Here is a 137907-nt window from a genome sequence, read left to right as displayed (position 1 = left end):
AACATGACTGTTGGAGAATATATGGCAAAATTTGAGGAATTATCTAAATATTCTAATTATATACAGAATCAACCTAATGAGGAATGACTGACAACTAAATTTGAATATAGACTAAAACCTGAACTAAAAAGTATGATAATAGGACACCAAATCAGGAATTTTTCATCACTAATAAACAAGTGCAGAGACATTGAAGCAAGTATGAAGGAGGCTGAGGATGCAAGAGAGAAAGACAGAGCCTCAACTTAAAGAACGAGTGATGACAATAACAAAGGGAGGTTTTCATGGGCGCAAAACTCGGGAAACAATTTTGCTAGCAATGGAGGGAAGATGATTGTGGGTCGAACGAATTCCCAAATTCAAGTATGTCCAAAATACAAGAAAAATGATGCTGGAGAATGCTTGGCAGGAAGAGTTGTGTGCTTTAAGTGTGGGGAGCCTGGACATATGTTGAGGAATTATCCTCAGAATCAAGGTTAGAATTCATCAAACCAACCTACAACAAGAGGAAGAGTTTTCACCCTAAGTGGTTAGAAAGCGGCTCAAGCTTCAAACTTGGTTCAAGGTACGAGCTTAATACAAGATTCTCTTATAATTGTACTTTTTGATTCTGGGGCTTCTCATTCTTTCATATCCTTATCTTATGCTCAAAATTTAAAATTACCAATTTCTATTTTATCTTCTTATCTTGAAATCTTTCTTCCTACTGGAGAAAAGATAACCACATCTCAAGTCGGTAGAAATTGTCATTTTCAACTTGAAGGGAAATTGTTTGAGGTAGATTTAGTTTGTTTGCCTATGATTGATATAGATATGATTCTAGGTATGAATTGGTTGTCTGGTAATTGTGTAGTCATTGATTGTTATAATAAAAGTATATTTTTCATAAAAGAGTTATAACTTCCTAATGAATCTTTATTCTTGTCAACTTCCCAACTTGGGAAGAGTTTGTTAGATGGAGCACAAGGATATGTTCTCTTTAATCTTTCAAAAACAAAGGCTAAACCTGATGCAACCAATATCCCTATTGTCTCTGAATACTCATAGGTGTTTTCGAATGAAATTCCAAGTTTACCCCCAAACAAAGAAGTTGAATTCTCCATTGACCTAATACCTGGAGTGAGGCCAATTTCTATTGCACCCTATAGGATGTCACCTGTAGAGCTTGTTGAACTAAAGAAACAATTAGAGGAACTTCTATCAAAATAGTTCATTAGACCAAGTGTGTCACCTTGGGGAGCACCAGTGCTCTTTGTCAAGAAAAATGATGAAAGTATGAGATTGTGTGTGGATTATAGGCAACTAAACAAAGTCACCATTAAAAATAAATACCCTTTGCCTAGAATAGATGACATTTTATATCAGTTGAGAAGAGCCATAGTATTTTCTAAAATAGATTTAAGGTCAGGATATCATCAGATCAGGATTAAGACTGAAGATATTCTAAAGACATCCTTTAGGACTAGGTACAGACACTGAGTATCTAGTAATGCCTTTTGGATTAACAAATGTTTCGGCTGTATTTATGGATTATATGAATATGATTTTTACATCTTACCTAGATCTATTTGTAGTAGTACTTATTGTTGATATTTTAATATATTCTAGAAATAAAGAAGAACATAAGGAGCATTTAAGGATTGTTTTACAAATTTTAAAAGATAAACAATTGTATGCCAAACTTTCAAAATATGAATTCTAGATGGAAGAAGTTAAATTCTTAGAGCACGTTATATCAAAAGAAGGAGTGACAGTTGATTCTAGTAAAATTGAGGCTGTAGTACACTATGAGAGACCTAAGACTATCACTGAGATCAGGAGTTTCCTAGGATTTGCAGGATATTATAGAAGATTTATTAAAGAATTTTCACAATTAATATTACCTTTAAGTAGGTTGACTAGAAAGGGAATCTTTTTTGTTTGGACATAAGAATGTGAAGATTGTTTTCAAGATTTGAAGAATAAATTAACTTTTGCACCAATTTTAATAATTTCTGACCTTTTAGAAAAATTTGAGGTTTATAGTGATGCATCTAGAAAAAGATTAGGTTGTGTTTTAATGCAAGAAAAAGAGTTGTAGCTTACGGGTCAAGGCAATTAAGACTTTATGAGAAAAAATACCCCCACTCATGATTTAGAATTGGCTGCAGTAGTTTTTGCACTCAAGATTTGGAGGCATTATTTGTATGGAGTCAAATTTGAAGTTTTTAGTGATCATAAGAGTCTTAAATATTTGTTTGATAAGAAAAAGTTGAATATGAGGCAAAGGAGATGGATAGAATTTTTGAAAGATTATGATTTTGAACTCAAATATCATCCAAGAAAAGCAAATATGGTGGTTGATGCCTTAAGCAGAAAATCTCTTCATGTGTCACATTTAATGATCAAAGAAACGGAGTTATTAGAAAATTTTAAGGACATAAGATTATCTATAACTGTGTTGCCTCGAAGTTTAGGTATTAGTGAAATCAGAATTAAAAATGAGTTAGTAAATAAAGTTAAAGAAGCTCAGCAGGAGACCTTAGTTTAGAAAAAATGTTGGAACATGAAGAATTTACCAAAGAGGAAAATGGTTTGGTAAAGATTCAAGGAATGATTGTTGACCTAGGAAGAAAGGATTGACGAAAGAAATTTTGAACGAAGCACATAGTAGTAAATTCACAATTCACCCTGGTTCAACTATAAAATGTATCAAGATTTGAAAAAGATATTTTCATGGCCAGGAATGAAAAAGGATATTGCTGAATATGTTTCAAAATGTTTGGTTTGTCAAAAGATAAAAATTGAACATCAAAAACCTTCAGGATTACTTCAATCATTAGACATACCAGAATGGAAATGGGAAAGTGTAGCAACTGATTTTGTGATGGGTCTACCAAGAACCCAGGAGGGGTATGATGCAATTTGGGTAATCATTGATTGATTAAAAAAATCTGCTCATTTTCTACCCATTAGAGCTTAATATTCTATTGACAGATTGACCCAATTGTATATAAAAGAAATTGTCAAACTTCATGGTGTACCTTTAAGTATTGTGTCAGATAGAGACCCTAAATTTCCTTCTAAATTTTGGAGATCTTTGCAGCAAGCCTTAGGAACTATGGTAAGACTTAGTACCGCATATCATCCTCAAACTGATGGTCAAACTGAAAGAACCATTCAAACTTTAGAGGATATATTGAGAGCATGTATTTTGGAGCAAGTAGGTAGTTGGGATAAATACATGTCATTAATAGAGTTTGCCTATAATAATAGTTATCACTCTAGTATTAGAATGACTCCCTATGAGGCACTCTATGGAAGGAAGTGTAGATCTCCTGTGAGCTGGTATGAAAAAGGAGAAAAATAATTGTTGGGGCCATAAATAGTCCAAGAAACCTCGAGACAAATTCAGATGATTAAAGAAAATCTTGAAAAAGCTCAAAGTAGACAGAAAAGTTATGCTGATAACAGGCGTAAACCTTTAGCTTTTAAAGAAGGAGAACATGACTTTCTTAAACTTTCTCCTACAACAGGTGTAGGAAGAACCCTTAAAGTTAGGAAATTGAGTCATAGGTATATTGGTCCATTTTAAACACTCCAAAAAATAGGGCCATTTGCTTACCAACTTGCTCTTCCATCTCATCTTTTCAATCTTCACAATGTTTTTCATGTTTCTCAGCTTAGAAAATATGTCACAGATCCCTCTCACATTCTTGATTTAGACTCAGTACAAGTTAAAGAGAATCTGACTATTAAGACCAGACTAATTCAAATTCTTGATAAAAATATGAAGCAACTGAGAAATAAAGTGATTCCATTAATCAAAGTATTGAGGGAAGGACTTTCACTATATGAAGCAACGTGGGAAAAAGGAGAAGAATTACAATAGAATTATCCAGAATTTTTCTTAATAGGTATATCGAAATTTTGAGGCCAAAATTTTAATTTAAAGAGGAGAAATGTAATATTCAAATTAAAAAAAAAATTCTTGAAGCTACTAGAGCTGAGGCAGCGCTCCTAACGTGGAGATTTGAATATTTGAGCGCTACCTGAGCGCAAATATCTTGAAAATGTATATATATGTTTACGTGTATATATATATATATATATATATATATATATATATATATATATATATATATATATATAGATGTTATTCAATAATTGTAATATAATTGTTAAATAATAAAATATAAATAAAAACTAATATAAAAACAATATAATAACAATAAAATAAATATAATAATAATATAATAATTGATAAATAAATGAATATACGTATATATAAATAAACTATAGAAAGTAATTAAAGTCTTATACATATAAACACATGACGAAAAACGTGGAAGCATCTGATAAACGCTTACGAAAATTTTTCTAGAAACGTTTACGTTGATGATTACGTGGTTAGTTATCATCTGAAAAATAATGATTAATTAGTTACAATTTAACTAGTTTTGTTAAAAGCTAACGAAATACGATTCGAACGTAAGCAAGTCTCTCTTTATATATATGTGTGTGTGAATGGAAGTTCAAAATGTCCAAAAGAACTAAACTGATCCATAACCAAACTGCTTCACATTTTAAAAACCTGTTATTTTTAAAAATCGATTTCATATGAAACTGCATTTTATTTTATAAACTGCTTATTAACCAAACCAAAAAATAATTGGTTATCCATAACCAAACTGCTTTACAATTAAAGAACAAATAAGTGTTATCTTTTATTATGCCTATTATATTAGTCAATTGACTCAAATTTCCAAACAATAAATTAGCAAAAAAAAGTTAAGCTAAAGAATACAGAAGCAGCTATAAAATACAGAAGTTTAAGCTAAAGAAATTAGATCTAACTGTGAGTTTTTTTTTTTTTGAAAAATAAAAAGAAGAAGCTTGCGAGTATCAAACCGTGAGTTATTAATGTATCCTAACGAGTGAAAAGCTTGCGATCAAAACAAGTGAAGGAGTGTGATTAATTTAAATTTAAAATTTAAATTTAAATTAGAGTTGCGACTTAAGAGCAAAATAAATAGGTGAGAAATTAAGGCGATAAATCTGGATCTGATGGTGAATAACCGGTTTTGAATTTGTTAAAAAAATGGTTTTGAACTTGATAATCGATTTATGGTTCATAACCGATTTTGATTTAAAACCTGTTTTGAATCAAAACCGGTTTAAAACTGGTTTTAAATCAAAACCAGTTATAAACCATAAATCGGTTTTGGAACCGGTTTCAAACTGGTTTAGAAAATTAAAAACCGGTTTTAAAAGAAGAAAACTGGTTCGGTTTGAAAACCGAACCGTTTAAAACCGGTTCGGTTCGATTTTTGTTAAAACCGGTTATGAACCGCTCCATGCACACCCCTATGTGTGTGTGTGTGTGTGTGTGTGTGCGCGCGCGCGCTATCCATAAAAGGAGAAAAAAGAAGAAAACAACGAGAAGAGAAAGAGAGGGACCTGAGCGAAAAAAAGAGAGATCAAAAAGAAGGAAGGAAAGTGACAAAGGAGAAGGTAATATTGGGTGATAAAAAATATTCTTTCATTTTTTTCTTCAAAATGAAAATTTATTTTACTTCACATTGCCAAACTCTTGTTATTCTTTATTTCAAGTTTACTTCGTTACAGTAGTTTGTTTTCATTCAGTGATTTTATTTTTTTACAGTATCTTTATTTTCTTTTAATTTTGATTTCCTTTCACAAACTGATTATCAAGTGGAATAATTTATTGGTACCAAATAATTATGAAGAGAATGTGTAAATTTAACAGATGAAGACGGCTATGAACTGACCCTCAGAGTTTGGATTCAGACGGTTATAGGGTAAGGGACGCCTTATCGTGGTTTGAGCTCCTCCACAATAAATCTTTCATATGCAGAGAACCACAAAGTTGGAAAATTATTTAGCTTCAGTTAAATATTACACAATGCATTATTTATTATATTACTTCATTTTGTGAAATTATCTGAGAGAATGGTATTTTTGGTTACTACGGATGGATTTGATTATAGTTAGAAAATCTCAATATTACTGAGATTTATCTCACCTGTGTTTTTGTTCTGTGCTAACCTTTCCAGAGAATCATAATGCCTAGCCTAAGCTTGTCAGGTGAAGGATGGAGTATCAATGTTTACTCTTACGATGATCGCATGGAATTTTATATTGTAGTAGAAAATCAAGGAGCTGCTGCAATATTCTATGCTGAAAGTGAGGAGACCTACACCTATAGATTAGATTAGGATAGGACTTTTTTATTGTATAATTATGTAATGCCAGAATGTAAAAAAAATAAGTTAAAGTGATGTTATAGATAGTAGAATGTAGGACCAATGTAAAATAATTTCAGTATTATGTACCTGAATTAGTGTTATTTATAAAGTAACGTTGGTAGATGTTTACATAGTCCTTTTTAAATTTTCTTATTATCAATAGTAAAATTTTATAAATCAATATATATTAATTAATTACATTAACACCCCTCCATTTTATTTCTTATTGTTTATACATGAAGAGAAAACATAAATTTAAAGAAATCATGTAATATTCCTTATAAGAGTTAATTTTAAAGGATGTTACAGAGCCTGTAAATAAGGTTCTCTTTTTCTATAGTGAATGTAAATATTTTATCTACATTCAGTCTAAAACGACGTCATTTTGAGGCAGAATCAAGATATTTTTGTAATTATAATTTTTTTCAAGGTTATAATGGTCTTTTTATTATAATTTTTTAATTTTTTAACCCAAAATGACGTCATTTTGGGAACGAATGTAGATAACTTATCTACATTCGCTATAGAAATATTAAAGCCATAAATAAATATACGAGATTGCAAACAATTAAAAAGAAAAAAAATAAAATTTGTAAGAAAACTAAAAGGTGTCCATGTTTACTATAATATGTCATTCTCTTTATGTATATGAAAACAATTATATATATATATACATATATATATATATATATATATATATATATATATATATATATACGAGGCAGAATTCTTTGACACTGGTGTCAAATTTCGAATTTGATACCTCATCTGAGAGCCATTAGATCAAAAAGATCAACGACTCTGATTTGTAAGCATGTGACACCATTGATCTTTTTTGATCTAACGACTCTCAGATGAGATGTCAAATTTAAAATGTGACACCGTTGTCAAAGGATTCTGCTTATATATATATATATATATATATATATATATATATATATATATATATATATAATAAAATGGTGTTCATATAGGAAATTAAAATCAATATCAAAGGATAATAATTAAACAAGAAAATCCCATATGAATAACTCAAATAATTCAATGAAAATACAACCAATAAATTGTTTAACAAAACTTGTTAACTATATGCTCTTTTAACTTAGTGACGAAAATAAGTTATGCAATAGCAACAACAATTATTTTCTTGTTATTCAACAAATGAATATTAAAATTGTCTCTTATTGTGTGCTTAATATGGAACACATCGTTAGAGACGACAAAAACAATCATAAATCATCAATTAATCATGAATAAGAAATACCAAAATCAGAGAAAATATATAAGAGTCAAAAAAGATACCTTGGCTTTGAGAAAAGACTAGGGTAGATTGTGAATCACCGCAATAGAGAAATCTCAAGAAATCTCAGGGTTATGGGTGAAATTGTGAGAGACATGGTATTTATACTTCTTACTAAAAAGTCTCACAAAATTCACATTAACAGCAAAATCATTAATATTGTCAAATTTTTGAATACCACAAAATTATTTTCCTTACCAATTTAAACGGATTCTAAAATAATTTTTTTAAAATCATAATCAAATACCACATAACTTTTTTACCGTCCTTTAAAATCCTAATTGAGTACTAATGAATTTTTTGATCGAAAAATAATTCACTAATTTTTTTTAAAATCTCAATTCAATAATATTCCTTCAAAAGCATATTCAGTAGATCGCAAGAATATAACTTCTCCTATCCAATTCCCCTCCTCCTTGACAACAACTCAACCTTCCTTTCTCTTGACCATAAATGCTTAATTTTCCCCCTCTCATTTTAAGATTAAATATGAAATTTATATTTTCAGTTTAAGACAATGGTAGAACTTTTAAATTAATGTGTTATTGTAATTGTAAAGTAGGATGCTAGTATAAATGCATTTCTGAAAAGAAAAATAATGTCTCAGAATAATATTCTTAATAAATTTATAATAGAAAGCGGAGTGTCTCCTCCACTGCTTATATATTCTCATTCTGCAAGTGTTAATGAATGATACAGATTACGACAAAACAATATAAAATAAGAGAGTATCCTCCTCACGTGGGATTTCCCATGACTCGATTATATGAAAGATTTTTACCCGTTGACAGACAAATCAACGATGATTTGACATAAAGGATAGGACAGCATAACCGTTGATTTATTTATCAATATCTAAGATCCTTTCACATGATCCGATCTTAGTATATGAGATAATAGATTCCCATAAACCAAACTTTCATCTGGTGTAAAAGTCACATTTAATCCCAAATAACAGTGTTTCAAATATGTTTCAAAGTCAAATTGGTAATCGAGTAGCAATAAACAGCATACTAAATGATCAGAAAAACTAAGCTGGTATAATCGAGTTCTAGTCTCAATTCTTTTTCCCCGTTACCTTTTAAAAATGTCACAACTACGAAGACCATTGAATGGCAGAAAACTTATCAAATCAACGGCCAGCGCCAGACGATTGTATCATTCACATGAAAAGAGTTGTGGATGTAGCATTACTCTACATATATACTACCTAGTACTGATGATCAGAAAAATTATACATCAGGATAATGGTATGGAACACAAAAAATGAATCACTAACAGAGATCTTAGTAAGCCTCGGGTAAATATTTTTACATCATATGTGATGCGATGACTTACTTGAAAAGAAGACACTTTACACCTAGATAATGCCAATGCTAGTTTCATTTTTGACTAGACATTATTACCCCTGAAAACTTCTTTTCTACTCCAGCAGAAGATTCTTCCTGACAAACTTGCTTCTCGGTCATTACTGGTGAGTTGGTCACCGATCCATGTATCTGTTAGTTAAACCAAAACATGAGACTAGCAGCAAATAATAACTATCTACTTAACTGATGCATGTTAATAATTCATAAAAGCATACCATGGGACCGGATTTGAAAGGTGTAGTATCATTCAGGGGCAACATTAATGGATCTGAGGGCCGGTGAAACAGTAAGTGTGCTATAGACCGATCAATGGGATTTGTATTAGTTTCCATGTTCATGAATCCCGTACACCTGGATAGAGCTAGGTGTTATATTCATAAAAAAGATTAATAAATAAACATTATTTTTGCATAGATATCCGAAATGGATAGGAGCTAAGAGCAAAGAATGGAGTGCAAAACATGAAAATACCTGTTTTCTTCCTCTCCTTTATACTGAGAAACATTCATTGCCCATTGTACCAGTAAAATATTTGTTTTTAAAAATGTCATTTGTAAATAACTTTTCAATGATATTTAGATTATAGTAATTTAAATTTTTAGATAATATATGTCAGCAAATACATGCTGTTCATGTAGTGACTCAACCTAGACCAAATTTCAAGTTAGAACTAGGTTGCAGGATATTTCAAGTAAAAGGAAGGTTAATCAATTTTTTTTTTACTAGATTCATTAATGACTTTTCAAGTTAGAATTAGATTGCAGGACATTTCAAGTAAAAGGATGACTCATCCATTTTTTCTCATGTAAAAAGGATATCTCAAAACTTAAAAGAAGTAAATAGTGATTAATCATATACAGACGGATATATTTAGCAAAAAAGTTTCTGTACTCCAAGCTCTTATGTATAGTGCAGATTAGGGGAAAGATAACGGGGGTTTAAAATACAAAATAAGTTTCTAAATCTCAGGTCTTTATACCAACAAACAAATTATGTATAGGGTCCGTTAACAGACATCAATGTAAAATTTCGTATAGATACACCCACTTAATACATACACTGAATTACAAATAGTCATCATGCTGATCTTGCTACTAAAATTTGAAAAAACTAGATATCAACGAGTATTTGTCATGTAGTTGATATGTTCACGCATTTATAAAAAATATATTTATTTCAAGCTACTCCAATGTAGCATAAATTGATATTCACATGATGGGATCTTAATCCAGCCTAGCGTTCATCCTACAAAAGCTTATTTGATGTTATAAGATTGATTTTGTGTTATAGCAATGTCAACATATTCATTTATATATCATAGATTTACACAGTTTCCAAGTTCTATATGATATATCAGAGCAACTTTTTTATTTTAACTAGAATTTGTAGAGTTCTTAATCCCATTAGAACTTTTGTAACGTAAGTATACTTCAGTTATATTTTAATCTTGACAAAATCTCGATTCTATTTTACATGCCTTGAAAAAGGGGCACGAAGGGAGGAAAAGGGCAGCAGGATTATACTGTACTAATCGTTTTATCTGACTTTAAATGTTTTCTCGTGATATTGTCCTTTAACCTAAAAAAATATTTCATTCTCCATGTCATCAATATTTCACTTGTCACATATTGATATAAGAATCCGATGACAAATAGAATACTACATCTTTGAGTACACTATAAGTGCCACATAAGCAGACCTTGAAACTACTCATTCAAAATTAGGTTGCATCAGCTTTCCAAATGTCTACTGTAGTTTCCTAGTAGTCAATAGAAATATAAACCTGAACAAGAAATCATAAAGTGAGCAATACCTGTTTGCATCCTCTGTCGTTATTGCTTTGCATGCTTCAACATCATTACCAATTTGACCACTTGCATTGGCATCATAATGTCTTTGTTCAGCACTCTTAGCCAAGCGGTATAGACTGTCCCTTATGCATAGTTTGGTTCTGATATCCAACTGCAATCAAGCAAACTTTATGTTCAGAAAAGTATATTATAACCAAGAGTGATAGATTTTAGAATATGAGGATACGTAGGTAATAACTTTCTTAGCATCACAACATGGAATAATTTTTTTATTTTTTTAAAAAGAGCTATTTTCTTCACTCTGGACTACCCATAATAACAACCTCCTTAAACCCAGAATTTCGGATGATACTAGAAGTTAGCTTCCTAACATGCTGTGTTATAAGGAAATTGTGTTAGAAGAAGTAAGAAGCATTAGGGCCATGTGGGCCAGCTTTGGTTAGTTAGGCCTAGTATGTTCCCAAACAGCGGGAGTTAGGGAAATCCCAACATAATTAGATAATTAGGTCATTGGGCTTATAAATAGGATTGACTGAATATATGTAGGGGATTTAGACAGTTAGTAAGACAAAAAGCAAGGGCAGGCAGAAACTATGATTTTTCTGGACGTTAGGAGAGTTATCATTGTAATTTTCTACCTCACTCAGCATCAGGAAACTCATCTGTTGTCTTGAGGGGAGGGAATTATCAATGAAGATATAATCAAAATTCAGCTTATACTATATATTTTCCCAATTCCTAATTCCCAACTTTTGAGTTAATTTCAATAATTGGTATTTGAGCTATTAGCTGGTTCTATCACTGTGCTTCAGAAGCACCATGTTTACAAGATCTATACGGCCAAGCAGAATTACCATAATGAAGAAAATCTACCATCATGAAGAAACTGAAATTAGTCAGACGCATGGCATGTTAATTTTGACTCCATAGTCCAAAAGACACTAATGAAGAACACAGGATCAAACTTCAACATCACAAAGACTCCAATACCTGATCTGTGACCTGTTGCAGCTGGCGAAAGCTAGTTGCTTCAAGGGAGATTTCATCTAGTGCAGAGCTCATAGATGAGCCTTCCTGCACATTTGATGAGTCTATTTCTTGTGAAAATCCTATGCTAACTCCTCCAACTTCACCGTAGCCTTCATTCTCATTTTCAAACTCAGGAGCTACCTTCTGAGCTGGACCTAGACTGTGAAATGGCATAGGACTTGCCATATTTTCACTGTTGAAACCCCTACTTAACAATTGTGCATCACGGCAAAGATATGAATTTTCTCTCTTATCATTTGTTTGCAAGTCAGCAGACTCCAAAGGATGACCATAAGAATTCTCAACGTTTGATGCATATGATGAGTCTTTAAAAGGAGATGGATGTCCATCATGTTCAGATCTTGATCCAGACAAAGTTGGCAGGAGGGAAGTATAATTTGAAGTATGACTATTGTCTGGGTGCATTAGGGGACTTTCTATCTGTATACATCCTAAAGAACCAGAATCCATTTTTGGTCTGTGTATGTGGATGCTATCCTGAGAAGTGACCCCACTAGAAGAGGCTCCAAAGGACTCCTTCAGATTTGCATATTGCTCCACTTGAGCATAGGGATGATCAGAATCACCATTTTTTAGGTAGCCATTTTTTCTCTTTCCTGCTGATGGCTTTGACAGCTTCCCTTGTATCTGTCATACAAGGAGATTGTTTATGATATACAAACTAAGAAATTATTTGCTTATAAATTCACATGAATTAAATAGACTGAGCAGTCAGCACCTTTACTACAAAACATGAACAAGGCAACAAATCACCCAAAAAATGAAATAGCTGAAATTGGGTATTTACATTAAGGCCAGGCCCAATTTTCTATTGAAAAGCATGTTTTACAACAATAAAAAAGTAATTACTTAATTCCCATTGGCACGTACTTATAACTTTAATCAAGATAAAAATTCCAAGGACATGAATATAATCATATAATAATCTTGAAGGCTAAAAAGTTTAGATATTCCAATTTCTATCGAGTATCAATTCCTCAAATCAAGTTTTACCAGTCAACGATTATCGAAATTTATTTGATTCCATAAACTATAAACCTCTTTTAAATGGGAGAATGTATTGAATTGAATTCTAGAATATTCAATTCTGACATTATAGCATTAAAATGTCAAACATGATCAGGTCTAGTGCCTGCAACAAAGCATTCACGTATTATTAGACTTCAATAATTAAATTATATGGCATTAACAACTTTCACAAGGTCAGAGGCAAATGTCAAACTTATTAAGTCATATGAATTTTAGAGGCCCACTTTGTGAGTATAAATATGTCTCCATGTGTGTGGTTTGGAAAAAGAACTCATACAGAATTATAGCTACATAATTTGAAATTCAGGAATTCAGAATCCAAGTTAAGATGTAAAATTGAAAATTAAAGGTTTTTTTTTTTAAAAAAAAGAAGAAGGTGTAGCCAACCTTTTGTTTAGGCATCGAATCATCTGTATTACCAAATTTCATGTCTAGGTCGCTGAAAGTTGATAATGGGACAGGGACGGCATCATGACCAACATCCATTTGAGACCTCCGTTTTTTATCAATAGGAAATGCTTTTTTGTTGCAATTATTAATTGACAGACCTTCAATATTTTCATTCGGCTCTATTTCATAATCTGATATACTTTCCAATGTACTCGCTTGAGCAGATGGAAACTTGAACTCAGACTTCAATGCATCATCAGATCCTTCAGTTCCATGTGATGACGAGAGCCAGCAGAACTCCTCTTCATTATTGAGGTCCCCCATTCCAAAAGTTAATTCACAACTTCTGCAATTTTAAAAGTAATATTCAGATATTTATGGCGATCATGATAAACTGAAAGGTGAAAAACAATTCTGTCAAATAAGATAATTCTTACAACATCCTATCAATATCTTCAAAGTTTCCTATATCCAGCCACCCATCATTATCAAGAAAGCTGAGTTCATTGTCAGTTTGAGATATGAGATTGATTGAATATTCAGACACATTATCATTCTCCATCACACACTTGTCTCCTAAGATAGTATCATCTGCACAAAGCTCGCTACCACTATAATCTTCATTGCTGCTCTTGAAACAATGATCAGACATCCTTGTATTATCTGAAGTTAGCCTTTTTGGTTCTTTGCATGAATCACTATCATGTGAAGAAAATAGACCTCCAGGATTTTGAGACCATGAGCCCTTTTCCAGCATTTTTTCTTTCTGGTTCAGATTTAGTATCTACATTTCCTCTTTACAGTGAGTACCATAACTACTCACATAATCAGCACTTCTTTTGATACCATGTAGTTCATGAAGTGATTTCTAACAGCTATTTCCCTGTATTGCAAACTGGTCCTTATGTTCCTCCCCAGCTATTTAATAATCAGATTCACTAAATTCATCCCACGCATAATCTTTAAGCTGTAACACCAAGACAGATATATCAAACCCAAGAGAGGGGAAAAAAAGGTGATAATAATTTCAGAAATTCCAATATAACTTGCAAAGAGGACACACATTCAGGTAGCTTATCAGATCCCTAGAAATGAGAAAGAAGGAAACAAACTGCTGATGTGTTTGCAAATCAGGTGATCAGCTACGATATTCTATTTAAAAAGAAGCAAAAAAACTGCTGATGTGTTTGCAATTCTAAAGGTCTGGCTACAATATTCTTCTTTAAAGCTTTGTGTCAGAATGTTTTGATGAAGCTTTTTATAAAAAATTAAACAGGATTGTCCTTAAAGTTTTAACTAGAAAAGAAGTGCTGAGATAAGTATTTAAATATATTCTGTGCATCTTGTTCAATCTATAAATTAGGAAAATATTATATAATTAGTACGATCATATAAAGAGAGAAGGATACTTAACTGGCAACTCCCATGCCACAGTTCTTTCTACAGTTGCAGGGTGTTCGAAGAAAAAGTTCAGCACTGAATTTGAATTAAAAAAAAAAAAAAAGGCAAATTTTGGTGCATAAAGCTACTCGACTTTGCAAGAATAGAGATGAGAGACACTTCGAAAAAAAAAAAGTTCTGCTCCAGGCTCCTACGATTTGGGGTATCGGAGGGTCAAATATACACCACCTTACTACCGTGAATGGAGAGTCTATTTCCACAACTAAATTCCTGACTACTAGGTCAAGAGGCAGCAATCTTACTGTTGCTATTAGGAAAACAGGGATACGTGTTAAAGTTTTTAATTTACCATTTAACAAGTGGTGGAACTTTCACATTAACAGCAACAACATCAGCTACACCCACCACCAATCAACAACTAGCTTGTCAATAGTAGTGTTTCTGGAGTCATTAAACCATTTCTTCATCCCTAGTTCTCTTGAACTTGGATTGCGTAATAGCCTACTAACAAGATTATGCTACAGGGACAGACCAAAAATACATTTGCACACAAAAGTAAAATAAAACAGATATAAAATTAATAGTGCAATAAAAACATCAAATGAAGTCCAAATAGTGATCTCCTCAATAACAGTAGAGTTGTTCACATTATACTAAAGCACGCTCTTAGTTGTTTATTATCAAGATCAGCCACTGAATAGATACTTGCCACATTCCTCCAGCTCACACAAAATGCTTAAGGTTGACTTCATTACTTCAGAATGCTAATCATATAGTAATGAAACTCTGGGGAATAATGCCGCAGATATGACATCACTAGGCTACCAATGAGACAAAACTCATTTTAATGGGTGTCACAAAATCCTGAGAGAAAAAAAGTTTCTAATGTTGCTATATGATGCTCTGAATGGAGTACTGAAAATAGATGACAAAATCTTTGAGTTAATTGAATCTGAAATATATTGTATATTCAAGTATGTAAGTATGTACAAGGAGGCTCTCTATTTACAGAGGCTAAAAGACCTAATGGGCCAAGCCCACAATCTAGACTATTCTAGACTATTCTAATAATAATAAATTAATATTATTTCTAACACTCCCCCTCAAGCTGGTGCGTATATATCAAAAGCTTCCAGCTTGTTACAAATATGATCTATTCGGGGACCTCTAAGAGCTTTAGTGAATACATCCGCAAGTTGATCATTGGAATTGACAAATGTTGTCTCGATCTCCCTTGACTGGATCTTTTCTCTAACAAAATGACAGTCAATTTCTATATGCTTGGTCCTCTGGTTGTTGTCCATGAAAGACTGGGTTAGAGGATATATGCAAAGCGGCTTGGTTGTCACAAATGAGCTTCATAGGCCTTTGTTCACAGAGATGGAGTTCCTTCAGCAATTGACTCAGCCAGATGAGCTCACAGGTTGCATTTTCCATTGCCCGATATTCTGCCTCCGCACTGGATCTGGCGACCACAGTTTGCTTCTTACTCTTCCAAGAGATCAAATTTCCTCCGAAGAGAACACAATACCCTGAGGTGGATCGTCTATCTGAAGGAGAACCTGCCCAGTCAGCATCTGAATAACTAGAGATCTCTGAACTCCCTTTATTTGTATATAATAAACCTCTTCCTGGCGCCTTTTTAATATATCGGAGAATTCTAATAACTGCATCCCAATGGGAGTCACAGGGAGAATCAAGAAATTGACTTGCAACACTCACTGCGAAGGAGATATCTGGCCTTGTCACAGTAAGATAATTCAATTTTCCAACTAGTCGGCGGTAGCGACTAGGATCTGGCAGTGGCTCCCCCTGTCCTGGTAATAACTTAACATTGGGGTCCATAGGTGTATCAATGGGTTTACAGCCTAACATGCCAGTCTCATCTAGGATATCCAGTGCATACTTCCTCTGACAGATGGAAATGCCCCGCCTAGACTGTGCAACTTCGATCCCCAAGAAATATCGAAGTCTGCCAAGATCTTTGGTCTGAAATTGATTGAATAAATGCTCTTTCAACTGATCAATCCCGGTCTGATCACTGCCTGTAATGATAATGTCATCAACATAGACCAGGAGATAAACGCACTGGCCAGAAGAGCTATGCCGGTAAAAGACAGAATGATCGGCTTTGCTTCTGATTAATCCAAAGGATTCAACAACTGAACTAAAGCGGCTAAACCAGGCCCGAGGAGATTGCTTCAGGCCATATAAAGATTTCCGAAGTTTACATATCATTCCAGAACTCTCCCCCTGAGCAACAAAACCTGGTGGTTGCTCCATATAAACTTCCTCCTGCAAGTCACCATGTAGAAAAGCATTCTTAATATCAAGTTGGAGAAGGGGCCAGTGATGAATGGCGGCAAGGGCAAGAAACAGGCGAACAGAAGCCATCTTAGCAACAGGAGAAAAGGTATCCCCATAATCAAGACCAAAGATCTGTGTGTATCCCTTGGCCACTAAGCGAGCTTTAAGGCGATCAACAGTGCCATCAGGACCAACTTTAACTGTGAACACCCATCGACAACCAACAACAGACTTCCCGGGAGGAGCACGAACAAGATCCCAAGTGCCATTGGAGTGAAGTGCCTGCATTTCATCAAGCATCGCCTGGCGCCACCCTGGATGAGATAGTGCTTCACCTGTGGTTTTAGGGATGGAAACAGAAGAGAGACTAGAAACAAAAGTAAAATGTTGTGAAGAAAGTCTGTCATAACTCAAGAAAGAATAAAGGGGATGAGGATTTCGAGTGGATCGAATACCTTTCCGAAGGGCAATGGGAGGAGTCTCTGATGGAGGATCCGGAGGAGAAGAGCCGACGGGAAAGGGCGATGAGTCATCAAGAGGCAAAGTCGGAGGAGGTGCAGGCTGACGACGCTGGTATGTGAGGAGAGGACGATCTGCAGGTATGGAGGTAATTGGTTGCTCCTCTGGAATAGGGTCACCTGCAGCTGGTAAAGACAAGTCAAGAAAAGGAACAGGAAGGACCTGATCAACTTGGGACACTGGAGACGGAGTAGAGTGAAAAGGCTGCTGATCAAGGAAAGTGACATCAGCAGAAACGATATAACGCTTGAGATCAGGAGAATAGCAACGATACCCTTTTTGAAAACGTGTATACCCAAGGAAAATACATTTGAAGGCCTTGGATGTCAACTTGTCTTTACCTGGAGTAAGATCATGAACAAAACAAGTACAGCCAAAAATATGTAAAGGCAGAGGATAAGAAGGTGCTCCGGAAAACAAAATACTGTGGGGAACATCATTATTTAGCACAGAAGAGGGCATGCGGTTGATAAGGAAACATGAGGTGATAATAGCATCTGCCCAAAAACGGAGTGGGACGTTCATATGAATGAGAAGGGTACGTGCAGTTTCAACTAGATGTCTATTTTTACGTTCAGCGACTCCATTTTGTTGTGGAGTGTGGGGACAGGTAGTCTGGTGTATCGTCCCTTGTGTATCCAGAAATTTAGAAAATTCAAGAGACACATACTCTTTTGCATTATCACTGCGCAAGATTTGAATAGAAGCACCAAATTGAGTTTTTATTTCTGCACAAAACTTTTGATAAATTGAAAATAACTCAGAACGATTTTTCATTAAATAAACCCAAGTGCAACGGGAGAAATCATCAATAAAGGTGACAAAATACTGAAAACCCAAAACAGACGTTGTTCGACTCGGACCCCAAATATCAGAATGAACAATAGAAAAAGGAGCATCAGCTCTTTTATTGACTCTATTAGCAAAGGAGGAGCGAGTGTGTTTTCCTTGCTGACAAGAATGACAGTTTAAAGACTTAAGATTGGATAAAAAAGGAACCATATGCTGAAGCTTGGAGAGGTTTGGATGACCCAGACGGCTGTGAATTAGCTCAGGAGACTCTGTGAGAGAACAGGCTACTGGAGAAGGTGGTGCAATCAGATAGTAGAGACCTCGTGACTCAACGCCTGCTCCAATCGTCTTCCCCGTACCCGAATCCTGCATAGAAAAGGATTGTTTAGAGAAGGTAATAGTACATGAAAGAGAATGAATCAACTGGCTAACAGAGATTAAATTAAAAGGAATGCCAGGTATATAATAAACAGAACTCAAAGTTAAAAGGGGAGTTGGGTTGGCTTCCCCAATTCCACGAGCAGGAGCCTTAGTGCCATCAGCAAGAGTGACAGGGGGTAGGTTATTAGAATAAGAAAGTGAAGTGAAGAGATCTTTATTACCACAAAGATGATGAGTAGCACCTGAGTCTATTATCCAGGGTCCAAGAGATGATTGATAAAAACAAGCAACATGATTACCAGTGTCTTGAGTAGGATGCTGAGAAGAAACCTTCTTGAGAAGTGCCTCATAGTCGGCACTTGAAAGAGTTACTAATCCAGTTGAAGGTGGCGTAACATCAGTTTGAGCAAATTTGGCAGACGGTGGCTTCAAATGAGGGTACTTCCTATAGCAGCGTTCTTCAAAATGCCCAAGATTCTGGCAATAATTACAACGAGGCCTCTTTCTGCGGCCACGTCTGCGACCGCGTCCACTGTTCCAATTGGAATCACTGGCCCGAGAAAAGAATGGAGATGGGGTAGTATCGGAGATGATGCCAGTCGTGTTTTTGGACGCATTATTTGAGCCCTCCATCACAAAATAAAAGGAGATGACCAGAAAATAGCAAAGAACTACAAGAAAGCAAGAAATCGCGCAAAAACGTTGCACAAAAGTGTCCAAACAGCGGGTTTTTCACTGATATCTTTCAAACGGATGGGACCCACAACGAGCGGAGACCAGATCTGGAAAGAGGGTGAGGAGGCGAGCAAGATGGTGGTGGTCCGGCCTGGAACGGTGGCCGAACGGTGGCTCACGCGCTGGAACAGTGGTTCGGCCGCCGGAGACTTCAACCGGCGCGTGGCGGCGCGTGGATGCTCCGATCAACACGCGGTTTGGACAGACAGGGTCGCCTCCCTGAGCCGCTCCTGATCGCGTGGTGGTTGGTCGGAAAAGTCGCCGGAAAAGCAGTCTGACGGCGGTGAACAGTGGCGAACGGTGGTTTTGTGGCGGTTTCCGGCGATGAACGGAGGCTGACGATCTTTTTCTAGATGATAAGAGGTTGAGGACAAGAAACTTGTGACTAAATAAGGGTTAGGTGTGAAAGGATGGTTGCCGGTATGATGCACGGCAGTAAAAAGAAAGGAAAAGATATATATGCGGAAGCAGAGCCCTCAGAACCAGGCTCTGATACCAAATTGAATCTGAAATATATTGTATATTCAAGTATGTAAGTATGTACAAGGAGGCTCTCTATTTATAGAGGCTAAAAGACCTAATGGGATGACCTAATGGGCCAAGCCCACAATCTAGACTATTCTAGACTATTCTAATAATAATAAATTAATATTATTTCTAATAGAGTTCAATGCAGAAAAGGCACTTATGCTCAGTAAAGACATCTGTCTAACATTGAATCATGATTTAAAATTAAAAGTAAACACCCATAGGGAAACTTCAACAATGCAATGCAGTAACGACATTGCTATATGCTTTTAGTTAGACGAAAATAATAGTTAATTTGCATCTTATATCTAAAGTTTAGGTCACAAGTTTCGGAAAGTTTTCAGTTACAGATATTTTTCCAACTATCTTTAAGTATTAGTAAGCTAGGGATAAAAAATATATCCAAGCTTGAGCTCAGGGAGAAGGGTTGACAACCTTTGTGTTTAAGATTACGAGTAAGGTAAATATGTAATTCAGGAAACATATTATGGTAATTTGATGTCTTATAAGGAGAGGAATTAGGGTTTATATATTAGGTGTTAATCAGCACTTGCATCCACTGCGTTTAGAAATTAAGCACAGCAATAATCAATGAAACTAACAGCAACCACCAGTGAGTTCTTAACGTTCTTTGGAGTCCTGCAACCGCCAAAGATTATTATGACATAATACCGATGCCATCATCTTTGTCAAATTTGAAAAGATCAAATAGGAAAGGAATTTGTCAAATAATTTAGTTAAATCCACTACCACCATTTCAGTCAAGAAACACAATGGTACTCGGTCTCAAAGTTACAAATTATTTCTGTTTCAACAGCACCACAAACACAAAGATGGTTTTCGGGGCTTATGAGCTCTATTTATTATTAACATTAAAACAGAACCTGTCCTAAACATTAGCCGTGGAGATTTATAGAATAACCATATCTTATTCCCTACCATGAGCTATAAACCAAACAAAGTAGACCATATAAAATTGCCTGTAATAAAAAAAAGCCCAAAATCTCATTCCCTCTCTCAGCAAAGAAGCCACACATACCAATCATAATTATCCTCTCTCATTTCGAACTTGAAACATGAACCACAACCTTCAAAATCAAAATTTCCAAAGCTAAATTTCTACTTATTTATGAACTTATACTACAGTTTCTCCAGTAACAAACGCCATAATAAAATCACCAAAAATAATTAAAAAAATAAAAGTAAACAAACAAGACAAAAACAGAAAGTTGAAGAAGATCTAGAACGCAAAAGCTCGTCCATAGGCCAAATTCTCAAGAGATTGCCAATTCAAATCGCAGAAATTTAAACTCAAAATTCCATTTCTACCATTTCCTTACCATCCAAATATGGCACAGACTCTTTCGCTATGCTATAAATTAAAAAAATACAGCAAATAAACCATGCAACCATAACTAGCCAGTTTACGAAAAAAAAAAGTGAAAAATCCCAAGAATAAAATCGAATAAAACGAAAAATCCTAATTTATTTTGCAAGAAGACTTGAAGTAGAAAAAAAAAGGGTGAGAAGAAGATTAAAAGGACCTGAAATTGGAACTATGAGAGCATCCAGCTAAGCCAACTGAACACCGAAATTTCAGGGAAAATCAAAGAGAAAGGTTTGATTTTAGGTTTGTTCAGCTTTGCAGTTTGGGATTCCTAGGAGCTTCCAGATGCTTCTTTTCCGTTGAACTCAACTCACCCACACAAGTTTTCTTTTCTTTTCTTTTTTAATTAGTAATTAATATCTTTCTCTGTTTTTTAGTACACATTAATGAAGCAAAGGTTACTCACGCAGAAACTGACACGTGGATACCAGATTCGTGGTTCGTGGACGGAAGGTGAGTACTGAGATCCGATCAGTTACTGCGTTTTTATTTGTCCACGTATCCTTTTACTTGTTGGAATACCGACTCGTGTCCCGGGACCACTCATAGGGAATGCAACGCTGTACCAGTGCTACCCCGTTATAGACTCAACACATGCCATTTTTGTGCTCCGTTGTTCTGCGTTTTTTTGTTTTGTATTGATGAAAAAATAAATATAGAATATTTTATTTATGAGACTGTGTGTATATAATAAATTTGTCGCTTGGAAAAAGTTTATGGCGCGCGTGTATATAAAGTATTTTTTGGCTTTTAACCAAATTCACGAAATCAAATTTAATCCCCCAACACAATTGATTTGTGGCCTTTTTAAAATTTAAAATAGATTCAGCTAATTAAAATTATAATCCTTCTGAAATTAAAAAAAATATTCATGTTAATTCTTGAAGAAAAAAACTAACATAAGCCTCTTTTAAATTTTAGATGAACTATGAGTCAATTTTTTTTCTCTAAATAATTAAATTGGGCCTCATAATATTTATTTAGAACCAAAAAATATTTTTTTTTGGTATAACTTGAAGAGTATTTCATTCAACCTCATCCGGTCACCTTGTTTTCGGAGTACGGCCCGAAGGCTAGCTCCTCATTGGAACAGCGGGTGCATTGAGCTCCACTACCGGGTGAAGGATGAGACTAAACCCCCCTTCGAGGACAGAGACATATTCTCTGGCCCTCAAAGATTTTTTAAGAATGTGCTTGAGACAAGATTTAAATCTCTAACCCAAGCAAATCTTTGAAAGCTCAGTTGCCAACTGAGCTACCTCGAGTTACAAACTAAAAAATATTTTACTCTATAACTTTTCTGCTTTTCATATTAACCTAGCAAAAAATCTGCAGGCATGATGCATGCCTACATGCACTTGGTGTGGTAAAAATCACAAATAAATTAATCAAGTCTGAAGATTGAGTGCAAAATATCTGTGCGATGATGATTAGTTGTTAGCAAATTAATTTGTTTTATATTATTTATATAATTTTTTATATTATCTTGATATAAAAATTTTAATATTATTATTCATTAATGAAATAATACATCATTTGAAATAATAAATTTATCTAAGAAGGATTAAAATTAAGAAGGGTTAGAATGCATGTATACTTGGATTGGTTGCACGCGTGAAATTCTTGTATTCTTCTTTAATATTTTGCGTTTGTTAACCAACGGGTTCCACGACGCTTTAGCAAGTTTATTTGTCGAGCAGAGAGTTAAAGTATATGTTTACATAGAGGAGGACGATATACTTATCATCAAAAAAAAGTTTATAATCTTTACAACTAATTTAATCAGCGTTAATCTTTATCGATCTAACGGTTATAATTTATTGAAAATTAATAATTAATTAATAAATGCGACTCAATAATTTTTAATAAATTATAATCGTTAGATTGACGAAAATCAATGATGATTAGATTAGTTGTAAAGATTATAAATTTTTTTAATAGTAAATATATCATTCCCCTTGTGTAAAAGCTTTAACGCTCAGAAATGATATGTTCCTTTTAGGAATTAAAAAAATAGAAATGAGAGTAAATGCTGATCAGTTTGTCTTGCGTAACTTTTTGCCTAGACAAGTTAGGTCTTATCTTTTTTGGATGACAACTGATTCCACTATGTGCATTGGCGTGTCTGGTTTCACCAGGTGGTGTTTGTCAACAAATAGTATAGAATTTATGAGTTCAGATATTGTTGTGAATATGAAGTAATAAAAGTAATAAATTTTATTAAAGTTTTTATTGATTAAAGGTAAAGGTTAAACTAACTGCATTAAGACTACTAAATAAAGTTATTCAGAAAAACTTCCTCATAGTATTGTACAATAACAACGAAAATCCCATTGTTCTATACACTGTACATTCCCACACAATGAGATTAAAATAGCATAATTAACAAGATGATAATATTCAAGTAGAGATACAAGAAAAAGTACATGCAAAAGGTCTAAGATGTTAGCAAAATTATCTGCTCTCTAGTTCCTTCTTTTTCCAAAATTAGCTGAGCAGATGGATATAAGCACTTCTAAACATATTGACTCCTTTCTACTGTTAAAATAACCATGCAAAACATATATATATCTAGTGGCAGACCTCAACAAGCTTTTACAACACTTCTTTGCACAAGGGGAGAATATACATCATTTCTTCAAAAGCTTCTGCGAGAAAATCTTCTTGGAATAGGGGCTATTTCGAGAAATGGCTTTGTGGGACTCAACTGCTTCAACTAGTAAATTATGCACACGGCCCTAGTTTGGAAGGAAAAAGGCAAAGTTAAAAATAAGAAGAAACAAAAACCTCAAGTGTATCATCAGGATAAAAAAACTTTCATTGATGAAGCCCAAAAACTGCTAAAATGAGTACAAAAATTATATGCATTTTTCTACAGATATAAAATTGCAGTAGAAGGGATAAGAGCATGTGTTCGAATCTCCCCAGTACCATCTTTGGAAGGAGTTTAAAGCCTTAATCTTGGACCCGTCCCGAATCGGATTAGTTGCAAAGCAATGAACCGATTGGAATATTTTCAAAAAAAAATTGCAGTTGAAGTATCAGAGAGTACTAGTAGATGACAACAACTTTTGGCTAAGAGATAATAGCATGGCAAGATTTTGAGCAGATCATTTTGTCATGGATATGTAAAGAAGTGAAAAGGAAAATAAGGTAGTCATCATGTTACAAACCTCAGAATGCCGAAGAGCTGATTGAACAACATAGTTTGCATGTGGATCTTGAAGCAAGTGTTCAAAGTGAGGAGCAGAGAGCAGTTCATGAATGACTCTTGACCTATTCTCATCATTGAATACGGAAAGACATTTTTCAACCACATGACTGCCGAACTTGTGTCTTGACAGGTGAACATAGTAACCTTCAAATTGAGAACTTATATTTGTGGTGGCAGATGGAATCCTTAAGTCCATGATAAATTGAACAACATAATTTCTGCTCAAGCAAAAAGAACAGAGAGATGAAAGGGTAGAAAAAAGTAAAAAACAAAGAGGTGGAGGTATCATTTATCTCATAGTTCAAAAAAAGTACATATAACTTCTAGATATGACAAAAAGGTCAATGTAGAATTAGTGCTTCATTAAAAATTATCAACAGGATTGATTCCTTATATCAGTTAAATGTGAATCCCATGCAGAGACAAAAGCAGAAAGATGTAGAGAAAGAAATCTGTTCAGAATCAATAGAGAAAAAGGCTCACATTTGTTTCAAGTGCTTTGCACTACCATCTGATTAAGGAATTCCACAAACAGATACATTAAAACTAGTAATAACAACATATATCCCCAAGAAACAATTAATGTGTAATGTAAATTTGGTAATTATTACGAATTTTGTTTCCTAGTCACTATTCTTTTTTCCATAATTGCACCATGTATCCTCACCAGCCAGCCTAGCATAAGGAATCTTCATATGCAGAAGGAGCAGATGTAAAACAACAGATGCTGCATGACCACCACGTTTTCTTGTCCCCACAAGACTTGGCCTAGAGTGAAATGGGTTAAAATCTTCTATACAATTTACAAAGACATTTCACTACAGCTAAGATTTTTGCTTCTGGAACAGAACAGAAAACACATGTTTGCAGATGGAAAGTAGATATTCTTATAAAGAAAAAAAAATACATGAAAGCATTTCTATGCTTTATAAACCAAGTAATAAGTCTCCAATAGTTACCCGTAATGATCTTGAGCTAGCAGAAGTGCATTAGCAGATATTTCTGCAATCAGTTTTTCTCGATGCTCCCCGCTTGAATGGGCAATACATCTTTGCAGAACACAGCATCCATGTTGATGAGTTGCAATGTCAACACAATACTTTGCAGCAGCAACAAATATAAACTGCTCAGGGAAAATAACAGGGGAAATGTAACTTTTCTGCAAGGATATATCAATCTTTGCACATCTAGTCTACATTTCATCACAGTTCAATCATGAGTCAAGACAAGCACAAAAAATAAATTTGCCACAAATTGACCTGTATAAATCAATTAGCACCGCTGTCAATTGAACTAAGAGGACATATAAAAAAAAATATCATAACTTTGGCCATACATTTTACTTAGGAAATGTAAACATAAAATAGGGATGTATGTTTAATGAAACCTTTTAATTGCGTACTATAAACTTAGTCTTAAATACACCAAAGTAGACACCACTTCAATCATAATTCACAAGCCCTTCACCCCAGATCATCACAAACTAATTGTTTTTTTGTTCATTGATCCCAACTCTTTGTAATGTTGATGCACCTTAATAATCCTATATGCATTAGTTTTACAATGGAAGAAAAGGCCATGAAAAATCTAGTTTGTTAAATTTTAAATTAATTAATAGACAAATGTACTTGGATTCTCTAGGTCTTGAATTCATAACCCTTCACAAGCGATGTTTCTGTTGACGTAGGCATTGGTTGTTAGAATGGTGTTTGTTTTAAACATCATTGATCAATTCAAATGTTTTTTTCCAAAACAGAATGGGAATCTTAAAGCTACACATAACATATATACAAATTTAGTCCATTATTGGTCTTGGTAATGAAAATTGAAGAAAATTTAACAAATTTAGTCCACTGAACAAAAGAATTTCAAACTTTGGTAGCCTAGAAATTGCTAGCATAGCATGTTTTATTTATGATGGCAAGAACCACATAAATGTGGCCACGTCTTTCACATAATGACATTTAAAATTTATAGACATCATTTACTAAATCACCATTATTATTATTATAATCACAGTAAAAAAGCCAGACAATTTGGCATGCTTATATGAAAGTGTCATTATGCATATCAAAGTGTCAGTCTCTTCTGTGCACAAAGGGAGGAAGTGGACGAAGTGACAAGAAATAAATCATTCCATATGCATAGACATTATGATGCACTTCCCTGTAATATGTATCCTTTTAAAATAGAATAAAAGCCTTCCAATATACTGAAACAACAATTTTGCAAATTTTTATTAATAATAACAAATAAAACTTAACTACAAAGGTGCAACAAAGTTGAAATTTCAGAGGTTACAACATCAAAATGAAGCGTCGCATGTTAAGGAAGAAGTGTGATAAACTTTCAGAATGGATAGATCTGTGAGAAAACAATGAGGTGCTACTTCACATGAGATGATCAGTTATCATAGCATGTTAAATTTATAATGTGACTACAATTACAAAAAATCATTCCAGACGCATAGATATCATGATGTCTGTGTTGATGAACCTGGCACTACTATCAATTATAATGTTCTGACTTAAATAAAAAGCACAGGAGCATAGCTGAAAGGTATGTCCCCAATTTTTCATTTGATAGACATTATATATGTAGGAAGAATAAAGTAAAACAAAGGTTTAAAAAATTTAGCTAAGCTACTATATCTATCTACCATACAGAATAGCACATGCCCTCAAATGCTTCCCAGTAATATGGATTCTTTTAAAAGAGAATAAAAAGCCTTCCAATATACTGAAAGAAAGATTTTGCAAATTTTTATTAATGATAATAAGTGAAAACTGAACTATAAAGGTGCAATAAAAATTTGAAATTTCAGTGCTTAGTACATCAAAATAAAGTGTTGCATGTTCAGGAAGAAGTGAGATAAACTTTCCGAATGGAGTGAATTTGTAAGAGAATTTTCACAATGAATTTGCAAGTGTTGCTATTTCACGAGATGATCAGTTAACATAGATAAAAAAAATTATAAAACAGAAACAAGAGTGGAATAAGCACACATATTTCTTTTCACTCATAACAACTTCATGTACAAGATTATTATCCAATCTATAAGCTTTATATACTTTGAGAAAGATAGAAGTCACACCTTGTTATCTTCACTGTTTAAGCATAACAAGCAACGCTGAATTACATGGTTTCCATTTAGATCTTTGATGAGAGCCAAGAATCCTGGTTCAAGAGCTGATACGGCTAATGAAATTTGCTGCCTAGTCTTGAGAGTCTCTATCAGCTTCTGTACCACACGAGTGCTGATAAAATAAAAAAAAGTAAAGAAGTAATGTCAAATTCAATACCAGAAAATCAATATAAAATTTCAGTACTTGCACAAGTTGCACCATTACCCATGAGTGTTTAAAGAGATTCTGACAAGCTGCCCTGGTTCTTCAGTAATTATTAGTAGGATCTGTGTCCTCTGTTCTTCATTGCATACATCCAATAACTTCTGCATAAGGTAATTTCCAAAAGGATTCACCATAAGTTCCACTACATGATCAATGATCTCCTCAAATATCACTTGAACATCTTCTGGGGTACCCTCATCAAACATTCTTTGCAAAAACCTACAGCCATGCTGATCCTTGGCCATTAAATATACATATCCTCGAGCTTCAGCTAGGGAATTGTACTTGGATGGCAAAGGAAATGAGCAGCCAGTGCTATAACTCTTATGAATTTCATGAGTTCCTAAAACCTGGCACCGCATGCCTAGCTCTGATCTTTGTATATGCTTAGCAAAGCCAGTTTCTCGTTCAGCAGCCTTACTCTGACACCTTGATCGATCCAAACCTCTGCCAACAACATAATTTGAACCTTCACCTTGTATGATGAAGCTTCCCTCACTTGTAATAGCATCTATATTTCCTTGAGGGATTCTAGCATTTAAAGGTGGCACAGCTCTTGCATTATTAGACAGAGAATGGTTATACTGCAGTAAATTTTGAACACTCCAGTGAGGTCTTAAATTAGTACAATGGGAAGAGCTAGGTAATCTTGATATGCCCGTTTCTTCCATTATATTCATTCCATTTTTCTGTGCATAAAGGAAAGCATCATCCATTGGATTTCTGCTCAAAGAAGCAGTAGGTTCTGGTGGTTGATTTCCTCTATAATAGTAGTTATTTATCAGCTTCCTTCTGTGCATTGGAGAATCTATTGAAGCACTAAAGCCATTTAATTGAGGAAGTATTGTCTCAGGCCTATTGGCACAGTGTCTTGATCCAAACAAATTAGACATTCCATAATTATGGGTTAATCCTGACAATGCTGAATTCATTTCAGCATCATGATTTATAGCACTCCTGGGAAGTGGGGATTGAACCCCCACACCATCTAAAAAACCTCTCTTGAAATTGTAATAATCCCCATGTTTATGAGCATTGATTGGACTATTTCCATTTAAGGAACTATCAGGAAATGGAAGCCTATTCATGCCCATTGAAGCATTTTTGGAATCATAACGATTCTCTTGTTGATTGCTGATGTACATTTGACACAAATTGGCACAGATGCCTAGTTCATCAACCAAGCTTTCATAGGCCTTCATAACAGTTGAATCAGGTGTCATTGAATCCAACCAGAAACGATTTGAGAGACAAGAACTTCCAGAAGGCATGGTGGATTTAAGATCCTCCACTGTAGGAGGGGATGGTGATCCAGTGTCAGATAAGGCATGCCCAACAGAGAATAAGCTTGAGGAAGAGCCATCAGATTGCAAAGAGAAGCCACTGACAGGTGATGAGGCAAATGGATACTGAATCTGAGTTAATGGGTCATCATCATACATACAACCCATTTTATGGGTTGCCTCAGTCACAAAAGGACCATGATCATCATCAACACCACCATGATCATGTCCATTCCTATGGTAAAGATTAACAAGATTGTGTGATGTTGCCTGAGGGATCTCATTCAGCAACATCTCAAGCTCCTCAAGCTCCCCATCATCATTCACGTTTTCTATCATCTCTTTCCCCATCTCAACGCTTTCACACACCAAGAAACCAACAAAAGAAATGAAAGAACAAAAAGAAAAAAAGGATGAAGAAAAATTAACAAGAAAGGAAACTCACAGCAGTCCAAGAATCAGAAAACCCATTTGAGATATCGATTCAATGAGACTGAAAAACAGAACCCTATGAAAGATTACGACTCTTTAGCCATCTGGGTTAGGTTCAGAGGTTGAAAAAACTCAAAAAGTTGGTTCCTTTGTGATGAGAATTTCAATTGCATTTGCATTTGCATTTTCAGAAAATCATATTATTTGGGTTATGGGTATTGTTTGTGAGGAGTTGGTGAAGCATGCAAATATTGAAGATTCACATGCGGTTACTGAGAACCGTAAGGGTACACACTCAGCGTAGTCTCACACGCCATTAAAGCTGGAGCAAGAAGAGACACTATGGGCTTTCTATTTTTCCTTATATTTATACATATATATGTCACTGCACAACAACACATACAAAAAGCAAATTGAAACAAGCACTATATTATAAATTGTCTTGCTTAACACTCCATCCAAAGCTTTAACATTTTTTTTTTCCTTTAATTATTTTTTCTTCTGCTTCTTACTTCTTATCTAAAATTATGTGTTTATTTTATTCTTTATATTTTTTTTAATCAGAATAATATTTCTGCAGTTATTGCAGATAAATTATTTACATTTACTTTCAAAATGATGTTATTTTAGGATTAAAAAATTAAAAAATTATAATTATAACGACTATAATAACTCTAAAATAAATTAAAATTATAAAAATATCATTATTTCGTTCCAAAACGATGTCGTATTAAACTTATTGCAGATAACTTATCTATGTAAAAAAAAGCGAACCATTTTTAATATCTGTTTTGATTCATCAGTCTGTCAATAAAAGCCACCAACATTTCGTATATTGTCATTTTCGTTTATATTATTTTATCAAATAATAACTTATTATATAGAATTTTTCTTTCTGAGTAATAATCTTAGCAATAATAATTGGGTATAGTGATAAACAAGTCACCCAAGAGCACACTATTTTTATTTTTTAGTGTTGTTATAGTTGTTTCACTTTTAGTAATAAAATGTGAGACTCAAGTGATATTAAGCATGAAATAAATGTTATTGTGATTTAACTATTTTAACTTTAGTAACTCATTGACCTAGTATTTAATATTTTGAGAGTATTAAAAATATTTTTTTTCTCGAGGATCAAAATTAAAATAGGGGAGAAAATAATTATTTAAAACATATTTATATTATAAAATTTATTGTGAACTCAAATCTTTTAGGAAGACAAAAATATTAGGAGAACATTCTAGAATTTTAGGAAAGATTTTATCATCAATGTTTTAAGAAATGTTTTTCTCATCATGTAGAGATATAATTAGGTGGATTCATAATTAAAAAAAAGGTTTTATTACTTTTCTAAAAGATAACCTTTCTCATGTTCTTTTACTTCGATTTTGGCACCTTTTTTTCTTTTCTTATAATGGTGGGATTTATTCATCTTCTCTCTGCCACATAAGATAGTTATCTCCAAAAGAATAGTATTTCCCTTAAAAAAATATAGGGATTTGCATTTGTCATTTAACATGACATAACAAACTTTCCTACACACACAATATTTTGTGGAGCTCACACTTTTTGAAGAAGAAAAAATTATGGCATGCAAAACGAATCTCTATAACATTACACAGTTACTTTTCCTATAACATAACTCTTATAAAACCCAAAAATATATATGGCTCAAATTTTGATGGGTCTTAACATGAGACAATGTTTTCTCTTGTAGATAAAAACTTTCCCCATATTTTGAAAGAAAAAGTTATATTTACGAACTTTTTGTTACAAACTCTTACAAATTATGCTATGTCTTATCCGTAAGATACTCTTAAATAAAATCTTACCGGTAAGACATAATAAAGTTTGTAAGTTTGTAAAAAACAAAAATTATCAATATAACACTTATCTATTTTAAAAACCAAACTAAATTTCCTAGCAAAACCATCTTAAAACGGTTATGTTTTTTCAGTTGGAAAAATATCTGAATTAATCAGAAGTGAATCATCTCATGTGTTTAACATGATCATATATCCTAGTCATAGAAAGATGAATAAATTATGATAAAAGATGAGAGAGAAAAAATTGAGATAAGAAGTAATAAAATCATCACCATAAATTTGTGCATGGATGGTTAAAATTCTCTTAGGTGACATGATATCTTAGATAACATATAATTTCCGGATTAATCACTGTTGAACCTCAAATTTAATCGTCATTTCCATTTTAAAAGATTTTTAGGGTCACATTTTGCTGGTACATCCACGATGACTTAAAAAGTTCCTACTTTTGGTTTGGCTCACATTTTGTGTGACTTGAGAATACTAAAAGCATTATAGAATGCTTCATGTAATGTGGTCAACAAGACCACAATGGGAAACATTGGCACATGCTTCGCCACTCCGGCTACATTTTGTTTTACCCATATACCATCCCAAATTGTCACTATGAGCTCCCACTCTTTGTCTTCTAATGGTTGAAGAAAAATGATATATTTATTTTTCATCAGTTTATTTTAAATATTTATACATTATAATATGTACATAAGAAAAATAAGTAATTGATAATATATACAATACAATACAATACAATAAAACTAGAAATTTTGTTAAGGTGGAGAATGATGTTAAGTGTTTGAAGATATATGTTGTATTTGGTAGTAGTGTGGATTAATGCAAGGAATGTAGGCTTGGATAAGGAATTACCGTATGGTATGTATTTTGAACTTATGTTTTGAGCCACTGATGCAATGTAAAGTTAGTTTTTTTATCATGAAATTAGTATATAGTATTTTAAAAAAAGGGGTTTGCTTTGTAACTTAATTACTCCTTTAAAATGGTTCATGAAATAACTTAACCTCAATTAACATAAAATTTGTTCCAATTCCAAATACCGTTACCGTACAAGAAATAAAAATGCTTCCCTAAGTTGAGAATGTGGCATTAACCACTGCTCAGGTGTATATGACGTGCCAAGCTGTCAGAAAATTCATCCACGTAAGATCACTCTTGCGAAAATGAATAATCTTAGCTTAATCAAATATAAAAGACGAATCATCCAAACAAATCAACATTAATTGCATAACTTTTTCTTTTTGAAGATTACCTGGTGGATCATACGTAATTGAAAAATAAATATACAATCCCCCGTCCGTTCATGCTATTTATTGAGGTTGTGTGATTACTCCTAAAACATTGTTATAACTTCAATTTTGTGAATTGGGAATCAGAAGAACAACTACAACGGTTTTAGGTTTAATTTAAATTGGTTTAAAAAAAGAGTTTGTCTACTCTCATGTTGGAGAAGAGAGCATATCTCATGCTAAGACACAAAATGATAGGACCCACCACTAAAAAAAAAGAAAAAAAAAGAAAAAAAATAGCAACACACTTATCGAAGTATCTATGACATAAGATAGTAGTCTCCTACAACATGAGACTACTATTTCCCTTAAAAAAATAATACGAGAAAGTGGTGGGATTCATTTAATTCGTTTCCTTAGAAAGAAAGCGAGAAACCACACAGGCCCACATCTGCCGGCAGGTTTTGATTTAGGGGCGTTTAAAGAAAAAAAATTTATCACGAAAATATAATTATCGAGGAAATGATGGGAACATAATTTTTTTGAGAAAGTTTTAAAAAAAAATTATTTGATAGGATGAAATATTATCAAAAAAATGTTGATGTAAAATTGCTATAAGATTGAGTTTGCTGGAGAAATCAAAATAGTAATACCACGGTCAATGTGTGGTATTCCCAAGTAGGTATTTTCCTTCAATTTCACACTACAAAAAATTTTTTATCAAATTTTTTTCCTAAGCAAATTTTCTCTACTCCATACCAAACATTTTCTCCACTCCCTCTTTATTTTATTATGTATTATGAGAAGGAAAAAGTTGGATGGAAAAGAATCTTTGGGTACGTAAACAAAATTACTCGCTCAGAATTTGACTAAATATCTTTTTTGATTCTCAGTAAATTTCATGAGGCTCGTTTTAGTCCTTAGCAAATAAAAAGGTCCATCGTGGTCCCTAAGAAATTCAAAATTGACTCATTTAGTTGAAATCGTGTCCCTCACAAATTCAAAAAAGACCCATATTAGTCCTCAAAAGGACTAAAATGGGTCCATTTTGAATTTTTTAGGGACCACGATGGACCTTTTTATTTGTTAGGGACTAAAAGAGGCATCGTAAAATTTTCTGAAGACCAAAAAAAATATTTACTCTTCAGAATTTTTTAGATTGTGAATGAAATGAATTCATACATCATGTTAATTTCTATTAAAAAATCGTATTACGTTTTACATACAAGCATCACTGTTCCATTTAGTAAATACCTTTTAAGCTCACGCCCTGTACCTAGCGTGACATTGATATGAAAACATATCTTATCATAATTCTTCATTTTTAATTGAGTTTTTTTTTTAAATAATAGTTAGGTTTTAAATTGAAATTGTCAAAACCATGAATTATCATTCATGGAAATACACCTAAAAAAATGATGGGGAAGTGGGGTGGAGAATGTTTTTTGTCCATGTTTGGTATAAGGTATCGTAATTTATTCCCTGCAAAAAAATTCTCCAGTCAATCCACATTTGCACTAACAACCGAAAAAAAAGATTTCCCCCTAACCTATGGTGTTTTTTTTACCCATGTACTCCGATTCTGATTTTAACGAATTCAGACCATAATGCCACCATAATGTGAACCTCAACCGCCGGTTCCGATATCCACCCACCAATGCACACACCAGAGCACCACCGTAAGGCCACCACGTGCAGACGCCATTAAATCGAGCTAGCTTGTTTGTGCTGCAGCCAGCCACCACGAAAGACGAGTAAAAGTTATTGGCCACCAGTCCAAACCACCACTGCACATGTCGGAACACCTCCATGAGTGTGCTGCCTCCATCGCGTTACAGGTTCAACCCCATTTGCAACTCTAGCCAACCTTGCACTTACAGATCTGCTAGCAGCCATCATTTTGGACTTTGAGCAGCACACTACCAAAATACAACCTGGACATAGGGAGACAACGCACAAAAGAAACGTTTGACGACATAGATACAATATTCAAAAACTATGGGTAATTTGGTAATTTCAGTTGAGATTCCTTCAATATTCTACCATCAACCAAACACACTATCAATAAAATTAACCTCATTTGCCCGATAAAATTTTGGCATTCCAAACATTTTTTTGTTACTTTCTCGGGAAAAAAAATTTCCCACCATTTTATTAAAAATATCTTTTGTACATAACAATAGGTCCGCGAAAAAAATCCAAATAGAACGGTTTGTAGAGTTTTCAATATCTTGCATATATATATATATATATATATATATGGATATTATATTTATAAATTTTTTGTTTACAAATTCAATTATGTATTCCTGGGAATATATTTTTAGCAAAGTCTATTCCTCGAAAAACATAGTTGAGTTTGTAAACAAAATATATGTAAATATAATCTTTTCATATATATGAGTTTAATATTTATTATGTTGTTAGAGATAATTTTATTTTTATACACACATGAAAGTGTGTAGGACTCGAGCTTTATTTTTCTCTCTCTTCTCCTCACATGGCCTTGGCCCCCACATATTTTTATGAGTATGTAAGAAATAAAATTATCTCCTATAACATGAGAAATAGTAATCCATATATACATATGTATATATGGGGAAAATGTGTCATTTTAAATTACACAAGTTGTGTTATTTCATGGACACAAAGAGGTGTGAGTCCCACTGAAAAAATAAAGACAAAAAAAATAAAGATGTGAGTCTCACCTTTTCGTGTCTATAAAATGATATAATTTATGCCATTTGAAATGACACACACACACACACACACACACACACACATATACATATATCATTCACAAACCATATTGGCAAAGGCCAGATGGACTTATATGGTCCCAGAATATATCACATATATATATAGGCAAAATTATTTTTGCAGCCGCTGCATATATAGCAGGCCAGGATACGCATGTGGATTGTGAGTGTTTTTTTGTTTCTTTAATCGCGTGGGGCTCACACTTTTTGTGTCAGCTGCAGAAATTGCTCTCTACAACTGCTGCAAAAACTGCTTTCTACAACTGCTGCAGAAACGACAATCTCATATATATATATATATATATATATATGGTTAAACATTTCTGCAGCCACTTTAGTTAAAGTTGTCTACAGCTATCTCTTTTTAACTAAGTTTGACTAGTAAGACATACAAATTGCATTTTCTCTCCGTCACGTCAACCGATAATATTTGAAGAGAGAGTAAAAAAGAACAGCTTTATTGTTGTAACTATGTCTTAGTGGCTAGATTTAGTTAAAAAGGGATAACTATATATAATGTTAGGGACATCGACACTACTGCCCTTTTTGTGAGAATAATATACTTGAATGCCACACTTTTGAAAAAATATACCACACTGCCACGGCACCATAGTCATTGAGGGACTCAGCTACTATGGACCGAACACATGGCACTTCCCCAGTCCTGGTTGCCCAAAGTAGCTACCTTATGTAGCGACTTTGGGTTGGGCAAGACACTTGTCACTCATTTGATCAAAGTAGCCATGATATGTAGCGACTATGGTATACTTTTTCTGATGATTCAAAGTGGCTGGGTAAGGAAGCTAATTTGGCCACTCGACCAAAGTAGCTAACATAGGTAGCTACTTTGGTCTTCTAAAGCCCCATACCAAAATTGTTCAGTCATGTCTGTGTTATTTTTTTACTTTTCCATTTTTTTACCTCAATTTAAATTAAAAAAATATAATATTAAGTATCTTATAGTTTATCGTAACTAATTCATCAAAGAAAAATAATTCATATCAAATAACTTATGGTTTAATCCTATACTAAGAGAAAATATAAAATATAAAAAATTTAAATATCGTTTATCCTAATATTTCAAGTACCCAAAAATAATTACAACTAAATTAAATATATACAACACAAATATTGAATAAAATATTAAAATCCATTTATACATTTCATTTAAGAAAAATAATTCATATTGAATAAAGGCCTGGTTGGACCGGACATGTGCCACTCCCCCGGTGACTGGAATTATTTAGAATTAGTAAGTATCCTATAGTTTACTGTAACTATATTTGGGTACTTGAAATATTAGGATAAATGATATTTAAATTTTTTATATTTTATTTTTTCTCTTAGTATAAGATTAAACCATAAGTTATTTGATATGAATTATTTTTCTTAGATGAATTAGTTACGGTAATCTATAGGATACTTAATATTATATTTTTTATTTTAAATTAATGTAAAAAAATGGAAAAATGAAAAAATAACACAGACATGACTGAACAATTATGGTATGGGCGTGAGTTGTTTTATAAGACCAAAGTAGCTACCTATGTTAGCTATTTTGGTCCAGTGGCCAAATTGAATAAATCTTTAGTGCTACTGTAGCACCAAGATTCAGTGCATCCCATCAATGGAAGCATTACATATCATAGGAGAGAAAAAAAATTTAGCTGACATGTAATATTTTAATTGTTAGGATGTACTGAATCTTTGGTGCTACAGTAGCACCAAAGATTTATTCGGCCAAATTAGCTTCCTTATTCAGCGACTTTGAATCATCAGAAAAAGTATACTATAATTGCTGCATATCATGGCTACTTTGATCAAATAAGTGACAAGTGTCTTACCCAATCCAAAATCGCTACATAAGGTAGCTACTTTGGGCAACCAGACCTCCTAGATTTTTCTAGCCATCGAAAAAATGCCACGTGTCCGGTCCATAGCAGCTGAGTACGTCAGCAACTATGGTGCCATGGCAATGGGTATATTTTTTCAAAAGGTATGACATTCAGGTATATTATTCTCACAAAAGGAACAGTCAATATCCCGATAATATTATCTAAAGTGGGTGTAAAAATATTTATATATATATATAAAAGACTACTTATATAATAATGCAATATCTCCTAAGTATTTTCTTTGAATAATATAACTATATTTAATATGGGTCTACCATGTAATGGAATTCCTCCTGTCAGACGTCAACACGTGAATAGCAAAGGTACGGATTGAAAGCGATGATCTTTCTACCTATGCTCATGTGATTTTCGTTTTAATTTTGCGTTTAACTTTTTTATGCTGTCAAAGTCATACTAATTATTTTTAATTTACATGAATATCTTTTTATTTTTAGATTTTATATCACATTTAGATAGAGGATATTTCAATGGATCTATGAGCTGTGTTGAAATTGCATTGGTTTTAGTGTATTTGCAAGTTTTTATTTTTAGTTTCTCTTTTTTTTATAAGTAGAGATTTAACAAACATATTTTTATAAAAACTCTTATCATAAAAAGAGTTTCTTCTTAATAATAAAAAAAACTAAAAGCTCTTAAGAAGAATTTATTTTAAGACGTACCTTAGTATTTTGGATTTCTCATATCTATTTTCTAATTTTTTTTTGGTAAATATCTATTTTCTAATTTTACCTTTATTTTAAATTTTTATTTATAAATTTTTTATTTACCCAATAATTTATCTTAATTAAAAATAATTTCATCTCCCTAACCCTAAGAATAATTTTATATATTATCAAACAACTTTTAACTTTATTCTTTAAAATATCTTTTTAACTTTATTCTTTAAAATATCTTTTTAACTTAAAAACATAAAAATAGTTTTAAGCTTAAGAAAAATGTGCCAAACATAGGGTCTGATTGATAGTGTTCTAATTTTTTTTGTTCTTAAAATAATTTTGTAAAATAGTTTATAAAAATTGTTTTCTAGAATAAAAGAAAGAAAAAATTCGTTTGATAAATTTGTTTTGAAAAGAGTTTTAAAAATTAAAGAACAAAAAAATCTGCTTGATAAATTTGTTCTCAGAACATGTTTTCAAAACAAAAAAAATAAAAAAACTCGTTTGATTGGTATTTTTTTATTAACTTATTTTACTGATTTCTATAATTATATGTAAAAACTTAGATATATTTCCATAAAATATATTTTTAAGATCAAAACAAATTATATTACAATTCTTTTTTAAACCAATGCAGATCATATTAAACAAGCCATATCAGCTTTTTCCCAATCCATAAATTGTGAAAAAGGCTCTCTTAACAACATCCATGATGACCCACCGGCCAACCACTAACATACAACTAAACCAGTGAACACAACAAATTATGACAAAGCCAAAGTTGTCACCTTTTGTCGGAGTGAATTTCTTGTGTAAACAAAACGAAAAATTTAGGGGTTTTAGATTATTCATCATCAGAAACCGTGCTCTTAAGGTCACAATACTAATCACGTTCCCAATTGAATAATTTGAAGCAAGGAAAAATCTTCTAGGGAGAAAAATCACGTTCACAATACTAATCACGTCCTCCTTTTTCTTATTCGGTTTCATCACTTCTCTGGATTCTTCCGGTGGTTTCCCTTCGGCAGCAACGGTGACAAGATAAGACTCTACGACGGTTCTGACAAGTTGCTTACACTCCGAGGACGAGAGATCGATGCCGAGGCGCTCTGAGGCAGCGACTCGGATGCTGAACTCCGAGGTTCTCTGGGTCTCAAATTGAGATGAATAACGAGATTTAATAAGAACAATATAATATGAAAGTGACTTGATAATTACACAAATGCCATTAATGAGAACAGGCTATTCTCGGTGTTTTCAATGTTTTGGGAACAAAAAATTAGAAATGAGAACAAAAACAACTTAGAGTTGTTCTCCAATTTCTGTTCTAAAAACAAGGAAAAAGAAATTGTTTTCAAAATCAGTTTTACAAAACTAAGGTCATCAAACAAGTTTTTTTGTTTTTTTGTTTTTAAAAACAGAAAACTGTTCTACAAAACACTAATCAAACAGGCCCATAGTCTTTAGTAATTGTGCAAATCTCCTTCATATTTGCATTTGCACTAATGCATTTTCTCCCAGCCCAAGAAAAAACGAATTGGGCTGAATGAGAAGTGTAAGACGGCATTCACAAGTTCCTGTGCTTGTCAATGTCATCTCACTTTGAATACTCATTGAAGATACAAATTTTAAGTTGAAACCATTGAAAATGCTTCAAATTTCAGATTGTGACACAACAAAAGTTATAAATAAAGAAAACATAATAAAATTGAAGTTAAACTTGATGGTGGTAGAAGTTGCCATAGTTAGCTAATTGCACTGCTTACAAAAATGTGCACATAAGTTATTATTATTTATTACTCATAAACCATGTAGATGGGTTGGGTCAGTTGTCATCTCTTTCATTCATGGCTGCCCTGGGCACGAGGAAAATATGCACCCTAAAGGATTGCCCAGAGTGCAAGATTTCGCTGGCACAATAATGTTGCGGAACCACGCTTCTGTTACAATTACCAATCAACAGGGATGCAACCATGTTTTCTATTTTGATATTTTCTAACCTGATTTTTTTTTTTAAGGTTTCTTTACCATGTATCAATTAACTAATTCAGTTGAGCTGGATAAAGTCACAAAAGCTGTAAAATTTTCTTTACTAAATTTTTAATACAGTTATGTATTTAAAATTCGAACTCGAGACCGTTGATTAAGATAGAACAATTCCATTAACCCATATATTTGACATTCCAACCTATTTTTTTTTAGGACAACGCTAACTGTTGTGGACCCGTATAAGGCCCGTATATTTGTGAGGCCCAACAAAGAACGGACTGTTGAACAACATACAGATAGCAGATCGGGCCCAAGGGAAGGAGGCCCAAATGGTTCAAACCCTAAGGTAAACACTATAAATAAGAGCTAAAGACCACATGTATGGACTAATCTATCTCTACTATTATTATGCAATCACACTGCGCACACACCACCCTCATTTTGGCTAAGGCCTCAAATTGTGTACAGTGATTTGCTACCCCAAGATACCTAGTTCATAGGTATCTAGAGAGAATACAAGATTCGATATTGATCCACTAACCCTTGGCTAGACATCTCTGTCATACTGACAGAATATTGGTGTGGTCTGTGGGGAATTCGAATATTTGAAATATCACGAAAAACATGGTGCGTACGACCAGGAATGGTTAATGACAGCCATTGGCATCAAATGCTGAGCCAAGACAAATCCCCATAATACATTAAGATCCAGCGGGTCAGCACGCTCCTAAGAACCAACAGGCGATGGATTACAATGTCGTGCACATTAGTGATGTGCATTCTGATTCAGCATAAACTCCTGTTGTGAATCAGAATGCTCCATATGTTAAGGGACTGCAACCAATTGGTGTGCATACCCTAAATGTAGGACAGATCCCCGTTGAAGTTAATCATGACCAGTGGGTTACAGATCTGGTTGTGGCTGCAGTCTTAAGGAGGATGGAAAAGATGGAAAGAAGAAACCAACACCAAAGAGAAGAAGATGCACGACAGATCCGGGATCTGGAAGCCAAATTATGGCAAGCCAGGAACCCGGATCCTAGACAAACTATGACTCAGGTTATGAACGACTTGAAAATATCAAGTCCTCGTCGGGATGACGCTGAGCATAGAAACGACCTCGGTCAAACGAGGCACGTTGCCGGAGGAGGCCAGAGAAGGGTTAATAACCCGACTCTCATCTGGGATAGAAGAAACAATAGTGTAATGGAGGGAGCAGCCCCAAATGGCCAACTCGTTCAACATGAAAGGAGGAAACATTAGAGGTCACTTGCAAGGAGGAGATAGAGACAACAATAATGAAATACAGAGAGGAGCTGAAAACACTTGGTCTTATGATCAAGCAAGGTAACGCGGAAACCCGAATGATGTGTCAGGAGTATATAGGAGGAAATATCATAAGGGGTAGTACAATGATAGCCCTTTTGTGGATGGAATTGTTGATGTACCCTTCCCGGAAAATCTGAATTGCCAAAGTATGATAGAACTCAGGATTCTCAAGTCCATTTAGACGCTTTTGATACAGCCATGTATATCAAGGGTATAGAGGAGCCATTGATTACACGATTTTTTGCAACAACTCTGACGAGAACAGCTCATATGTGGTTCTCTTCGTTGACAGCCGGATCTATCAGGTCTTTTGAAAAATTTGGTGGACGATTTTTGTTAAATTTTATCACTAGTAAAATGCAGCCAAGTCAGAATTTGCTTTGGAAAAAATAAGACAATAACCTGGCGAGACCCTACAGAAATACCTAGAACGTTTTAAAGAAGAGGCATTACAAGTCCCAGGGTTGTCGGAGAATGTTCATGTACATTTAGTTGTAGCAGGGTTGCATGGATCCTCAAGAGTGGCAAAGTCTATTTATAAGGACCCAGTCAGAACATTGGTAGAATTCACTACTTGATCAAAGAAGTACCTTGAATTGGAGCAAATGGAATTAGAGAATACTGACCAGAGAAGAAGTCAGAGTAGATTCGAGAAAGCCGAAAACAGGAGGCAGAATGACTTCCGAGGTAAAAAGCCTGGGGAGAGACCTCCACCCAAGAGGAAGATATGAGAAATATGCACCGCTTAACCTACCGAGATCTCAGATGTGGAAGGAGGTGGCCTCAACCGAGATGAAAAAGGTGGAAAGACCTCTACCTTTGATAAATAAGGGCAATCTAGACCATACACGATATTGTGTTTTCCATAACAGACTAGGCCACACCACTGATGAGTGTTGGGATTTAAGGGATGCAATCTAAAGGTATATTAGAGATGGAAAATTGTGCCGATATCTAATAAAAACCCAAGGATGGAGGAACAACAGAAAAAGAAAGAGTCGAACTTGGAGTCCAGCTAAAGAAAAAAGGCTGAAGGATGAAAATTGGGGTAAAAAGCCGGTTAAATATTATGATGAATTCATAGAACCATAATTTGAATGCAATGTCATAAGTGGAGCTCTTAGAGGAGGAGGAGAAGAAGATACAACAAGCGCTCGAAGAAAATATTTAAAGGAGGTGTTTTCAGTCAAAGAGCGGCCTAAATTCAAGGAAGACCTTAGCAAGCTAGAACCACCACTCTTGTATTTTACAAGAGAGGAACTATAGGATGTGATGCTGGGATATGTTGATGGTTAGGTTATCGCTGGAACATTGGTTAATTGCCGGGTTAAGAAGATCTTTGTGGATAATGGTAGTTGTGCTAACATAATCCTATTAGATTCATTCAAGAAGATGAACCTAGATGAAGAAGACTTAAAACCCTGTAAGACCACCCTGATTGCGTTTAACAGTCAAAACACCTCCCCTAAAGGGTACATTGACCTCAGACTCACCCTGGGGTCGAAGGAGGCATTTAAATCGGAAAGGGTGAGGTTCATTGTTGCCGACTTCCTTTCACCTTACAATGTTATTTTGGGAAGGCCAACTATTCATAATTGGGATATGTTGGTATCCACTAAGCATCAGAAGTAAAGATGGTAAGCAAACAGAACACGGTAATTACCATTGGAGGAGATCAGAAGAAATCTCGAGAATGTTATTTCAAGTCGGTTAGGGCCATTGAGGATGACCCTTCATCTCCAACCCGAATTAGAGAGGGTGATCAAGCAGGTCAATCTTCACTAGAATAGAAAAAATAGAAAATTTTTGTTAACATGGTGGAATTAGATATGAGAGATGACACTCAGCTACCAAGACCTGAACCCGATGGCGAACTTGAAGAAATAACAATAGGAGAGCAAGAGCAGACAACAAAGATTGAAAAAGGACTGGAAGATGAAATGAAAGATAAAATGATCAAGTGTCTTAAGAGTAATAAAGGCATCAGGTTAAGATATTAGACTGAATAAAAAAAGTTAAAACCATGTACTTCCTCCTCGACCTGCAATGCCATTGTCTACTCTCCCCTCCTCTATGTATACTTGTGTTCCAGCCAATGGTATGGGACAAGCCTACAATAACAATGCATAATCAAGACAGAGACCACAAAATCATGTTTAAAAAAAAAACCCACGGAATAAAAGCATGAAATCTAAGAATAAAAAATGAAAGTTCACAAAACTAACTCTATAGCCATATGAAACCATCTGCTGATAACAATAATAAATAAACCGATGGATACAAAGAGAGGTTTTTACTTTAAGGAATAGAAAAATTGATGTTATACACTTTCTGTCATGGAAAGCTAAGTCAAGCAAATCAACAACAAATATATCCACTCATCTTTAACGTTTACTGAATAATTGCATAACCAAATGAATGTTACAAGGTTTAACAAGAAAAAACAAAAAAATGGATTCAAAGCTGAAGCACATTTTGAACACCGACAATGTCTTCAAATTCCACAAATGCATACCAAACTCATTTTTACCAACATCTATGTCTTCAAGCAATAATATTATATTTTTTATGTCTGGATATGGGTTTCAACCATTTTTCCTATTTACCAACATCTATGTCAACAAACAATTGAGCCAGTCCCACAACAAAAGACATAACCGAAACCAAAAAGTGACGCATCAGTACCTCAAACCAAACTACATGTTTTAGCTTTTCATGAAAGGATTAACATGCCTTATGGTTCCTTATGGTGCCAGCTTGCAAGTCAAACCCTAAGCTCCCTAACATCGCTCCAATGCAGACCATCGCCCTAATTTCCAAGCTTTGTTGTGGCTGTTGACTGAGAAATCACACCACAGGCTCAGTCACCGTGCGATGGTGAAGGTTGCCGTCTGGAGACAGGACAGAGAGAGTCTCAAGACAGACATATGGAGATGTTACTGCACATGTCGAAGACAAGCTCAAGTTTATGTGTTGTAACATTCAAAATTTTAAAGAAAGGTTACTTTCATAATTTCTACCCATTTTCCCATCAAAATTTTATTTTCAACCAAACATAGACTTAGAATATTTAACTCAATTTTCCCAGTAATATTTTGCGGTACCAAACAACTTTTTTTAAACTTTCCTACCAAATTTACTTTTTCACATTTTTTCTTGTAATTACATTTTTCTAGTAAATTTTTTTTCTCTCTACCAAACACCCCCTACAAGTATTCTCTATATTAGATTTGAATTAGGGGAGGGGGTAAGTGTTTTTATTTTCACTAGAGTACTATATGAGATTTTTGACCCTTTTGCCCCTTATTAATTAATTAATAACCAATTTGCCCCTCGTCCAGAACTATCCACCAACCTGCCCCTCTTTCATCGACTAACTTGAAATTATAGTCGATTAAATGGTCAAAATTCAAAAAATTTGTCAACACGAAATATAGTCAATTAAAAATCCCTCTTGATCGATTAAATTTTGGGATTTTTAATCGACTACAGTCATTATTTAGTCGATTAAAATTCGACAGAAATGTTTTTAAAAACCCCCCATTTGGCAGAGGGGGTGTAATGAAACCCTAGTCGATTAAACCTCTCTCCTAAACCCCAAATCGACACTCCTCCACAAGAACAACCCAAACCCCTCCCCAGGCGTGTGGATTGCACCATAAATACCCTCTAATTCGTGAAACATCAAGGCTAGGTACTATTTTTTAAATTGCATTGTCTTTTATGTTTTGTTTTTATTTTTATTTTATTTTTGTACATTTTTTTATGGTAGCATGTTGTTTTGTCTCTGTTTTTTTATTTGGTGTTTTGTCTCTGCTTTATGGTAGCATGTTGTTCCTCTTGAGTTTGTCATATTGATTCATGAAGATAAACTTTAGGGTTTAGGAGATGTTCCCCCTTTTCATGATTGAGTTTTGTCTCTGTTTTATTGATTCATGAGTTCAAAGATTTATCTTTCTTGTCTAATATTTCCACTTTCATTGTAGGTATTTTGTAAAAATGGCAGGACGCAGAAGAACAAGCGATCTCGAAAGTGAGAGACGCACGAAGCAACGACAAGACACGCGATACGCAAATGGTGGCTGCCAACCGTCATGATCTCTTACAACCCTTATGATGCTGGGATGACGATCGGATATTAGACAAATGCCATGCCTCTGCGTAACATGAAAACACATGTGGCTAAGAAAGCACGACCAATCACCCAATCTCTCACCCAGAGGAACAATAGCAAAGGCAATAGGAAGAATGTATCCATCTTCATCTTGTGACGTAGCAATCAAAAGGGTTCCTTTGTATTTACCGTACAAATGTGTGCCATCAATTTGGATTATGGGTTTACAATATTTGAAGGCCTCAATGCACTGGTGAAATGTGCAAAATACCCTGTGAAAGACAGCCTTATCCGTGTAAACTCGACGTTCATCAACACATTGGTCCGTATCAATCTTGAACACAGAACCCACATTAACCTGCGTCATGTATGTCAGCCAACCAGGAAAGAATGCGTACGATTTATCCAAGTCACCAAATAACTTCACAATGGCCTTCATTTTAGCCTTCCAAGCCTTCCTGTAGATTATGTTGTATCCATACAAACGTTGTACCCTCTCTTGAATAAGAACTGGCTTTAAAGATGGATATTCTTTTAACTATATAATAACAAAAAACTCTGTTCATCAACCGTCAGAATACAAACTGATAAACATAAACATTTGTTTTAGGAAGTTAGATACATCGAATAATACGTACTGATAATGGCTGCACATATCACATCAGAATCCAACTGTCTATGATCCGGGTAAGACCTTTGTTTACGCAGGTGTGTTCTTTGCCCCACTTACTGACCACCCAAGTATTTCCATTCTTCGGCAACATTGCCCTAACATACCAGGGACATCCATCATTATGGTGTCGACACTTCATCACAAATCTGTGGTCATCACTTTTTGCCACAACGGTAGTACGATGAGCCTTCATACAATATAATTTCACTGTATGTTGCATTTCAGATTTGCTACAAAACTCTTGATACAAATATAATGGATCCCCTAATTGCCAGCCACCGTGCAAGTCATCGTCACCATACAATATATCTGTTTCATCATTAGGGTAGGCCCAATTAATGAAGGAATAATGTGGGCTTTCGTTCCAAAATGACTCGATCTCAAAACCTATGTCAAAATTTATAACGCCACCGTCAATACCAATGATAACACAAAGAAGAAATGCTAAATTAAATCTTTAAAAAAGAATCTTACCACTGCTAATAGGGTCAACACGAAGTGGTCGCGTATCCAGGGAACTCAGGTATCCTGAGCTTGTGTCAGCGTCAAAATCACCCTCTACGTCAGTATCTGACGTGTCACCTAGCGGAATAACACTCTCAGGTTCACCGTCCTCATCACTGTCCATATCCTTCTCCTGCTCATCCTCATCTATTTCCCTCAGTGTTATTTGACTTATGACAGGTGCATGCGCAGATAAATCGACGACTCTTTCCTCTTGACCAAAAAATGGTTCACTTCTTCTATGCATGGGTGCAGATGAAGATTGATCACAATCTAATTCAACATATATCTCAACAAATTTTTGAAATTTTCGGTCAACAATTGCATCTATGACACATTCCAGATCTTCATTATCACATGTATCTTTACCAATGTAGTATATAACATCCTTACCAACTGTAGACTTTACCCTGGCGATCATCCTCTGAACGCATTGGCTGCCTTGCAGACCCAATTTTTCGGGAATTCTCCCCTTTAGCTCATTGTATGTAGTACCCCGTTTGATTTTCAACATTTTCGTTTTTTCTTCAAATTGAACACCATTGGGGCCTTCATAATGCTTTCCATCATAATAGATCATTGTTACATACATGTTTGGACTTGTGCTCATCTTTCACATGAATTTTGGACTAGGGTTCTGAAATTGGGGGTTTGGAGTTGTGCAATGACAATGATTTCACAATATTAAGGCTTTACGGGCGGTGGGATGAAATACATTGGGATTGCAAGGATTACACATGAAAAACGAGAGATATATTGGTTTCCACAACGATAATATTCGAAATGAGACCGAGAACTTGCAACATATAAGGTTTCTGCCGACATTTAATCGACTAAATATTGTGTTGTAGTCGATTAAAAATCCCAAAATTTAATCGATCAAGAGGGATTTTTAATCGACTATATTTCGTGTTGACAAATTTTCTGAATTTTGACCATTTAATCGGCTATAACTTCAAGTTAGTCGTTTAAAGAGGGGCAGATTGGTGGATAGTTCTGGACGAGGGGCAAATTGGTTATTAATTAATTAATGAGGGGCAAAAAGGTCAAAAAACCGTACTATATGGATGAGTTCGATGGATATTGCGTGACAGTACAAATAAAAAAGTACAACCCAAGTTAGGACTAAAATTTTTGCAATAATTTACAAAAAAAATAAAAAAATAAATTCGCAATATCCATTTATCTTAATACCTTTTGTTTTGTAGAAAATAAATCTAGGACAATGAAGGAATAGGGATTATTGGTCTTTTACTTTTTTGGTGCGGTGGACAAGATTTTGTAATCTCATTTAGTGGTAAGCAAAAGTTCAGAGATTTTGTGTCCCTTGAGTTGCTTTTTGAGGGCTTGGAGTAGCAATAAGATTGCTCATTGCGACTAGAAGATCATACGTTCAAGTTTAAGAAATAATCTCTTTGTAAAAATATCATGATAAGACTGAGTATAATTGACCCTCGTCTCTATCCTAGCAAATAGTAAAGCATTGTGCAATGGGGTTTGTCCTTAAGTTAGCTTTTTGTTCCCTATTTATTTTATTTGAATTTTGAAGTTCAATTTTTTTTTGTGCTATGTTGTCCATTATTTTTTAACAAATCAAATGCATCCTATATATCAAGTGTTGTATGTTTTATACGCAAAACTTATTCAGTGGTTATTATTGCTTTGGTGTTGCTTTTGATTCTGGGTTATAAATTGATACTATTGCATTGACATTTTTAGGTACTGTCTCTTTTGTAGGTACCTGGATTTCTAAATTTCATGCTACTTAATAATGTTAACACATTGCAATTGAATTCCTCACAATGTCTCGCAGTCTATTCATACTACATAATCGCAAGTAGTTTAGCTTCAGTTTTATATCCATGCGATTGTGTAGTTTGATACACTATCATTGTGCAATTGTTCTTTATCTGAACAGATCGTTTTATTGAAGTTTTATCGATTGAATTTGTCATTTTGAATTGTTTTCCGCGCTTTGGTACCCTCCCTCCAGAAAATAAAATTAAAATTCTTATTCTCTGACACATGCAATGGCCACAAAATATCAATGATAACGAATTATAACACGTGGTAATCTAGTAAAAAATACTATTCACGTGATATTTGAATAAATTTTTTGATAAAACATGTCATTTTGATCACAAATCCTGCAAATTGCAATGGAATTTTATTCCCAAGGCGGGTATACAACTTTTTACTTTTTAAGTAAGAAAAATGAAAATTCCAATTATATCCATTCAATGTAAAATAATTAATTTATAAAAAAAATATATTTTTATATAATTCATATGTAACATAAAATAAAATACGAATATAAGTGAAGGGCTACTGAAGGCTTATCCATCAACAGAGTGACTGGTCTAGGGTTCGAATCCTACTATCCAAATATTTGAAATTCCTTTAGGAATGGAAGAAGCGAATGAGGACGCATGTATTGCTGAACTATTTGGATTCAAAGGGAAGAAGATAAATAAGAAGACGAAGAAAACGGCCGAGACAGTTGGCGTGGAAGCAGCTGAGGATTCTGCGATAGTCGTTGCCGCAAACGATGGTGGTGATGCTCGTACAAGTACCGGTGTTAGGATTTCTCTGTTCGATTTCTCGGTTGAGAATTTTTTCAGAGACATGGACACCATTGCCAAACTCTGCGGGGAAGAACAACACTACGCTGCATTTGAGCAAAGCGAGATCCAGAGAATATCTTCCTCCGTTACTTTCTTAAGGTACAAACAAACGCTTCGATTTCTTTTTTTTTTTTTTTTTTTTAATTGAGCTTATTATCTGTTCAATGATGGAAGCTATGGTAAAGAACTTTTATCACATTATATATTTCAAAATTGTTTTTCCATCAGAATCAGTTTTGAAAAATTTAGGTATTTACCTAACACATTATGTTTAAAAGCAGGCTGTGATATACTTGGATTTGGATATATAGTTTATAGAAGTTCCCAAGCACCTCTTTAATTTCTTATTTTTTTTGTTGACGTTAAATGTGCAGAGAATGGAGAGATTTTAAATATCCATCAAGAAGCATTATGTTTGCTTACGGACTTGGGAGCCCTGAGAGCTCTGAGGGAAAGGATGACAGTGCCATAAATTTACCTCAGTTTTCGTCTGCCACTGTTCCTAAGGTACAAGCGGTTTGTTACTTTTGTATTGTATTATTCCTTATTTGTTGCCCATTCAGGGCTAGTCTTGACTACATAAATTTCCTCAGAACAATTTGCCTTATAGGAGGCATTTGTTTCAAGTTAATAATGGTATTCCCAAGAATGACATTACTAGAAATACTATGAGCAGGAATAATATTGTATATTGATTATCAGATGAATTTTGTAAAGAATGCAATTGCTATAGTCTACCTAATACCTTGAAACAAATGCACTCTTAGGTTTTAATTAATAACTATACTGTCTGTTACAGATTTTGTATTGCAAAAAGGTTTTTAATATTATCATTGTGTGTGTTTTTCTTAGCATAATATGCGATGGGAGGATCAACTTGGGGATGCCAATTCTCGGGAATCCAGGTATGGCTAAGATATTAGGAATTTGTGTTGGTTTATTCAATGACATTGCTACGGAGTTATACTTATAGTGCATGTTTGTATCAATCATTTAACACTTATATCTGAACTTTATGATAAATTAAAGTATTCCATCTCTACTTATTATTTAACTTGGCTTCGCTTAATACTTAAGTCTTGTTGTAGCAGAGATTTTGTGATGAATGCTGGAGGCCCTGTATGGGCATTAGATTGGTGTCCTCGGATACATGAAAAGCCTGATTGTTCATTTGAATGTGAGGTATTTGGTTTTCTCTCTTCCTTTAAGACATCTATTGAGCCTTGCTGTTGGTTATTTTTATTGTTACGGGAAATGTTTAAAGTTTGAATGCAATCTAAATGGTGAATCTGTCTGTTTGATGGCTCTGATATCTCAAATGTTAAGGTTGATAGCCTATTTGAAATTTCATGGGGAGGTAAGGTTGGAGAAGTTAAGAAACTTGCCTTCTAGTGTTGAACTAGGCTCTGAAAATATTGGAGTTTGAAAGCAAAGATGTAACGAAGTTTAAACAAAATAGCAGCAGAAGCTATGGGCTGTACAACTATAAAGATTTCTTTTTTCTCTTCTCTCTCTCTTAAATCTAATGGTAAACAAATTTGAGGGTGAGCCTGAACAGTGATACAATTGATCCTTTGTGCATGAAAGGTCACTGATTTGAATCTAAGGAAACAATCTCTTTGCAAAAATACATGGAAAAGATTGTGTATAAACCTTCGCTTGTCGGGGTTTCATGGGAATTTTTTTTTCCTGGTGAACAAATTTTTAATACGTTGATTGTGAAAAGTTTCTTAATGACTTGGTTTTAGGACTATTATGGACTAAAGGGAAAATATAGTAATTTTGGTATTATTTTTTATCCTGACAATATGGGGTTGGGTTTTAGTGTTTTACTGTGACAATAAAGTAGGAAGTCAGAGGTTAGGGGGCTTTTTATAGGTAGTGGAGAAGTTACGGTTCTGGCTGGATAAGGTTAATGAAACAGTTTTAGGATCAATATGGTGATTGTGAAAGGTTTCTTAACAACTAGATTTTAGGACTTTTTATGGATGAAAGAGGATGATGCTTCCCGGCAAGTATACCGATCGCACAAGTAATATAATGATAAGAAAAGTTCGTCTCCACAGGGATTGTGATCGTATATCAAATAATCGTCCTTTCAAGAATGGAGGAGTTCAAATAGTTTGTGACAAATATTGTCGATTTGTTTAAAAGTGAGAACTGAAAATAAATACTTGTTTTTGGCTTTTTGTTATGAGAAATAGAACAATAAAGATGAGAATTGATTTGTAAGAAAATATGAGAAAAGCATTGTAGCTAGAGTGCACTCACCTTATAATCCCCACCTCTTACTTTGGATTGATTTACAATATTCAATTATATAATTACTCAGATAAATTATTATCTAAAAATATTAATAGTAACCCTTAATTCCTTGCAAGGTTAACCCTTTAATCCCAATTGGAACCCCAATTCCTTGAAATGTTCCTCATGGCATTAAGCAATGAACTCGATAATTTAAGCATCTGCAATTAAATATACATCTATTCCTAGCATGCATAATAATTGTTATCTTACCCCCTTTCAAGATGAAAACCCCAATATTCCTATCTAGGGTTCTAACCCTCAAACTATCTTCAACTATCAGATTGATCAGTTCTAATAAAGAAAATATAAAATACGCACAGGGTAGAGATAAAGATAATTTATATAAACGAGTAAAAGTAAACCAATCCGTCGTAACAAGGGTTCACATAGGGTTTGTGACCCTAACTACAATAAAAATAAACTAGCCAACCATTATCATGGCTAAATATTCAATATTCATAAAACCTGGTAAATTACAAGAAGAAGATGAAATAGCTCCTTGCAAGACTCTCCCTGAGCACCACCGTCGTCTCTGGTCTTCGGAATATGATTCCTCTTTTCTTCTGTCATGAGGATCCTATTTATAAACCTCGCTTCTTTCTTCCAAAAATACCCTCAGACAGCACAGTGTAACTTTCCCGCAAACCGGCGCCAGTCGGCGCCATGCTTCTGCCTGATATGAAAAGCCGGAACTGAATTCACGAAAACTGGCGCCATGCCACTGTGACAATTTGGTTCTCCAAAAGTGGCGCTAGTTGGCTTCACTTGTGGCGCTTGTTGGCTTCACTTTGGCGCCAGTTGGCGCCACTTGCAAGCTTCGGTGCAAAATTCGTAAACCGGCGCCAGTTGGCGCCACTTCCAAGTGTCCGCTTCACAGTTCGTAAACTGGCGCGGGTCCGCACCAGTGTGGCGCCAGTCCGCGCCATGTTGCTGGAATTTGTACTGCTCCGCACCCGTGTGAAATTGCGTTAACAGGCTCTTTATAATTTTCACTTCCTTTTCCTGTAAAAACACAACCAATAGGTGAGAAATATCATTAACATAGAAGAATCAATATAATAAGCAAATTTGTATTTAAATTGCTCTTTTATTACTTAATTCTTATAATTTCCAGCTTGGAAAATCACATTTGCCCGAGGCACATCAAAGGAAAATACAGTAATTTTGTTGTTATTATTATTATTATTTTATCATGCAACATCATTTAGGCCTTGTATGTGAAGTAAAAATAAGGGGGGAGGAATAGAGTTGATGCTATTGGAGCAGGTTTTTGGTTCCCAGTTTCCTTAATGATGATTTAGGCCTTGTATGTGAAGGTTTTTGGTTTTTTTCTTCTTCCTATTTTAAAGTTCTCCTATGTTCTACATTATACATACTTTATATACATATTTGGAATAATGTTGTAGTTGCTTTGTCAGTCTGCATTTATGTTAGTATGTTAGTGAAATGATACACTAAGCTTTACTCTTCCAACATGGAAGTAGGAAATAATGGACATTTTTTTTTTTTTTTTTTGTAAAAGTTGTAAATTGAATGACCTTCTCTCTGATATTTGTTTTAGTTTATTGCTGTTGCTGCTCATCCACCTGGCTCTTCTTATCACAAGATGGGTGCCTCACTTACTGGCAGAGGTGTCATCCAAATATGGTGTCTTCTAAATATCAGGGGACCCAACGAAGAGGTATCTTCTCTCACAGAGAAGAGAAAAGAAAGACCTAAGAAAGATAGAGGCGCAAATGACAAATCGACACAAATAAAGAGGCCTAGAGGAAGACCAAGAAAGAATCTAACATTAGTAGCAGTGGATGATACGAACTGTGAGACCCAGTACATGCCAGCTCTTGCTGTTCAGTTTGCAGAAAATTGTACTGAGTTTACTGCTCCAGATGGGAATCTTGAAAAGAATGAAGAAATATTTCCTGCTACAAACAAGAGAAAAGGAAGACCTAAAAAAAATGGAGCCATGAATGAAAAATCATCACTGATAAAGAGACCTAGAGGAAGACCTAAAAAGAATTCAAATGAAGTAACAGCTGGTGATCCAGTGTGTGAGACCCAATCTGTGCAAGCTCTTGTTCAAGTTCCAGAAGATTCAGCTGAATTTATTTGTCCAGATGTGGCTCATGGTAATTTCAATGGGAAGAGACCTAGACGAAGACCTAAAAAGAATTCAGATGAACTAACATCGGCTGATCCAAAATATGAGAACCAATCTGTGCAAGCTCTTGTAGTTCAAGTTCCAGAAGATTCAGCTGAATTTCTTTCTCCAGATAGGACTCCTGGCAATTGCAGTGAATATGCTTTGCAACAATATTCAGTTACAAAGGGAAAGCATGCCAAAAAAGCTGCTTCTGCATGCAATACTATTCCAAAAAGTCTTGTTAAAAGGAGTAGGTTGAAAATTAATAGTATGGAGGGGAAATATAACCAAGATATTAGTCAGCCATTATTGATACAGGGTGAGAATGAGGCACAAAATCATAAGCATTGTAACTCAGAATTGGGTCCTCAGGCAGCTGCTTGTTCTATTCCAGGAGATGTAACTTTGCCAAGAGTTGTGTCATGCCTAGCTCATAACGGAAAGGTGGCATGGGATGTGAAATGGCGACCTACTAACATTTCTGATTCCTTATGTAAGCACCGAATGGGCTATCTTGCTGTCTTGTTGGGCAATGGATCTCTAGAAGTGTAAGATGTCATAAGCCTCATTCTCGCTATACTTAAATGATTTATTTATTTATTTTTGTTAACTGTGTTTATATGTTGCTACTGACTGGCATATTTTATTAGTTTTCAGGTATTAGAAATTTGAATATTTTAAGTAAATACAATTCTAAATATTATAGTATAATAACCATATCATAACTAACTCCCCTGAATTGAATGAAACATAATGGACAGAGGACAATTACTTGAAAAGCGAATTAGGGTTGACAGTTGATATAGTTTGAATGAAATGTGGTACAACCTATGGGGCATAAGAAGAAAGTGTTTTCCCAGGCCAATTTATCATAAAATAAACCTAAAAGATCATAATGTGGTTCTAGTTTGTTATTCAGGTATCTATATTGTATATAGTTACAAAGTTTATTCTAAAAGCTGAAGTAAAATCACATCAGTAAATAAATAGTCAGTAGTTAGTACACTTTTTATTTGTCTTTCAGTTTATTTTTTTTATATTTTTTATCTGTGCAAACATTTAACAACAAATCTTTAAAGGAAAAGAGCGGACAAAATTTTGGTCTTTAGTCGTAATTGGCTGTAGAACAATAATCAGTTTGAAACAAGAACGATCTAGTCTGATTTTTATGTGGGGAAAAAAAATCAGGAGAGATTTATGTTACGCACAAGAGCAGGATGAATGGAATGGGCAGGCAGTAGGCTCTGTGGGTTTCTAATTCTACTCCTTTCTGAGTTAAACATTTTTCCTTTAAGGACAGTATTTTTCTTTTTATAACAGAATTTGTCAGTCACTATTAACTTAATAATATCTTGTGTAATTTCAAATGATACTGTTCTTTCTAACTTTATCATAAATTTCACTACTGGCTGTAGATATTCCATAGAATTGTTCTTCAATGTTTCTAAGGAATTATTTAAGTAGAGAGGTCACTGATAAATTGATAAAACTTGTTCCTTTTGAATGACAAATTGATTGATTTTTCTCCACAAAAATGAGTTTCTTTTATCTAGTATCAAGTGAGATTGCTTTTGTTGTTGCTTCATTATACTCGTCAATTGCAGGTGGGAGGTTCCTCTTCCTCATGTATTGAGAGCAATTTATATGCATAAAGAAGGCACTGATCCACGCTTTATAAAATTGGAGCCCGTATTTAAATGCTCAAGGTTGAAGCGTGGTGGCTTCCAAAGGTATGCTTCCTCCTTCTTGTGTGGACTTTAAACCCATCTACTTTTTTTTAAAAAATAAATCATGAACAAATTCAATCGCTGAAGAAAAAAATTCAGAGAAATTTAAATTAAATTCATTTATGTGTTTAATAATTAGATAAACAAATTTGAAGTAAACACAATTTAAAAAAAATAAAATAAATGAACCCATTTTATCAAAAGTACTTATTGTTGCATACACAAATATTTACTAAATTTTTTCAAGAATTTAATTTTAATTAGATTTATTTTGTGATTTTAGTTGTAATTTTTTAAGCATATCCTATATATCTGCAATTATCAATTTAAATTATTTTATAGAATTAAAAGATATTACTTTTGGTCATAAGTGCATGCTTTCTTAATGCTTAATTTTCATTAGTTTACTCTTAAAGCAAATTTAAATGAACCAAGTTCAAACAGTAATATTGTTATTTTTTTTAAACTCAATAAAAATTCATGAACTCATCATATGTTTTGTTTTTTGAAAAAATAACCCTCTTATTTTTCATAATATAAATTTGTATATAATGTCATTTATAAATAATGGGACTCTAATTCAGGTTCTGATTGTGTATGTGTGATTGTTTTGTATAGAAGTATTTGGATATTTGCATTCAGGTAAAGTAATATTATTCCTGTTGCGGTTGGTGTGATGTTTTTCAGGTTTGGGTTGAAAAACTCCAATGTGCGTGACCAATTTACATCCCTGTATAGTGTTTTAAAATATGCTTTTTAAAATAACTTGTTATAAAAATTACAAAAAAAAAAAAAAAAAAAAAAAGAGGATAGGAGGGAGGGAAATCCTTGTGCATTTTAAAAGAACATGTTATATTAAGACTTTTTTTACTGAACTAAAAGTTGCTATTTGTTAGAAATATATAAAACTATTAATGTAACCTCACCCAACAGTTTGGTGGTGTTTGGTTGGGAGCTTCTCAGCGGATATCTATCTTTCTCAAGTATGACTTTTAGAAACACCATGTTTGTTTCAACGTTTTTTACCAAAAACTCATCTATCCAATTTGTCTGGATTTATGAGAAACATAGATATCCGCACTGTTTAGAAACCCAATTTGAAGGTGGGATTTTTCGAAAAACCGGTTATCTGGCTTTTAATGCACTGTTGATTTCATAAAGTTACCTAATTTTTTCAGTAAAGTTTTTCCCCACCAAACAACTTTTTTTTACATTTTTCTACCTATCTCATTTTATCTATCTTTCTAATCATTTCTCTATCTATCTCATTTCCCTACTATTCCAAAAAAATTTCCTGAACCAAACGCCCCCTTTAAGTTTTTAGGTTGAATTGGTTCTTTACACTATTTTTAGAGTAAACACCCTTTTTGGTCCCTGACAATATTTACGAAATCCTTTTTAGTCCCTGGCAATAAAAAAGGACCAAATTGGTCCCTAACAGTATGTAAAAAGGGCCACGTTAGTGACGGAGGAGTTGACATAAGGACTAACGTGGCCCTTTTTTCATAATTTTAGGGACCAATTTGGTCCTTTTTTATTGCCAGGGACTAAAAAAGGATTTCGTAGATATTGCCAGGGACCAAAAAGGGTGTTTACTCCTATTTTTAATCCTCTGCTCTTCATTCAATGTGGAAGATGTTAAAAGCTGGAATCACTAGAAAAAGGTGGCTCGTTGGATTATTGGAATATAGTGTTATTGACTTGTTGGCTTCTGCTGGTTTAATTGATGCAGCTGCAGAATGTTATTGAATTTACATGATGCTTTTTTATTTACTCCATTGTTTTATCTCACAGCATTCCACTAACAGTGGAGTGGTCAGTTACGCCCTCTCATGACTATCTACTTGCTGGCTGCCATGATGGAACGGTATAATATTCACTAAATGTTCTTCAATTTTCTGTGCTTTGCCTTTTCTAAATTGAACTTTACCTTGCTTTAATTCGGAAATATATTTGCCCATGAAGTTTGATTACTAGGGAAAAGGGATAACGCATTTTAATTTTTTTTTCTTAATTTTTATCCCCTTCCTTCATCTTTCTGTAATAACTGTGCATCTATAATTTATTATGTTTCTCATTTCATTGTTTAGTTAAAATACCAGTATATTGTCATCTGAAATCTTTTTTGACAATATATTTCAGTACTAATATAATTTGCTTTATATTTAGGTTGCTTTGTGGAAATTCTCTGCAAATGCTTCTTCAAAATGTGATGGTAATATTTTTGTTACCTGATGTATGTCTCATGTTTACCTATTTGGTTGTTAGGGAAGGAAGCTGTGTTGAGAAATAAATTTACTAGGTTGTTTATTGTCTCATTTGCGCTCATCTGCAGATACAAAGCCTGTGCTTTGTTTCGGTGGGGATACGGTTCCTATTAGAACAGTTGCCTGGGCTCCATTTGAAGGGTTAGTAATGATTGAAATTTCTCAGGCGTGGCATGACGGTTGATTGTATAGAATCTATATAGCTTTTATCGTATATCTTTATACGAATTTGGAAGAATTAAATTCTGTGTAGATTATAAAGAATTTGCATGTATTTATGATTTTTGCTTCTCTGTCTTACCTCTTTGTTGAATAAAATTACTCTAATAGATACGGCAGCTACAACCTAATCTAAACAAGTCTTTAAGAAAATTTGTAAAACTTATTTCCTTAATACGTGTGTTTGTGTGCTTTTGAAATCATTGTAGAGATTGATTTATTCCTCTTTTGTGTTATCATGCCCAGAGGATATCAATTCTCTTTCATGTGACTGCCTGCTTTCCTTCTTAATCAAACTCTTTCCTATTAAAAAGTAATAAAAATAGCATCATTTGTGTCTGGACATAATTTGCAAGTCAATCATTTTTTTTCCATGGTGTATACATGCACCCTTGTTTTCTTCATGAAGATTGCTACAATAAACAAGGCATTAGTTTCTATCTCAAGGTTCTTTACATGGTATCAGAGCCTCGCCGTCCCCCACTTTCTCTTGTGGCGTTTCTTAGCACAGGTAGGCTGGGCCTGTTGCATTGTCCACTCTTCAAGCTCAATGGGCTCTTGTGTGAGGGGGCGTGTTGAGATATATAGTCCCACATTGGTTGTATGTGCAACTAATGTGGCCTTTATAAGGCCTTGGGCACTCCCACCCTTTGAGCTAGTTTTTGGGGTGGTGTATCTCAAGGTTCTTTACAGTTTCTTACATCGGCAAATATCATATATCTAAATTCATCTGTATTTACGTCCTTTGTTCATCCTTTTACCTTCATAATGTTGAATGGGATATGTGATTTGTTATAATATTTCAGTGATCCAGAGAGTTCTAATATAATTGTAACCGCTGGACATGAAGGCCTTAAGTTTTGGGACCTACGGTGAGTTTATTCCTTTTTCTTTTTTGCTTGTTTACTTTGTTATGTTATCTCTTTTTAGTTCATTTTAGACATCAATCTTTATTTGTAATGTTGCATTCCATCTTAATAGAATATAATTTTCATACTAAATTTTTTTACAAATGAGGATGCAATTAAATCACATAATGTTACAAAACTTGGCCCAGACCAGCAAACTGGTGAACCGGTATCTTGACCAATTTGAGCAGCATGTAACTCGATTATGTAACAGGCCAGTATGAATTTTGTGATCGGCTGGTTTTGAGTTGACTCATGTCACGTGACTTATCCAGTTTTATGAGAACTGACTCAACGACTGGAATCTGAAATGTCTCAATTTGAACTAAAATTCTTGATTGTTTCTTGTTTCCGCTTCTGGGCTTCTTTTTTTGCACATTGTCCCATTTACATTTTTCTGTGCTTCTAATTATTGCTGATAATCTCTCTCTTTCACAAATTCTAGCCAACTTTGGATCTTCTTAGAACTCCAGCTAATCAACTTGGTGGGTGGATCTGGAACATTGATATGTGTAGAATATTCTAGAGTTTTCTACTTGTTTCTAGCTACTTGTCCCTTTGAGTAGTGTGATGCCTCTTCGGTTACTGTGTATTTTATTTATTACTTCATCTCCTTAACTACCTTGTAATCTGTATATAAAGATCCCTTTGGGTGTCAATCAATATATGAAAAATACATTTCAGTCTTATATTTCATCATGGTATCAAGAGCAGGTTATCCTGTGGTCATCTTGTAAACCTCCACGTTTCCTTCCATTTTCCATTTTTCACTGTTTATTAAAATAACTCAGAAACCATATCTGGACCCCTCCAATCACGAAACCAAGGCCACCATTGGACTCAGAAGCCATTTCCGAGTCGACCCACGTCAGCCCCGTCGCCGGAAAGTCAGCCACGCGCCGCCACTGCAGAACTGCCTCTCCGGCGCGTGTGAGCCACGCGCCGCCCTGCCGGCCTCCGTTTGTCACGCGGCTTTCACAGAACGGCTCGCCTGGCCTTCCTCTTCCTGTTCTGGGGGTTTAAATCACGATTGGAGCACTCTTCTTGCTGGGTCCAGTTGGTTCCTCTTCGTGATTTTTCGGTTCTGAACGACTGGAGTTCCTTTTTTGCTTTTTTTTTTTATTTTGAACAATGGAAGTTGAAAATATTGAGGCTGAGAATAAGCATTCTGAAAAATCATCCGGTAATGTTTCTGGTGTCTTTCCTCTTCCCTGTTCTTCGTCTTCCGGAGACAACCCAGCTATACAGATTACTAACCACCGTTTAAACGGTAAGAATTATGAGCAATTTCAGAAGGTGATGTCTCAATCTGCTGAGGCAACTAGTCATGTTGCTCAACAAGGTATGGCATTCCATGTTGATCATAGTTGTCGTTGGATTCTTGATTCGGGAGCTTCTGATCATATGACAGGTAATGCATCCCTGTTTTGTTCTTATACCCCTTATTATCACCAGTCACGAATAAGGACTGCTGATGGTAGTTTCTCTAATATTGCGGGAAAGAGATCCATTAAGCTCTCTGAACATATTACTCTGAATTCTGTCCTTCATGTCCCTTCTCTTACTTGTAACCTTATCTCTATTAGTAAACTTTCCTCTGAATTGCATTGTGTTTTTCAGGAACAGGATTCGGGGCTGATGATTGGCAGTGCTAGAGAGGAAGAAGGGCTTTATTATTTTGAAGAAGATTCTCATGAAAAGAGATTTTTTGCAAATCACTCTTTATGTTTATCAGACGATTGTAATGATGTTTTGTTGTGGCATCGTCGTTTAGGACACCCAAATTTCTTTTATCTTCAAAAGCTGCTTCTAAACTTATTTATCAACAAAAAATCAAGTTCCTTTTTTTGTGATGATTGTCAGTTTGCAAAACACTCTCGTGTTTCTTATTTCCCTAGAGATTATCATGTTTCGTCTCCATTTACATTGATTCATAGTGATATTTGGGGCCCAGCTCGTGAAAAAAATATATCTGGAACTCGTTGGTGTATTACCTTTATTGATGATCATTCTAGAGTATGCTGGGTATATCTTCTAAAAGATAAGTCTGAAGCTGCAGCCACTTTTAAAAATTTTCATGCTATGGTACAAACTCAATTCCAGACCTCTATCCAAATCCTGCGAACTGACAACGGTACTGAATATTTTAATTCTGTTCTTGGTGATTACCTAACCAAGTAAGGTATTATCCATCAAAGTTCTTGTCCTAACACCCCTCAACAAAATGGGGTGGCTGAAAGGAAAAATAGACATCTCATTGAAGTTGCTAGAGCCCTCTTGTCTACAATGCATGTCCCTAAATACCTATGGGGGGAGGCTGTCTTGACTGCCTCATATCTCATCAATCGGATGCCCTCTCGCGTCCTGAATTTTCATTCTCCCATATCTTGCCTTACCCGCTCTTTTCCCTCCTTTCGGGCTCTCTCTTCCCTTCCTCCAAAGTTGTTTGGCTGCGTGGTTTTTGTTCATATTCCTCCACATCAAAGGTCCAAACTTGATCATAAGTCTGTTAAATGTGTCTTCATAGGATATCCTCCTAATCAAAAAGGTTACAAGTGCTACTCACCTTCTCTTCGAAAGGTCTTTGTTTCTATGGATGTTACTTTTTGTGAAACACAATCATTTTTTCCCTCGACTTCTCTTCAGGGGGAGTCTATTGGTATAAATGAAGACAAGTCTTGGAATCCAAATAATTCTACTGTCTTACCTTTACCCTTGGAAACATCTGTTGTTTCTTTACCTTTGGAGTCAGGGGGAGTTAATGTACAGGAGACAAGGACAGCAATTGTACCAGAGACTGGAGATCCTCCCGGTAAATGGGAAAAATTCTACAGCAGGCGTAAATCTCCTCAAGATCCTCTAGACTGCCAGGATTCTGCCCCGAGTCCTAGTTCCAGCAATCCACTTGAGAACACTGGTACAGCTGACCTAGATGTGCCCATTGCCCTTCGAAAGGGTACTAGATCTTGCACTGCTCATCCTATTTCTCATCACATTTCATATGAAAAGTTATCTCCAGGTTTTCGTGCTTTCAACACTATATTAGACGGTACAAAAATACCAAAAAATATCCAAGAGGCACTTAATGACCCTAAATGGAGGGATGCAGTCTTTGAAGAAATGGATGCTCTTAAAAAAAATGGAACTTGGGAGTCCGTGGCACTTCCCAGAGGAAAGAAAACTGTAGGTTGCAAATGGGTGTTCACAATAAAATTTAATGCAGATAACAACATCAACAAATATAAGGCCAGATTGGTTGCCAAAGGATTTACTCAGACTTATGGGATAGACTATCAGGAGACGTTCGCTCCCGTTGCCAAACTTAACTCTATCCGAGTCTTACTATCACTTGCTGCCAACCTTGATTGGCCCTTGCATCAATTGGACGTAAAGAACGCTTTCTTAAATGGGGACTTACATGAGGAAGTTTACATGGATCCACCACCTGGTTTTGAACAGGGAGATGGTTCAATATGCATGTTGAAGAAATCTCTTTATGGACTTAAACAATCCCCTAGAGAGTGGTTTGAAAAGTTTACTCGTGTTGTTAAAGAAAGAGGATTTATCCAAGCTCAGACTGATCACACTTTATTTTTTAAACACTCCGATAGTGGCAAGATTGCTATCCTCATTGTTTATGTTGACGACATAATTGTCACAGGTGATGACTGGGAAGAAATAAAATCTTTAAAAGGGGGTTTAGTTAGTCAGTTTGAACTAAAGGATCTTGGATCTCTCAAATATTTCCTTGGAATGGAAGTTGCTCGTAGCAAGGCGGGAATTTCCTTATCTCAGAAGAAATATATTCTAGACCTGCTACAAGAAACAGGTATGCTTGGGTGCAAGCCTGCAGAAACTCCAGTTGAACCCAATATTAAATTGGGAATTGAAGATGGAAAAGATGTTGACAGGGAGCAATACCAAAGGTTGGTAGGGAAGCTGATCTACTTATCTCACACTTGGCCTGATATTGCATTTGCGGTTAGCATGGTTAGCCAATTCATGCATTCTCCTAAGGAAAAACACCTTAGTGCTGTTTATAGAATCCTCAAGCACCTCAAAAACACCCCTGGTCGAGGAATGCTCTTTAAAAGGGGACACAAGAGGATGATAGAAATCTATACAGATGCTGATTGGGCTGGCTCTGCTATGGACCGAAGATCCACTTCAGGATATTGTACCTATGTCTGGGAAAATCTTGTGACCTGGAGAAGTAAGAAACAAACTGTTGTTGCCAGAAGCAGTGCAGAAGCAGAATTTCGGGCGCTAGCCCATGGCATTTGTGAAGGAATCTGGTTAAGAAGGCTCCTTGGAGAATTAAAGATATCTTATTCTTTACCTGTGAGACTCTATTGTGATAATAAGGCTGCAGTAAGTATTGCTCAAAATCCTGTACATCATGACAGAACCAAACATGTGGAGGTTGATCGTCATTTTATCAAAGAAAAATTGGAGGAGGGTAGTGTATGTTTGTCATATATACCTACCAAGGAGCAAACAACCGACATTCTCACCAAAGGATTACACAAACCCATCTTTGAGGATTTAATTAGCAAGTTGGGGATGATCAATATATATCTCCCAACTTGAGAGGGAGTGTAGAATATTCTAGAGTTTTTTACTTGTTTCTAGCTACTTGTCCCTTTGAGTAGTGTGATGTCTCTTCGGTTATTGTGTATTTTATTTATTACTTCAACTCCTTAACTACCTTGTAATCTGTATATAAAGATCCCTTTGGGTGTCAATCAATATATGAAAAATACATTTCAGTCTTATATTTCATCAATATGCTATGCTATGCTCTCTGAATGTAGATCTGCAATGTTTCTCTTTCCCACTTCATTCTTCTTGAGCTAGCCCAAACACCAGAACTTCCAATCCAAAACCATTAAATAATCCTTGAGAACCAAAACATTTGTCACGCGCTCACGTCATAAACAAATGATATTGATACATTGAGCTCCCTGAGTTTACCTTACAAGGCCACCATGATCAGAAAATATCTGTGCAGGCCTCTTAAAATTTTTATCATATCTATTGACAAAGGGGAAATGGATCATTTAACATAACCAGGTCATGTGAGATGATATTAACTGTCCATAGACAAATTAATGGTGACAAGAGCGAGAGAGAATGCATTAAGATGGAGAGTGAGGAAAGAATAATTGTTGATTTGTCTATGAACGATTGAGATCATTTCACATAACCTAGTCATGTGAAATAAAACATTAGAGGATCCATTCCCATTTACAAAGTTATCTCCTTTTCATTATAAAGAAAAAGAAACACAAGCTGGAAAGTGGAAGCTAATAACTAAGTAATATATTTCTTTTTTTTAAAACATAATATTCATTATAGAAGCATGCTATTGACCTTGTGGCCCTCCAAAGTTGATGGTTGGTTCAGGTACTAGAAGCCTGCAATACACATAATAAAAAAAGAAAGAAAGAAAAGGATGGCAATGACACCATAGGTGCAAAAGCATTTCCTCTTCAATTTTTCTGTTATGGTGTTATAGTTTAGAATTAAAGTATGGAAAAAATTGGCACATGCTGCAATTTCTTTAGAGCACAGATATTTTTTGTTTAGGAGCATGAGCAATTGAGCATCACAAGTATTGGAATTATATGGTTTAGGTGGAAGAGGAGGAAAAGAGAAAAAGGAGGCCAATAAGTCAAGTATTACAAGCCTAGCCCAATAAAACTAATAACATAATAACCCTACTGTTCTAATCCTAATATTCCAGCAATGAGACCAGCAAGTTTCCAGTGAGCGGATGGGCCAAACAGGTCTGTGCTTGATCAGAATGGGTGAGCAAGCTAGTCTGGAGGGATTTTGGCTGGAAAAGTAATTGGACACTCTGACAGGTAGTGGGAAAGCTACTACAAAATGTGAGTCACCAGAAACTACAGTAGGTAAACAGAGGAAAACCAAACGTTAGAGATATATAAAAAACCATTAATGTAACCTCACCCAATAGCTAAAGTTTTTGGGTTGAATTGATTCTTTACATGGTATCAGAGCCTCGGTGTCAGGGGTTCGATCCTCACGTCCCTCACTTTCTGTTATGGAATTTCTTAACACAGGTAGGCTGGGCCTAATACATCATCCACCCTTCAAGCCCAATAGGTTCTCGTGTGATGGAGCGTGTTAGATATATATAAAAAACCCATTAATGTAACCTTACCCAATAGCTTAAGCTTTTGGGTTAATTGGTTCTTTACTCATATTTTGGAAACTTTAGCAGAATAGTGATTGGATTAGATCACAGAAGATCGTATTGCTTTAATAACATGATGAAATTATAGTGTTTGGGTGGAAAAGAAGGAAAAAGGGCTCTCAATAATATTCATTTTATATGTTATAGTATTGTAGTGCTACTAGTGAGAAAGGCTTTGGTTGTTGTTGATTGCATATTATAGTGCAATACCATTAATACTGTTGAAATATATAAAACCATTAATGTAACCTCGCCCAACAACTTAAGCTTTTGGGTTGAATTGGTTCTTTACATGGTATCAGAGCCTCGCCGCCCCCCACTTTCTCTTGTGGCATTTCTTAGCACAGGTAGGCTGGGCCTGTTGCATTGTCCACTCTTCAAGCCCAATGGGCTCTTGTGTGAGGGGGCGTGTTGAGATATATAGTCCCACATTGATTGTATGTGCAACTAATGTGAAGTTTATAAGGCCTTGGGCACTCTCACTCTTTGAGCTAGCTTTTGGGGTGGTGTAACCAAAGGTTCTTTACATGGTATCAGAGCCTCGTGTCCCGGGTTCGATCCTCGCCGCCCCCCACTTTCTTTCAAGTGGAATTTCTTTGTTCGCACAGGTAGGTGGGCCTGTGTGTATTGTCCACCCTTCAAGCCCAGTGGTCTCTCGTGTGAGGGGGCGTGTTGATATATATAAAACCATTAATGTAACCTCACCCAACAACTTAAGCTTTTGGGTTGAATTGGTTCTTTACAAATACGACAAAACTAATAACATTGTAACCCTAGTTTTCTAACAACATTTGATAGTAATGCATGTTTAGTCTAACATTAGTATTATTGCTCATAGTAGCTCCATTGTAAATTAAAACTGATGGTTTCTTATACTGTTTGCATGTGCTGTTAAACAACATAAAAGAACCTTTTTTTTTTGGATTTTTCAAACCGATTTATTGATACCTCTAGTTAAGGGGAAAAAATTCCTTATCACTTGAACCCATGGTTGTTGGTAATATAAAGGGACTTTTTGTCCTACCTAAAAGCACTTTTTTTGTGGCATTTGACCAGTGAACAAAATTGCTTTTATTTGGCAATAGAATTTAGAGCCCATTTGTATAAGCTTTGAAAAAAGTGCTTTTGTAATATATCTTTTTGTAGAACTTTTTTTTTCCATAAGCTATTTTTTTGGGCTTCTAGGAAAAGCAAAACAACTCTTTTTTTATGTTTTTGCTTATATTTTGAAAAAAAATTAATTATTTAATTTTTTTAGACATGCTTTTTAATGAAAAAAGCACTTTTTCTCCTAAAAAAGCTTAAACAGTTGGGCCCTTAATTTACTGTTATGGAAGGTAAGTAGGAATTTGGAGTTTTTGTTGACAGTAGAACCTAGCTAAATTGCTTTGTACACTATCCTAGTTTATGACTAATTGTAAAGCTGTTTTTACACTTTACAGTAAGCAAGTATTATTCTCTTCAAGAACCTTGTGCTGGTGAAGCTTTGACTTGTGAATATAAAGATAGAAGATACATATGTCTTTTTTAATTCTGTATCCTCAAGAATGTGATCTCAGTTCATTTGCATTCATATTGTGAGCATTGCATAATAAATCAACTGTTGAGGCAAAATTACTTTGTACTATCTATATGCTCATATGTAATTAGTTTTGTTGTTTCCTTGCTTTATGAATGCAAATTTATTTGTAGTAATCCATTTCGTCATTTGAGGAGCCTCCATCCTGCGCCAAGAATCATATACTGTCTGGATTGGCTGTCAAATCCAAGGTAATACATGATTTTAACTGGATCAAATGCTGTCTGAGCTCATCATGTTGATTAACCCAGAGCTATTTTGCTATACTTCATAGTTGCATCATTATGTCCTTTGAGGATGGAACAGTGAGAACCATTAATTTGGCGAAGACTGTTAATGATCTCCCTGTAAGTGGGACTACATACAATGGGAAAAAGCAACCTGGGATGCACAGTTCTTCGTATTCATCTTCTGCCATTTGGAGTGTTCAGGTGTCACGTATAACAGGTACTTTTTTGGTATGCACTATTTTATTGACGTCATCATTATTGAATCTAATTATTGAATCTCGTTACTTTTAGAAAAATTTAGGCATAGAAAAACTTATGTACTATCAATCTTACCCTATCAAAGGTAACTGTTTTTCTCAGCAAGCAAGTTATGTAGTAATGATAAATTTGTTACTGTTAAGTTTTTTAAATATCATAATGAGTCACTTAAACAATGCAGGTCATTATTTATTATTAACTAGATGATGAGTTTTATTTTATTATGTTAGGCATGGTTGCATATTGCTGTGCCGATGGAACTGCCTTCCGTTTTCAGGTCAGTCTTAACATTTTGTTGGAGATATCACCTGCAATTGGCTACACCTATTTTTTTGGCATGGTAGTTTGATCGTTATAGCCCTCAATCTTTATAATTAAGTTGAATTTCAATACAAGGAAAAACTGGCTTATGCATTGTTAATACTTCAAGCCTAAAATACTCTCGAGAGAGAGGGGACTCATGTCAATGATATAAATTTTCCTTCACTTAATAACTTAAAATGTTTAGGGGAGTTGATCTTTGACATATTCAGCTCATAATCCTGTAAATCTAGTAGCAAATCCTGGCGAAAGGCTTTTGTTGCTTGGCTGCACTCATTTATGGGACTAATGCCAATTTTATTAGCATATATATTGGAAGCTGTCTTGTATCTTGTGTTGGACTTGAGAATTAGGAGTGTAAGACGTATTATACAGATATAAATATTGTGAACCCATGATGATTTTCTCTAATCCAGAAAACATAAATGTAAGATGAAGGTCGATAGCGTCTAGCCTTGAATAGGTTACTTAAAAAAAATACAAAAGGCTTAATTGCACTTTTGTTCTTCTTACTATGGTCAATCTGTGATTTTAGTCCACCAATAATTTTTTGCAAATATCAATTCCTCCAATTTTGTAATTGAAAAAATTAGGACCTTCTGTCTTTAATCCCCCAATGCAAATAGATGAAATATAAAATGACATTTGAATAAATTGAAGTCGTCAGTGAGTCTATTAAGATGCTTTGCTCAGTAAAGTGTCCTGATTGTCATAGGCACCTAGTTTTTACAGTTACAAAAACTGGAGAATTTAATTGCTGCAAAAAATTATTGGTAAACCAGAATCACACATCGAACATTATAAAGGGACTAAATGTTCAATTAAGCCAATACAAAATAAGTTAAATGTGAAGCAATATCAGGACATGGAGCCTTTTAAAGAAATAATCCGCTTGCCTTACGACAGTTATTGATGGCTGATGGACAACCTTATATTCTCTTAAAACTGTGAGACCTGGATGTTTTGTTAAGGAACAAGAATTTGAGAGAGGACTCTGGTTTATAATCTATGTTAAAAGTACAGTTGTGACAGTATTCCTCAAATTTTGTAACTAATTTTTTTTCAAAATTATAACTGCAATCCTTGCTTATTTGCATATGAATATTCCCCCCAAAAAAAAAAATCTGAGCTTTTTTTCTTTTATTGTACTCAGCTTACTACTAAAGGATTGGATACAGATGGTTCACGCAATCGAGTCCCATTTTTTCTTTGTGGGTCGTTAACTGAGGAGGAATCAACTCTCGTTATCAATACTCCAGTATCAAACTCTCCTTTCCCGCTGAGGAAGTCATATGAAAGGAGCAGGCATGCTGAATCTTTCCGAGAATTATTATCCAAGTCAAAAATTAGCAAAAGTGCAAATAATAATAAAATGGCAAAAGCTTCTGATTCTAAGACTTTAGGTCAGCCTTGCTAATTATGATTTGATACTAATATGATTAATTGCTATAGTTTATGAGAATAGAATATTTTATCAAGTCTTCAATTTGTTGCAGCCCTCTGTGATGGTAACAATTTGGGTTTGGAATCTGGATCTGAGGAAGCATTGTCTTCTGTGGGGCCGCCAAAAAGACCAAAATTGAGTGGTACCAGCAAGAAAAAACCAGCAGAAAGCACAGCTCTTGTTTGCGGAGATGATGTGTCAACAAGTACTCCAGCGGTTGATAATGAAAAGTCAGATGTTGAGAGTATACCTGAAGCTTTTCCTCCCAAAATTGTTGCATTCCATAGAGTGAGATGGAACATGAACAAGGGTAGTGAGAGATGGTTGTGCTTTGGAGGAGCCAGTGGACTTTTACGTTGTCAGGAGATTGTTTTCTCTGATATTGATAAAAAATGGGCCTTGAAGAGATGACAGCATTTCATCCACTTAATTTTGGTGTGGTACATTGCCTTAAATGTAAATATCAGCTGTAAATTTGAATCAATCACGCTAAGAAGTTCGAGTCAATATGTAACATTTTGTTTACATTATATTCATTATGAAATGCAGGTGGAGGACTTTGTCCACCCCTATGTAAATTTAAACTGGGTGAAGTCTTTTGGGGAGGAAATTTATTTAGTAATCCAGTACCGAAGATTTAATGCATTGTTTGCTAAAGTTTACTAAAGTTATAAAATGACCTACCTAGTAGCTATTTTATTTACTTCTTTATGCTTAATATTTAATGGGTTTCACTTATTTTTATTTATTGGAAAAAGAATATGGCCGGATTACCTCAAATTCTATAAGGCTTCACTTGAAAAATAAATAAAAGAAACCATTAAAAAAAAGACATACGGAACATAGCATATTTTAAAAACCTAATAGAACTAATTTATATCAAATAAAAATATAAATTCTAAGATATAAAACATAAAATGTAATTTTGCATCTCATCAAGAGATCTATGACGTAACATTTTCAGTCTAACCAATTTAACAAACAAGTTAAGCTTATATTTTTTATCTTTAAAAAAAAATAGCTTAGACATTTGAATAGATATATGTAACTAAGTAGGTTAAGATTTAGGCCCTTAAAAAAAATTGGTTTGCCTGCCTGACCTATTTGTTTACTTTTTCGTATTTAATTAAGAATTCAAATATTTACATAATATATTAATTATATATTTATATAGAGTTTTATATGTCACATGTGGATACTTTTAGTGTCATGTTACTCTAATAAATATTAGAGTAACATGACACTAAAAGAGTCCTACAACATCACATATATAAAACCCATTTATATAACATTAATTTATAAATAATATAAGAGAAATGTTATACTTACTACTTATTTTTCTTACTACTTGTTACTACTAAATCTTAACCGTTGATTTCCGTCAATCTAACGGTTGTAATTTATGGGATCATACATATTAATTAATTATTAATTTGTAATAAATTATAACCGTTAGATTGACGGAAATCAACGGTTAAAATTTGGTAGTAACAAGTAATAAGAAAAATAGGTAGTAAGTATAACATTTCCCATAATATAATAATTTAATTGAAAGACATAAAATTTTTATTTTGACTTTGTTTCTTATTTGTAGAATTTTATGGAAAAAAATGGTACGTAAAAAAGACTTGTGCCTAGTGAAAATAATTAAGACTTGTTTTCACATTTGATGACAGAAACTCGTGAAGGGCATAGGTATAAATTATCATTTCATTCAAAATTTATTGCTTCTTTTTAAAGGATGATCATATTTGTTGGACGAGTTAGGTGTTGGGTCTCACGTATTGTCTCACTTTAGTAATAACCAATAAGTAGGTCAAATTATCTAATAATTTCTTGAATTTTAAAAAAATTTAATATGTGATGAATTATGAAGAAGTGAATGCAACAAAAACATTATGAAATAGTAAAGAGCGAAATTGCAAAATAAAATTTTAGATTTCATATAATAGTTGAATGAAATGAATCTTCATGATATCTTTAAGCAAGAAAGAAAAATAAAAAATTAATTTTATAAACCCCTACATAATGATACTTTTTTTAGTGCACAAATTTCAAAAGGTTTGATTGAAGGTTTATTTATTTTTTATAAAATTATGGAAAGTTTATTTGAAATGCTTGATTTTATTTCATCAAATTTTGGAAAGTTAATTTTTGAAAATTTAATTTAAAATTTTGATTTTCTTTTTAAAAGAAAATTTAAAAGTTTTTTGTTTAAGTCGTGATGATTTTTTTTTATAAAAATATTACAAAAATTTAAAGATTTTTTCTAACACTTAGATTTTGAGAATGAATCTTTCTTCCTTAGAGAAGTATATATAAAGTATTGAGAGACTTTTTCCATAAACAAATTGAACTTCTTGCGAGTTTTTTTCTTTTTTCCTTCATTCAAAACAATTTGACAACCATGACATTATGTTCTCCTCTTAGGTTTAATTTATACTTATTTGCTTATTGATGAAAAGTGTAAGGTAACATTCATATTGTTCAAGGTAGTCAAAATCGGGATTTTACCTAAAATCGGAAAGGAAATAAAAAATCGTAAATCGTAATACAAATCGTAGATTTTACCTGCACTCTAAAATTAAATTTTTATATACATATGCTTATGCATAAAAAAAATTAAAAAAAATAGACTACCTGCCACCATCCTTATACATTTGCATACAATTGTCACACTCTAAGGGTCTAAGCTAATAAATCATTCAAGTTATTATCATCGAAGACATTCTGTTCCACATGATCTTCAACTACATCATTCAAAATTGTCCTCATCTAAACTTTCATCATGAGATAAATTTCCTTCATTTTCCACAATCCATTCATCTTCGGATGAAACATCAGCAATGTTATATTCAACAAATTTTCTAACTTGCTTAACATCATTCCAATAGTTAAAATTGGGATTTAAATCTTAAAATCGGGACTTAAGTACATGTCTAAACCGGGATTTTATATTGAAATTGATTTTAAGTGAAATCTAAATCGTTTTAGCAAAAATAAATCGTTAAAATTGGGATTTTAAGATTTAAATCCAGATTTTAACTACCATGATATTGTTCTTCTGTGTTTTTTATAATGACCATAGCCTATAAGTAAATGAATTAAAGTCACTTCTAAGAAAAAAATAGTTAAAAATGATAGTTAAGAGGTAAAAATGTGAGTAGAAAAATTACCCAAAAGGTAAAAGTAAAAATAGAAATATGACGTTTACCAAAAAAAATAAAAAAATAAAATAGAAATATGACTAGAAATTGTTATAGTCCATTGGGTAAAGTTCGATAATGAATAGAGGTGACTAGATAGATAAGCCTTTACCTGGTTGAATTTCACTTAACCTATTTAAGTGAAAAGTGTCAAAACCTTCTTATTTCTTCTTCGTCTTCCAGCGACATCGACAGAGAGGAAAAAAAATGGATTTTGAGTGAAAATCTTTCAAAATTTATAGAGAGAGCTAGAGACCTCCAAATCACTACATTTCAAAGCTAAATTTGTGATAAATTTCGAGAGGAACACATTGGTACCCATATTTTCGTGTGAGGTTTACTGTAGAGAGAGTTCTTCTTCCCCTAAGATTTCAGGTTTGATGGAAAATATGAGTTTTGATGGAGCTTGAGGCCATGGGAGCTTGAAATAAGTTTTCCCTTTCATTCTTGAGTACATTGTCGTAAGGAATCACCTCTCTTTTCTTGTTTCCATGAAATTTTAAGAATTATAGGTTTTGTGATGAATAATGCATGAAAGTGTGAGGATTTTATGGATTGTGTTGTTGTTTGTGGTATATTCATGTTGTAGAGTTGATCCCAACGTTGTTTTAAGCAATTTCCATGGATTGGAATCCATTTCGCTTAAGTTGAAGATTTGTGGATTTTTCACATTGAGGTAAGTCATGGTATGGATAGTTAGAGAGTGATTTGGTTATTGCTTCCTTTGTTAAATATGCTTAGGATTGCTTCTTGAAGAAAGACAAAAAAAGAAATAACAGTTTAGCTCTCTATAGAAAATCATGGTTTTTTTTGGCTATATGTCAATTTCAAAAATTTAATGGTATGGGTAGTTGGAGGGTGATTTGTAAGTGAGTCCCTTTTGTTAAACATGCTTGGGATTGACTCCCGTAAAAGGAAAAATTATGAAATCGCCATTTAAAACACTTTGATAAATTGGACTCAAAATCAAGTGTAAGTGTTTTGTATGTGTAGTCTTGAAAATTGAATGTGATAGACTAATATATATGTACTGATTATCTTCACAAATTTGGAATAGGTTGTGATATTGTGAGAGATTTTTGTTGTGATCCCTTGGATCCGAGGAGTGCATTGGAGGACAATGCTTGACAGGTAAGCTTTTGGTCCTTGGGGTTAATCCACCGTTTGTTCCATCAAACTCCGAGAGAGGGTAGTAGTTTGATATGATATGTTTAAAATGATTGGTTATATATATATATATATATATATATATATATATATATATATATATATATATATATGTTTGTGTGCCACACAAGACGATGTTTCTTGTGTGAGGCATAAGACGGTATTTCCTTATGCATAGTATGAGACGATGTTTCTTTGTATAATGCATACTTGTTATATTCTCTGACCAATAGGATTTATTATTTGCACACTGCATTGATATACATATTCTGATGCATGCATGGATTTTATACTGTGATTATACCAGAAGTGAGTTTAGGGGTGAAGGAGCCCTCCAAGGGTTCTTAGCTTACTGAGGTAATTATATTATCTCACCCCACGTTACGGGAAATTCCATTTCAGGTACAGGAGCTGATGGTGCTGAGGCATCACCTGACAAGATGCCATAGGAGAGATACTATCTGACATGATAGTATGATTTGATTGATATACTGATATGTATTTCGCATAGTTTTATTTTGGATATGTATCTATATGTCATGTCATTATTTTGAGAGCATAGGGGATGTCTATGCCATGCTGCTAGTCTATATATGTTGTAGTGATGCATGCTCAAGTTTATGTTATTTATTTAATTGCATCTCTTTTGTTCATTTGATGTAATTATATAAGTAACATTATGGACATTATATGGAGATCATATTACTATGAGATAGCTTAGGCCGTTGATGGCTAGGCAAGATGTTTATTCATTTTGTGGCATGCTTAGTATATTGATAAAATGTTAATCAGGTGAATATTTTTAGGATGGGAATTAATCCCAATAGTCCAAAAAGCAGACGAAATATCGTCCGCGAAATGTAAAAAGAGCAGATATGGTTGCAATACGTAATGAAAAAGGAAAAATTTAACCACGAGCTTCCAGATTTAATAAGTTAAAATGTGTTGCATTTAATATCATATGAATGTTAATTAACCAAGTACAGACGGGCGTTACATATTATGGTATCAGAGCAGTTTTGAAAAGGGAATTCCTTGATGTATTGCAATAACTATGTTATTTATGAGTGGCTTTTAGGTTTTACTGTGATAATGCATGTGTAACCACTAAGTGTGGGCCTGATGAACTCATTCCTTTGTGTAACATGTGCAGAGTCATAGTTCCTCCTAGGAGACCTCCGGCAACAGATGACGATCAGACAGATCCTACCTTAGCTACTTTGGTGAGACTCCAGAATAATGAGGGGGCCACTTCAGGACATCCTAATCCTATAGCTACTGCTTTGGCTGGTGTGCAGTAGGAGTTGGCTACTAGTAGGCAGGCTAATGAAACACTTATGAAAACCAATCAAGATATTATTGCTGCTAATCAGCTGTTGATGAACCAGATGATGGCTAAGTTGAGAGGCAAAAGGGATGGTAAAGCTGGAACCATCCCCCACCACCTCCATCACCGCCACCACCTACTCCCATTCCATCTTCGCATACTCTCCATGTAGAGCACGAGGATGGAGAGGGAGAGGGTAGTCATCTTGGTGGTGCTATTATTCGTACAGGGCAGATATCAATTCATATAGTGGCTGGAGATAATGCTGAGGCTAGAGACAGACAATTAAATGCTTTCAGGAAGCATCAACCTCCTTCTTTTGACGGTAATTATGACCCCATTGCTACGGCTGTCTGGATCCAGGATTTAGAGAGTATCTTCAGGGTTATGGAGTGTGATGATCGCATAAAGTTAATATATGCCACCTATATGCTTAAGGGCAATGCTGGAGATTGGTGGATGAATACTTCTCGTCCACTAGAGTTGCAGGGATTTGCCATCACATGGCCTTTGTTTGAGAGACAATTTCTTGATAAGTACTTTCCTCGAGATGCTAGGGAAAGGAAAAAAGGAGAGTATAATGATCTAGTGCAGAGTGATATGTATGTTGATGAATATCTGGCCAAATTCAATCAATTGGCTAAATATGCTCATTTCAGGAGAGCTATGCCAGATTCAGAGTCTTTAGCGGCAAAATTTTAGAGAGGATTGAATGACAAAATTGCTGAGAGTCTTGAAGGTTGTGGCTCCAAAGATTTTTCCACTTTGATTAATCAATGTAGGGCTGCTGAGGATATCCACAGGAGGCGAAAGAACAAAAATTCAAAAGAGTCTGACTCCGAGAAGTCTGGTGGTTCTAATTACTGGAAGGACAAAAAATCTAATGATAAAAATAAAAATTTGCAGGTGAAGCAAACAAGCAATAAATTTAAGAAAACTGGTTCTTCTGGGAGACCACTGATTCCTAAGTGTATTAGTTATGGTGAGGAGCATAGAGGACCGTGTGCCACAGGCCAGGTGATTTGTTATAAATGTGGCAAGACTGGCCACTACTCCAGAGACTGTCCTCAGAGAGATGTCAGGGTTGCACCTCTTCAGATGGTTTCTACACCAGTTGTTCCTGAGTCTCAGTCTGTAGGATGAGTCTATGCTATTACTCAGCAGCAGGTGGAGAAAGCGCCTGATATGGTGAAAGGTACGATCTATATTGATAATCATGGTATAGATGTTTTGTTTGATACATGGGCTACTCATTCTTGCATGTCGGATTTTATGGTTGTAGGCTTGAAGTTGCCAATGTATAAAGTGTCTCCTCCTATGAAAGTGACTACGGCTACGAGGGGAAAGTGTAGTACTTCCTATATATGCAACGATGTTGAATTTAAGTATGAATGCCGATATTATGTAATTGACTTCATCTGTCTACCCATGATTAGTCTTCAGGTTATCTTGGGTATGGACTGACTTTCTAAAAATTGTGCAGTGATTGATTGTTGTGGTAAGAAACTGGTGATGTTATCTGAGGAGTCTACTACTAGCTCTTCTCCTTGTATATCAATGCATTAGGCTAGACGGCCCTTGGAGGAGGGAGCATTGGGCTATAAACGGTTGGGAAGATTAGTGAGCAGTACTCAGGATAAGATTGCTGATATCCCAATTGTAAACGAATCCATGGATGTATTTTGGATGAGATTCCACATCTTCCACCAGAGAGAGAAATAGAGCTCTCCATTGAATTGTTGCCTGGTGTGGGACCCATTTCTATGGCTTCATATCGGATGTCTCCTTTGGAACTGACTCAATTAAAGAATTAGATTGAGGACTTGTTGGCTAAGCAGTTCATCCGATCTAGGGTGTCCCCATGGGGAGCACTATGTGTTATTTGTTAAGAAGAAAGATGGAAACATGAGACTTGTGACCGACTACAGGCAATTAAATAAAGAAATTGTAAAGAACAAGTATCCTCTCCCTCGCATAGATGATTTGCTTGATCAGTTAAGGGGTGCTTGTGCCTTCTCAAAAATTGATTTGAGGTCAGGTTACCACCAAATTCGGTTTAAGTCAGATGATATCCCGAAGACTACATTCAGGCCTAGATACGGACATTATGAGTATCAGGTAATTCCTTTTGGTCTCACTAATTCTCTAACAGTGTTTATGGACTATATGAACCGTTTGTTCAAGCCATATATGGATGGTTGTATTTATAGATGATATTTTGATCTATTCTAAGAATAACAAGACGCATGCGGACCATCTTAGGATTGTTTTGCAAGTGTTGAAGGATAATCAATTATATGCTAAATTTTCTAAAAGTGAATTCTGGTTGTCTGATGTTCAGTCTTTTGGCCATGTCATATCTGCTGATGGAGTGACAGTGGGCCCTAGTAAAATAGAAGCTGTGATGGATTAGGAAAGGCCGAAGACAGTATCTGAGGTTTGTAGTTTTATGGGATTAGCCGGTTATTACCGAAGATTTATTGAGGGGATTTCTACAATGGTTTTACCATTGACCCACTTGACTAGAAAGGAGATCACATTCGTGTGGACTCAGGAGTGCGAAGATTGTTTTCTTGTACTAAAAGAAAAGTTGACGACTTCTCCAATATTGACCCTTCCTGATCCTGAGCGTACTTTCGAGATCTATTGTGATGCCTCGGAGAAAAGTTTGGGATGTGTCCTAATACAAGATAGGAGAGTTGTTGCGTATGCTTCTAGGCAGTTGAAACCACATGAGGAGAATTACCCTATGCATGATCTAGAGCTAGCAGCCATAGTGTTTGCCTTGAAAATATGGCGGCACTTTCTATATGGTGTTAGTTTCTTAGTGTATAATGATCACAAAAGTCTGAAGTATCTGTTTGACCAGAAAGAGTTGAACATGAGACAAAGGAGATGGATGAAGTTCTTGAAGGACTATGAATTTGAACTAAAATACCATCCGGGTAAAGCTAATGTTGTAGCTGATGCCCTGAGCAGGAAATCTCTTGTGACTGCAAATCTGATGATTAAAGAATATCAGTTGATTGAAAACTTAAGAAATCTAAATGTGGTGGTCAGTAAAGGCGATGGTAGCTTGGAAGTTGAGAAAGTTGCCATTCAGAATGCATTGTTGGAGAGAATCCTAGAGGCTCAACAATTTGATAAGGACATTGTGGCCATGACAGGTCAGAAAGATGTGTCTGTTGATAGTTAGGGCTTTAAATGATATCAAGAAAAGGATAATTGTGCCCAAGGGTCAGTTAGTGGATGATGTGTTGACTGAAGCACACAAAGGTCAATACTCTATTCATCCATGGGCTACTAAGATGTATCATGACTTAAAAGAAAATTTCTGATGGTCGGATATGAAAAATGACATTGCAAAGTTTGTTGAGAAGTGTCTAATCTGTCAGAAAGTTAAGATTGAACACCAGAGACCTAGTGGTTTGTTTAACCTCTGGATATTCCAGTATGGAAATGAGATTGTATATGTGTGGATTTTGTTGTTGGGTTGCTCAGGACTTAAGCTGAATATGATTGTATATGGGTTATTGTTGATAGGCTTACGAAGTCTATCCATTTTCTGCCAGTGAAGATGACTTTTACTACCCGATAAGTTTAGGTTAGGGTGATAAGTGATAAAAAAATTTAAGTTAATAAAATAAATGATTCAAAATTTTGAGAAGAAGGTAAATGATTATAAGAAAAGTTACATGAGAGTTAATGAAGTTTTTCCAAAAAAAAAAAAAAACATCAAATCTTTTTTTTATAATAATTTTATTTATATAAAAATTGAAGCTGCACGTGCACTTCCCGTAGTGTCTTCTTCCTCAATCGTGTTAGGGTTTAGAAATTTACAGAACAGTGCCTTGATTTGCGGCAATAATGAACACCGCCCCAAACTAACGCCGTTTTTCGATGCACACTCCAGTCCTTTCGACCAATATTTGACTTCACTTTATCCAACGATCGATTACAAGCATAACAGTTCCTCCACAGTTTCATTTCGGTAACTCCCAACTTCAATTATCTTTTTTCTGTTGTTCAATTTTCAATAATTTTTTTTAATTCAAAATCCCGCGTTCACTTAAAATCTCCATAATTTTTATTTTTTTTCTTCTCTCGCTATCTTCAATGGCTTCATGGTGTTATATTGTTAAACCACAGCAATGGCAACGAGATTCGCAATTCTCAGGGGCACTGGAGGGAAAATGAGTAGCATTTTAGGGTTCAATAGATGGATCCATTCCGTGCCCCAATCTCCTCCTTTGGCTGGGAGCATCGATCTCGGGGTTCGGTCGCCACAACCCGTTTTGCCTGAGTTTAGTTTCCCAAGTTTCTCTTTTGGTGACTCTATGGAGCTCATGGCTGTCCCTAAAAGGAAGGTTAGAAATATTGAATTTTACTATTGGGAGTATCAATCGACAGAGTATAGTGATGTAATGTTTTAGGTTGAATTGAATTGACGTGAGTGTAATAATTTGCACACTGAATAACTTTCAATTTTGCAATTTACATTTTTTCTAATGGTATTGTTTGTCATGTAGACTTCTCCCCATAAAAGAGGAATAAGAAATGGACCAAAAGCTTTGAAACCTGTTCCTGTTCTTGTCCTATGCAAGTAAGCTTTAGTTTGTTTTTCCAGTAATGTTTGCTCTTATTTGTTATGTTCTGCAAATTTCTAGTGATTTCTTTTTATTTGCTATAGTAGAGCCTTTGAATGTCAGGGATTTGAAGGAAATTTTTGTCGTTGTATAATAGTTAAATTTTATTAGATATCGTTAGAAGTTCACACTGTGAACTTTTGCTCAACTGGATTCCAATTTCTAGGTCTTATTTCCTAAATGGAAGATTCAAAAAATGGTTCTTCATTTCCATTTCTCATTTTCTGAGCAAACAGAGCTACCCACTGAATTGTATAATGTGAGAGGCACATATTTTATACTGACAGATTTGAAGGATAGGATTGAACTGATTCACTGTACTCTAAATGTAATGACTAATGAGGTATATCATAGAATTCCAAACTTGTATTGAGCTTGCTACGTCCAATGCAATAACTTAAGATAAAGAGGGAGAACAGAGAAAAAAGAGGGGGCGGGGTTGAAAACTTCCAAATGTATTTTAGGTTCCCTCGTATCTTATGTATGGGATTCCACCATCTTCTTCCCGTGAAGTATTTATGACAGGCTTGCACTGGTAAAATTCATAATGCATGCCTATTGTCTCCGCATCACATACATAGGTATGTTTACTAAATTCATAATGCACTATTGCCTAATAGAACATGTCTAATATATACTGCTGTTCAGAAAGATAAAAAAAATTAAATTTGTATATTTTTTTGGTTCAGATATGAGTAATTAAATTCACTTCTTCTGCAGAAGTTGTGGTCGTGTCAGGCTTCCACACTTCTACTGTTGTGGTGGGAGACCGAATACGGGTAATACTGGTGAACAGAATGGTACAAGCTGATCAAGCAGTTTGCGATGAAGCACCAGATGTTGGATGATGGGCAGAGCCACACATATGTAGATCTTTTGATTATTAGCTATTTCATGGGATTGGCCGTTTAGTAGTACTGCTTTATGTCCTTCTTGTTTCCTAAGCAATCCCTTTATTGGGTCGGAAATTTATGAATTTTGAAGATGGTATTTTGCTTCCATTGAAGAGTAGCAGCTTTAGAGCTTATTATCTAAGGGTAATTTATTTTTCACGTATAATTGACGTTGTTCTTTTGAAGCTAAATAGAGGTAATCATTCAAAGATTTATACTATCACCTGCAAGAAAAAGATGTAAGCGCATGAATCTGAATTCACGTAACCAGTGCGGAAGCTTTCTCGTTTTAGGCCAAAGGACCTTGTTCTGAGTTCTGTAGGTAGGGTGATAGGTTTCCTTATTCACCCTTTTATGCAAATAGTGGAACACTTGAATACTTGTCAAGATCTTCTATTAGTGAAAAACACAAGATTGAACCAAGCTTCCTGGCTCTATTGTGATTTATATTTTTGGATAAAAGGTCTGGTCTTTTCCTTATAATGTAATATTATTTGGCACGAATATTTTTGTACGAAAGTTGTTACCAATGCTGCGGAACCAATGATGGTTGGTGATGGTGAGGGGAAAAGAAAAAATTTTAAAAATGCAGCAATTTTTTTTTTTTACGCGTATGATCTCATTCATTTGCCTAATCAAAGCTTCAACAAAGAGTAAACCGTTGGCGAAAAATAAACGGGAGACAAGATTTGCACTTGTTTTTGTAACATTTCTGCGTTGGCCAATCTCTCCATCAGAGAGCACAAAAGGAAATGGAGAAAGGGGATGATATCATTGTCTAATGCCTCTCCATGGTGTAAAAGAAAAATTGCAACAAGCCTGTCTTGTCATACACCTCCTTATTCACGTTGATAGCCATCAAGCTCTTTTTCCCTTTCATTCTTGTCGTAGTATGAAATGAATCACTTACTTGAGCAACAATATATTACCCCCCGTACACTGTCTCCTTGGCACAAAACAAAATGCACACTGATTTGGACTAACAAGGAATTCCATTCCATGTGTTACTTCAGCCAATAAGTAACAATCCTAAACATAACATGAGAAAGACTAACATAACAGGAAGAAAGAGTTTCATAACCTAGGAATAGGATGATCAATTCTAAGACAAAGAATGAGAATAATACAAACATAACAGATTCTGTCTATCTATCTGGGTTCTGGGTTCTGCAAATGCAATGCTGCAAACAAGTGCAAAACTCATCCAACTCCTCCGAAACACAAATGCTCCATTTTCAAAGCAGCTTCTGCGCCACCACTTCTCCTCTTCAGTCTCCACCACCGCCAAAGATGAATACTTCGCCGCCATCCACCACATCTCCAACATCGTCCGTCGCGACTTCTACATGGAGCGCACCCTCAACAAACTCGGCATCACAGTCACCCCGGAGCTCGTGTTCCGCGTCCTCCGCGCCTGCTCCATCTCCTCCGCCGAGTCCCTCCGCTTCTTCAACTGGGCCCGCTCCCACCACCACCACCCTCCCTACATCCCAACCTCCCTCGAGTTCGAAGAAATCGTCAAGATCCTCGCACGTGCCAACAACTACCAAACCATGTGGACCATCATCCACCAGATGACACACCACCACCGCCTCGCCCTCTCCCCCGAAGCCGTCTCCTCCGTCATCGAAGCCTACGGCCACCACCGCCACGTCGACCAAGCCGTCGAGGTTTTCAACAAGTCTAGGGTTTTCAATTGCCCCCAAAATCTCCAACTCTACAACTCCCTCCTCTTAGCCCTCTGCGAATCCAGGCTCTTCCATGGCGCTTACGCCTTGATTCGGAGAATGGTTCGGAAAGGTATTGCCCCTGACAAGAGAACCTACGCGGTTCTGGTTAACGCGTGGTGTTCGACCGGGAAAATGCAAGAGGCTAAGCAGTTCTTGAAGGAAATGAGCGAGAAAGGGTTTAACCCTCCAGTTAGAGGTCGTGATCTTCTAATTGAAGGTTTGTTAAACGCCGGTTATTTCGAATCGGCGAAAGGAATGGTGAGGAAGATGATCAAGGAAGGGTTTGTTCCTGATGTGGGAACCTTCAATGCATTGCTTGAAGCAATGTGCAAATGCAAGAGTGACTTTGATACAACTGAAACTGAAACTGAGATTGAAACTGATTCTGAGGTTGCATTCTGTGTTGGTCTTTATCATGAAGTGTGTAAATTGGGGATGGTTCCTGATGTTAACACTTACAAGATCCTCATACCTGCGGTTTCGAGGGCAGGGTTGATGGATGAAGCGTTTAGGTTGTTGCATAATTCTGTTGAGGATGGTCAACGTCCCTTTCCAAGCTTGTATGCGCCTATAATTAAGGCTCTGTGCAGGAGGGGTCAATTTGATGATGCATTTTGCTTTTTCAGTGATATGAAGGTAAAGGGTCATCCCCCTAATCGTCCTCTCTATACTATGCTAATTACCATGTGTGGTCGTGCTGGAAGGTTTGTTGATGCAGCTAATTACCTTTTTGAAATGGCTGAGATTGGTTTGGTCCCTATATCTCGCTGCTTTGATATGGTCACTGATGGATTGAAGAATTGTGGTAAACATGACTTGGCTAAAAGAGTACAACAACTTGAAATCTCTATCCGTGGTGTTTGATTTCATATGCATTAGCCACATTATACATGCTGAAAAACTCCTCTTTACAAGGTGTCTTAACTATGGAATTCAATATAGGTCCTTATTTTTGGTCTCTCTCTCTCTCTCTTTCTTTACTCTTTCCAATTCTATCTATTTTGGCCTATACTTCTTCACTACTTGTAAACTAGATGAATTTTCTATCATACCTTTGAGGAACAAAGAAAGCGTTTCTCTAAGAAGCAAAACCTTTTTTTTTTTCTCAAGTTCTGATGAGATAGGATGTTGCAGTTCTGCTGATGGCATCAATTGAGTTATGTTTTTAACAACAGTACCATGCATTAAAGTGATTTGCGACAGCATCTTCGTGTTAGGAAGCATTTAATCATCTGTAGAACTGTAGAAGAGGAAAGTTAAACGGTGAGAAATGAAAAATTGTAGAACCATTATGCACTAACATGTGATGTATTCTAACAAGGGAAGATAAAAACTCTCTCTAGAAAATCATTCAAATGTGCTTGACTGCTGCACTTTTTCACTTAATGATGTTGTTCTGAGTATGACATTCAGCGAAAGAGAGATGGTTAAGTTCAAGAAACATTTCCTTCTGAAATCTGAATGATGAAAGCAAGCATCCTCCCAATCCTTGAAAAAATTCCGGGCGGTTTCCCAACAGAAAGAGAATCCATGTATGTATCTTCACTCTTTTTTATTTAATCTCGAACTTCTTCAGCATATCTCCACTCTATTCTTTACTACTGTTTTCTCATAAATCCAATCCACAGACGCCTGGAAGGAGGCTGAATTGCAGATGAAGACACTATTTTTCCGTTTTACTAGTCGTTGCTATATTATTTTTATCCTCTCTGTACTCTGGTGGAAAATGAAAACTTGATTGGATTGGCAGCTTTTGTGTATGGCTTTGCAAATTCACACAGCATGTGGAAGGTATGCTTAAAGCTGTCAGTAGAAAATGTGTTTCTGTTTCTCGTCTTTGTTATACAGATTGAATTTCCCATGTCTGTTTGAATTTTTGTTTGCCAAGTCTTCAGAAATTTCAATTGGGTGTAAAGATACTAAAATATTGTACATGTTAGTTCTGCAGCTGCAGCAGCTCCAATCTCAATTCTTACTTTGTCTCTATCTGGGCTCTCTGTAAATGAAAAAAAAAATCCTATTCGTTTACACTCTATTATTGAGTTCTGTAACATTTAAATTGCATCAGATATTCCTTTGATTAAGTTGGCTCTTAAGTGTTAGAAGAAATGAAGAATGCACCACTACTTCAAAACTTTTCAACTAATCCTCATTCTCAAGTGGCTGTACTAATGATTAATATAATTCAACCATTGGGGCGAAAGATACAAAGGAAAAAACCGCAGATCAAAATTTATTGGGTTGAGGAAATGCTTTGTTTTTTATGGTAATTATTTGTGGAAAGTTTTTATATGAACTAATATATTATCGCCGTATGTGTAGATCTATAAGATCACTAAAACTTGCAACTACTTGTGTACTTGTAACTAAGCAATAAATGATTCTTTTGTTTATGAAGAAGGCAACCAATTCAGTTGCTGGAACGTCAAATTAAAATAATAAAAGGTGTTCATTTATCATTCATAACAAATTTTTGAAGCCTTTTTGTATTTGTTCCGTCCTAAGGAGAGACATGTCCACGGGTCCATAACAGTATTCATTGTGCAAATATGTGATTTCTTAATATTTGAAGGTGACATTCACCAAACAAGATTTTGGTTTCTTGAAATGAGTCTCTAAAATGAAGGCTCTTCTAAAAGCAAGAAAATTACGGGCTTATAAATTTGGTCTTTTTACTCCTTTAATCATTATGAGTATTAACGAATAAGCCTCTTGGTCATTGACTCATTGCACTCTGCAAATGAGAGTTGAGTTTAATAGCAGCTCAGCTACCTCTCAATGCACCATAAATAACAACTATATCTCATTTAATAATGTTCAATGAATGTGAAATGATACATTTTGGGAGGTGAATTTCAATTATTGAAAAAAGAACCTAAGAAAAGCTAATGATAGATGTTACTAAAATAATAAAAAAGGGTGTGGTTATCTCTTGTTGATATCGTATATAGAAACCTTACATCTCAATAATTTTCACTGAATGTGCAACATGTATTATGGGAAGTTGAAATCATTATTGAAAAATAACTTGAGAATAAAAGATAATGATAAATATTATTAAAAATATAAGTACGGTGCATAAAAAAGGATCAAATTATGAAACTATAAGCCAATTTCTTTTGAGGTGATTCTAGCCTTTGAAAAGGTAATGAAAGATAGCCGTTATGAAATTTAGAGCTCAATTGCCTAGTACAATAAATCAATATCTAAGTGGGTACTTGATTAATATTTATAATGATTAAAAGAATAAAAGATCAAATTTACAAGCCCATCTATAATTGCCTTCACTTAAAATGTTTCTCATTCCAAGAAACCAATTTCCAGAAAACCAATATCCCAAAGGAATGTCACCATTATTATTATTTGACTCAACAAGTAATGTCACAAAAAACCTAACCTCTAATTTTCAATATCAATTTAATTAACGGAAGTAGAGCAAACCACATGACAAACTTTGGAAATCATCGACTTAGACCTTTTAACACTAGGTGAACTAGCAAAACTATGAGAGTATCATGTGTCATTTTTTTTATTATTGTTTTAATTTTTTTCCTTTATTCATGAACTACTCCATTAATATGATTATGATGGGATTAAAAATTTGACAAAATTACCACCATACACGTGATCCACTGATGATAAGGGGTTGTTTCGATCCATTGTCTCGAGATTGAATCTTTGAGAATGTAGCTGTGTTAAAACTTAATAGGGAGAATTTTGTCGCTCATGTGATCATACCAGTTCGAATTGAATCAGAGTAATCAATTTATAAAATAAAAAAATATTTGACAAAACTCTCCGATTTTAACACATGCATAACCCAGACAGGTAATTAGGTTTTGAAAAAAAAAATTCTTTTGCCTAATTAGTCAATCTGAAAATAAGAGATAAATAGTTAAGTTTTAGCTTTAATAGAGTTATAATTCTGAGTATGTGTGTCAACGGGTCGAGTTAAGTCGGACTTTATTCTTGGAAGGCTAAGCATATGTTTAAATATGTCAAACTGACCTAGTCTGTAACCTGTTATGAATATAATTATTGGCCCGTGGCCTAACTATTTATAAAAAAAAATAAAACTAGCTTAGTCTACTAAAAAAATAATATAACAAAAATTTATTCAAACAGAATGTATGATCAACAACACTAATAATTCTACAAATATTTATAAATTCAATATATATCCAAATAACATAGTATAGAACAAAATCATTCAAAGAATGCTTGGAGATGGCAGAAATCAAAAAGGAAAATGATGGTGAAATGCTTGGAAATGATTTCGACGAAGAGAATGATGAAAAATGGTTGCTTGATAGCTTGAGTGGATTGAAAACAATGAGAGTGAAAATTAGGTTAATATAAAAAAAAGAAAAAAAAGATAGGCATGGACCGAGCTTTTAAATTAGAATTCCATAAATAAGTTTGAGGTTTGCATTTGTTATTTAACATGACACAACAAACTTTTCTACCCACACAATATTTTGTAATCTTGAAAAAAATAAATAAAAAATAACGGCACGCAAAACGAATCTTTATAATATTACACAATTACTCTTTTCTTGTATGATCGTAAATGTTATAAAACCCAATAAGTTTTTATTCAAACCTAAATGTGGATCAACATTCACAACACATCACATATCAGACCAGGCCTACACAATCCGCCAAAAGGAGAATGGATGAATGATAATTGAAGGAGTGATGGAGGAGAAAAATAAAGGAGAGCGATGGAGCGGAGCGATGACAAATCTGACAGAAATGGGTTCGAATCTGGAGTCACTCCAGAAGCTTCTTCTCACCAAAGCTGTTTTCGTTGACGACGACACCTTTTCCAAAGCCTCTCTCACCGCTGAACAAGCCCGCACCATCAAGGTCTTGCTTTTTCCCTTTCAATTTCAATTTCATTGTTACGCTTCACCACATCATCAAATCGCATCTCAATTTGATTGTGTTGTGTTTTTGTGTGTGTAGGTTTTGGAGCAGAGAGTGGAGACTTTGGAAAGAGAACTTGATGCTGCTATCACTGCTGCTGCTCGTGCTCGTTCCGAGAAACGACAAGCTGAAGCATCTCAGAAAGCAGCTGAATTACGCTCTCAAGAGGTTACTACTGAGCTTGAGAACACCACAAGTATGTATCTATCATCAACCATTACAACTCTATTCTATTTCTATTCAAATTACACTTCATAATATGCTTATTCACTTATTCTTCATTATATCTTAATTACATGGAATGTCTAACTGCCCTCTCAATTTTCACATTCCGTTGATGCCATTATGCTTTTCAAGTCCTAATTTTTGTATATATTGTTTTTCACAGAGGTGTTTGAACTTCACATGGAAGAACTGCGGGCAAAGCAAGAAGAAATAGCTAAGCGTGATAATGACATAAAACTTTTGGAAGCTATTATTCAAACACTTGGAGGAAAAGTATGACTTTTTACAAAAAAACACTTGTTCTAGGTGTGGTCAATACCCTACCCCCTTTCATTACCATGTAAATTGAATCATGCTTGTAAGTGAAGATTGTTATCTTAAGACTGTAATAAATGTTATTGTTTCTATATGAATATTCTCTTTACGTGATTTATTTCTCTGGTGCAACAATTGACTTCATGTGTGCCAAATGAAGATAATAAAGAAAATAGCGGAAGGTAGACTGCAATTTGGGGGTGTTGAACTTTTAGTTATGACATGAAAGAACTTTCCATGGGCTGAATATATTCATTACATACAGCACTCATATGTCATTATTGGTCATATTGGTTTAGGGGATATCAGGATATATAGATTCCCCACAATTGCAGTCAGTACCTTACGGAGAAAGATATGCTTATCTTCTTTTCTTTTCTATTATTTTTTCCAAAAAGAAGTAACTGTTTTGAAACCTACAAGGGAAAGTGGACACGAGGACTTGTATGTCATGTTTCCATCATCATGTGTTGGACTATCCACCAGAATGAACTAGGATTTGAGAGCGCTACCACTCAGAGAGAAGTAATTAGTGCCCCACATCACCCATTTAATGTACCTAGAGCAGGTCTCTCCAAAACTAATACTTATCACCTCAAGTTTCAATGCCAATTTAATCATAATTTAATTATTAGGATGGGAGCATACCATGTGACAGCCACTCTGAACAAGCATTAGTTCATATAGTGCCTTATAAGGCGCTAGGTGAACTAGTGCCTCTATGAGAGACTACATCTGTCATTGCTTTATTTATTTTTCCTTTTCAAAGAGAAGAGGCGCAAAATGGACTAACGCCTCTTCCAGGGTGTGCCACGAGCTATTCATGCCGAGAGACACATAGAACCTCTTCCAGTGTGCGCCACGAGCTATTCATGCCGAGACTCACTTAGCGCCTTTTCCAGGGTGCGCCACGTGCTATTCATGCCGAGAGAGGGTAATCAAGTTTGGAAAAAATATTTTTCTTTTTAATATTCGTATATTTTTTACCCAATTAGTCAATCTGCCAAAAAGTAGAGATAAATAGTTAGGTTTTAGATTTAGGTGCATGAATTGAGACAAGAGTGTGAGGAAGAAAAAAGGGGAATGAATGATTGTTGAAGGAGTGATGGAGGAGAATAAGGGATGGAGCAGAGGGATGACCATTCTGACGGAGCTGGATTCGAATCTGGAGTCCCTTCAGGAGCTTCTCCGCACTGAAGCCTGGCTCACCGCTGATCAAGCTCGCACCATCAAGGTTTTGCTTTTCCTTTTAAATTCGTTGTTATGATACACACTACACACATCTCATCTCAATTTCATTGTCTTGTATGTTGTAGGTTCTGGAGCAAAGAGTGGATAGATTGGAAAGCGATCTTGTTGGTGCCATCACTGCAGCGTTTTACGATGGTTCGGAGGAACAGTGTGCTGAAGCAGCACAGAAATCAGCTGAATTACATGCTCATGAGGGTACAACAGAGTTTGAGAACATCATAAGTATGCATCATCAATCATTACACCTGTATTCTATTTCAATTGAAAGAATACTTTATATGCTTATTCAGTTACTCCTGATTCAACCCAGTTTTTACATATAATTTTTTTCTGAACTGCTACTGAAAACCTGTCCTTAATCTCGTCGAATGTCTAGCTGCCCTCTTAGTTTTCAAAGTTTGTTGATGCCATTGTGCTTACCAATTCCTAATTTCAAATCCCAGTGGTGTTTGCTCTAACGTTCACAGCAGAAATTTGGAACAGTTCTGGTCTGTAATCAGCAAAGCTAATAATTTTTTTATCACAGAGCTGCTCATGGGAGAACAGTGGACAAAGCAAGAAGAAATCACTAAACGTGTAGAGAGAATAAGACTTCTTAGATCTATTATTGAAGTGTTTGGAGCAAAAGATTGACTTTCTACATCTGTGTAAAAGCTGTTGTTCTAGGTGTGATCAATACCCGCCCCCTTTTATTATCATGTCATTGAATCATGCGAGTTACTGAAGATTGTTATCCTAACCCTGTAATAAATGTTATCATTCCTATCTGAATCTTTTTACATGATTTATTTCTCTGGTGCAATTGACTTCATGTCTGCCAAGTGAAGATAATAAACAGCGGAAGGGAGATTGCAATTTGTGGGTGTTGAACTTTTAATTCTGGCATGAATAAACTTTTCATTGGCTGAATACGTTGATTATATACAGCGGTCATATGTTATGATTGATCATATTGCTTCAGACTTCAGGATATCAGGATATATAGCTTCTCTCTCCTGTCTTCCCATTTGTTTCTTTTATTTCGTACAAGTCAAATGCCATCTTCCTAATATTTTATCAATTTGTCCGCCTCTCTTGTATCCCTTTTTGTCCCTCAGTTGAGACAATACTGGAAGTGCTTATGCTTGTTGGAAAATATAACAATGAAGGGAGCATATGTCTCAAAACCCTCAAAATGCATCTTTGCATTTAAGTGCTAGCCCTGTGTGAAGGGTGAAATATCAACCTCTCTCTCTCTCTCTCTCTCTCTCTCTCTCTCTCTCTCTCTCTCATAAGAAAACAAAAAAACGAAAAGCACTTTCCATCAAACCCCAATTAACAAGTGATAATCCTTATTTGCGGTCTTATCTTTATTTGCAGTCTTATCTTTTTATTTACAAGTATTTTTTTGAATTCGAATCACCTTTCAATCACAAAGGAATGCTTCATGTATTTGGGGTTGATTGAATTTATTTTTGTACTGACAGATCAGTCAAAATTACGTGATTTTAAGTGCGCGTGTAAGATGTACACTTGCTGAAATTCAGCAAGGTGGAAGACATTATATATTTCTTTTTTTCTTTTTCTTTTTTGTAATAACATTATATATTTCTTTTAATTATGCTAGTTGTGGCTTTGGCATATAGCAATTAAGAAATCTGTGACCTCTATAATTCTCCTCTCTATTTATTTGTCTATTCCGCTGTCTGTTATTTCTCTGTATATTTCATTCCTCTTCGTTCTTCTTCTCTAAACGCAACTTGTGCACTGCAGGCTAACCACATTCTATCCTCATATCTTAGCTTCCCCGAGTACACTCAAGCTATTTTGTGTGTTAGCTTCTCGAATCCTCTTTTTATGATCGTGGGATGTTATACTTTGATAATATAGGCCCCTTCAATAGGCAATATTTAATTTGGTCCGTATGGATAAAATGTTGAAGATACAGGAGAAAACAAGATTAGATGTGGATTAGGATAACTAGTAGCTATTCTGCATATCTAATACCATGGTATAAAGGGCACTCTATTGTTAATAGGTGAACTTATGACTCTCTTGTATAACAAATAGGAATCTCCAATCAAAATAACCTAATTTAAATATAAGTCTCTTATCCCATGTATTAGGCTCTATATAACTAATCTTAAGGGGGGTTGGGTTAGAAGACAATATAAGTCTCCAGTCGCACCATTCACAAAATCAAAATAAGGGTTAATAATTAAGAGACTGAAGAGGTGAGCAAGAGAGAGTGAGACTGAGAAGACAGAGCTAGCCTCGTGAACCAAGGAGAATCCATCAGTTTCAAGCTTCTAACATCAGAGACCAAATTATTTATTATTGATAGGCCATGACATTATTTAGAGCCATATCATTGGCTTCTAAGTTGTCTTTTGTTAGATTATGAAATTAAGTAAGAGGATATACTTATCAATTATTATATCCTATTACCTTACCAAACAAACAATGAATAAAAACAAAACATAATATGGTAATAAAAATTGTATCTTATTTCAGTTATCATATCTACAAATGGGCTCAAATTCTTCTACCTCCCAAATTGAAAACTTAAGGAAGAAATGCATTTCCTTCAACCCACCACCCCTCTTCTTTTTGTTTGTAATACCCTAGCTACTTCTTATGGCGAGTCGATACTCCAAATATTCTCGTAAGCTTTAACTTTTGGTGTCATTTATGAGACAAATCCTGAGTCAACGCTTAGTTATAATTAAAACTCTTCCTACCTTTCTACTTAAACTCATTTCATTCCATTATGATGCATTTTCTTCCATTATTTTTAAAAATTCCAAAAATAATATAAGGAACTCATTAATAGGTTCCTAAATTAAATGGGATAACATTAGAAATTAAGAGAAGGTAAAAATGATTTAAATTATTTTCTTACAATTTTTGTTAACATGTAAGATACCTATTAATAAATTAAAATGACACATATTACTTTTAGTAACATCATCTCTCAATATTAAAAGAATAAAGTATTTGTACCCAAAAATAAAAAGAATAAAGTATTAGTTTATCAAAAAAAAGAATAAAGTATTAAATGTTCTTAAAATATTAAATACTCTTATTTGTCTTCAATAGTTTTGTTTTTATTCTTTTTGAAAATGAATAGTCACATTTTTAAATTTTTTAAAATGAATTTTATTTGCAACTTCAACACCTTGAAAAATATCTCACTTAAAAGTATATATGACTTGAAAGAAACACAGTAAGAATCACCATGAAACAAACTTATCAAACACCCACAAATTGCAATCTCCCTGTTGGGAATGGAACGAGGGAGCCCAAAACCCTTTGCAAAGAGTGTACATGCACCAATGAGCCAAATGACAAACCATAATAAGTGGTCGACACCACATCTCAATCCAAAACCTTAAGGCTGTAGGTTTATGGGTCTTTCACACTTATATGGTCATCATTTGGTCTATGTCTAGTCTATGTGGTACTTCTTTACAACTCATACTGAATTATTTTCAACATCCTCCATCAAGTGTGAGGCCCAATATCATTTTTACCCTAAGGGAAACTTCTGCGGAAGTTTTTTTTTTTTCTCTTTCAAATATTAGGGTCATACTAGCCTTCTGCAGAGGCCTTCCAAACACTTGGCCCAAATCGTTGACTCTGATAGCACTGTTGGAAAATTCGTTCCCTCAAACTCCAATGTCAAGCAGGTCCAGGGGAAGCCCGTGGCGGGGGGCCACCACCAATGAGCTAAGGCTACACCAACCATAGCAAGTGGATCCGACACCATGTCTCAACCCAAAACCTTAAGGCATTGGGTTCATGGGTCCTTTCACTTATATACTCTTCACTTAGCTCATTACCAACCAATGTGAGACTCATCACACTTGAATGTCTCAACAATCTCCCCCTCAAGTGTGAAACCCACCATTGGTATGCTCCCCCTCAACCGAGTACCCGAAGCGCAAAGTACTCGACCCGCCTCCTAGCCAATCACTAGGCTAGCTCGAGCCCAATCCGGCTCTAATACCAGAGTTGGGAAATTGAACGAGGGAGCCCAAAACCCTTTGCAAAGAGTGTACATGCACCAATGAGCCAAATGACAAACCATAATAAGTGGCCGACACCACATCTCAATCCAAAATCTTAAGGTTGTAGGTTTATGGGTCTTTCACACTTATATGGTCATCATTTGGTCTATGTCTAGTCTATGTGGTACTTCTTTACAACTCATACTGAATTATTTTCAACATCCTCCATCAAGTGTGAGGCCCAATATCATTTTTACCCTAAGGCCCAAAATTTAACTTTGTTGTTTGTGCTATAGAAGAATCTAAAGATATAGATGATTTGTCACTTGATGAATTGCAGAGCTCATTGGTGGTGCATGAACAGAAGTTCAAACAGGAAGACACAGATGAGCAAGCATTAAAGGCTTCTACCGATACTCATTCCAACAATTTTCAAGGAAGGGGTAGAGGCAGAGGTAGAGACAGAGGCAGAGGCAGAGGAAGGTCCACTAATTTCAGAGCCAATAATGATCAATTTCAAGGCAGAGGCAGAGGAGGAGCCCCTGATAAATCCAAGGTAGAATGTTTCAGGTGTCATAAATTTGGTCATTATCAATCTGAATGTTATACTAAGCTGCCAAATAGCAAAGAAAAAGGAGAAAGTTCAAACTTTGCAGAAAAGGAGGAAGGTGAAACCTTATTGATGGTTGCTAAAGATGAAAAGCAAATTGAGCCAGATGTTTGGTATGTGGATACTGGCTGTAGCAACCACATGAGTGGTAGTAAGTCTTCTTTCTCTCATCTGAATGAAAATTTTCAATCTACTGTGAGTTTTGGTGATCATTCTACTGTGAAAGTAATGGGAAAAGGTGACATTAAAATAAAAACCAAGAATGGTTTTGTGGAAACAATATCTAATGTATTGTATGTTCCTGATTTGAAAAGCAATTTATTGAGTGCTGGCCAATTACAAGAAAAGGGTTATGTGATCACTATTAAAAATGGTGTTTGTGAAATATATGATTCTGTGAGAGGTGCTATTGTTGTTATTCAGATGAGTTCAAACAGATTGTTTCCATTAAAGATTGAAGGAATCCAATCTAGTTTAATGGCTGAAATGAAAGATCCTTCATGGTTGTGGCATTTTCGCTATGGCCATTTGAGCTTTGGGGGGTTGAAGACGCTCCAACAGAAAAATATGGTGACAGGCCTCCCTCAAATCACAATTCCTCATTCCTTAGTATGTGAAGAATGTGTTGTTAGCAAACAACATCGTTCTGAATTTGCAAAAGGGAACTCATGGAGAGCAAAGGGAATTTTGCAATTGGTGCATTCAGACATTTGTGGTCCAATAAATCCAATTTCTAATGGAGGTAAAAAAATATTTAATTACCTTCATTGATGATTTTTCTAGAAAAACGTGGGTTTATTTTTTACAGGAAAAGTCAGAAGCTTTCTCTACATTTAAAAATTTCAAAGCTCGTGCGGAGAATGAGACAGGAAGGATGATTCAGACACTTTGCACAGATCGTGGTGGTGAATATTGCTCAAAAGAATTTGAAGTTTTTTGTGAAGAACATGGCATCCGAAAAGAGCTTACAACTGCGTATACACCACAACAAAATGGTGTATCAGAGAGGAAGAATAGAACCATCCTCAACATGGTTAGAAGCTTGTTGGTAAGAGGAAGAGTTCCAAAGACGTTTTGGCCAGAAGCAGTAAACTGGTGTATTCATGTCTTGAACAGAAGTCCAACCTTTGCAGTTCGAAATATGACGCCAGAAGAGGCTTGGAGTGGGAGAAAACCAAATGTGGATCACTTTAGAATTTTTGGATGCATTGCATATGCTCTTGTCCCGGAACAGAAAAGAAAAAAACTTGATGACAAGGCTGAAAAATGTGTCTTTCTAGGTGTAAGTGATACATCTAAAGCATATAAATTATTTAATCCACTGACGAAAAAAATTGTGGTTAGCAGGGATGTTGTTTTTGATGAAGAAAACACTTGGGATTGGAATATGCAGCAGCCTACCGAAGTTCTTTGTGATATTGATTCTGAACAAGAGCAAATTTCAGCATCTAGTATGCCTGAAAATTCGTCTATTGCAACTTCTTCAGCTAGTCAATCCTCACCAACAGTAGTTGGAGTTAACGAAGAAGAAACTCAATCTCTTCGTCGTGTTAGAAGAAGGCCTGCTTGGATGGAAGATTATGAGGCCTTTTGTGGGGTGTCCCAAGAAACAAAACCGTGAGCCCGAGGGCAAAGCGGACAATATCATGCTACAGGGTTTGGGGTTGTTACACTCCTTTCCCCTATTTACTTTATTATCTTCATTTGGCAGACATTAAGTCAATTGCACCAGAGAAATAAATCAGAAAACAGATCCTCTCACTATTTATCATGATGATGTCATGTGAGAGAATCTTAATCATACAAAGATAAATCAATGATGATAGTTTTATAATTATTTATTCTAATATATATTTTTCTCTCTTTTCTTATCATAACTAATCTATTTTTATATGGTTGTGATTTTTTCATATAGCATAATCATGTTAATTAATGCACGAAAGAATCCTCTCCCAATAAATCAATGGTGTTGACCGCGGCATGTATACTGTTGACTCAGAATTCTGGCCCTTAACTAGGTTATCGATGTTATAGCATTCAAAACAAAGGCAAAATGTTTCCCCGTAATTTAATGTAACGAACCTATAAACTACCCATTCACAACCGTAAAGGCAACACAAAATCATAATATCACATTTAGGGGTGTAAATGGATCAACCAACTTATAAGGAATTTACAGCTCGACCTACATCAGATTAGATTTTGTCTATTATATATAGTTAAATAGAACAGATTCAGGCTTTAAGAAAAACTTATTTAGAAAGCAGGTCATAGACTTTCTTTTACATACCAAGTTTATAAGTCTACGCGTCAGCTGATATTATATTATTTATTTTAAATAAAATAAATAAAGTATTATTTTAATAATTTTGAATAATAAAATAATATTATTTTATAATTATTGAATGTCTAATATGCTTAAATAGGCTTAGGCCAAAACTTTTACAAAACTAATAGATTAGACCAGATCTAAAATATTTTACATAAGACTGACTTATTTAATCTAAAGCCTAACTCGACCGAGTCTATTTACACCTCTAATCGCAAAGTTATATATTCTAAGATTCAATAATAAGAATATAGTTTCTCGTGTTGTTACATGAGATAAAATTACTTAATGCACGTATAAAAAAATGGTTGAGATATACTTGTTTTCTTTCTCTCTTTTTTTCTTAATGGGTCCCGCTCACTTTTTGTATATGCATAAGATAATTTTTATCTCATGCAACATGAGAAATTATACTATCTTCAATAATATACCATAATAAGTAGGGAACAATGTTTTTCATATTTTATCTTCTACACACATACAAAAATGTGTGATACTTATATTTTTTTTTTTCTCTTTTTTCTTACATGGCTCCGGATGTGCTCCCCATTCTTATTTATGTGTTGGAGATAAACATTAATCTCAATAAGTAATAACCATCTTGGATGGGGTTCTTATCGCTCCACGATCTCGAATTCGAATTTGACTTGCTCTTCTACGTATGATAGAAAAATCACGGTGTTCTTAAAAAATAAATGTGAATTGATCACTTTTCATCAATTAAAAAAGAGCAAATAAAGTTACCTAAGAAAATTAGGCTAATCCAAGAATTCAAAGAATTTTTTTATTTTCAATTTTATTTTAGGTGTTTTTAAATTTTTTGAAACATTTTTAGAAAAAAAAACACCAAATGCAATAGCATAAGATAAAATAAATAATAAAAAAATGAATAACACAAATATAAAAAAGTAAATAATAATCAAAGAAAAATTAAATGTTATAAAACGAAGAAAGAAAATAAATAAATGTTATAAAACTAAGAGAGAAAATAGAGAAAATATGAAATAAAGGGAGAAAGCATAAGAATATCACCAATCTTTATTATATTCTTTTTCATGGAGTATATGCCTTTATATAGAACTTAAGGATGAATAAAGGGACTAATTACACATTAATGTATCATTATGCAAGATGGTTATAATTCATACCAAAAGTCACAGGTAATCAAAAGGTCACCTTCTAAAGTTTCAATAGTCATCCACGTATAAAATTCATATTTTACAACAATAAATTTATTATAAAAGAGACAAAACTTGATGTATCGCATCCGAAAATAAATTGTAAAGAGTCACATCAATTTTTATTTTTATTTTTGAGCTTCACTACCGACCGGAAGAAAGATGAGACTAATCCATTTGAGGAGGAAGGCACATTTTCTCTCAAAAAAATTTCAAAAATTTACTTAAGGCAAAATTTGAATTCTTGACTCAAGCAAACTCTTGGAGCTCAGTTGCCAACTGAACTACCCTTAGAGGTTAATTCATTAACGTGTGAATTAGAAATCTCCCCTAACTGAAGTTCCCATCGCCATGTCCGCTGCATATCACACTTCATATTGTAAACTTTGGCTAATACAATGCAGGTTCTATATTTCATATCAAACCCAATATATTTTTTTCCCTAAATGTTTGAAAAATGTGAAGGTCAGTTCTTTCTACAGAAGAAATGAAAGGAAGGCTGAAAGAGTTTTATTTCTCTCTTATATAGGACTTAAGGATGTACGCTGAATCCGAACATCCCATTAACTTTTGAATTATGCCAAAGAAGCAAAATGGACTTTAATTTGATTTTTTTTTTTTAAGATAAAGATGAGATAGAAGATTAATCAGAGTGATGATTTTTTTATTTTTTAGAATATTTGTATGTTATCAATTTTTTATAAATAAAAAGCATAATCAAAATTAAGTTACGACTCTACATTTAATTAAATTTAAAACATGACACCTGCAAGGCTGCAACCTTGCTAGGTGAGCTTCTTTAACTTGAACTAACAATGGTATTAAAAAAGGGAAACATCCGATTACAGATTTTTTTTTACAAATTTTTACAAATTACACTATGTATGTACTTCCGGAAAAACATAGTGACCTAATGTTCTCCCGGGAGAACATAGTGTAATTTATAAGAGTTTGTAAATAAAAAATTAGAAAAACTTAAAAAAAAAACCTATAACTTTCTTCATAATCATTTACCCTCTCCCTAAAATTTTGAATCATTTACTCCCTTGACTTAAATTTTTTTTATCATTTACTCCCCAAGTGAGGAAGATAAGTGATAAAATAACTTTAAGTCAGGGAGATAAATAATAAAAATAATCTAAATAAAGATATAAATGATTCAAAAAAATTGTGAGAGGATAAGTGATAATTAAAAAAATTCATAGAAATTTTTATAAAATTTTCCTTAAAAATTTTGTAAATATAACTTTCCGCTTCAAAAATAGAAAATCTTAAGATACATGTTGGAAGAATTGCAATAAAGTTATGTGTGAGAGAGAAAGAAAGCTCGTATTCCGAGCATGAATACCTATTCTATATGCATCTTACGCAATTATACCAAACTTGCAACTTGGTACGTTTCCTTTTGTCATTCTCGTTGTCTACATATTAGACGTTTCTATTCTCTTTTACTTTTCTCATCTTTTCTTCCTTTTCCTTGCTAAGTGTGTTCCACAACGATGCAAATGAAATACCATATGTCAGATAACAAGTAAAGCATTAATGCACTTTTTTCAAATACCAAACCCATGCTTCCACTCACTTACAGAGTAAGCAATTCACTGTCCATTTTTTATTTTTTTATTTATGTAATGCCAAATCTTCATATCATTTATATCTGTCAAAAAAGATAAAATAAAATAAAATATATAACAATTAAAAATATAAATAATAATGACATTGAAATTACATGGACATTCCATATAGCAGCAAGACAAAAACAGGAAATTGAAAATAAGCAGCAAATGGCTAAGTTCACTTTTAACAAAAAGTAACAACAAAACACAGATATCTCATGCCTAATAATTTGGAGATCAAAGAATAAATGATCCAAGAACCAAAAATCATACGACCATTATTTGTTACTCTGCCATTGTGTTTGTTACATGCATATGCAATTGCAATGGGTACAACACATAAGACTTAACATGTTAAGGAATACATCTTATGATTTATATTAATATTTTCTGCTATTCACTTGTATGAGATAAGCGACATATCTTTCAATTTAACATGCTGCATGCAACTGTCATCAAAGCCAAGAGATCCTAGTCTGTTATCTTTCTTTTTCCTCTCTATGTGTAACTTCAGTCAAAAGGAAAAAAAAAAAGTCATGTTGGACCTGTCAAAACCAATCATTTCAAATTCTCATACACTCATTGCTTTGCTTAGATCTAAAGTCTCGGTCTTTGTGTTGCATATTCTAAAACTTAATGTGCTTCTGTCCCTGAAAAAGCATATATATGATTTTGCCTTATATTACTAGTTCAAGCAGCTAACAGACTCAATACCCAAGACATTCCCAACTTCAATGTTTCTTCCAACTTTGGTTGAGCTTGTCTTTCATTTGACATATAAATAACCCTCTCTGTCTCTGCGTCTGTCTCATTGGATTAACCCTCATTTCAATTGTTCTTGAATCAGTCTGTTTTCACTTTATCTTTCACTCCTGCCCTCTCTTCCCTCTCCAAATTATTGCTTTGCAGCATCATTTCCTCTAGGCAGTTTTCATGGAGGTATTATTCCTTTAACTTTTAATCTCATAGATTGTTACATGGTTTACTTAAAAATTATCTCCCATTTCTGCATCTTTGGCCATTAACAATTGAGCAAAAAATTATAGAAAATTGGGTATTTTATAGTTTAAATTAAAGTATTATAAAGCTGTTTTATTAAATTAATAAATGAAAGCATGTATGCAAGAATAACTCTACTAGTCAGGATTTAGCGAGGAGTGATTTTAATAAATGAAAGCGTGTATGCTCAATCAACAAACTGACAGGAATTAAGAGGGTATCACCATGGTCTGATTAATTGGGCAATAATATTAGTTTCATGTATGCAATTAATTAACACCAGCTAGTCAAATCATTCTTAAAAACTGCAGACAATTCTGTTCAATTATATTCAATCACTGTTTTACTTTGCAGATTGTTGAGTTAAAAGTGGAGATGGTTTGTGTACATGAGAAAAGACTGAGGAAATGCCTCTCAAAATTAAGAGGTTCGTTTGATTGATACAGATATTGCTGATATCTAATCACTGCCACAATAATTCTTAGTAGTTGTATTAATATATGGTACTACTGTCTGTGGATCCACATGCAGGGATAGAGAAGGTGGAAGTGGATACTAACTGCCAGAAGGTTGTAGTCACTGGATACACACATAAGAACAAAATCCTGAAAGCAGTTAGGAGAGGAGGTCTCAAGGCTGATTTCTGGTCTGCACAGAATGAATTGCTTAATGCTTATGTCAGTGCCAATTATGCCAGCTTGAGATTCAACCCCTTCAACTTTTTCTAGTTTTTCTCATCCCCAACCCCACCTAATTTAACATTTTCTTTTTTCTTTTTGGGGCTTTCTCTTTGGGGTTTTTGTATCTTCTGTCCTGTATGGGATGATAGATATATACAGTAGCATAGTATTTTATTTTTCTCATTTCCATAGAAATCATGACCAATCACAATGTTCAACTCAGAATGCAATAGAGACATATCCAGCTAAACTTTGAGGCATCAAGTCTTCCTACAAATTTCAAACTCATGCTTTTTTGGTCTTCATGAAATTTCAAATTCCTTCAAAGACAAATTGAATTTCAATAAGAAATTACAGACTCAAACTACAGTCTCACAACAACCCAACACGAAAATAACAGACCAATTAAAATCCATGTACATCATAACATAGTAAAATATTGAGTAAATAGCCTTTTTGGTCCTCAGCAAATTTCATGATGATCGCTTTAGTCCCTAGCAAATAAAAATGCTATTCGTGGTCTCTAAGAAATTCAAAATGAACCCATTTAGTTGAAATCGTGGTCTCTCACAAATTCAAAAAAGACTTATATTAGTCCCTCAAAAGGACTAAAATAGGTCCACTTTGAATTTTTTAAAGACCACGAATAGCCTTTTTATTTGTTAGGGACTAAAGCTGATAAAGACCGAAAATGATATTTACTCTGAAATATTTATCTTCCTTTTTTCAAGATTGATCATGGATCCCCTCCAGCCTAGAAACCACTACCATAAACCCCTGCCCTCTCTAACTTATAATTCTGCATTTCTCAAGTTTAGACTTTATAAGACCTATATCTGGATTTAAACCATTCAGACCTACAAACAAGAAGCAAAAAGACCAATACATCCAACGTGTAGACTAATGTGTATTTTACTTTGGAATTAATGTTTCTTATATTATAACACGCATAAAATTATGTGGAGCTTATATATTTTTTTTTTTCTCTCTTCTCTTCACATGGCTTATATGAGACCCATATATTTTTATATACGTGTAAAAGATAAAATTATCCCTTAGAAACACAAATCCGATTTACATAAATCACATGCTTTTCATGTATTTTCTAATGACTATTATTAGTCCAATTGGCGAATAATTCGATTATGAGATACAATATTCAAACTCAACAACTGAGCTGAGGTTTCTATCAGGCCAAACTTTTCAACCCTACACAGTACGCATATGCAAACTTCAGTAACTGTACTATATCGGAAGAGTTTTTTTAGCGCAGCAGAGGGAGATAATTCCTTTACAGAATTTCAAGTTTTAAACCAGACTAGTTGCTTGGGGAAATGCGATTATGTTAAACAAAAAATAGAAGAAACAATAAGATCAAATATATCTAAAAGAAAAAGAAATAGCTCGAGGACAAAAAATAGAAGAAAAAAACATGTATCCTAGAAATTTACAATAATGACAAAAAAGACTAAAATAAAAAATAAAAAAATAAGACAAAAAAAAAATCAGTGTTGTCAGTTTATTTGATTTTATTTTTTCTCATATTTTTTTATTCTTAATGTATTTTCTTCTTCTTTTTTTGTTTTGGTAGACGTATTTTCTTCTTTTTAATTGGATGTGTTTGGTATTTTTTTCCTTCTATTTTCATTTTTTTTTTGCTTTCAGTCTTTTCTAACATTGTTAAAAGAAATTGAAAAAAATTAGCATTAAAATTTTTCGACATATTTAATCTTATTTTTTATTATATTTCTCTTTTTTACTTTTAGTCTTTTTTTTATTGCTGTTGTAAATTTTCAATATATCTATTCTTAATTTTCTAATTCTTTTTTGTCTCCTTAATTTGATATAAACATATTTAATTTGTTTTCTTCTATTTTCCTTTTTTTATTTCTTTTTTTTTATTTTCCAAGATATCCTCCGGTCGATAATTCTTTCGAGACGAAAGATCACATTAAGTGAATAAACATCTCCTAACAAAACATTCTCCATACACACAGTCAAAAATCGAATCCTTGTCAACATGCTTAAGAAACCCAGATCTACCAACTGTGCTGAACTTTTTTAATTTCTAATCTTTTTATGTAAGTTTAACATATTTATCTTATTTCTTCTTCTTTTTTTATTTTTTTATCCGGAGTCTATTCTTTTATTTTAAAAAGAATAAAACAGGCAAATTAATTTAATTTCAAAAGGGGTTAATAATGAATTTAAATATAAAAAAAATCATAAAAGGGAAGCAGTGTTTAAACAAAAAAAAGGCATAAAGTTATAAACAAGGGAGTTTTTAAATTTTTCCCTAACAACAAAATAAATGTTCAAACTACGCATTTTTCCCCCCGATTTAAAGTAGAGAGCATCATCGAGCCATCATCCAACTCGGTCCGATCCATTTGACCACCGCCAGGCCTAGTCGTATAACGTATAGCAAGAAAAGGTTGCAATATGTAAACACGATGTTTCATAACCATCGGCCATAGCTTATATCATCTTCAAATAGAATTAAGACTTCAACCGTAGCCATTCACTCTCTTTAGCTCATACCTACTAGAGGTCATCCTTGTAAAGCCAAAGTTGTTGAACACTATCTATGCTATTACCACAACCCCCAACAGAGTTAAAATAACTCCTTTCCAGTGCAAGTACCACATCCCTATATCAGTACTACACCAAACCGTAAAATAGATTGATAACACAGTACTAAATTTCATTCGGCTCCCCCGATATCTTTCAAAATTCCGATTCTTTTAATTCTCTATACCGAAGACAAGGAGAAATATATAAAGAGAACGGCACCTCATGCACCTAAGGACACTGGAGGAAAAAAAATAACTACAGAAAGTATTCGTATGGCTAAAACTGAAAGAATATAATAACATTATCACAAAGCAAAATCCTAACGGAATGTACAAGTTTACTCTTCTTGGATTCCGAGTACATTTATTAATTAAGCATACATTAGCAGCCAGCATCTCTCATTCACTCCTTTTTTGACACACAGCAAGCCGCAGCTCTCAAGCAAGAAATGGCCAACTCTAATAAATCGAAATGATTGAGCAACTACCTAAGAGAACATGAAATTTAGAAGAACTACATCTCTAAAAAGGCATTGGTTATGACTTAATTTCAGTTGCATCACAGTAACCACACTACAATAGTGATCACAATGTTAAAGCAACAAACCACGAGCAATGAAGATATAAACCTTCTTATGCCATAAAAATGAATGAATGAATAACTTAAATTGAAACTAGAAAAACGAATTATTAGCTTAATAATAAAAAAGAACTCTGTCAGGTGTGGCTTTGGAATCAACAGAAACCAGCAGCACAGCTAGACAGCCATCATCAGTACCAATGCTAATACCATTGCCAATCAGACCCCAGCAAAAAGGGCAGCAACAATCAGGCACAGTAATTGGTTAGTTCTTCAAATTATTCACGAACACACGCATTTCATACAAAAGATGCCTCAGCTACCACCTCACAGCTACAGTCATGGAGCTGTACGCTTCAACAAGCATATCTCACTACATTAAGTAGCAGAGGTTATAATCTTGAAAAGTCAATGTTAAATAAGTATCCAGTAAAATACCCCAAAAAAAGTAGCCATGAATATGTTACCATTGTCGCCTTCAATGTAATTCGAAAAAATACACCAGCAAATTAGGGTTCATATTTAGTACCCACAGTTTATGTTTATCATCTGCATCTGAATCAACAAATGACAGGTCCAACTCCTATGAGGCATCAGCTACGTATCAAAATACTTTCTACTTGCTTCGATCACAGCATCAAGAATCCCTTTCAGGACAATTTTTTTATTAAGACCAAACACGGTTACCACATCAAAGATCAGAATTCTCTCTGGTCATGAGGGATTTCAGAAGAAATAAGAAAGTAAACCAAAAAGCTTACCAATAATCAGATCATTCAGGTTAAAACCAAGTCAACTAATTGTCTGTCTAACCAGCACACTGGTAAAACAATCACAGTCCTAAAACCAGCATACTCTTGCAACCAGCATCAAATTCACGACCAATCATCAATGATATAGAAACAGCATCAACAGCAACAATGTCAACATGCACCTATCACGCCCCCATCACTTTTCCCGATCATAACTATAAAACCCAATAAGTTGTTCATCATAAATTAACGGAGCTTAAAATAGATAACAACCATTCCTTTGAATAGAGTGAAAAATAAAAATGGAGAAATGAAGAGAGATAAAATGCAAACAGTAAATTGAAACTAAAATAGCAAAATCCCTCAGACTGAAATATTAACCTATCAACTAAAAGGTCCCATAGTTACCACATACTAAAGTGGAGGACATAATTAAGTCAAATTATAGAAACATCCAAATACCAAGGAAGTCTGACCCTACCAAACAGCACTTAGATCATAAAATCCTTCAACGACTCTGATAAGCATAAGACCATTCACATTGACCAACAGATTCAACAATATCAAAACAGCAACATGTTGCACTAGACAACGTGTCTCCAGAATTTTTCATGAAAACAGCTTATTCCTGCAAAAGAGAATAGAATTGAAAAGTCACAAAAAGTAGAATAATTACCTTGCTGACTAAAAAGTAGGCAATTCTTTCACAGCAAAGTGAAGATGAAGATAACTTACATCACCATTAGAATTTCGGGGGGATGGGCTTCGCGAAGGATCAGGATGACCACGTGGTGAGACACTGCGTGGTGTAGGAGACCGTCCATCACGGCTACGATTATCGGGACTTTCACCCCGGGGACTTTTCCTAGGGGAAGGACTCCTTCTAGGGGAAATACTCCTCTGAGGGGACAGGCTCCTTCGAGGACTAGGACTGTGTCGTGCAGGGGAGCGGCTGTGGGGAATAACAATGATGAAGTTAAAAAATAAAAAATCTTAATGGTAAAAAATCACAGTAGAAAGAGCTAAGTATCTATGAATGAAGACCTATCCACTGATCTGCTCCTGCTTCTACTATGACGCTCATCGTCATAGTGTCCCCTTCCACGACCCTTGTAACCAGGACTGGCACTACGGCTCCTGCTTCGACGGCGATAATCTCTGTCTCTCCCACGGTACTTGTCACGTTCGTACCTATCATAACTTCTGCTGCGACTTCTCCTCCTATGATCCCTGTCTCTGTAGTCATCACGATGCCTGCAAATAATTGAGCACTAATCAATACAAATATCAAGCAAACAAATGAATGCCAGGCTATTAGAAATGCATTTTAGTTACCACAAGCAATTTTTAAAATGAACAAATAAGATCCTCTTGAACAAATTCCCACAGGATAATTTAAGCCATCTACAGTCTATTACAATGGCAAGAAATGGTAGTGAAGTAAAAAGACACTTGCAAAGGCTGGTCCAAAGTCAACAAAAGAAAAAGAACAATTTCTTCCATTAAAAAATAGGAAATTGGAATAATAAAAAATAGGGGAAACTATTTCTGTAGTTGTGGCAGAAATTGTTTCCCTGCCACAGACACAAAAAACAGAGTGAGCTTCATCACTTTTTCTCTCTCATTTCTTTATAGTTTTTCTCTCTCATTTCTTTATAGTTTTTTTCTCTCTCTCTCTCATTTTTGTGTCTGTGGCAGGGAAATTATTTCTGCCACAACTGCATAAATAGTTTCCCAAATGAAATATACTGAAAGTCCAGTGCCACACTGCAGCCATCCTAGTTTACGCTATGAGATTTTTCCAATTAGACAAGTTAATGTGCTTAAATCAGAAAAGGAACATTAACCACTCATTCAGGTGTAAAATATGATTGCATGAAGAAGAGCTTAATATAACATGATATAAATGTATTCGATGTAGCAATGAAGATTCCAAAGATGGTTTCAGGTATAAAATTTGTCCATCCATCAGAACATAAAAACAAAAGCTAAAAAATCAAATGTAATTGAAACATCACATTCAACTTATCTTGTAGTTTCAGCAAGAAAAAAAAAAATCTATGGTGGTAGTTCCCATGTTCTGTAGACAAAATACCAGCAACTAAAACACCAACGTCCCTCCGACCCTCTAGAAGAAAAAAAAAAGGAAATTAAAATGCAGCACACACCTTTTCTTGGGACTGCGGCTCCTTGACCTGCCCTTCGACCTCGGGGATGTTTCAATAATCCTTCCTTTGTGACTATAAATTAAAGAAAATAAACTTAGCAACAAACGAATACATAAAAAAATTAAAGGCAAAGCCATGAGAAACACAGGTCAGTCATGCATGAAAAAGAAAGTTATTATATTGAAACAAATTCCATTCAAGAAAGTTGGTCAATTTTATTCTATTAAGTAATAAAAGCAGAGATAAAGAAACCAATGTAAATATTAGAATTTAACATGACAACAATATTAGAACATAAAAGAAAAAGAAAAAGAAAAAGAAAAAAAAGTTAAAACTTACATCCTCTCAGCATTAGGCCCATATTTTGCAAACTGGACAGTTATTTCACGACCATCAACCATTCTTCCTGAAAAAAAATAATTTTGTATATTTAAAAGAAAATATTTTATCAAATTAAAGTAACAGAAAAGCTTGACGTAACAATGAAGCATACCGTCGAGCCTATCGACGGCCTTTTGAGCCTCATCAGCATACTTGTACCGCACAAACGCAAAGCCCCTCGATTCACCAGTCCTTCACCAAAAAAAATTGTAAAATTAATTAATCAAGTAATCAATTGGTTAATAAAGGGAGAAAATTGTAAAATTGTAAATTGAAAGTACCTTCGATCTTTGGGAATGAAGATGTCGACGACCTTACCGTACTTGTCAAAAAGAGGGAATAGGTCGTCGGCAGTTGTACCTTAACACAAACAACAACAAGATCCAGTGTTGGGTTATAGCGAAGAACAATAATTGACAAACAGAGAGAGAGAGAAACAAGATTGAGCTTACGGAATGTGATGTTGAGTACGAGGAGAGAGTAGGTATCGGAGATGTCTGGGGGACCGGACCTTCCAAAGTGAGACATGGTGGTTTGCAGTTCAAAGAAAGCACAAGCAGAGAGAGAAGATAAGAGAAGGGTGAAAAACTGAGATTAGGGATTAGGGTTTGGGTTTGTGGTGTGAAATGTTGGCTGCAGAACCTTCTTGAATTCTATTTTTTCTTCAGCCTTATTTATACCCACATACAACCATTTTTTTTTCTTTTTTAAATGTTTTAAAAAAATAAAATAAATATGCCCGTGCGTTAATTTTTTGAATAAATCGAAATTTCATTTTGAAAGTTTCTTTCCATAATCTATTTATTAATATACTAAGGGGGGAGTGTTTGGTAAAAGAAAAAAAAATTTGTACCCAAAAATCATGATTTATGAGAATATGGTGAAAAAATAAGTTTTTTAATAATATTATTAAAAAATTATTTAGTAAACTAAAATATTATCTGAAATATTGGCTTAAGATTACTAAGTTTATGTTTGATTGATTGACAAATATTAATGGAATCTGAATTGAATTTGCAAAATTAACATTTCATCATTTTTGTATGGGAAAAATGTTTCTGCAGTTAATGCAGATAAGTTATCTGTATTTATTATCAAAACGACATAGTTTTGGTATTAAAATATTAAAAAATAATAAATATAAAAACTATTATAACACTGAAATAAATTAAAATTACAAAAATACCATGATTTCTGCTCAAAACGACATCGTATTGGGCTTACTGCAGATAACTGCAGAAAAAGCGAACCCAATTTGTATTTCATCATTTTCCCTCACTTCTCTCTCTGAGCATAGTCCAAGGTGGTGAATTTCGCTTCCACTGCATCTTTATTAACATCAAGCTTAGTGATCTATCAATTATTCCATTAGTATTCTTACTTTCAACAAGCTCTTTCAACCCTACTCAAATGTTGTTGTTTCTTTCTCCCTCTCCCTCTCTTTCATTGATATGATCTAGGTTTTGCTTATTTATTCATATGATTTTGTCTTTCTGAAGAATAATTAATGACTATGTGATCGATTTTCAAAGTAAGAGCAAATCGATTTTCAGAAAAGCCATATGTTGTCTCTGTGTTCATATTGATTTCGTCTTTCAACCATACCCAGAAGTTGTTGTTTCAGAGTAAGAGCAAATCGATTTTTAGAAAAGCAAAACAAGATTTGAGTCTAGATGAGCAAATCAACGAGCAGAGCTCAATGAGAAAATCGATGAGCAGAAGCTTCCGTGAGCTATTCAATTTTCTAAGTCACAAAAAGCAAGATATTTTACACGGGGATTTTTGTCTGAAAAAATAGTAAATATTTTCCTACATGGTGGGATTCTTAAAATACCACATGTGGGATGGAATTTTGGATTGGAAATTTGGTGTGTATTTTAAAATCTTGGGATTAAAATTTTCCCAGGAAAAATTTTGTATTTCCTTGTACCAAACGTGAAAAAATAACATTTCCAATTCCACTATCCTAGGAATCCAAAATATTCCCACATACCAAATAGCCCCTAAAATAATAAATAACATTAGAAACTTTGATGATGTGTCACTCTCTCCTCCAATTTCACCATTGTGTTCATACTTGAAATTTTTTGAAATGTTTCTTCTTTTGGTAATTTTTAAAATTGAAAATTAAAAATTCATTGGTGGAAAAAAAGAGGATCCTTATCTTTATGGGTCCAGTTGAATTAAAGTTCCACTACTTTATGCATAAGTAATTGTTATGTGCATTTATAATTAATATTTAATATTTAAATGTAAATTTAATACGCTGCACTTATAAATGAGTTCAAAAAATATGGTTCATTTGGGGATCAACTTCTGAACGAAGGAAAGCTCACCTGGTTTCTTGGGAGACGGTCTGTTTGCCGAAGAATGTAAGGGGCTTGGTTTTCGTAAAATTAAAGAGAATAATATGACTTTTATCATGAAGCTAGGTCACCGTATCATGACTGATCGTAATTCGTTATGGGTTCGGGTCCTTCGTAGCAAGTATAAGGTGGAGGAAAGGCTCATTCCAAGTATCTCGGCTTCAGCAAATGATTCTGGTTTATGGAAGGCTATTGTTAAGTATTGGCCTCAAACTCTAGAGAATTCTCGTATCATTTTAGGGGATGAGGTTCATACGTCTTTTTGGATGGATTCGTGGGTGCCAGGATGTCCTCAACTTGTTTCTCTAGCCGTTCAACCTACTCCTCCTATTATGACTCATTGGTCTACGTCTCAATTTGTAACTTGTTATGGTAATTGGGACTGGCCTTTATTCCATCACCTTCTTCCTACTTCAGTATTAGACAAGATTCGTAGTGTGCTCCCTCCTACAGTGGATCCTTCTTCGAACCGTGTTATTTGGGCAGGTAGCCAAGATGAGGTTTTTTCAGTGAAATCAGCTTATAACTATCTCATGGGTACCTTGCATTATCATCAAGATAGGATTTGGAAGGTAATTTGGGCTTGGCCTGGTCCTGAATGTATTAGACAATTCTTATGGCTTCTCTACAAAGGTTCTCTTTTAACTAATGTTCGTAGAGTGCATCGTCACATGGCTACGGATGCAGCGTGTCTGAGATGTCATTATAATCTTGAGGATAGTTTACATGCCATTAGAGATTGTCCTGGTGCCAGAGAATTATGGGAGCATTGGGTTCCTTCTGATAACCGTAGTGACTTTTTCTCCATGGATCTTCACCTATGGATTCAGACAAATCTAGGATTAAAAGGTCCGTTTCAAACTGATCGAACTTGGCCTTTGTATTTTGGGGTGATAGCTTGGTGTTTGTGGGGGGAAAGAAATAAGGCGATCTTTGATCAAACTAGCACCTCGAAGTATGGTCTGATTAGGCGCATTACCTACACTTGTGGTAATATTCAATTGGCTAATGAAACCCTTATTAAGATTGGTCATCAGGAGCTTAGAAGAAAGAAACGTCTTATTCACTGGAATTTTCCCTCTGAGGGTTATGTTAAACTTAATGTGGATGGTTCCAGCATAGACAGTGGGCAAAGAATTGCATGTGGTGGAGTCATAAGGGATGCTGTTGGGAACTGGTTAACTGGTTTTACAAAATTCCTTGGGAGTAGTACATCTACTTCAGCGGAAATTTGGGGGTTCTTGACAGGTATGGATCTGGCTTGGCATAAGGGATTTAGGAGAGTCTTTGTGGAGGGTGACTCCAAGGTGGCTTTGGAATTTATAAGAAAAGGGTGTGACGTAAGTCATCCTCTTTCTGCTTTAATCATCCGAGCTCGTAGCATGCTTCAAAGAGATTGGATTATTCAACTTAGTCATACTTATAGAGAAGGCAATTTTGTTGTTGATTGGCTTGCTACTCATGCACCTCATCAGGATGGACAGCTAATTGTGCTGGATGTCCCTCCAACGGCTTGTTTGGAATTGCTTCGTAATGACTTGAGGGGAGTTAGTCTCCCAAGATTGTGCCCAGTATAGGGCTTTTTTGATGTTGCTTTAGTTTTCATTGTATTTCCAAAAAAAAAAGAATATGGTCCATTTTGGAAGGTGTGTATATATATCATGTGTTACTTGGTTCTTTCCTTTGGTCATCACCTTTTGTGCTTCTTCACCTCCTCATCCTGTTCTTCTGTGTTATCTGTTGCATCTTCATCTTCTCAGCCTGTTTTGGTACCTTATTCAATATACCGATCGTTATGTAGGAACAGTGACCAATTTGCCACTGTTCATCATAAAATTTACCAGAATGCCATGCGCACAGTAAAAATTCCCAAACTACCGCAGGCTAATTCGCTAGACAGTGTAGCGAATTAGGCCTGATGATGTGTCACGTCCTCACTGGTCCACGTATTTCGCTACACAGAGTAGCGAAATACGTGGTCAAAAGGTCAGCCTGGTCAGTCACCTTTTGGACTCATGTCAAGCCACCCATATTTCGCTACACTGTGTAGCGAAATACGTGGCAACGGTCACCTGCTGCCCTGCGCATGTCAGACACGTGGCAGGTTGGCACTAATTCGCTACCTTGGGTAGCCAATTAGGTGCAAATTTTTTCCTATATAAACCCACAGTCCCCACCCCTCTCCCCATCATTTCCTCTCATCCTCTCCCTGACTCCCTCTCTCTCTAAGTGCATTCTCTCTCTACAAGGTTAGTAATTTGTTTTATTGCTTTTATAATATGTTTGTTTCATTAATTATGTTTTTTTATAAATAGGTTATATTATCTTATATTTATACTTTAAACAATAGGTTAGTAAATATGTTATATTATTTAGTGTTTAGGCTTGAAACTTTAGGTTAGTAAATATGTTATATTATTTAGTGTTTAGGCTTGAAACTTTAGGTTAGTAAATATGTTATAGTATTTAGTGTTGATACTTGAAACTTTAGGTTAGTGAATGTGGTATATTATTTAATGTTGACATTTCCAACCTTAGACTAGTAAATGTGATAATTTTAAATCATGCATAAATGATTAGGTATAATCTATTTAATTTATTATTTAAGCTTTAATACATGTGTAATGTTATTTAATTTTGGTTTTTGATACCTTAGGCTAGTAAAATGTGTTAATGAATTCCATGCTATAATGCTTAGGCTAATATAAATAAATTTTTTTATTTATGCTGTAATATTTTGTGAATATTATTTAATGTTGGTATTTGAAACGTTAGGTTAATAAATGTGTAAATTTATTTTACGCATGAATGAATGATTAGGTCTACATAATTAAAAATTTTGCACAAAATATATAAACGTTAATAATTTCTAAATTTAGATTTTGGGTTTAGGGTTTTAAAACCTTAGGCTAGTAAAATGTGTTAATATTATTTAATGTTGGTATTTGAGCCATTAGGTTAATAAATGTGTTAATTTATTTTACGCATAAATGAATGGTTAGGTCTACATAATTAAATTTTTTAATTAATTTATAAACATTAATAATTTAGAAATATTGTTTAATTCTTAAAATTTTGAAACCTTAGGTTGGAAATTATGTGAATCTATTAAGTTATAAAATCGTAGGTTTAATTAATTTAATTTATTATTTATGTTTTAATACTTATTTCATTGTTAGTTACTGTTGATCTTAGACACGATAGGTTATCAATTTATTTTAATTTAGTTAAAGCAGTAACTTAAATGGAGAAAAACCTTTGAATTGTGTTTTTATTAATTTTATTTATTTAGCTAAATATTCATGAATTTTTGGTTGATGAATATTAATTTAATTGTTTTGTATTAATTTATTTAGATATGGAGCATGATGAGGCACCTCGTCCTGGGTCTCCACGCAGCGTGATTGACCCTGGGCCTTTCAGACAAGACTCTCCTAACTTTACAGGAGAAACATATATCCACACATGTGTGGAACACCTGTGAGGATCCGAATGTCCCGGATCGTGTGATTAATGTGCGACATGCTGCGACACATGATCACCGTGCCATTCCTGAAGAGATTGAGCCATGGCTGAGGCAGGCTGGCTTCTACCATATTGCGTGTCTGCGCAATCATGAGGTTAGTAGTTTTTTATTGTATCACTATCTCCTGACTTTGGCATATGACATTGTGATAATAATATATTTATTGCTGATTGACCACATATTTTTTATGATTTCAGATAGACCATTCACTTGTGTCTGCGCTTGTCGAGCGATGGCGCCCAGAGACACGGACATTTCATATGAGGATGGGCGAGGTCACCATTACCCTGGAGGATGTGCATCATCTACTAGGATTGCCCACTGATGGTGAGGTTGTGTCCGGGCTCCACGGACGACATCCATTTAATCAGTTAGTCAATGACTACTTAGACGTAAATCCACAGGCTGGTAGGGATTTGTCTGGAGGTTTGCTGGGTCTGCACTTCCTACGACAGAAGTTTCGGGATTATGCTCGCCACGCAAACACTGAGGGTTACCGTATGAGATATACTCGCGCACTAATTTTGCGCATACTCGGGGGGACACTGTTTGTTGACACTGCTTCCAGCTTCGTTCCTGCGAGATATTTAACATATTTGGATAATTTTCAGCGGTGTGGAACCTACAGTTGGGGCTCTGCAGTTCTCGCCGTCTTATATAAGGAACTGTGCAAAGTCACTGACAGGAGACGTTCTGAAATGGGTGGTTGTGAACTCTTATTGCAATTATGGGCGTGGACCAGATTCCCGCCTATCTCTCCTGGATTACCTGAAGTCACTGATCTACATGCTGCTTATGGACACAGGTAATATTAATGTTGTTAATGTAAATTATTCAAAATATACGAATGTTAATATTTTAGCCATGGTTGTTGTATGGTAATACATGTGGACTATTTGTTGCAGGTTTAACAGTGATGATGTGCGGCAGACTGTGTGCACACACATTCGCAGGTACCGGCATCGTCTGGACGTTATGCGGAGACGTGAGTTTTGTTGGAGACCGTACCTGGATTTCGAAGGTCATCCACCACCTTCTGACACCGCCCGCAGATGGATCTCTGTCTGTCCACTTATTTGTTACCAGGTTGTTGTCTATCAGCAGCCCGATCGAGTTCTACGGCAGTTTGGATTTCAGCAGCCTGTTCCACATGCTCCGATAAGTTGTCTTGACCTCTTGACGATTAGCATTACTGGTAAGACAGACGTAGATTGGAGGGAGAGACATGGATTTTTTATCGCTCAGTGGGAGGATAGGGATTCTCTGGTACTACAGGAGCTTTTGCCACTTGCACATAATGATCAGGGCCACTTATCTGTTAACAGTGAGTATATGGGGTGGTATCATAGAGTGACCCGTCGATGGATGACCCGCAGGGCTGCGATTGCGACGCACGTGGTATGTTGTTATATTATTGATGTGTTGTTTTATAATCTTGTTTCTCAGTCACTAACAAGTTATTTCATGTTTGTATTACAGGCTGATCGCGCGGAGACGGTGGTCCATATGACTTCGCCAGAGGGTCGGGTATCGTTCTCTATGGATCAGATTTATCACGAGTCACTCAGGGTAGTTGCCGCGTGTGATGATATGACCAGATTGACAGATCCGGGCGAGCCTGCAGCCCCACCGGTGGTACGTAATACACAGGACCCTCCGCCTGTCCAGTGTCGTTCTCGACGTTCGCGTATCGAGGGTTTGCCCCTTCACCATTCCACACCTCCTGTTGCTGATACGCCTGTTATAGTCCCTCCCATGCCCCCCCCCCGTCCGGCCGGGATGTATTATTCCCCTGGATTTCCAGCAGGTCCTTCTCAGCAGTATTGGTGGCCCCCGCAGTTTTCCGATGCACATCCTGGGGTTCATCCAGCACAGTATCCACCCTGGCAGACTGCGCCACCTATGGGTCAGTATGGGTTTCCATGTCAGCTATTTCCCATGTATGCAGGCGGTAGCAGTTCACAGCCCACGCAGGGCTTAGACTCATTCACAGAGTACTACAGGCCATCACCTGATCCACAGGATCCATCAGTTGCACATGCTCAGCCAAATGATTCTGATCCGGTGATTGCCACTCCCATTGCGTACTCGACGAGTTTCTTGCAGTCACCACATTCACAGCCATTCGGGGATTTTTCTGCTCAGGATTTGGCCGAGGCCATGCGAAAGGCCACTGATGCCGATTATCCTGGCCATGCGCAGGACGTACTTGTTCCCGGTGCTGATGCAGATCCTGATGTTGATGGTGCTGATGCTCAGGGGATTAGGAGAAACCCCGTTCGACAGGCCAGGTTTACTTGCATGCTGTCACCATTTGACCATGATCAGGCTAAATGTGCAGGGTATCATGCTCGACAGCATTGATGTGTTATTTTGTTGTGTCTGTACGTGTTTAGGTTGACTTTGCTTCAAACCCTATGGACAATGGACTGTTATGTACGTATATTTTGCACTTGTCTTGGTGACGATATGTTTTGCGCGACTTTTGTAGTTGTTGTAGTTGCTATGATTATCGTTGTTTACTTTGGTAATATTATGGGCACATATGATGTTTTCTTTATAATTATGGTTATGTTCCTGCCAAAAAGAAGCATTGAAATATTAAAATGTAAATGGCGGTAATAAATATTATAACAAAGCCCACATGTCAGTGTACATACATCACTACTTTTGCGAATAACTAAATACACATGTTAAAGACGCATATAATAAATATTTAAGACTCATTCACTGTTGTGGTTGCTGGCGCGAAGGACAATTCCGTTTATTATGCCCAACAACCCTACAATAACCGCACCTTGTTCGAGTAATTGCCCCTTCACGCGAATCCATTTCATTGTGAATACGTGTACTTCTAGGCCTCCCCCGTTGACGTCTCATAGACACATCTGGTATAACTGTTGCATGTGCAAATGGCGGTATGAAATCCTCGTTACCAATTGGATACCATTGACCCGAATAAATTTCACATTGATTCTTGGCACTGTATGCAGGGTCTATGTACAGTGTGGGATCGTGATGCGTCGATGTACATGCCGCAATGACATGGCTACACGAGATCCTGAAAGCAGTGAACTCACCACACTGACATGTACGGTCAGATAACGAAACCGACCATTTTCGTCCCTCGCGATGAGTCCGTACATTATACGACTCTTGCACTTCAAATCTTGTCCTTTGCGCGTCATAAGATGTTACGTAATGTGTCGCAGCTTTACTTTGACTGTCAACATATAGTCGCCACATGACTTTGGCGAAGCGATTACCTCTGTCAAGCTCCTCACGGGCTTCCTGTCCGTGCTCTAAAAAATATCCCACCAGTCTACTGTAAGTTATACGCACAAGTGAGGTAATTGGAAGGTTTCGCGCCCCTTTTAGAACTTTGTTAACACACTCTGACAGATTAGTTGTCATGTGGCCAAACCTTCTTCCTTGTTCATCGTAAGAGATGCTCCACTTCTCTTTCGGGATGCGATCAATCCAAGCAGCTATTTGAGGGCTTGTTTCTTTAAATTTCTCTAAACCAGCATCAAAGTCCAAGCGCGATGTTGTATATCCTACACATGGCACACAAAAAAATTACTATCCGTTGTCCATTATACGAATCAGACCAATTGAAAGCATACCTAACTTCTTCGACTGCTTCTTCAACATGACATTCTTGAACTTGTCCATTATACTGGCCATATGGCGAAGGCAATACACATGATATGCATGTGGTGGAGACCATCCTAGATCAGCATTGTTGACTGCAGACAAGATTCCCGCATGCCGATCAGAAATCAGACAGATTTCGTGTTTTTGCGTAACATGTATTCGAATAAGTGCTAAGAACCATGACCAGTTGTCAGTATTCTCCGCAGACACGATAGCGAATGCAATTGGAAGAATGTAATTGTTGCCATCAACAGTTGTAGCAATCATTAGGGTCCCACGATATTTGCCATATAGATGTGTTCCATCGATCAAGATTATTGGCTTGCAATAATTGAATGCTTCACAACACTGTTTAAATGTCCAAAACACCCTTCTGAAAACCTTGTGAGCTTTGTCTAGGCATCCATCAATGAAATGGTCACGCAAATCCAGCTTATATGCGGATCCGGGAGAAAAACGCAACATGTAATCCAGCCACCTAGGTAAGAACGCATACGACTCGTTCCTAGTCACCAAAAACTTTCACAATAGCCTTTTGCTTTGCCTTCCATGCCTTCCTATACGATATATGGAATCCAAGGCTAGTAGCGATCCTTTCTTGGATAAGGCCAATTTTGACACTGGGCTCCTCTCTTATCATTTCTATTTATGTGGTCAAACAACAGTGTATTAGTCAACAAGAGACAAAGTTTTTATAAATTTAATATGAATAACTGTACGTACCTAAGATCAATGAACAAATGAGATTTGAGTCCAACTGCTTGTGATCTTGGGTAAGAGATTGACTAACACATGTGTGTTCGTTGTTCCATATGCCTATCGCCCATTCGCTGCCGCCTTTTTTTTGGTATGCTCTCATCCTCATTGGACAACCCGCGTTATGATTTTGACAAACCATAATCAACCTTTTCGTATCACTTTTCAGAACGACTGTTGTGCGATGATTTGCCATACAATATTGTTTAATTGTCATCTGTACATCTTGCTTAGTGTCAAACAGTTGGTCCTTATATAGCTCGTCGCCGATCTGCCAGTTAGGTATTTGTGCTCCATTCATATCATCCAATTCTTGATCTGGATATTCCCAATTAACATTCGTGAAATGGCTAACTCCAGACCAAAATGGTACATTATCATTTCCTGCATAATAAGATATCCAAAAACCCAATATATAATATTAATGTCGTTATATTTGATATTAGATATTTTATTATAAAGCATTAATCCTTACGTACCTGCAACAGGAGGATCTTGCATTCCGACAATGCCTGGCGATGGAATTGGTTGTTCAACTGCAGTAGACGGACAACAATCAAAGTCACCATCGACATCCGTATCCGATGACTCGCTATCTGGAACAAGACCTTCATCACGCTCTTCCTCGGAACTATCTGTACGCCAAGATGGATCGTACATGTCGTTGGCTGGAACCGCTTCATAAAAAATTTATTGAGTTGGTGGTGCAAGCGTTGGGGACGCGACCTCAACTTCCAGATTAACCTCGGGCACTATGTTTATGTCTATGATGTCAGTGCATGGATTGCTTGGTTGACTGCTGGATTGTCCACCGTAGTTGACTTCTGCATACAATTCAATAAATCTTGACTCGCCGTGTTCAGAAGTGCTTGCATCTACTACTAACGTTACATCTTCATCGTCGACAATTTCCACACCAACCCATTGCACCGGGTTACCCAAGGCACATCTAGCGGTCAACCGAGCAAGAGTTTGACCACATTGTAATCTTAACTTCTTGTATATTAACTTCTTCAGCTCGTGAAGATTGCATCTTGGGCTCATGCGAAATATTTTTGCATCACCTTCAAACACTTGCCCGTTTGGACCAAAGTATTTTCTTCCATTATAATAAACAGATGCTATTAAATCATTCCTACCCTCACTCATCCTACAAAAATAGAAAAGAAACTAAGATTCAACAACACAAAAGTAGTAAACCTTAACATAAAAGGAAAAATTTGGTAGTGGCAGTTCATACCCGAAATGGAGAAATTTATAGCTCATAATTCGCTACAGGGGGTAGCAAATTAATTATTATAATTCGCTATACCCCCTAGCGAATTAGGGGGGAGATGACACTTGGCAGATACTTAGTACAACGAATTATGTGGGGAAGTGACACGTGGCCTGACTTTGAGTTGACATGAACTGACCCTTCTGCTGCATAATTCGCTACACAGGGTAGCGAATTATGTGTCCAACAGGGATGTGACACGTGTCCAAAAGGTGACTGACCAGGCTGACCTTTTGACCACGTATTTCGCTACTCTGTGTAGCGAAATACGTGGACCAGTGAGGACGTGAGTTCCAACTAAAAAGATGAAATGATTTTTTATTATCTTAATTGAAGTAATGAGCCTCCCAATATTGGGACTATTTTCATTGTTCAATTCTTTGACAACATGAAAAAACCAAAAGCTCTGCCCCCCTCTCGATCTATCCATGGTTGGATAGATAAATGTTTTGATTTCTGTGATTATTTTTTAACAGGTATTGTTGAATATCAAAAACTTATTTCACGAAATCCTATCTTTCTAGAACGGGTTGAGGGGGTAGGCATTATTACCGGAGATGAGGTAATAAATTCGAACCCCCGACACCGTGGTTCGTAGCCACGTGCTCTATTACGGATATGAAAAGAATGGGAAAAACAGGATTCAACTGTGTAGCGAATTAGCCTGCGTGGCAGTTTGGGAATTTTTACTGTGCGCGTGGCATTCTGGTAAATTTTATGATGAACAGTGGCAAATTGGTCACTGTTCCCGTTATGTACTCCATATATGATTTAATTAAGGATCTTAATCTGTCAAAGAAAGAGTGAATGATTAAGGTGAGTGTGGTTATGACTTGGAAGATTCTTAATTTTCAGCGAAAATATTTTGACAACAATCTGGACATGGTTCTATTAGATGAGAAGATAATACTTTGCGTTTTATTATTTCTTTTTTTTCTTTTTTTTTACGGCTCTGTTGTGAAGGTATTTCGTTGGAGATGGTTTCTAATGTATTAGTTTTGTAGGGTGGAAGGATACATGCTACTGTCAAAGGATCTTTACATGTTGTAAAAAAATTTGTGAAGGGGATGTCTATTTTATAAAAAACTTTGGAGTTGGGTTAAATATTGATAATTTCATGCCAACTAGACATGATTATCGTCTGTCTTTCAACTTGAGAACGAATGTTAAATCGATTGTTGATGCTAATATTCCTGCAGATGGATTTAGTTTTGTTGATTTCGACGTTATTAAGAGAGAATCAACTGACTCTCTTTATTTAGTAGGTAATGCTTTTGTCTCTGAGTTTAGTGATATCTTTATTATGTTGAAGTCGTTGATAGATGTTCAGCTTCTTTGTTCTGTAGACATCATCGATTTGTTGTTAGGTATTGGGGAAGTTCGTGAGCATGTTGTCTCCGGTAGAAAAACGAAGATGGTTGTGTTAGAACTTGACGACCTCAGATATTTTTGTTTGATCGATGTGAAACATATTTTCATATGAAAAATATTTGTATTTCTTACAGTTGTTGTGTAAATAGGGGTCACAAGCTCGGTGCACTTTATGAGAGCAGTATGTGGATCAAGTGCAGTCTTTCTTGGCAGATAATCAGTCTCCTCAGAATGTTGTAATAGTCCAGCTTGCAAGGATAAAGGGTTTCAGGGGTATTTTGAATAATTTTTGCTTAATAATTTTCATGTTTATATTTAGTGTGTTTATTTTCCTAACTCTGTTAAACTTTGTTTTCTAAATCTCCTTCACTTGTGTTTTCTTCGTTGTATAGGTAAAATAGAAATAACGAATATAAAATATATGACGAGGATTCTCTTCGATTCCAGTCTTCTCGAAATTGTAGAATTCAAAAAAAGGTGAGCTTTTTCTTTACCCACTGCATGTAATAAAATAAAATATGTACATGTGTCTTCACTCTTCAATGAATCGTTGTTTTGAGAATGTATAATGATTGTTTGCTATTGCATTACGTTTTAGCCTTTCATCTGATCCGATAGAGTGGTATGAGGTTGACTCAGTTGTCCAACTAATCGTCATATTATTTTGAAAATGATTTTCTGAAAGACACACAAAGGAAGTCTATTAATGACATTAAGAACTGCAGTAAGATTACCATTTGCATTACTTATGGAACCATAAAATCAATTGAAATCGAATACAACTGGTGGTACAAGTCTTGTAAGAAATGTCCATATTTTGTATGTGAAGATTTTGAAAAATGGTATTGTAAGAATTGTCAGAAACATTGGGATGAGTATTATCCAAAGTAAGTATTATTTTCTCTGCTTTTTTACTTTTGTTATAAAATCATTGTGTTGCGTTTTGTTCATAAGACTATTGTTTTTTGTGCGTGACAAATTTAGTGTTCAAGTCAAAGTTGTGGATAACACAGACTCTCTGTCCTTCATACTGTTTGATAGAGATTGTGTTGCTTTATTGGGATTGAGTGCTGTTGAAATACGCGAACAACATTTCAAGCGGGTTTGATACTCATTCCTCGCATTTTCTCATCTCTTATCAATATTTCTAATTTGTATTCCCTTTTTAAGGAGTTTTCCTTTTTTTTAAATTCTTTTGTAGGGTGCTAATTTGGAACATTATCTTAAAGAACTTAACGTTCTTAATGAGAAATCAATGTTATTTAAGGTCAATGTGACAAAAAAGCATTTGGACTCATTGAACAAGCCAAAATATCAAGTTTCAAAAGTTTGCAGCAGCAAATCTATTATCACGTCATTTCTTAAGTCTACGGTGGAATCAAATGCATGTTGTTCTAATTTAAATTCGTTGTTTCATTATGTTTATTCTTTTCGTATGTTTCTTATTTTTCTTTATTTTTTAAAATAAAATTTGTACGTTTCAAAAAAATGCAAGATAAGACTATATTCGATAAAATGTGTACTTCAGCATGAATCTCGCACAAATGATGAAATTAAAATGTTTTATGATTGCAGGTACTGAAATTCACATCCATTGTGTTTTCCTATCATATTAAATTTGATATTTTTTTCGCTTATTTTACTTCATTGGTTTTTAGTGATAGGTATGTCTCTACATGTGAAGCGGCATGACAAATTTTGGATTTGACATTCATTACAGATACCCCCTTGTTCAGAGATTACTGTTTCACCTGCCCAAACAAAAAAGCGTTATTTTCAATGACAGTGCTTAATATCTGATGTAAAGACAGTGGCTGAGTCTAGAAGATCAATTTTTGAATATTGGATGGAAGCAAATAAAAAATTTCCAAAAGGGAATCAATCAAGTGTGCAATAAAGTGAGCAACAAGAGATTCAAAAAGATTGGAAGTATGTCAAGTCACACCCCACAGTTGCTATTATTGCCGAGTATCCAACTCATTTTGTTTACATAGAAGATACCCAAGAATGGCGTCCGAGAAAAAGAGGATTTTCAATTGGAAGAATAAATCGTTTATCCTCAAATAATGGAGAAGATTCCTATCTTCGGATCCTGCTTACTCATCAAAAGGGTTGTACAAGTTATGATGATTTGAGAACAATCATTGGCGTGTTTTTCCCTTCATTTAAGGATGCTTGCTATTCTTTGAGAGTGTTGGATGACGACAATGAGTACATTGATACAATTAAGCAGGCAAGTTTCTGAGCGTCAGCTTATTATCTTCGAAATCTCTTTGCTCTATTGTTATTAAGAAACTTAATGACGAAACCTGAAAATGCGACTTTGACTGGTTTTAACTTCATCCATCTTATTACGTATTTTGGTGGACTTTGGGCGAACCTTGGCACACAACATAGACTTGTCAAGTATGATAATTTGATCTGTAATATTACCAATTGGCTGCCATGGAAATGAGTATGCCTGACCAAGTTAGTTGTCAAGAATACACCATCTACATATTGAAAAGGATTATGACGAACATTTAAAGCAGCTGTCGTGGCATGACTACATGGGTATTTGAAAGCCTTAAACTTTCCACATTGACAAAACCTATTCGGAAGGTTGACAGAACATGATTTCTCCCAGTCCTCGTCAACCTCAAATACTTGTTTGTTCAACATTATATGTACAAACATGATGGAAGTACAAAAGAAATGGGAAAGGTTTCAAACAGATTTGGGTTGTTAGGGCACTTTACCCCCACTATTTTCTCATGATAGGCAGCTGCCCAAACTTAACTCAAATGGACCCATAAGCCTTTGCGTACCAAAACTCAATTAAGCTTGTTTGTTTTGTAGGTACAAGTATACTTGAAGGCCAAAAACACCAAGTGGTACCTTAATAATGGATGTTCTAAGCATATGATCGGAGATGTAACTATATTTACTTCAATCATCATGAAACAACATGGACATGTCACCTATGGAGACAATAACAAAAGCAAGATACTAGAAATTGGAAAAAATTGGTAACACTTATGCTACTCTAATTGAATATGTGCTTTTGGTAGAAGGTTTGAAACATAACTTGCTTAGCATTAACTAATAATGTGATAGGCAATTTAAAATCACATTTGATTCCATGACATGTCATATTACTAGTTTATTTGATGGTGAAGCTAAATTCATAGGTCATAGTGTTGATAATGTGTATATGTTTGATATTGATATTTGTTCTTCACATGATACTACATGCTTAATTAGTAAGAGTGATGAAACTTGGTTGTGGCATAGGGACATAGCTCACATTGGAATGAGTCATCTCAACAAGTTAGTTAAAAATGATCTAGTAATTGATTTGCCTAAACTCAAAATTGAAAAAGATAGATTGTGTGATACTTGGCAAAAAGGGAAACAAATTAAAACTTCATTTAAAAGTAAGAATGTTGTTTCTACTTCTACACCTCTAGAGTTATTACTCATGGATTTATTTGGTCTTACAATGACAATGAGTTTTGATGGTAATTACTATGCTTTTGTTATTATTGACGACTATTCAAGATTTACATGGACACTTTTCTTGCCATACAAGCATGATGCATACAAATCTTTTAAAAAGTTAGCAAATCATATTATGAATGAGAAAAATATGACAATTGTGCATATTAGAAGTGATCATGGTGGTGAGTTTGAAAATCACAAGTTTGAAAAGTTTTGTGATAAGCATGGCATAGGCCACAATTTCTCTTCTTTTTGAACACCTCAACAAAATGGGGCTGTTGAGAGGAAGAATATAGTATTGGAGTAGCTTGTTATAACTATGATTAGTGAAAGCAGTCTTCTAAAGTAATTTTGGGCCGATGCGCTAAGTACCATTTCTTATGTAATCAATAGCACTTTGATTAGGCCTATCCTTAAGAAAACCCTCTATGAATTTTTCAAAGGTAGAAAGCATAATATTGCATATTTTCATGTGTTTGGTTGCAAATGTTATGAGTTGAATAAAGGTAAAGATAACCTAGGTAAATTTGATGCTAAAGCCAATTAAGGCATATTTCTTGGTTATTCTCTTATCAGCAAAACTTATAGAATCTATAATAAAAAACCATAACTATTAAAGAATCCATTCATGTTGCATTTGATGAAACTAACTTTTTCTTGTAGATAAAGTCTTGTGATGATGATATTGTAGATACTTTAGAAGACTTGTCTTTAGAAAATAAGGATACTAGCCACAAGGAAAAAGAAAGCAATAATGATGTTCAAGGGAATCAATCAAGTGTGCAATAAAGTGAGCAACAAGAGATTCAAAAAGATTGGAAGTATGTCAAGTCACACCCCATAGTTGCTATTATTGGAGATATATCAAAGGTTGTTTCTACAAGAAGCTCTATAAGGGATGCTTACAATACCTAGCCTTTGTTTCCAAATTGAGCCCTAAACCATTGAGCAAACTACTCAAGATGAAAATTAGATGCTTGCAATTCAAGAGGAGCTCAATCGATTTACAAGGAATGATGGTTGGGAACTTGTCCCTAAACCGGATGATCATCAAGTCATTGGCACTAAATGGGTGTTTAGAAACAAACTTGATGAAAATGGTGTAATCACAAGAAACAAGGCAAGACTAGTAGTTAAAGGTTATAATCAATAAGAAGGAATGAATTATGATGAAACCTTTGCACCCGTTGTAAGACTTGAAGCTATTAAATTGCTACTTGCATATGCTAGCATATATGATTTCAAGCTATATCAAATGGATGTCAAATATGTGTTTTTAATAAATTTATTCAAGATGAGGTATATGTTCATCACGCACCCGAATTTGAAAGGTATGACTTTCCTAATCATCTTTATCGATTAAAGAAGGTACTATATGACGTAAAACAAGCTCTTAGAGCTTGGTATGAAAGATTGAGCAAGTTCTTACTTGATAATGATTTTGGAAAAGGTAAAGTAGATACAACTTTATTCATAAAAAGAAAGCATGATCATACTTTACTTCTGCAAATTTATGTTGATGACATAATTTTTGATTCTACCAAGTTTCTTTGTGAAGAATTTGCTAACATTATGAAAATTAAGTTTGAAATATCTATAAAAGGAGAATTTAACTATTTTCTTGGATTGCAAATAAAGCAAGAGAAAGAAGGGATATTCATCAACCAAGGAAAATATTGCAAATAGCTACTCAATCGATTTGGGATGGACCAAGCTAAACTCGTAGACACACCTATGAGCACTTCAATCTCTATTCACAAAGATGAAAATGGTAAGTCAGTTGAGGTAACAAAGTATAGAGCCATGATTGGTTTATTGTTATACTTGACCGTTAGTAGACCAGATATAATATTTTGTGTTTGCTTATGTGCTAGATATCATTCTTGTCCTAGAGAGTCTCATTTAAATGCAGTTAAAAGGATTATGAGATACTTAGTAGGAATTACACACTTTGGTATGTGGTATCCCAAGGGATTCTCACCTACTTTGATTGGTTATTCTGATTATAGTTTTGGCAGTTGTAAGTTGGATAGGAAGAGTACAAGTGATACTTGTCATTTGTTTGGGAATGCTTTAGTCTATTGGCATAGTAAAAAGCAAGTAAGTGTACCTTTATCAACCGCCGAAGAGGAATATGTTACTGCCAAAAGTTGTGTTGCTCAAGCCTTATGGATGAAGCAACAACTTCAAGACTATGACTTGTCCCTTAGTCACATATCAATTAGATGTGATAATACTAGTGCAATCAATTTAACTGTGAATCCTATCATGCATTCAAGGACAAAGCACATTGATATTAGACATCATTTCATTAGAGACCATGATCTAAAAGGAGATGTCAATATAGACTTTGTAGAATCACAAGCTCAATTAGTGGATTTGTTCACTAAGCCATTACCTAATGATCAATTTGAAAAGTTAAAATTGGAATTAGGATTGCTAAATCCCCTCTCTTGATGTTTACGATTTGATGATTAGCAATTGATATTGATAAATTTGAATGTACTTAATTCATGTTTTCAATGCTTTAATACCATATAATGATGTTTTGATGCCTTATATGAACTAGTTTTGATGATATAAGTTGACTTAGATCATGTTTAACTCAATTTGCAAATTAAGTGGCAATTATGTAAATACTGAAAACTCTGGAAATTTTACTATTGTAAGTCATTTTTTATATGTACTTCATGATCTTGATGATAAATTTTGAAAATATGAGCTTAGTTTGACTAGAAGTTGACTTTTTGATACTTTATCTCATCTTCATGTTTTAACACTTTTTGATATTGCCAAAAGGGAGAGAAATATGTTGAGATTGAGAAATTTATAATGTCTCCTCTATTATTTTCGAAAGGGTGAAAATATGTTACATTTTAAAAAATTGTTGACTTTTTATACTCAAGTAAGGGGGAACATATAGTTAGGGGGAGTACCATAATGCATATTATGTAAATTCTCATGCTACTAACTCCATTTCTCAATGAAGTGTTTGTCAACATCAAGGGGGAGATTGTTGAACCATAGGTTACCAAGACCTTGAAAGTGAAGTTTTAATGATCACAAAACACTAACAAAGCAACAAGAAGCTCAACATAGATACACAACATGGAAGGCAGTGCAACAAGTCTCAAATGGTACAAGAAGACCAAAGCAAAGTCCAAACATGAAAGGACTACACAAATATGCAAAGTCAACATAGAAGTCAAAGTTTTCAAGCTTATACAAGTACTAGAAGGCTCAAAGTATTGAAGACCTTTGAAGACAAATGAAGACTCATGTGTATACTATTTGTAATAAGTTTAGAGAGTCTTAGAAACCTAGAAAAATGAGTTTATTGAGCTTTAACTTGAAGGTTGCATAAATAGGCCATAAAATCATGCATAAGTGATATATATACTTTGATCATGCATAAAAGATCACACACATATAGAGAGTTGTTATATAAGTGTGAGACATGATCATACATATGCTAGAAGTCACTAGAAACTATTTAGAACTCATTAGAAATCATTCAGATCGAAAGTTAGCAAAAAATTGGCTTCTGATATGAAGTAATCAAGTACTTTCTTAGAGTGTTTGATTACCTGGGTTCATTGAAGAAGTAATTGATTACCTAAAGAACAATAATCAATTACCTCATTGCTTTGAAGAAGTAATTTGATTACCCCACGAAAAGTAATCGATTACTCCATGACCTAAGTGACTTAAACTCTAAGTAATTCAAAATATTATATGTCCAATGACTAGTAACTCAATAGGTCACCTATATAAACACTTTTTAGGGGTTGTGAACACAAGTTTGACACTGAAAAATACCAGAACACATAGAATTCGAATTGGAACCCCATTTGGCTTAGTTTTGCATATCTTTGAGAAAAAGCTCAATTACTCTCTCGTTTCTTAATCTTTTTCTGGTTTTTCTTTTAATTTTGAACTTGGGGAGGTCACCCTACATCTGCTTGGAAGTTTTGAACTGTTGTAATTGGTTGTGAGACAATTGGAGTGATCCTAAGGGACTTAGGTTGAGTTGACCAAGGTGTGGTCATAGACTAGTAAAATTCCAGATGTAAATCGATTTCTTCAAATACCGGTTAGAAGCTTGATGATAATGGAACGATTGGCATAAGTCTAGATGTAGCTCTCAAGTGGTTAGAGAGTGAACCAGAATAAATCTTGGTGTTTTCTTCTCTTTTCCCTATCTTTTTAATTTTTGCTGTTATTCTCTGATTTGGTATGTTGTCTATGATGTATTGAATCTGTTTAAGGGTTGGGGATTGTTTGTTTTCAGATTGAATTTGTTTTTACTTGTTTTCTTGAAAAATGGTGTTGTTTTTCATTGTTTCTTGTAAAAGAAGACACGAAGACACGATATTCACCCCTTATTGTGCGATTTTTTAGCCATTATTTTCTTTTCAAGAACATACTTCAAAATCGAATGGAAAACCAATTTTTTGATGATTCTTTAATTATATATAGGGAAATCATGCTCTTATCCTGCACAAAGATCGTTTTCTGTGCTAGCCAATTTTTTTTTAGTGTGGGATCCACACTTGGTTTATGTATGCTGTAGGAGACAATTGGGGTCATGTAACATGAGAAAAAACAGATCCTTATATATATTGGCTTAAAAAGTTACAATTTTTTTTTTCTTTTTTTAAATCTCAAACACATGATAAATTAAGAAGCACTTTGTTTTTTGAAAAAATAGTTTTTTTTTTTAATATATCTTCCAACCAGCTCTAATAACACCGTGGTTTATCCATAAAAAGAAAGGGGAATGATATTGTAACAACCAAGTTGTGTTACTATCATGTTACTACCAATCAATCTCACCGTTAGATCGATTATGTTAATCTAATGGTTATATTTATTTTCATCTTTGTATGGTTATGATTCTCCGTATTTAAAGTTAAAGCATTAAATATGAGAAATCATAACCATACAAAAGTGGAAATAAATATAAAGTATTAAATTTGAGAAATCATAACTATTCAAGGATGGAAATAAATATAACCGTTGGATCCACATAATCGATCTAACGATGAGATTGATTGGTAGTAACATAGTAGTAACACAACTTGATTGTTACACTATCCTTCCCAAAAAGAAAACACACTTGTAAACAAACTTTTCATAAATTATGAAGTCAGCATAATTATTTTTAAAAAATAATTGGGTTAAACTACTCACCTATGTGTAAAAAAAGGACGTGGTGAAGGAAAACATTTTACATCTATATGTGTATAGCAGACAACAATTGACAATAGAAACAAGAGTAAACATCCTTTTTAGTCTCTGGTAATATCTACGAAGTCCTTTTCAGTCCCTAGCAATAAAAAAGGACCAAATTGGTCCCTGAAAGTACAAGAAAATGGTCACTCTACATATTTGGGAGTTGACATAAGGACTAACATGGATACTTTTTTTGTAATTTTAGGGACCAATTTGATCCTTTTTTATTGTCAAGGACTAAAAAAGACTTCGTGGATATTGACAGCGACTAAAAAAAGTGTTTACTCTATAAAGAAATAAAAGCAAGTAGTCGTTCACTCACAAACATTTAAAATCACTCAGTAGAAATTGTCATTAGAAAGTTCACTTCAGAACAAATTATTTATCTCTTATATAGTCATAGTCATATTTGTAACATATCCATATCTTAAAAGAGTGACCCTCGATCATTATCTGTTTAGAGGCACTTTGTTCATGACATAAGCGTCGAAGAAAAAAAAAAAAGTATCTATGTTTAGCATTTAAAATATTCCAAATTGATTTGATTGTTTGGCACGTGAAAATTAATGCTTGCCAATTGCCTAAGCATAACGCACGCGCAAGCTGAAAGTGTTGTAGATGGATCACACTAGCCAGAGAGCATATTGCAGTTGTTGAATTCAGTTACGGATTTGGAAGTTGTTATAACTCACATTAACCACCACCATCACCACCAGCATCATCTTCTAATCTAAGTTCCACTCCCAAATCCCATTTTCTATGCCAAACCCTAAGATTCCCCATTCAAATTCGCATTTGATTTGAATTCGAAGTTTGCACCTACGATGGATCCCGAGAGAGGATCGTCCATGGATTCCACCGAATCAAGGTGGGTTTTCCAGGAGGACGAGGATCCGTCCGAGATTGAGGAGTACGACGCTGCTGATTTCCGACACCAGCCTATGTTCGATTCCGAGGATGAGGATAATGTTGAGCAGAAGCTTGTTCGGACTGGTCCACGAATCGATTCTTTCGATGTCGAAGCGCTTGAGGTTCCTGGTGCTCACAGAAATGACTATGAGGTGAGGTGATTTTGGAGTTGTGTTTTTGTTTGTTTGATTTCTTTTTTTAGCTTTTGTCTCTTCATGAGAAACATTTGATTGTTAAATGAGTTGGCAGAGATTCTCAGGAAGTAGTGATGTGAACTGTTTTGTGCTATTTGCATTCTACAGATTTATGTTTTGTACCTGTTTTTTTTTTTTTCATTATTTCTTATTGCAGGATGTTAGCGTGGGAAAGAGAATTCGGTTGGCTTTTCAAACTCTTGGTGTTGTTTTTGGTGATGTTGGAACAAGTCCATTATATACCTTCAGTGTTATGTTTAGAAAGGCCCCTATTGATGGAAATGAAGATATAATTGGAGCTTTATCACTTGTCTTGTACATTTTAATCTTGATTCCCTTAGTCAAGTATGTCCTTGTTGTTCTGTGGGCCAATGATGACGGTGAAGGTATGTTAGATTGAGTATTTTAAAGATCAACCTTCACTATTCTTTTCTGTTCTGTCTCTTTTATAGTTGTTTTAAAACTACTGCAGGTGGTACATTTGCATTGTACTCCTTGATTTGTCGTAATGCTAAGGTGAGTCTTCTTCCCAATCAGTTGCCATCAGATGCCCGAATATCCGGCTTTAGACTGAAGGTGCCTTCTCCTGAGCTTGAGAGGTCTTTAAAAATCAAAGAAAGCCTAGAGACTTCGGTGACTCTGAAGAAGATTCTACTGCTGTTAGTTCTTGCTGGTACTTCTATGGTGATAGCTAACGGGGTTGTTACACCAGCAATGTCAGGTTAATCACTGCTTTGTGTCATGTATATTGTAACCTCTTCAGAATTGTTTTTGTCCTAATATGTTTCGACTGATACTAATATCATACTTGTACTGACATGTTGTTGCAAGTTTTCATGGCCAACTTTTGTTGTTAATACCCATTTCTTTTGTTTAGTTCTTCATACTTATTCTTACTTATATATATATTTTTCCTTTCTGCAGTACTATCATCTGTTAATGGTTTGAAAGTTGGGGTAGATGCAATTAAGCAAGGTATTGTATTAATTGATTAATAAAATCTCTTATCTGTAATGGTTAATACCTGCATTTGATGTTGTTATCCATGGACACATCCAGAGAATTTAGACTTCTATCTTTTTTCTTCTTTGGAATAAATTATCAAAGCTTTTCCTTTAATAACAATAGCTTTTGAGGCCTTGTTTTGGTATGTAACGATGTCTCAACTGTGATTGGTCCTAGCACTGAGCAAATTCAGTCATGTGCTGATAGAATGGTTATGCTGTATATGTTAATCCAACCCAAGTGTTATATTATGGGATGCGATTCCTATAGTTTAGGTAATTCTGGTGGAGACTGTAGCAGAAATTGGCTAAACGCTAAATATTATATCACTTTTGTAGTTGGATTGATATTCTTTTTCCTTGATTATGCAGATGAAGTGGTGATGATTTCTGTTGCCTGCCTTGTCATTTTGTTCAGTGTACAGAAGTATGGAACAAGTAAAGTGGGGCTTGCCGTAGGACCTGCTTTGTTTATATGGTTTTGTTTTCTAGCGGGCATTGGTATATACAATCTTGTCAAATATGACAGCAGTGTCTTGAGGGCATTTAATCCTATTCACATCTATTATTTCTTTGCAAGGAATCCAACTAAAGCATGGTATTCTCTTGGGGGCTGTCTTCTGTGTGCAACTGGTAAATACATATATGCAGGATCATTGATATGGTGGATACAATAATATATGTTCTGTCTTGTCATGTCTTATTTGTAGATTTGATTCTATTGGTGTGTCTGTTTCTCTCGATTTATAAACCAATGCTCTGCTAGCAAGTTCAGTTTATAGTGGCTAATGTCAGAGTTTCCATTCACTATAGGTGTAACAAAATGCCGAATAATATCAAAATATTGTTATTCATTCGAGTATTGGACCTGAGTCTTTCCTTTCTGTGGTGCAAGAAGAAAAGATTCAGGTTTGACACATTAAGTGATTGGAGGACTACTACACTGCTATGATAAGGAAATGGAGAAAAAAGTAATTGGTTTCTTCAACAACAGCATATTAAGTTGGCCTTATGTTTATCTCATTAACTTACTGTTGTCTTACTTCCAACGAAACCCTTTCATCTCCTTGAACTTTACATTTGTTCTTTACCTCTGGGGGATTGAAGCTTTTTGAAGTAATAGTTTTTTCTACAAAAGATGGTTAGTGGGTTTATTAGTTTGGAGAAAGGATAAGGAAATTTCTCCCTAAACTGTTTTTCTCGTTGGGCAGTGACACTGCTAACTCGATGAGGAAGTTTGTTAGACTTGTTTGTTGCTTGTATGGTAAAATCAGTTATTATTAGAGTATATACACAGGATATGTATCTTTATATTGTATTGTATTTTTCTCTGTATCAGTATATACTATATAGTAGGTGTATCAGTATCCTGCAGCTGTGTAGTTGTATGATTATATCAGTAGCAGTAGTGTTGTATCTGGTGTGGCAGTACCTCGACTAGCTTTGTTAGCCTAGCTGGCATTCTGCTGTTCAGTTACAACAGTTACCAGACTACTTAGCTTGCTGTGCAAGTCTTCTGCACTTCTATATATAGTCATCTCTGTATACGGAGAGTCTCATGTTCAATTGTATCCAAGAATTCACGAAGGCTTTTTCTTTCCCTCTCTTTATTCTGTCTCTACTTTCTCTCATTGTCTTTTGTTTTCTCTCGACTTCCTTTAGTTATGGATGTTTTACTTTCTTTGACAGAGAAAGTTACTCCAAATAACAAATTGACATTTCAAACAAGACTTAAAATGATATCTTAGTTTGACTTGAAGTCCAAATAGATATACTTAATGATTTTATGTTATTTTTTAAATCTATAAATTTATTATTAAATCTTATTAGGTGAAAAACATAATTGCTCTAATACCAATGTTCAAGCTCTCATTATAATTAGGGTCTATATGGTTTGTGACCTATGATTTACTGCTTGCTTCTTTCATCATTTCTTGTTGAGGCTTTAGTAGGTGTATGTATGCACTTCTCCTTACTCCTGGATTGGCCACATGATTACTAGGACAGACTTAAGTACCTTCTTACCATCGATTTGGGATTTTTTGGCTTGGTTTCCATATATGCACACTAGAAAGAACCCTTAGATAGTTAGAGTGAGGACCTTGAGGATTTAAGGCAAGGAAAATTTTAGTGTTTTGAATGGGCAAGGAGGTTATCATGGTTTAGGATTGTGAGAAAGCAAGAAGCAGAAAGTTAAGGCTATGTTATGTGGCTGTGCATGCTTGAGTCTTGACTCGAAAGTTTCCAATGTTGAAGGATTAGGACTTTACTACCAATACCAGTTTACTAGGACAAAAACTTGTCAAATGGATTCACCTATTCGTAGTTTCTAATTATCAGTACCAAACTAAAGATATTTCAATTCAAATGATTCACCTATTAGTAGTTCCAGCTGAGACTATGCTTTCTTAATAAATGTTCGGCAATGATATGTTCTGCAGTTTCTCCTTTTATCTTTGTATTAAAAAGATGCCTACAAAAAAATGGTTTTTGTTATTGAAGAAATTAGTGGTGTCATGCAGTCACTATGAAAAACAAGTTAGTCCTGTAGATATCTCAATGCAAGCATCTACCTCTTAATGAATCAACTGTGATCACAATCTCGTATTTAATGACTGATTATGACAGTCTTCTGTAGTTTTTTCCTATACCTTTGTAATGAAAGGATGAATGTAAGAACTCTGGTTTTAAGAAAATGGCGGTAGCATGCGTTCCGCATCAAAAACAAATTAGGAGTATTAATTTGTGGGATGTGTAGATTTTTTGTTGATTACAATCAGAGTATGATTTTGCTGAAATTTATGAGCAAATTTTACTGATATTAAAAAGTTTGTTCTATGCCAATGAGGCTTGGCTTAATTGGTAGGATCAAATAATACTGACAAAAAGGTAGGTTTGATTCTTGCTGGTGTCTTTCGTTCTTAGGTCATCTGTAAGTACCATGTAAGCTTTCAGTGAGGATTGTGGCATGTCCCAACCTTGGAATGAGGCTACCTACCCTTAAAATTTTGTTCACCAAACAAAAAAAATCTTGTTCTATCACAGTATCCCCCCTGCCAATAATCTGATATTGTAATATGGTGAATATGAAATGTGCATTTAATTGTTGCTTCCATCTACAAAATCTCTCCAAGTATTGATTAACGTTGTTACTGGATCATGTTACAGGATCTGAAGCTATGTTTGCAGATCTTTGCTACTTCTCTGTGCGATCAGTTCAGGTAATGAATCATGTCTATGTTATAACCATCATGGCTTCTGTTTCTATTTCTTTTACTTCCTTTATCTTCTTATCAGCTAATATATTTATGAAACTGATGGTGGTCTGTTTGTAGCTTACATTTGTATTTCTTGTTTTGCCGTGCCTACTATTGGGTTATTTGGGTCAAGCTGCATACCTTATGGAAAACCATGCTGATGCTGGTCAAGCCTTTTTTTCTTCTGTTCCAAGTAAGTGTTAGTGTATATTTGCTTCTGCACTAGTGTTTAGCATTGTTTACGGTGGCATGTCTTTGCCCTTTACAGAATCTTCGCATAATACTATTCTGTTTCTGCAGGTGGTGCATTCTGGCCAACTTTCCTTATTGCTAACATTGCTGCACTAATAGCAAGTCGGACTATGACAACAGCCACATTTTCTTGTATAAAACAGTCAACTTCACTTGGTTGTTTCCCCCGTCTTAAAATAATTCACACATCTCGGAAATTTATGGGCCAGATCTATATCCCTGTCATAAACTGGTTTCTCTTGGCTGTTTCTCTGGTGTTTGTCTGCACTATATCCAGCGTTGATGAGATTGGAAATGCATATGGTAATGATTTTGCTCCAATTTTTTATTTTTATTTCCACAGATAATTTTGTCAAATTTATCAGCAACATATATATATGGGTAATAGTTTTCTTATGTTGTAGAAGATATGTATTATCTCCTACACACTCATTGGTACAGGTGGGGTCCATTTTTAAGGGAAGAGAGAGAAAAAGTAAAGTGAGATCCATTTTGAGTTTGTGTGTGTAGGAGATAGATTATATTTTATGCAACATAAGAGTAATAAATCCCTATATATATATATCACCTGTGTAAATAATGTCACATTTTCAATTAGGGATCAACTAAATAGAATAGGCTGCTTGAGTTGCTTATGGTGCTGCAATTACTTGGAAAGGCATTGAACTTCTCCCTTATTATCCTGGATATCCTCAACTCTTGTTTTAGAGGATCCAATTTGCTTTGAGAAACCTGCTGAGTGTTTGAAAATCATCATTGCGCAGTTTTTCAAACACTTGCTTGATGCTCAGAAAAATGACATTCTGTACAAATATAGATATAGATACTTCTATCTGCAAGACTTTTTAAAAGGTGGTGGCTATCATTTTATTCCAAATGGATTTGTCTGAACATTGCTCCTTTTTTTGGTATATCAGAAAAATGACATTCTGTACAAATATAGATATAGTAAATGTTCTTTTTCAACTGGATTGTTATCATTATACTTGCAAAATTATTTTATTTCTCAACATTAGCATCTATTATGGCTGAAGCTGTCTGTGTGTTGTATGATGTGTGTCTGTTTTCCTAGTAAGTGTAGAACTGACTGCTACAAGAGAGTTGAGATATTTAATAGTTTTGGGAGACGGAAGTTATCCCATTCCAAGGTTAGGATATGTACAAGCTTCCACGAGGGATTATTATGCTATTTGGTCCTCCCGGTTGTACCCACCCTCATTGACCAAATATTGCTGTTTAATTCAGGGAAACACTTTCACCTTGAAGTTTGAATTTGTAAAATGAATAGATCAATAATAATTTGATTTTGCAAGCTTAGATAGGGGGAGGGTGTTGAGCTTTCTTTGGTTGTTAGGCACTGAACTCACATTTGTTAATACTGTATTATATTTAATATTTAGTGTATTTGTTTTCAGCTGTTCGTTTGTCGTCTTTCAGGCATTGCTGAGGTGGGGGTGATGATGATGACCACTATTTTAGTAACTCTTGTTATGCTCCTTATATGGCAGATACACATTATCATAGTGCTGATTTTCTTGGTGGTCTTCTTGGGATTGGAGTTGACTTTCTTTTCGTCGGTTTTGTGGAGTGTAACAGATGGAAGTTGGATTATATTGGTCTTTGCCACAATAATGTTTTTTATAATGTTTGTATGGAATTATGGAAGTAAGCTCAAGTATGAAACTGAAGTCAAGCAAAAGCTTTCAATGGATTTAATGCGAGAATTAGGCTGCAATCTTGGGACAATTCGTGCTCCTGGGATTGGTTTGCTGTATAATGAGTTGGTCAAAGGAATTCCGGGAATTTTTGGGCATTTTCTAACCACACTTCCAGCAATACACTCTATGGTCATATTTGTAAGTATCAAGTATGTTCCAGTTCCGATGGTGCCTCAAAATGAAAGGTTCCTTTTTCGGCGAGTCTGCCAGAAAAGCTATCATATATTTCGTTGTATTGCCAGGTAAGAAGCAACGTTTTATTTTTTACTTTTATTTTATTATTTATTTATTTATTTTGTTTTTGCATTTTGGGATATTTGTGTATTGTGTACCAGTATTATATCAGTGGAGGTGTGAACTTACTTCCAGGCTAAGCGGTTTAACTTAGGTAAAGCTGGATGGATGTGAAAAAAGAAGCTCTAAGTGGTTTAGAAACACGTGCTATTGCTTTACATTAACATTTCTCAAAGTAATAATTTAGTGAAATTATATAGGGAAAATTAGCGAAGATGGGATTCTTTGCAAAAACATTTATAATTCCGAAACAATTATAAGTTGTTTAGTAAAATAATGTTATACATTAGTCACTCATTCGATGTAGTTATATTTGGGTAGTTATTTGCTCATACCCCAAGATATCCTTTTTGTAATTTTCCCAATAATATATACTATCCTTGTGATTAAAATGTCTTATTTTATAAGTTTGATCTGAACTTTTATATCTCAACAGGTATGGGTACAAAGATGTGCGCAAAGAAAATCACCAGACTTTTGAGCAGCTGCTGATGGAGAGCCTAGAGAAGTTTATACGTCGTGAGGCTCAGGAGAGGTCACTTGAGAGTGATGGGGATGATGATACTGATTCAGAGGATGAGTACTCAAGGGTTCTCATAGCTCCCAATGGGAGTGTTTACTCACTAGGTGTTCCTCTTCTGGCTGATTTTACGGATACAAGCAATCCCATTTTTGAAGCAAGCACATCAGAGGAGGTAATAAGGCCAGCGTCTCCTAAATCCCCAGTGCTTGATGCAGAGCAGAGTCTTGAAAGAGAGTTATCTTTTATTCGCAAGGCTAAAGAATCTGGAGTGGTTTATCTTCTTGGTCATGGGGATATTAGGGCAAGGAAAGACTCTTGGTTTATGAAGAAGCTAGTTATAAACTATTTTTATGCCTTTCTGAGAAAGAACTGCAGAAGGGGGATCACGAATTTAAGTGTACCCCATTCACATCTGATGCAAGTTGGCATGACTTACATGGTTTGACCATCAATTCTACAATCCAAATAAAACAAATGCCACGTAATTTGGAATTCTAGTTTGGTAGCAACGAGTGGATCACGTTAAGGTCTCATTTTGGAATGCTCTTTGCTTGATCATCACTTCTTTTGCTGAATATCTTTCCAGCTCATCATCTGGAAAATTCTCTGTGGTTCCTTATGGCTGTGCGCTTGCACTGTGGATGTCTGGGATTGGAGTAGGCTGAGAACAGAAAGAAACAGATATATGTAAAATTATATCATTAAAAGAAATTGTAGATCGCCATGTACACCTTATGGTTGCGTCAAATTCCACTTCAATGTGGTAAACACCGAGTTTTGTACACCAACCATCTTAATTGATCCATTATATAGTTTTATTTGAATTTATAGGTATTATAAAAAAATGACTAAATTTGGAGATATTTTGAAGACAAAATTTAAAAGGATTTTTTATTCAAACCCAAAACTTATTCAAATTTCAAAATTCATCAAAATAATCAAACAGTTTACCTTCATTAAAAAATTAAGGAGTTAGCGAGTTTGATGTTTATCTTTTTAAATGACATAAATTATACCATTTTAAAGAAAAGAGAATGGAAATCATGAGAAAAAAGTGGGTGAATTTTTTTTAATTTAAATTTTTTAAAAAAATATTTTTTTATGTTTATCTCTATCTTAAAATGATATAATTTTATGTCATTTAAAATGAGAAACACGAGTTCAAAAGCCTAACTTAATCTTTAAACATTAGAAGACCCATGGTATAATGGACCCGTCATCGGTAAAATGTTGTTGCCGCAGAGAAAACTCCCAAAAAGAGACCAAGTTCCATTGAGAATTAATGAGAAGTATCTTGAAAAAATCTAGCTCATCACATCAATTGCTTGATTATTTACCCACTTCTCTTTGATGGTGTAATTCTTTCATTTTTATACATTCGGTTTTTGGTTAGTATCGATTTCTTTTCATCCTTCAGATGACCACCACAAGATGGAAGGGTAGAAGTGTATACTCCTGCCATGCTCCACCTGGTCACATCAGGACGGGGAACCTCGTTTCCGCTGTGTTAGTGCGTCTCCATCTATCATCTAATATGGATACTTTATTTTCTGGTTTTGGTGTGCCAGACCAGAATCCACACGAATTTTGGTCTTCTTTGGCAATGTGCCACGTATTTGTTTCTGCTTTGAGGAAAATTTGAATCTCAAAAGTAACGAGTTAGTCATTACGCCAATGGAACTGAAACCCATGAGAGCCCCTGCAATTGATGGAGTCAGCATAGTCCCATTTATAGGAAATAAAACTCCAGCTGCGATTGGAATCCCT

At 34.9% G+C, this 137907-nt stretch overlaps 10 protein-coding genes across 11 annotated transcripts; 7 read left to right on the top strand and 3 right to left on the bottom strand.

Moving 5' to 3' along the window:
• Positions 1 to 8491: 8491 nt before the first annotated feature.
• On the bottom strand, positions 8492 to 21578 carry LOC133295558 (protein LNK1). 2 transcript variants are annotated; one of them, XM_061494398.1, is made up of 7 exons: positions 21406 to 21578; positions 13636 to 14165; positions 13196 to 13544; positions 11720 to 12406; positions 10732 to 10880; positions 9134 to 9269; positions 8492 to 9047 (listed from the first exon to the last, which is right to left on the bottom strand). In XM_061494398.1, the coding sequence occupies exons 2-7, from the start codon at positions 13953 to 13955 to the stop codon at positions 8931 to 8933; spliced, it is 1758 nt and encodes a 585-aa protein (XP_061350382.1). In that variant the 5' UTR covers positions 13956 to 14165; positions 21406 to 21578; the 3' UTR covers positions 8492 to 8930. The 2 variants fall into 2 exon arrangements, with proteins under 2 accessions (XP_061350382.1, XP_061350383.1); XM_061494399.1 differs by lacking the exon at positions 21406 to 21578 and adding an exon at positions 14613 to 15352.
• Positions 21579 to 23878: 2300 nt separating this feature from the next.
• Positions 23879 to 29446, bottom strand: LOC133295557 (putative pumilio homolog 7, chloroplastic). The gene is made up of 5 exons (XM_061494397.1): positions 27813 to 29446; positions 27557 to 27719; positions 25422 to 25585; positions 24422 to 24680; positions 23879 to 23986 (listed from the first exon to the last, which is right to left on the bottom strand). Exons 1-5 carry the CDS (start codon positions 29444 to 29446, stop codon positions 23879 to 23881), a joined length of 2328 nt encoding a protein of 775 aa, XP_061350381.1.
• A 19494-nt stretch (positions 29447 to 48940) lies between these two features.
• LOC133295556 (uncharacterized) lies at positions 48941 to 69376 on the top strand. The gene is made up of 15 exons (XM_061494396.1): positions 48941 to 49257; positions 49533 to 49665; positions 50011 to 50063; positions 50250 to 50340; positions 53027 to 54153; positions 55210 to 55335; positions 57127 to 57199; positions 57502 to 57547; positions 57668 to 57740; positions 58625 to 58690; positions 66639 to 66716; positions 66800 to 66972; positions 67244 to 67290; positions 68488 to 68737; positions 68831 to 69376. The coding sequence occupies exons 1-15, from the start codon at positions 48941 to 48943 to the stop codon at positions 69187 to 69189; spliced, it is 3012 nt and encodes a 1003-aa protein (XP_061350380.1). The 3' UTR covers positions 69190 to 69376.
• An 8898-nt stretch (positions 69377 to 78274) lies between these two features.
• LOC133295564 (uncharacterized) lies at positions 78275 to 80392 on the top strand. The gene is made up of 4 exons (XM_061494404.1): positions 78275 to 78469; positions 78628 to 78845; positions 79008 to 79081; positions 79845 to 80392. The coding sequence occupies exons 2-4, from the start codon at positions 78630 to 78632 to the stop codon at positions 79933 to 79935; spliced, it is 381 nt and encodes a 126-aa protein (XP_061350388.1). The 5' UTR covers positions 78275 to 78469; positions 78628 to 78629; the 3' UTR covers positions 79936 to 80392.
• Positions 80393 to 80992: 600 nt separating this feature from the next.
• LOC133295560 (pentatricopeptide repeat-containing protein At5g18390, mitochondrial) lies at positions 80993 to 83760 on the top strand. Its single transcript, XM_061494401.1, has 2 exons — positions 80993 to 83279; positions 83376 to 83760. Exon 1 carries the CDS (start codon positions 81196 to 81198, stop codon positions 82609 to 82611), a length of 1416 nt encoding a protein of 471 aa, XP_061350385.1. The 5' UTR covers positions 80993 to 81195; the 3' UTR covers positions 82612 to 83279; positions 83376 to 83760.
• A 2603-nt stretch (positions 83761 to 86363) lies between these two features.
• Positions 86364 to 87310, top strand: LOC133295561 (uncharacterized). Its single transcript, XM_061494402.1, has 3 exons — positions 86364 to 86616; positions 86716 to 86872; positions 87065 to 87310. The coding sequence occupies exons 1-3, from the start codon at positions 86428 to 86430 to the stop codon at positions 87178 to 87180; spliced, it is 462 nt and encodes a 153-aa protein (XP_061350386.1). The 5' UTR covers positions 86364 to 86427; the 3' UTR covers positions 87181 to 87310.
• A 119-nt stretch (positions 87311 to 87429) lies between these two features.
• On the top strand, positions 87430 to 89261 carry LOC133295562 (uncharacterized). The gene is made up of 3 exons (XM_061494403.1): positions 87430 to 88450; positions 88533 to 88689; positions 88994 to 89261. Exons 1-3 carry the CDS (start codon positions 88304 to 88306, stop codon positions 89098 to 89100), a joined length of 411 nt encoding a protein of 136 aa, XP_061350387.1. The 5' UTR covers positions 87430 to 88303; the 3' UTR covers positions 89101 to 89261.
• Positions 89262 to 99073: 9812 nt separating this feature from the next.
• Positions 99074 to 99930, top strand: LOC133295554 (heavy metal-associated isoprenylated plant protein 45-like). The gene is made up of 3 exons (XM_061494394.1): positions 99074 to 99128; positions 99543 to 99615; positions 99720 to 99930. The coding sequence occupies exons 1-3, from the start codon at positions 99123 to 99125 to the stop codon at positions 99914 to 99916; spliced, it is 276 nt and encodes a 91-aa protein (XP_061350378.1). The 5' UTR covers positions 99074 to 99122; the 3' UTR covers positions 99917 to 99930.
• Positions 99931 to 103901: 3971 nt separating this feature from the next.
• On the bottom strand, positions 103902 to 106956 carry LOC133295559 (serine/arginine-rich splicing factor SC35). The gene is made up of 9 exons (XM_061494400.1): positions 106775 to 106956; positions 106604 to 106682; positions 106435 to 106514; positions 106281 to 106347; positions 105942 to 106013; positions 104818 to 105027; positions 104509 to 104725; positions 104255 to 104401; positions 103902 to 103988 (listed from the first exon to the last, which is right to left on the bottom strand). The coding sequence occupies exons 1-8, from the start codon at positions 106848 to 106850 to the stop codon at positions 104396 to 104398; spliced, it is 807 nt and encodes a 268-aa protein (XP_061350384.1). The 5' UTR covers positions 106851 to 106956; the 3' UTR covers positions 103902 to 103988; positions 104255 to 104395.
• Positions 106957 to 128567: 21611 nt separating this feature from the next.
• On the top strand, positions 128568 to 136927 carry LOC133295555 (potassium transporter 7-like). The gene is made up of 10 exons (XM_061494395.1): positions 128568 to 129050; positions 129250 to 129478; positions 129565 to 129813; positions 130017 to 130067; positions 130469 to 130729; positions 133265 to 133317; positions 133432 to 133546; positions 133654 to 133908; positions 135043 to 135565; positions 136054 to 136927. The coding sequence occupies exons 1-10, from the start codon at positions 128814 to 128816 to the stop codon at positions 136583 to 136585; spliced, it is 2505 nt and encodes an 834-aa protein (XP_061350379.1). The 5' UTR covers positions 128568 to 128813; the 3' UTR covers positions 136586 to 136927.
• Positions 136928 to 137907: the final 980 nt, after the last annotated feature.

Source organism: Gastrolobium bilobum, unplaced genomic scaffold, assembly GCF_033153095.1.
Source record: "Gastrolobium bilobum isolate Gb01-03AN ecotype WA unplaced genomic scaffold, APGP_CSIRO_Gbil_v1 utg20779, whole genome shotgun sequence".
Taxonomy (NCBI): domain Eukaryota; kingdom Viridiplantae; phylum Streptophyta; class Magnoliopsida; order Fabales; family Fabaceae; genus Gastrolobium; species Gastrolobium bilobum.
This window is presented reverse-complemented; position numbering and strand designations above follow the sequence as displayed.

Coding starts and splice junctions, on each gene's coding strand:
- LOC133295559 (XM_061494400.1), bottom strand. CDS start 106,850: ATGTCTCACTTTGGAAGGTCCGGTCCCCCAGACATCTCCGATACCTAC. Junction 106,683..106,774: donor CGTACTCAACATCACATTCC/GTAAGCTCAATC, acceptor GTTTGTGTTAAG/GTACAACTGCCGACGACCTA. Junction 104,726..104,817: donor AGGAGCAGATCAGTGGATAG/GTCTTCATTCAT, acceptor TATTCCCCACAG/CCGCTCCCCTGCACGACACA.
- LOC133295557 (XM_061494397.1), bottom strand. CDS start 29,446: ATGGGGAAAGAGATGATAGAAAACGTGAATGATGATGGGGAGCTTGAG. Junction 25,586..27,556: donor TAAACAGTGAAGATAACAAG/GTGTGACTTCTA, acceptor TTCCCTGAGCAG/TTTATATTTGTTGCTGCTGC. Junction 23,987..24,421: donor CAGCTCTTCGGCATTCTGAG/GTTTGTAACATG, acceptor CTTCCAAACTAG/GGCCGTGTGCATAATTTACT.
- LOC133295556 (XM_061494396.1), top strand. CDS start 48,941: ATGGAAGAAGCGAATGAGGACGCATGTATTGCTGAACTATTTGGATTC. Junction 66,717..66,799: donor GATTGGCTGTCAAATCCAAG/GTAATACATGAT, acceptor TATACTTCATAG/TTGCATCATTATGTCCTTTG. Junction 67,291..68,487: donor GAACTGCCTTCCGTTTTCAG/GTCAGTCTTAAC, acceptor TATTGTACTCAG/CTTACTACTAAAGGATTGGA.
- LOC133295564 (XM_061494404.1), top strand. CDS start 78,630: ATGGCAACGAGATTCGCAATTCTCAGGGGCACTGGAGGGAAAATGAGT. Junction 78,846..79,007: donor TGGCTGTCCCTAAAAGGAAG/GTTAGAAATATT, acceptor TTTGTCATGTAG/ACTTCTCCCCATAAAAGAGG. Junction 79,082..79,844: donor CCTGTTCTTGTCCTATGCAA/GTAAGCTTTAGT, acceptor CTTCTTCTGCAG/AAGTTGTGGTCGTGTCAGGC.
- LOC133295558 (XM_061494398.1), bottom strand. CDS start 13,955: ATGCTGGAAAAGGGCTCATGGTCTCAAAATCCTGGAGGTCTATTTTCT. Junction 10,881..11,719: donor TGCAACAGGTCACAGATCAG/GTATTGGAGTCT, acceptor GCTTGATTGCAG/TTGGATATCAGAACCAAACT. Junction 9,048..9,133: donor CTTTCAAATCCGGTCCCATG/GTATGCTTTTAT, acceptor TTTAACTAACAG/ATACATGGATCGGTGACCAA.
- LOC133295560 (XM_061494401.1), top strand. CDS start 81,196: ATGCTGCAAACAAGTGCAAAACTCATCCAACTCCTCCGAAACACAAAT.
- LOC133295561 (XM_061494402.1), top strand. CDS start 86,428: ATGATAATTGAAGGAGTGATGGAGGAGAAAAATAAAGGAGAGCGATGG. Junction 86,617..86,715: donor AACAAGCCCGCACCATCAAG/GTCTTGCTTTTT, acceptor TTGTGTGTGTAG/GTTTTGGAGCAGAGAGTGGA. Junction 86,873..87,064: donor TGAGCTTGAGAACACCACAA/GTATGTATCTAT, acceptor TGTTTTTCACAG/AGGTGTTTGAACTTCACATG.
- LOC133295555 (XM_061494395.1), top strand. CDS start 128,814: ATGGATCCCGAGAGAGGATCGTCCATGGATTCCACCGAATCAAGGTGG. Junction 129,479..129,564: donor GGCCAATGATGACGGTGAAG/GTATGTTAGATT, acceptor AAACTACTGCAG/GTGGTACATTTGCATTGTAC. Junction 130,068..130,468: donor GGTAGATGCAATTAAGCAAG/GTATTGTATTAA, acceptor TTGATTATGCAG/ATGAAGTGGTGATGATTTCT.
- LOC133295562 (XM_061494403.1), top strand. CDS start 88,304: ATGATTGTTGAAGGAGTGATGGAGGAGAATAAGGGATGGAGCAGAGGG. Junction 88,451..88,532: donor ATCAAGCTCGCACCATCAAG/GTTTTGCTTTTC, acceptor TGTATGTTGTAG/GTTCTGGAGCAAAGAGTGGA. Junction 88,690..88,993: donor AGAGTTTGAGAACATCATAA/GTATGCATCATC, acceptor TTTTTATCACAG/AGCTGCTCATGGGAGAACAG.
- LOC133295554 (XM_061494394.1), top strand. Junction 99,616..99,719: donor ATGCCTCTCAAAATTAAGAG/GTTCGTTTGATT, acceptor ATCCACATGCAG/GGATAGAGAAGGTGGAAGTG.